Consider the following 144,179-nt stretch of genomic DNA (forward strand, 5'->3'; position numbering starts at 1 on the left):
ACACTTTCTGTAGAGTTCTGGAGGATGGGAATGAAAATGGTGGCCTCCCAATCTCTGGCCCGGAGGAGCCGAGAGTTTGGGGCCCCACTCCTCAGTGCACCCTCAGAGAGAAGCGCTCAATCACTCCTGTCTCCCTGGCCTCTGGCCGCGCTCTGAGTTCACCCAGCTGTGACCAGTTCAAGGTAACCCCGAGTTGAGAGATCACTCCTCCGCTCTGTCTCTGTAGCCGGCTTCCCCGCTCTAATACCTGCGAGTTCTGCAACACTCAGATACCCCCGATCCTTCTGTGACCCTATGGGACCTGGGGCCACGCTGACTCCATGTGGGCTTCACCCCAGTTTAGCCTCTGGAGCGATGTCCCTCAGTGGAGCAGACTTTTAAAAGTCCTGATTTTGTTCCGTTGCTCTGCCACTTTCCGGGAGCCGGCCCCTCCCCCCATGGTCTATCTTCCTGTTGCTTTGTAATCACTTCTCTGCCGGTCCTACCTTTCAGAAAGTGGTCGATTTTCTGTTTCTAGAATTGTTGCTCTTCTTCTCTTCGATCTCCTGTTGGATTTGTAGGTGTTCGCAATGGTTTGATAAGCTATTTAGCTGATCTCCTTCTACCTGATATAGTCTCAGCCTGATACTTCTCCGCTTTCTTGACTCCTCAGATTTTGCACTTTTAAAAAAAGATTTTATTTATTTATTTGAGATAGAGAGCATGCGGCACATAAGCAGGGGAGGGGCAGAGAATGAAGCAGACTCCCCACTGAGGAGGAGGCTGGATGTGGGGCATGACTTTAGGATCCCAGGATCATGACCTGAGCAGAAGGCAGATGCTTAACCTACCCAGCCACCCAGGTGCCCCTGGATTTTACATTTCTTTTTCTTTCTTTCTTTCTTTCTTTCTTTCTTTTTCTTTTCTTTTTTTTTTTTTTTTTTTGACAGAGATCACAAGTAGGCAGAAAGGCAGGCAGAGAGAGAAAGGGAAGCAGGCTCCCTGCCAAGCAGAGAGCCCGATGCGGGGCTCGATCCCAGGACCCTGAGATCATGACCTGAGCTGAAGGCGGAGGCTTAACCCACTGAGCCACCCAGGCACCCATATTTCTTAAGGGTCTTTTAATCTATAATAGTCCTCTCCCCACAATCCATTAAAAAATAGTACTTATTAGCCATTTATATGTTTTCAAAAGTGTCTGTCTTCTGCCCATTTTTTGATGTGATTATCTGTTTTTTTAAATGTTGAGTTTGAGGAATTCTTTATAGATCTTGGATATCAGCCCTTTGTCTGTAGCATTTGCAAATATTTTCTCCCATTCTAGGCAGTATAGATATTTTAACAAAGTTTATTCTTCCAATCCATGAGAATGGGATGCTCTTCCATCTTTCTGTGTCTTCTTCAATTTCTTTCATGACTGTTCTGTAGTTCCATGAGTATAGATCCTTAACCTCTTTGGTTAGGTTTATTCCCAGGTATCTTATGGTTCTTGGTGCTATAGTAAATGGAATTGATTCTCTAATTTCCCTTTCTGTATTTTCATTGCTAGTGAAAGCAACTGATTTCTGTACTTTGATTTTATATCTTGCAACATTACTGAATTGCTGTATGTGTTCTAGTAGTTTGGGGGTGGATTTTGGGTTTTCCATATAAAGTTATCATGTCATCTGTGGAGAGAGAGTTTGACTTCTTCATTGCCAATTTGAATACCTTTTATTTCTTTTTGTTTTCTTCTTGGTGTTTCTAGGACTTCTAGCATTATGTTGAACAAGAGTGGCGAGAATGGGCATCCTTGTCATGTTCCTGATCTCAAAGGGAAGGCTGTCAGCTTTGCCCCACTGAGGATGATATTCATTGTGGGTTTTTCATAGATAGATTTTATGAAGTTGAGGGACGTTCCCTCCATCCCTATACTTTGAATCGTTTTAATCAGGAGCATTATCAAATGCTTTTAATCAAAAGCATTATCAAATGCTTTTTCTGCATCAATTGAGAGGACCATGTGGTTCTTCTCACTTCTCTTATTGATTTGTTCCATCACATTGATAGATTTGCGAATGTTGAACCACCCTTGCATCCCCTGGATAAATCCCACCTGGTCATGGTGGATAATCTTTTTAATGTACTGTTGGATCCTTTTAGCTAGGATCTTGTTGAGAACCTTGGCATCCATATTCATCAGGGATATTGGTCTGAAATTCTCCTTTTTGGTGGGGTGTTTGCCTGGTTTGGGTATCAGGATAATGCTTGCTTCATAAAAAGAGTCTGGACGTTTTCCTTCTGTTTCTACTTTTTTGAAATAGCTTCAAGAGAATAGGTATTATTTCTTCTTTTAATGTTTGGTAGAATTCTCCAGGGAAACTGTCAGGTCCTGGCCTCTTGTTTTTTTGGGAGATTTTTGATCAATGCTCCAATCTCATTACTAGATATTGGTTTATTCAGGTTGTCAATTTCTTCCTGATTCAGTTTTGGAAGTTTATAGGTTTCCAGGAATGCATCCATTTCATCTAGGTTGCTTAGCTTATTGGCATATAACTGTTGATAATAATTTCTGATCATTGTTTCTATTTCCTTGGTGTTAGTTGTAATCTCTCCCTTTTCATTCCTAATTTTATTATTTTGGGTCCTCTCTTTTGTTCATCATCATTAGCAATCAGGAAGATTCAAATCAAAACCACATTAAGATAACACCTTACACCAGTAAGAATGGCAAAAATTAACAAGACAGTAAACAACAGGTGTTGGAGAGGATGTGGAGAAAGGGGAACCCTCTTACACTGTTGGTGGGAATGCAAGCTGGTGCAGCCACTTTGGAAAAAAGTGTGGCGATTCCTCAAAAAGTTAAAAATAAAGTTACCCTATGACCCTGCAATTGCACTACTGAGTACTTACCCCAAAGATACAGATGTAGTGAAAATAAGGACCATCTGGACCCCAATGTTCACAGCAGCAATGGCCACAGTCATCAAACTACGGAAAGAACCAAGATGTCCTTCAACGGATGAATGGATAAATATGTGGTCCATATATACAATGAAATATTATGCCTCTATCAGAAAAGATGAATACCCAACTTTTGTATCAACATGGACGGGACTGGAAGAGATTATGCTGAGTGAAATAAGTCAAGCAGAGAGAGTCAATTATCATATGGTTTTGCTTATTTGTGGAGCATAAGGAATAACATGGAAGACATTGGGAGATGGAGAGGAAAAGTGAGCTGGGGGAAATCAGAGGTGGAGACAAACCATGAGAGACTGTGGACTCTGAGAAACAAACTGAGGGTTTTGGAGGGGGGTGGTGAGAGGTTGGATGAGCCTAGTCATGGGTATTGTGGAGGGCACATATTGCATGGAGCACTGGATGTGGTGCATAAACAATGAATTTTGGAACACTGAAAAGCAATAAAGTAAAATGAAAAAAAATTGTACTTATTTATGAAGAAATCAAATAAAAGGAGTACTTAATTGTGAAGAAATCAATAAAAAATAGTACCTATTTGTGAAGAAATCAAATCATTCATCTTATAGAATGTGCCACATTCAGGATTTGGCTGATTGGATCCACAAAGTAAATTTTAAATAGTTTGCCTCTATTTCCTTTTAACTAATAGTCACTTATATCTGAGGCTTATTTAGATTTGGTTCCATTTTGGGGGCAAGAATATATGACAGATGGTGCTGTGTATTTCCTACTGTGTCACAGCAAAAGAAGTCCCACATTTAGTGGTGCTGAGATTGATCCATGGGTTCAGGTGTTATAGCTGAAAGTGTCAGAAGTTCAGCCCAGACCTCTGAATTAGAATCTCTAAGAGAATAGCACAGGTGATTCTGAGACAGGTGATCCACAGACCACCAAGGTCTGAGATACATTGTTTTAGAGAGGCATTCTAAGGTGGGAGAAGTTTTGAGAAAACATAGTGTGTGGTGGCTAATTTTATGTGGCAAGTTGACTGCAATATGGGGTACCCAGAAATTTGGTCAGACATTATTTCTGGGTGTGTCCATGAGGGTATTTCTAGATGAAATTAACATTTGGGTCTATGCACTGAATAATGCATTTTGGCCTCCCTCATCAGGGAGGACCTCATCTGATCAAAGATATGAGTAGAACAAACAATCTGCGTAACAGGAATCTCCTACCTGACTGAGCTAGAACATCAGTTTTTTCCTGCCTTTGGACTCAAACCGAAAACTTGACTCTTTGAACTTGTTGACTTTGAGACTAGAACTTATACTATTGGCTCTTCTGGGTCTCTATCTTACCAGCTGTAGATCTTGAGACTTTTCATCCTCTAGAATTGAATGATCCAATTCCTTAAAATAAATCTTTCTCTCTAACCCATTGGCTCTGTTTCTCTGGAGAACCTTGACTAATATACTATACTAAACAATGCAAAATATGTGGTTTTTTTTTTATTGCAGGACTTCTCAGATTCTTTAATGTATGCTAACATCTATTGTGATTTTCCAAGCAGGGGAATAGTTTGTAGTATTGGCCAGACTAATTTGATCAAGAAGCCCTTTGTGATTATACATCTTGCAGGGCCAGTGTTCCACAGAGCCTTATGGTAAACAAAGCTTTGGTATCATGTAGAATAAATCTCCTTAATTTTCCATCTGCCAACTCTTCAAATATAAGAAGGTAGCAGTCTCTGTTCTCAGACTTCTCTTTTTTAGGGTGAATTCCAAGTACTTCCAAGTTTTCCTGATGTGCTCACTCTAGCATCTTCTGTTTCCTTTTCTCTTCTTGGGGTATTCTCTGGTTAGTCAGGGGGCCTCCTAAATAGTTGTGGTTACCTCTTGTAGGATGTGAGGACTAAGAGGAAACCCTTGACCAAGGCCCTCAGAAACAGCTGGTATTTACCTGGTACAGAAAATGTAGGACCTCTCACTGGTCAAAATAAGCTTTTGGTAACTCAAATTATGTGCTCTTTTCAGAACTATGCCTAGCAGTTTCTGCTGCTCTATTTCTTAAAATTTTTAAAAACAAAGAGAATTTATTTGTTCATGAAACAGAACCTTCGGGTATGGTTTGACCAGGGCTCAAATGGGGAGACCTGACTTCTCCACTGCTCTGCTCTCCTCCCTCATGCTTCAATCCTCAGATAGACACTCCTTGGTGGTTACAAGATGGCTGCAGTCAAACCCAAGGCCATGTCCTTCCTTTCTCATTCACACCTCACAGAAAAGAGTAGATTCTGCTACTTCTGAGACTTCTAATCTTCACATACCTTTGTCTGCTGAGACTTTATTTGGAATACGTCTGTCTTCTGAGAGTTTATCTGGATGGAAACAGATGAGCCTTTCCTTTATTTCCCAATTTGAGTATATATCCAAATGCACTGACTGTTGCACATGCCGCAGTGCCTAGAAGCAGCTGAGAAGCCAGAGAAATTCAGAATCAGTGGATGGGGAGATCCTCAAACTTACCTTGGTCACCCCCTGGTCTTTGGTAGTTCAATAATTTATCTACCTGCAACCCACCCCTCTTCCCATGGCCCTTTTATAGCTGAAGCCCAGAGAACTTAGGTGATTTTTCAGAGGTCACACAGACTGCTGCAGGGTAGAGCTGTGTCAGAAGCTTTCTTCTGTAAAGGCTTCTGTAAAAGCATTATATGGGAAATGCCACTTGTGAGCTTTAAATGCTTGAAGGTGATTTTTAATTCTGCAACTTCTGAAACTTCTTTCTTTTATTAATCCTGAATGTACTCTTTGTTTTGGAAGCCAGTCAGAAGGGGCAGCAGTTATTACTCATGGCCTGTCTTTGAAGTGGTCTCCAGGAGATGGGAAAATCCTGAGTGGGCAGGGTTTGTTACATCAAAACATTAAAAAGGATAGAGTTTAGAAATCTCAGGGTAAGAAGCTCTGAGGTGCAATATAGAACCAACCTAACAATTACTTAAAAATTAATCAACCAATTAAGTAAAAATAAATTCCAGTATATTTAACACACAGTGTTATCTTAGTTTCAGGTGTATGATATAGTGATTCAGCAATCTATAGGTTACTCAGTGCTTATTATAACAAGTACTCTTAATATCCTTCACCTATTTCATCCATCTCCCCCACTTCCCCGGTAACCATTAATGTATTCTTTACAGTTAAGAGTCTATTTTTTGGCTTGTCTCTTTCTCTGTTCATTAGTTTTGTTTCTTAAGAGTCCATATATGAATGAAATCATATGGTATTTGTCTTTTTCTGCCTGACTTATTTTAATTAACATTATACTCTAGCTCCATACATGTTGTTGCAAATGTCAAGATTTCATTTTTTATGGTTAATATTCTATTGTATATCTACAACACATCTTCTTTACCTTTATTTATCTATCAATAGACAACTTGGGCTAATATCATAGTTTGGCTATGGTAAATAATGCTACAATAAACACATGGATGCATATATTTGATTTAGTGTTCTCATGTTCTTTGGGTAAACATACAATAGTGGAATTAGTATATTGTATGGTAATTCTATTTTTAATTTTTTAAGAATCTCCATATTGTTTTCCATAGTGGCTATATAAACTTGCATTTGGGATAGGGTATACTTTTGAGTAGAAGGCCTTTTTGGTACCTTCTAACTAAGTCACAATCTATGTATCCTGCTCTGTGTTCTTCTCCTGTGAGCCACTGGGAAGTTAGGGAGCTCAGGGTGAGGGCAATGGGTGCCATGGTTGTGATTTGTACCCTCTGTGGCCATCAGCTGGAGACTACCAAATGAATTACTTTTGGGAAGTTATAAGGAACAACCAGAGGAATGAACCACATCCTGCCTCTGCACATGGAATTGTTTGTCTAAGGAAAGGGAACAGCATGTGGATCATCATTTCATATATATATATATATATATATATATATATATATATATATATATATATATAAATTTCCCATATTTCTCTCTAGTCATGTTTTTGGGGCCCTCAACTTGACAGTGGCCAAGCTGAGTTCTCAGTGCACAGAACAAGACAAACAAGAAGGCAAAAGCTGTCCCTGGGAGAGAAAGAATCAATAACCTATGTTTTTTTCTGCCAACTTGAATTTGGAAAATAAGGTACAACAAGAAATTTTACCTTTGTCTCTCAACCAGGCACCATAGACAGAGATCTGGGATAGCTGACTTTGATAAGAATTCTTACCCTTTGCTGGCTTTTATCACTTTTCTCAGGGTGCTGTCTGCAGGCTCCAGAGTGAGTGGGTTGTGCCATGGGTCTCATCTCAGTCACCAAAACTATAGAGGAGAAAAGAAATAATCCTTCCTCTATGCTTTATAGTGAGTGCCTGGCTGAGACCACACCCCACCCCCCACCCCCACCCCACCAGGGTAACTTGTAAATGGATAAGCTTAGCTAAGATGGTTAAAAGTTCCTAACTGTGGCATCCAAACTGGCAAAGGAGAGGTCAACCTTCAATTCTTTGTAGATGACATGATACTTGATGTAGAAAACTCAAAAAATGTCAAAAGTTGCTAAAACTGATAAAGGAATTCAGCAAAGTCACAGGATATAAAATTGATGCACAGAAGTTAGTTGCATTATACACACTAACAATGAAGCAGCAGAAAGAGAAATCAAGGTGGGGGGGCGAGGGGTGGTGTGGCTGGGTGGTGGACACTGGGGAGTGTACGTGCTATGGTGAGTGCTGTGAATTGTGTAAGACTGATAAATCACAGACCTGTACCCCTGAAACAAATAATATATTACATGTTAATAAAAAAAAAAGATTCTGAGATATAAAAAGTGCCTTAAAAGTTATGGGGAGCCTGGTTGGCTCAGTGGGTTAAGCCTCTACCTTTGGCACATATCATGATCTCAGGGTCCTGGGATGGAGCTGGGAATCCGGTTCTCTGCTCAGCAGGGAGTCTGCTTCCCCCCTCTCTCTGCCTGCTTCTCTGCCTACTTGTGGTCTCTCTCTCTGTCAAATAAATAAATAAAATCTTTAAAAAAAATTAGTTGAAGCTTCACATGGAAGGACTTCTCAAAATTGCACAAAGCATAGGGCTTGAGAGAAAGCTTTCCTTCGTAATTTAATAGGCAAAAACCTGAAAGAAAGGTATCTTTGCAAGCCTTTTTGAACTATTTTAGCTAGTTGGCAATAATTTGATTTGGACAATATAAAGTGCTAATAAGGTATGAGGGAAAAAAATCTCTTAATGACATTGCTGATCATGATAAAATGACATTTGAAAAGCTGAGTCAAAGCTCAAGGGTAAAAAAAGGTGAACTTCTGAATACTGATGTATTTTCTCCTAAAATAGTTGGGCATGCCCAGTAATGAACCATGAACAATATTGTGATTTCAGTTACTTTTTAAAGGATGTTTATCTTGAAATATTCTCAGGCTTACATAAAAGCTGCAAATAATTACTAAGAACTTTTTTTCTCGAACCATTTAAGAGTAAGATGTTGATCTGATGCCATTCACTCTGATACTTCAGTGGGTAGTGCCCCCCAAGAAAGGATGTTCTGCTACCAGATAATCACAATATAGCCAACAGGATCAGGAGATTACACTGATATATTATTGCCATCTCATTCTCATATCTTATTTATGTCTTTCCCATTGTCTCAGCATCTATTATATTAAAAGAAACACATATCACATTCATTTATGTCATTTCAATGTCCTTCAGTCTGTGACCATTCCTCAGTCTCATGATCTTGGAAGTTTTGAAAATACAAGCCAGTTATTTTACAAGAAGTCCCTTAGTTGGAAAATTTTGAAGTTTTCTCATGATTAAATTAGATTATGCATCTTTGGCAGGAATACCACAGAAATGAGGCTGTAATTCCTTTTCTCTTTTAAATTAGAAATTAATTTTGTGAGAAGCTTCTTTTAAACTATGTAAGAATTTCATTTCTCGTCATATTGTCAATGTATTCATTTATTTATATCAGAATAGACTTGTGCATTCTAATTTTATTAAACAGCTTACACACATTATTATTATTATTATTTTTTTTTTTTAAAAGAGAGGGGTGCCTGGGTGGCTCAGTGGGTTAAGCCGCTGTCTTTGGCTCAGGTCATGATCTCAGGGTCCTGGGATCGAGTCCCGCATTGGGCTCTCTGCTCAGCAGGGAGCCTGCTTCCCTCTCTCTCTGCCTGCCTCTCCATCTACTTGTGATTTCTCTCTGTAAAATAAATAAATAAAATCTTAAAAAAAAAAAGAGAAATCAAGGAGTTGATCCTATTTGCAATTGCACCAAAAACCATAAGATACTTAGGAGTACACCTAACCAAAGAGGTAAAAGATCTGTACTCTGAAAACTAGAGAACACTTATGAAAGAAATAGAGGAAGATACAAAGAAATGGGAAAATATTCCAGGTTCATGGATTAGAGGAAAAAATAGTGTTAAAATGTCTATACTACCCAAAGCAATCTAAACATTCAATGCAATCCCTATCAAAATATCACCAATGTTTTTCACAGAACTGGAACAAACAATCCCAAAACTTACATGGAACCAGAAAAGACCCTGAATAACCAATAATGTTGAAAAAGAAAACCAAAGCTGGAGGCATCACAATTCCAGACTTCAAGCTCTATTACAAAGCTGAGATCATCAAGACAATATGGTACTGGCATAAAAACAGACACATAGATCAATGAAACAGAATAGAGAACCCAGAAATGGAACTTCAACTCTATGGTCAACTAATCTTTGACAAAGCAGGAAAGAATATCCAGTGGAAAAAAGAATCAGTCTCTTCAACAAATGGTGTTGGAAAAATTGGACAACTCTACGCAGAAGAATAAAACTGGACCACTTTCTTATACCACATACAAAGATAAACTCAAAATGGATGAAAGACCTAAATGCGAGATAGTAATTCATCAAAATCCTAGAGGAGAACACAGGCAACAACCTCTTTGACCTTGGTTACAACAACTTTTTGCTAGATGTATGTCCAAAGGCAAAGGAAACAAAAGCAAAATGAACTACTGGGATGTCATCAGGATAAAAATCTTCTGCACAGCAAAGGAAACAATCAACAAAACTAAAAGGCAACCTATAGAATGGGAGAAGATATTTGCAAATGATATTATCAGATAAAGGGCTAGTATCCAAAATCTCTAAAGAACTTATCAAACTCAGCACCCCCTCAAAAAAAAAATCCAGTGAAGAAATGGGCAGAAGACATGAACAGATAGTTCTCCAAAGAAGACCTATAAATGGCCAACAGACACATGAAAAAATGTTCAACATCATTCGGCATCAGGGAAATACAAATCAAAACCACAATGAGATACCACCTCACACTAGTCAGAACAGCTAAAATTAACAAATCAGGAAACAAAGTGTTGGTTGGTAAGGATACAGAGAAAGGGGAATCTTCTTACACTGTTGGTAGGAATGAAAACTGGTGTAACTACTCTGGAAAACAGTGTGGAGTTTCCCCAAAAAGTTAAAAATAGAGCTATACCTATGACTCAGTAATTTCACTTCTAGGTATTATCCAAAGAATACAAAAATAGTGATTTGAAGGAGGCACATGGATACCAATGTTTATAGCAGGAATGTCCACAATAGCTAAAATATGAAAAGAGCCCAGATGTCCATCAACAGATGAATGGATAACAAGGTCACACACACACACACACACACACACACACACACACACACACAGGAATATTACTCTGCCATCAAAGAGTGAAATCTTGACATTTGTAAGAATTCTTTTCATATTCCAATATGATTTCACCTACGATGTGAAAAAGAGTAAGTAAGCCACAGTCATATAAGCAAATAGTTAAAATACAAAGCAATACATACTATTTTAAATTTGTATACAAAGATAATTAGTTGCATAATGATAAGAAACACAGGGTTGGGGAAAGGTTTCACAAAAAATGTGAAACTTGGTGTGGGTTTTGAAGGATATGTAGGAGTTCACAAAGTGTGTAGTAGAGGTATCCATATATGTGATGGAGCCAGCAAGTCTGGAGAACAGTAGCAAGTCTGGAGTAACAGTATCAGGTATGTGAGGAATGGACTAAGATAGGAAAGATAGGTCTACCCAGGTTCTGAAGAGTTTTTTTTTAAGTAATACTAAAGTGTTTACAACGTTAGTCTTATCAAAAGCTTCCAAAGACACTGCAAACTTCCCAAACAAGAAATACACATGATGAGGTCTGATTTTTATTTAAAGCTCAAAATTTTATTATCAAGAGATAGTGATATTAATAGCTGGCATTTATTATGCATTTAATGTATAGAGACACTATGTTAGCCACTTTATTTTCATTATTGCATCTGGTTCTTATGATCACCTCACAGTGTAGGAGTGTTCTGGGCTGAATTGTGTCCCCCACCTCCCCAAAACTTATTTGTTGAAGTCCCCACCCCCACTAATTCCGAATGTAATCTATTTGGAGATAAGGTTTTTAAAGAGGTGATTACATTAAAACAAGGCTATTTCATCCCGTGGGGCCTAAGCTAGTCTGACTTCTGTCCTTACAAGAAAATGAAATTTGGACATACATAGAGATACTAGGGATGTACAAGCACAGAGAAAAGATTATGTGGGAGTACAGGAGAAGGCAGCCATCTGTAAGCCAAGGAGAAAGGCCCCAGAATGAAATCAACCTTGCTGATAGCTTGACTTTGGACTCAGCTTCCAGAGATGTGAGAAAATGAATACCATTTAAGCTATGCAGCGGTGGTATTTTGTTATGGCAGACCTAGAAAACGATGGCTGTTATCCCCATTTTGTAGCCGAGGTGATTATGGCACAGAGAGCCATCTCCCCATGATTGCACAGTAATAGGGAAGAGTCCTAAGTCACTATACCTCAAGGCCTCCTGGGAGTCCCAGAGGGGCCCGGAGACTGTGAGAAATATAAGGCATTAGTGTACATGTGATTTTAAAGGTGATATAAAGGAGTGGTAGAAGGATAAGCTTGAAGGACCCATGCTTAAAGCTAACTGTTTCCCAGACACAATTCATTCAGAAACATGCCACCTAACTCCTCTTTTACCTGTCTTATATTAGTAACAGCACAAAGAAATTCTACAGCATTTCTCTAGATAAAGGGTAAGAATCTGGAGATATATTTTAAAACTCAGGAGATAGCCCATATTAAGATGATTAAGAAGGATCTACGAGACTACCTCCTTTGTTGTAAATTGTGTATGTTATGTTAAAATTGATTACTGCCATCACTTGTGTGACAGCCACTGGTGAGCCTCACCCTGAATCTGTAGCTCACTGGATCACTCAGCTATCAGGCTGGCTCTGCAGAATGCACAATTTTGGTTTTCAAGTATATAATTCAGTGTCAGAAGAGTTTATGTGCTGGTTAAGACCCTGCAGCCTATAGATAGGAAACACATTCTAAATGCAGTAATTATATTTTTAGAGTGCTGGGTCTATGCTAATAAATCAGAGAGGAAAGTCTGGCAGGATTGGGGACTAGTGCTAAAGACAATAACGTCAATATTCTAGCAAGGAGAATTGGAGGTCTGTACATAGCAGAGGGACCTAGTATTCAGCAACTGGATACACAGTCACATGTGAATTCCATGACTTCTTGTGCCTTTCTCATGAAAGCAAGGGAATTTACAAAAAGACTTCTACTGTTGGGGAGCACAGGAAACATCAAAGATTTATTTATGAATGCTCTTTCTCTGCCTCATCCTTCCTCATCCTTTCATCTCATTCCCCTTTCTTTTTGGTAAAGATGTGGGAAGAAGGGGAACCTGGGTGGCTCAGTCAGTTGAGCATGTGGCTCTTGTTTCAGCTCAGGTCATGATCTCAGGGTCCTGGAATCAGGCTCTGTGATGAGCATCAGGCTCCACATTTGGTCTGCTTGTCCCTCTCCCTCTGCTCTTCCCCCCTACATGGTCTCTCTCTCTCTCTCAATCTGGAATGAAAAAAAAAAAAAAGTGGGAAGGAAAGACTACAATATTAGTTAAAAAAAATGGACATGTAGTTAGGAGATTTTTTTTTCCAAAAATTTTATTTATTCTTATTTTATTTTTAAATTTTATCCCAGGATAGTTTACATTTTATTATTTATATTTATTTATTTAGTTTTATTTACTTATTTATTTTTAAAGATTTTATTTATTTATTTGACAGACAGAGATCACAAGTAGGCAGAGAGGCAGGTAGAGAGAGAGAGGAAGAGAAGCAGGCCTCCTGCTGAGCAGAGAGCCCGATGCGGGGCTCAATCCCAGGACCCTGGGATCATGACCTCAGCTGAAGGCAGTGGCTTTAACCCACTGAGCCATCCAGGCACCCCTTATTTATATTTATTTTATGCCAGGACTCTGGGAGCATGACCTGAGCGTAAGAGAGACACTTAACCAGCTGAAGCCACCCAGGCACCCCAGGAGACCTGGGTTTTATTCTGACTTTGCTAATTGGTGTGTAACCTTGGGGGAATCAATTAACCTTTCTGAACCTCCATTTCTGACTCTATAAAATGAAGGGATTAGACTATGTAATTTTAATATTTGATGATCCCAACTTCTCCTAGTGCTGTGAAAGAAAGTTGAAATGAAAAAGGCTTAAGAATATAAATAGTATGCATTGTTGGTGTTGGGGGTCAAACCTCCTGAGGGTTCATGTGTGCTCCTTTGAATTGACTTTCCTTTCTCCACTCTGTTTCTCCTTTTACTGTTTTCTCTGGTTCCCATTAGTGGTAGAGACCTTATACATGGTGTCCCATGGACCATGCTTCGGGCATTTCCTGATCCTAACCTTGTCTTTTAAGGTTCTGGGTCCTCTTTCCTTCTTCCCCTCCTGAACACTGTCAGGTAAAACAAACAAACAAAAAAAGATAAATGATTTTATAATTAGGATGCAAATGATATTTTCAGCAGGCATCATTTTTAGATGCCGGTAGCATCTTCTATCTAATAACTACCCACTGAGTATCCACTATGTGCAGAGCACTCTGTTACTGGCAATAAGGATTTAGATAAATAAGGTGAGGACCCTGTCCTTTAGAGTGCACACTTTAAAGAGAAACATATACCACTGACTGTGTTGTGACATTGTCTGTGAGGAGAAGAGGAAAGCCTGTGTTCAGCTGGGTCTTGTTGGCTGATGGGGTAGAGAGAAGGGTAGGTCACTTATAGGAGAACTTTAGAATAAATGCCCAGAGCAGAGAGCAACTCAAAGTGTGCTTAGTAAAAGTATTGTGTGTGTGTGGGTATGATGATTTGAGTGTGAGGACAGAATTGGAAGATGAGCTGCAGTAGAAGCAGAGTGACTAGGGTTCTGAATGCCATGCTGAAGAATCTGGGCTTCATTGTATAGGTGGTTGGGAGCCACTGAAAGTAAGCTGGGTCATGGCATGAGGTGAAGCCTGTTCTCCCTAGAATTCATCATGTTTGGAGGACTGGGGTGAGAAATGGTTTATTTGCATAAGAGATCCAGAGTCCTAGATTTCAGGATGTACACAGGCACTACTTTTTGTGCAAGATCTGATGAGAGACACCACCCGTAACCCTGTGTAAATATTGGTAGCCCACAGGTTTGGTTTGGAGCACCTAGGAAAGGCCTCTGGAGATTCTTGGGATGATCTGGGAAGAACTAGAAGGGTCTGCAGGTCCTGCAGAGTGGGTGGGGTAGAGCCAGAGAAATGCTTTTGTGTGAATATCATTGTCTCACTGGGAAGCTATGGTTAAGTGAAGAGGAAGGGGGTTTGGAAGGTAATGAACTAGGGAAGAAAGGTGACTGATGACCACAACTTTGTAGAGTCACAGTGATGGAGGTGTGGCCCTTCCACACATTCCATCGTGGGGGTTGGTATATGTTTGTTCTCAGCACAAGGTCAATGCTAACCAGACTCTCCTTCCTTCTATGCCTCTAAAAATTATAGGTGTGGAGGGAAATACTATGAGCTTGTTGCCACTTCTCACCTGAGCAGCAACACCCTAGGAGTTATCACTGGTCTAGCAGCTTTTTAAAAATTTCTTTGATTCGTTTAAAACCTAGGGATTAGCCAGGGAGCTTCCTCACATCACAGTGAGGACCAAGGAAGATTTGAAGGAAGAAAAGTTGGCCTCTCCACTCTCCTCCTGGGTCTGCTAGAGAAGCAGATCCTGGTGTTTGCTTACCCACTTTTCCCCGGAAACCGGAAGAGTTAGCACAATGAAAGTGGGAAGACTCTTACTTCCAGATAATACCTAGAGGGAGATGCACAGCCTTAAAAGGCTGAAGGCTTATTTCAGTTCATGTAGAGTCGCCTTTCACATTTCAACGCCCCCTGATCTTGCATTCTCGAGGCAGCACCCTCTCAGATAGGCTCAACACATCCACTTAAGTAACTCGATTACTCTCACAGGAGCTTTTACATAATGCACCTCCCATCAGGTGGGGCGCTCAATCATTCAGCACAGGACCCAGCGTCTCTCCTCTAATATCACTTTACACACAGCTAATGAACACGGGCTCCGAACAAGTGACTGCACCAGTCAATAAAGGACGGCACAATCCTACTTGCCCGCGCTGCTGCCGCTGCCGCCTCTGGAACCAATTAGCCCGCTCCTTCCCGGGTGCTGCGGGAATACATTTCCCAAAGTGGTTCTCCTGCTCACCCTGGGGTTATCTTTCTCTGTGTTCTTCTTCTTCGAAGAGGGCATGCAAAACAGGGGAGGCTGTGGCAGTTCCACTGACAAGTGAGACAAGCTAGTGCTGGGAGCTGGGGACGTGATTTAAATTCACCATCCAACTCCATTTTCTTGATCAAGCAGAGGGATCCAGGGTAATTTGGGGTGTGGGGAAGATGTGAGGAAGCCCCACCATTCCTGATGTTCTGAAAAGCAAGGAAGCTGCTAGGAGAACAGGCTGGTTTGTATCTCAGTCCCTCTCCTCTTCTGGTCTCATGGTTTGAACTGTTACCTGCAGGTACAGATCCAGGGAGAAATGAAAGTGCACTTTCTCCCATTTGTACTTGTCCTTTCTCCTGCTCACTCCGGCCATGAAATCACAGTCCTGAAGGAACGGTCCTGTGCTGTAAGTCAGGATGCACTGGCAATCTCTGACTGGGTGATTTCTGGCAGGAAAGCTCACCAACTTCTTAGTTTGTTCTCCTGTGGAATTGCTGCTCTGCCTCTTTCACTAGGCTCCTGAGAGGACCAAATGATGAAGTCCCTGTGAAAATACTTTGTTAAAGTAGAGTTCTGCACAGATACAGTGTTGAGTGCTAATGTGAGGAAGTGGAAACAACAATGGCTAGAGGTCAGCAGATTAGAACTCTTGAATTATTTTCTGTTCAGCTTTGCTACTTACTGGCTCAGGGGCTTTGGATACATCACTTTACCTACACAGGACTCAGTTTTCTTACTGAGAAACTAGGGAAGAGAAAGCCTGCTTCATAAAATAGTTAGAAAATAAAAAGAGATAATAGGTGTGAGTATTTAAAAACTATGAAGTATTGTGCAAATGGAAGGAATTGTTATTGCCTATGTTTACTTCACTGTGGCCTTAATGCAACTCTTCCTGTCCCTTGGGTATTTCATTTGCATTTTGTTATTTTCTATCAGTTTTTATGCCACTTTTTCTTTAGTTTGAAAAAAATGCTTCTCTCTTTAGATCCTCTTTTTTTTTTTTTTTTAAGATTTTATTTATTTATTTGACAGATGGAGACCAGAAGGGCAGAGAGGCAGGCTCCTGCGAGCAGAGAGCCCGATGCGGGGCTTGATCCCAGGACCCTGAGATCAGGACCCTGAGATCATGACCTGAGCTGAAGGCAGAGGCTTTAACCCACTGAGCCACCCAGGTGCCCCTCTTTAGATCCTCTTGATGAGAGAGTAAGCTTCTCATACAAAGCTTGCATGGGCCAGGCCTGCAGTGGGTTCTTCACCACAGCTATTCCATTGAAGAACTTGCATACAATCAATGCTTAATGAATGCTGCAGACCCACTGAAACCCCTTGAGCAATCAGGTCCATCTTCTAAGTGTTACCTTATTTTCAAGAGGGATGCTAGTGGTCTGACTCAAGGAAAACAAAACAAAACAAAAACAAAAAACAAACAACCCTCACCCCCAAAACAACAGTAAGCTCAGAGGGATATTCTTTGATGATTTCTTCTTTCCTTGATATACTTTTTTTTGATTCAATGAATGAGTCTGGTTCCCTAAGTTATTTTGGAAGTCAGCTATACAAGTTCTCCCCCAGCAAGGCAATAAAATCCTTAATGATGGGGCTTGGTTGTAACTAATGGAATGAGACTAGAAGAGATAGCTCTTGAATAAAAGTTATTATCTTCATTTCAGTCTAATACAGTATCTTAAACTAAAAGATACAATGGGATAAAAATATCTTTATTTTTCCTGATTGGAAACAACACTCTTAAAACTTTAGGGTTATAAAATCATTGCATTTGTATATAGTTTTGAGCAGTTTGAATTTCCATTGGTACTAGCAATGCTGAGTCTTAGGAACCTTATGACTGGTGCAAGACTGCAATCAGCAACTCTCCAATGCAATCTATTAATCACTCAGTGAGTTCCTATGAGATGAAAAGCACTGTGCCAAGTTTTGTGGGAGACACAAAGAAGGGGGAGATGTAGTTTCTAAACTCACATTAACTCCCATCCACACTGGGTCTACATTACAGGGGAATAGGGCCTGGAGGTGTGTACCTTAGCAATTATTAATGAATGTTTTCTTTCAATATGTGAAATATGTCCATGCTTTATTTCCAGGAATCCAAACCTGAGTCATGCTTCTCTTCCTGTTTCCTCCACAATAACACTGGCCACAATAATATTTGGCAAGTTTTTGCCTTATCAGAGGGATCTCTCTGATGGCTGATAGCATCACTGGTGTTGAAAAATCATGGGCCAGAGAGATGACTGCAGTAACAGGAGATGGGGATGGTTAGGACAAGGAAGGGAATAAATGTGTTAATTCCCTTTTGCCTCCTTCATCTCTAATGTCTTTCCTAAAGTCACTGGATAGAGACCTGTTAATGCCGGTAGAGTCACTATTCCAAGCTATTAGATCAAGACTGCATTGGTAAATAGATTCAAGTCCAAAGTTATTTCAATATGTTTCCTCAAAGACACAATTTCTTTAATTATGAAAGCCCAACTTACTAAAGTCCTTGGAGGGAATTAATAGGGGAAGAGATGCAGTCCAAAGCCAAACCACACTCTGATTCCATAGTATAGGCAAGTTTTTATTTGCATCCAATGATAGTTCTTCCTCCTTGTGATTAATGTGGAAATAAACTGGGTTCCCATACAGTTGATGGTTCATGGTATGTGTGTGTTTGTGTGTGTAGAAGATACACCTAATGGGGAGGATAAGACTTGGTTACATGAATAAACTACTGATGAACCTTAACACTATCTGCCAAGATATTGTGGATGGAATGATTGTGAGGATTTTTCCAATTATATATTTTATTTAAAAAATTTTAACAAAGGATTAGAGTCTAGAAAATATAGCACAGGCCCATTTCACTGAAAAGTTTCCAGTTTTCTGTTATATTCAGTATGGATAAATGGATATAAAGCACAGTGTGATTTCCCCCACCTGTCCCCCCCACCCCCGTCCTCAGCATCTTCAGTGAGAAGGTGGAGGATGGTGAGTGAAGGACTCAGAAGAGTATCAGTAGGGACGCCTGGGTAGCTCAGTTGGTTAAATGGCTGCCTTCGGCTTGGGTCGTGATCCCGGCGTCCTGGGATCGAGTCCCACATCGGGCTCCCTGCTCAGCAGGGAGCGTGCTTCTCCCTCTGCCTCTGCCTGCCACTCTGTCTGCCTGTGCTCACTCTCTCTGACAAATAAATAAATAAAATCTTAAAAAAAAAAAAAAAAAAAGAAGAGTATCAGTGATCCAGGCCCTGGTTACCTCCCCTACTCCCATCCCCATTGCTGCTCAACTGGAGACAAGGGAGAAGTTGTGCTTTTGACTTGCCCAGTCTTAAGTCTGGATTAGTATTTTTTTCTTCTTAAACATTTCAAAAATTGACATTTCCAAGTATACACAAAAGTAGAGAGAATAGCTCAATAAGTGCTCATGTTACCCAGCTTCAACAATTACCAGTATTTACCAATCTTATTTCATCCATTACCACTAATAATAAATAAATAAATTTTATTTATTTGACAGACAGAGATCACAAGTAGGCAGAGAGGAGGCAGAGAGAAGAGAGAGAGGAAGAAGAAGCAGGCTCCCTGCTGAGCAGAGAGCCCGACGCGGGGCTCAATCTCAGGACCCAGAGATCATGACCCGAGCTGAAGGCAGAGGCTTTAACCCACTGAGCCACCCAGGTGCCCCCATTTTCCTGTATTTAAAAGCAAATCCCAAGCATCATGTATTGTAAGTTGTTAATACTTCAACGTGTACCCATGAACTTAAAAAAAGTTACATACATCCAATACAATTATCAAATTGAATACAAATTTCAATAGATAATATTATTTACTACCAAGTTCATATTCAGTTTTGCTAATTGTTTCCAAAACGTATTTTTTCCATTTGGGTTTTTTTTTTTTTAAAGATTTTATTTATTTATTTGACAGAGAGAGAGAGAAAGAGAGAGAGAGATCACAAGTAGGCAAAGAGGCAGGCAGAGAGAGAGGAGGAAGCAGGCTCGATCCCAGGACCCTGAGATCATGACCTGAGCCGAAGACGGAGGATCCAACCCACTGAGCCACCCAGGTGCCCCTCCATTTGGTTTTTTTGGACGAGAATTTAAACAAGTTCCAACCAAGAGCATTTAGCCAATTCTTTTAAATCTCTTTTAATCTATTCAATTTCCATGCCATTGCTTTGTTGGAGAAACTGGTATTTATCCCCAGTGCATAAAAATAGTCTTTAGGTGGAATAGAGATCCAGCTCTAGGTGGATAAAAATAGTCTTTAGGTGGAATAGAGGTCCAGCTCTGCTAGTAATTGTCCATATGACCTTGGGATACATAGTTGACCTTCCTGAGTCTTAGTTTCCTCATCTAAAAAAATGAAGAGTTTCAGGTGGTCTCTTAGAGCTCTTTCCTTGAAAGATTTATTTATTATTTATCTTTAAAGGGGGAGAGAGAGAGCACGAGCAGGAAGGGCAAAGGAAGAGGGACAGAGATTCCCAAGCAGACTCGGTACTGACCATGGAGCCTGCCATGGGGCTCTATCTCACAACCCTGAGATCAAGACCTGAGCCAAACCCGAGTCTGACGCTTAACTGTACCATGCAGGCTCCTCAAGACAGCAGCGGAAAGAGGACAGAAATGGCTGCTATACTCTGTATATGTCAGATCCTCAAACTCTCAACCTCCCTACAAGATAGACGTTGTCTCTTCAGCTGAGCCTGTAAAATACTAACAAGCTAAATCCAGCCAGATTTGGAAGAAGGACCTTCTCACCAGCATTGTCTTCTCCCTTGAAGCCTCTAGGAAGAAACCCTGAGGACTGGGGAAGCACTAGGAGTGGCTCACGGAGTCATTTTCCTTGTATTTCAACCTTTCCTACCTCTTGGAGCACCACGGTCTATTCCTCACCTATGGGCAGCACCGCCACGTCGGAAGTTCCTTCATTCTTCCGGAATAATTATGGCCTACCGGAGACGATTCCAGGGCACAGAACAGGAGAGTGGCAGGAGGCCTGAGCAATAACTACTCCAAACCATTATGGGATGAACAGATCCCTCTACGACATCCCCAACGCACTTAGCCTCCCTGTGGAGGCAACTCGCGGCCTCCTGTGGCAGCTCCTTGCCGTTCTAGCCACTAGAGAGGTCTTCCCTACTGGAGATTTTCCCTTCTGAAATTCCTGCTTTTTGTTTTTTAAAGAAACCGTTTCTTCTCCATCAACCCCATTTCCATTTCCTGCTTACGAGCCTGTGGAAGACCCCTTAGGAGCATTGAGGGGTTGTTCCTACCAGTGCAGTGGCCCGCAGGGTGGGCGCTCCGGACCTGTCGTCAGAGGCGGGCCAAACGTTCCAGTCCTCGGAGTGGACCAATCAATGAAGGGGCAGAGAGGGCCCCTGCACGCCTCCAGGCCAGCCTGCACTTGCCCGTGGAGAAGCAGCAGACGTGGGAGATGAAGCATTTCATTCACCCCGAAATTCCACCCTGGTGCCGGCTTCTCCGCAGCAGCCCGCCCTTCCTTTTCCCTCTCTTCAGGATCTCCACAGAAGAGATCCTGTGCGACTTCCGGGCGTAAGCCCACTCGGCGGCGCCACGCGTGCGCAGAACTTCCCACCCGGCCAGACCGCCTGCGGCTGGCTGGCGCGGCGTCCTTCTTGCCGCACCGGATGCCCTTGAGCACGTGGGGCAGAGGCAAGTCTGTTACACGGCAATGATGGCAGGTTAACAAAAGAGCCGCCGTCGCGGGCTGGTGGTCAGCACTGGGATAGGAATCAGTGGAAGTCTCGGTTCCAGAGAGACGCTGCCTGGATCAGTTAATGAAGCTTCTAGAAGCGTCACGGCCCACGATAGGAGTGGCTCCAGCGGCAGCCGCAAACTTCTTGTCCGTGCAGCCCACTCACTGGACAGTATTCCTGGAGAAAAGCACAGTGACACCAGCCAGGTTTGCAATGGCAACAAAGCTGCAAGCTGTCAGCAGAAGCTTCTTTCAGGTCCTCTTCAGATGTATCCAGTAGTGCCATCACTTTTTCTTTCGTAGATGAACTATTCCATTTGGAAGTCACCGTGGGTGCCACCTCAGTGGGTTCCTGCTGCAAGGAATTTCAGAACATCCTCCTTCATTTGCAGGACAGCAACGGTTCTGGACATGGTGGAAGTTTCCCTTTAAATTATGCAGAAACCCAGAGCAATGCCATATGGACCCCTCTGTGCCCAGCTCTGTTCTTTTTAAACATCTCTTACTTTTCACATGGCAGCTCTGTAACTGATGGAATACTTAAACTGTACTCATCCTTGTCTTGTCTGGCCAAGGCCCTTCAACCACACACTGTAATGTCGACTGCCCCAGCTGCTTTCCTGAGGACACGTTCTCCTGGCTGATACCCCTTGCAAACTGTGGCTCCCACAGATGGACATTATTCCAGGTGAGTGACCAGTGTGGAGTGGGGACTCTTACTGACCTTGTTCTGTACATTACAGCTCCATGGCTTTGGGTGAAAGGACAAGTATGTGAATGGAAGTTGGAATATTGGAGGAGCTCAGAACCAGAGGGTGGCCTCTGGGAGTGGCCTCAGGGAATGAATGAGGCTTGAAAGAGATAATGGGCATAAAAGCCACAGAAAAGTATAAAATGCCATGAAAATGTAGGGAGCACAGGACTGCGAGCAGGCTCTTGTCCAGTGTGGAGGGCAGGTGCTAGGAAGCCTTGCAGTCAGCTCTGGTTCTTATAAGATAGAGCTCCTACAGTGTTTCTTCATTTTGCTGCTCTAATTCCAATTGCTACTTTGGACAAATCACTTAAACTTTGAGCCATGCTTTTCTTGTTGCCATAGATCTTACTACAAATGAGCTAAATCCCTCTTCATGTTTCTTCCAACCCTCCTTCTATCCCTACCACGTCTGCAGTCCTGGTCCCATAGGCCAGACAGTTCTGGAAGGATGTATCTTAGGAGCTGGTAATCTTTATCACTTTTCTGTGGCCTCCATGATATGTGCACCAGAACATCCATCTGGGGCAGTGCTGTTCTGGGCAGAGTGGAGGAGGTGCTATCAGTTATTAGCTTTTGACCAAATTCCCTTGAGTCAGTGTCTAGCTTCCCGGGGCCTCCAGACCCTCTCACCCCACCAACAGTGCCCTAGGGTGGGGAGGGATGTAGGATAGAGACACTATTTCTCTTTTCTCTGGAGAAAGGGTAACTGAAAGTTGAAGTGTCCTTGGGTACACTGCGAAGCATGGGGCTAGGAGAAGGGAACTGGATTCACTGGTGACGTCCAGAGGTCAGAGAAACTCATGAATTCCTCCTTCCTGAGCAAATTTGGTGGTTTCCTTGGGACCAATAACGGGAGAGGACTTCCGTGATGCCCGTGTACTCAGTAGCTTCTAAGTCAGCCAAACCGTCAGCATAAATCATCCTTGCTCCAGACGTTTATTTTTTACCCAACAAAGCCATCAGACTCTAAGCTGAAATTGTGCAAGGAAGTTTAAGACAAGCTCTGTGAAACAAATTCCTTTTCTCCCTGTTTCTTCCCCCTGCCCTCTCTGCAGTCTCCACTGTTCAGCAAAGGATTACTGTGCAAACTAGGCAACCTCACCTCTCTTTCACTCAACAAAGAAATTTAGCAATCTCTGAGGCTGTGTCACCTTGCCAGCAGAAACACTGAATGGCAATAACGCTGAGAGTCAACACTAATAGCCGACACCAAATTAAACTGCCAGACTCAGTGTGATGTAGCTCTGTCACCTCTTGACACTTCTGATGTGAGTACAGGGGCTTCTGCAGGAAATTCATCAGTTGTAGTTCATGACGCATCATCTTTACATATCTGTCCATCTACATTTGTCAGCAACAGGCAAGCCTCAAATGACTTCAGTGATTGGTATATAGATTGCACTACCTCTAGACATAGTAAACAAGGTTTTAACTCTTGGGGCTCCTTTAGCTCTGCCTTCCTCGCTGACAAGGCCTGGTTACTGGTATTGCTGTTCTCCTTGTGGTTTGGGTGGTGATTGACAAAGGCTGATTAAGAAGGCCTCCTTTCTTTTCTCCTACTAACCAGGATCTCAGATTTGTCCCATCTTTCCAAGTTAGTTATTCTGTGGATGTACCTTCTCTCTGATATGTATTTCTAGGGTGTCATCTAAAAATGTATATTTGCTCATTAATGGCTTGATTTGCCATTGCCTTGATGGGGAAAATTAGAAGTTTAGTACAGGCTGCTCTTGTTTGCATTTATTTATTTTTTTCAGGCTCCTCTTGTTAATCACACTTGTTTGCTTCTCAGTGGAGAATGTCTGATTTTTTCATGCCTTCCAGGCAGATCATTTTAGTATACTAATAGCTGCTAATGGGCCAAGATCAGGGGGCTCACTGACTTTAAAGATATTTTCAGACCCTTAAAATGCTCCCTGGTCGTTTACCACCATAGATATTTATTTTGCACATTTGTCAACACCCTCAAGCTCCTACATACCCTGAGGAATAAGTTAAATAGCTTTCCAGGTTGTGCAAATGTGTTTTTTTCCTTTCATGTTTTCCTACAGTGATTCCAGAAAGAATAGTCTCAAATATACAAATAGAGATGAGGACATGGGAGTCTTCAGCTTTTGGTATCCCATTACAAGCTCTATTAAAAGTTTTTTGGGGGTGGGGTTCATTACAGTAATAGCACTTTTCATATGCATTTCTGTAGAATGAACACTGTACTTGTTCACAAGCCATGTGCATGTATTATTTTTATTTTTGTTTTTAAGGAAAATGAGCTTTTCTTTGGCAAGTTTGATACTTTCTTGCCTTTTTTTTTTTTTTTAAAGATTTTTTAAGAATTTATTTGACAGATCACAAGTAGGCAGAGAGGCAGGCAGAGAGAGACAGAAGGAGGAGGCAGGCTCCCGGCTGAGCAGAGAGCCTGATGCGGGACCCGATCCCAGAACCCGGAGATCATGACTTGAGCCGAAGGCAGAGGCTTTAACCACTGAGCCACCCAGGCACCCCACTTTCTTGCTTTTAATTCTTTGAGGGTAGAGCACCTGACGTCGTGATCTTGGTGACTGGAAATGGCTGCTTCATGCTGCTTCACGCAGGCCATTCTTTGGCTTTGAGTAGGTAGTGTTGCCCCTCCGGTTTTGAGATCATCTGGTAATTGTTCTTCCTTGCGGTGTCCAGTCACTCACTTGCAAATTGATCTGCTGCTGAGGTTCGTGGTGTGTTTGAAGACACCCCTTCAAGGACCTCTTTGGTGGCTCTGGTCACTTTTGACGACTTTTTGAGGATGGTAGGCCCAGAGCACTAACAGGACCTGGTAATCTATTCCCAAGTGGATTTTCTGAGGCAGGTGGAATGCCTGTTTAAATTTCTTCAGATAGTCTGAATTTAACTTTAATTTTATCTGGGAATGGGTGGGTAGAGGTGGTGATGATGAATAAAAATAAAATAAGATTTCCTGGGAGTTGATAGTATTGCAGGTAGGTTTGGGTTCATGGGGTTCATCGAATTATTTTCTTTGCTTTTGTATATTTTTGAAAACTTCCATAATACAAAGATAACATATGGTACTAAATCTCTCAAAATGTTGGATTATGTCTGTGAATTGAAATGACTCTTGATTTGAGTATTGTTGATGATCGTACATTGCTTAATAGGTGAATTAACATCAGATATCTTTAATATTTATTATATATAGACCTCAAAAAGTATTTAATGTGGGCTGTGTTTTCTTAGTACCTTTTGGACTTCTCTCTTCACAAAACCACTGGTTTTAAGCTTAAGTTATCTCCACACTGCCTAAGGGAAGCCTGACATTTGATATACTTACCTAGGGTGTTGTCTGGTACTTAAAGAAAATAAGGCTTCCCTCTCCTCACCCTTCACCCTAGAATTCTCCTGGCAATTGTGGCTGTAGAGAGGAGGCTTGCTGAGAAGGGGGGAAGTGCTCACAAGATTGCATCCACATGAATCATGTTTTTACACATATATCATCCCACTTGAGTTTTATTTCTGTTCTTCAAAATGCTCTCTTGATTCAGAATGCAAGACACCCATTACTTTTAATAAGGCTGGTCTATACATCAAGGCAGATCACGTCATGTAAAGGTTTATGGCATAACAGTAAGATTAAATATCTAACACAGTTCACATTCCACATGGGTTTCATGAATTAACAAATATTAAGGAGGGCATGCTTAAGATGAATTCACAGAACACAATCGTCGGCTGACTAATACACAAGACGACAGTCTAATATAGCCCAAAGCAGGGACAAATTCCTGCTTACTCAGAACCATTGTGGTGAGGTCAAGACCCAGTGTATGGAGCCAGCCTGAGAGGAAACAGTGAGCAAAATGGCAGAAAAAAAAGGCTAGGAATATAATGTATAACTCATATCTTAGAAACATTTGGAAAGAGTGTGCTTTGAGTGGGGGACATTTTGATAAAATGATAGGCATCTCAGCAATGAGACAGCAACTGTGGACCTTGAATCCCCTTTATATAATATACAAATATACAATTGAGGTGCATATGAAGCATGGAGGTGGTTAGAATAAGTCATGGGGCCAAAACAAATTGAGACTGGCCGCTCAAGGCTATGTTTCAGAGGCTGTGACTTGAAGTGGCTGTGACAAACACTTAGCTCATTCAACTGGGGATTATAATGGGACTGCTGACAACCCTCACTAATTAGGACGCTCTTGGGCAGCCCTGTAATAGCTGCGGGGAGCTGCTGTCAGTAAACGGTGCTATATTTGGGGGTCATTGCATCTGGTGTCTCTCTGTACCGCAGAGACTCCGCTTGCCTTGCTCCTAGCAGTCATCTTGCTTCCAGCTCTTCCTCTAACACCCCAAGGATCTCACTGCCCTTCTCTAAGAGACACAAAAGATTCTGAGCTTACCCGCAGTCTCCTCCGCAGTGGAGGGTGAAAGATGACACCTGCAAACACACAAACTAATTATAACCCTATTTAGTTCCTGTGGGTGAATTTCTCCGACCATCCCCTTTGCCCTTTCCCACATTTAATTCCTACTTGGTAAGGAGGCAAGGATTATTTCTGGAAACTAGCCTTTCCCCTCCAGCTCTCCCCAGCCGCCCAACACAGGCGAGTCATCCTGTGGTAATTAACAATCTCATCTTGAAGAGTACGTTTTATGGTACTCTTGGTCAGGCAAATTCTAAATTAGCTCAGTTAAAACGGGTCATAAGACACAATGCTGCCATCCCTATTAACTCCTGGACCTCGGCCAACGTACTGCACTATTTCAGGAGCTGGGCTTCTGGCAAAAGGAATCATTACCCAGAGATTACGTGCAGGAGGAGCGGTGTGGAGAACAGAGTCATGGTGGCCTTCTTTCCTTCTGACTTCACTCTCAAGTTCTGGGTTGATAAATGAAAGGTTAGGAAGGATTTGTTGTGGGGGAGGACAGGATATGGGGTTGGTGAGGAAGTGCTCAGGGACTTGTCACTGAGGTCACTGTCCCTGTCATCACCCAGGAATGCTGGGAAAAGTTTGTCATGTTCACACTTGGCTTCCCAATGGTCCAGAGAGGATGGAAGGGCTTTTCCAGATAACACCAAGAGTGGTTTGACCTCCTCATGCCATATATGTCGAGCAAGATTGAGTGGACAGAGGTTGGGGGTTCCAGGTCCTTCTCAGACAGAATATCTGGATGACCTTGAGCAAGTCATTTCCCCCTTTTTTTGGCCTGTTTCTTTAATTACTAATTGAAGAGGTTAGGCAATATGATCCTTGAGGCTCTTCCTATTTCACATCTTATTCTCTGCAAACCTGTGGAGTCCTTCTGGATTGTTCCTGAGTCTCTGAAGACAGTTGTGGCTCTGTAGGCCCAGGTTGATGCCCTCCTTATTTCAAGCATGATTGCCTTCTGGTTCTAAAAATATATCTTTCTAAGACTTTTTACTGGCCACTTCTGATGTTTCTGCGCTTGGAAGGAGCAAGGCATTCAGCTAAATAACCTGCTGAGTTATGAATGCAAAGAAAGGAACACTTAACTTTAAAAGATATGAAAAATAAGCATTTTTGGAATGTGCCTTGGACTTAGAATGTGCAAAGCAGTTTGCCAGGACCATGTGTGTGTACTGTGAAGATGGCTTCCTGCCATGAGCAAGATACTCTTTCTTTCCTTAAGCATCTTGCAATCTAACAGAGACCAGTAAATACAATAATAAGGTAAAAGGGGATTTGAGTTTGACCTGAATTATACAGCAGAATAGCTTGAAACTGGCATGGGAGTGAAGGAACAGCTTTAGAAAACATAGTGGTGCTAGGGTCCTACCTAGATCTCTGTGGGACATTTGGTGGCTCTTGACTTTGGACACTGATATCACTGATGCTTCCACACTTTACTTCTCTGGGTGTAATTTATTAAGCCAGGCAATCTGAGAAACGTAATTTGGGGCCTTGTATACTCTGATACACAGCTGGGGATGGGAGGATGACCATCAGAGGGGGATGGAAATGGTGCTGCGTGTGATGAAGAGCTTGAATTGGATCCACCGGGAAATGAGAAGCCACTTTGGCCCTTTAAAGTATGGGCTGGTGTGCTCATCACATCATCAGAATAAAGAAATTTGGCAGCAGTCAGAAGGTATGATGGGGGAGACGGTCATCAACACAAGAGTTTAATTAGTAGATGATTATAGCTTAGATCTTAGAAGATGAGATATACAAAACTTTGTGAAATTCTCAAGCCAAGACATAAACAAAAATCTTACCCGCCATTGAATATATCCAATATTTATTTTGAAAATAATCATGTCCAGATGCAAAGATGTATGGTTAAATTAAGAAGGAAAAGAAAAACAACTGCTATCATCTACTAAATGTTTATTAAATGCCAGCATGTTTTACTTGTTTTGCATATTATCTCATTTAATCCTCATAACAGTCCTAAGATATGGTGACTCTGTTTTACAGATGATGAAACTAAGCCTAAGAGATATTAGGTGACTTGCTTAGCCATGTAGTTAACAAACCGTGAAGACTGGTTGTAACAAGGGGAGGGTCATTCCTCAGAGTCTAGGCTTGTATGATTCCAAGTCTTAGTCCTTATGCAGTATAACCTGATTTGTTCATGAAACATTATGCTTCTTATACTTATAATATTTTCCAGTAATTTCTAAGAAAAATATGAATTTTGAAATATTTTAAGGTCAGTGGGTAAAACATTTAAAGTAAGATGTTAATGCAATACTACTGAGACCCAGTGCCCTCCCAATGATTTCTGAAGACCACTGACACAAATATAATCATCATCATCATAGTTCTTGCCATTAAGTACAAACATCAGAGAACAGACATCCTTTAAGAGCATCCTTTAATAGGAAGATGAATTTATGCTCCTGAAAAAGGGATGTTATTTTTACAAGGGAAGGAAGGAATTCTGGTGGACTCTCTCATGTTGACTTTTGATTCAGAGATTTGAGGGAATATTCCTGACTTCCTCCTTTGCCCTCAAAATACAAAGAGTAGAAGGGGAACTGGAAGAAAGCTCTTTTTGAACAAGTGTTTTTGATGCACATTTGATATGGAAACAGTTTTCTTTTATATTAGATATAATATTGACATATTTGGCTCTTCTCAAATTTTTGTCTGAATACACTGAACTGGTAGAAAATGGAAATGATGATTTCCTAATGTTTGGCAATTGACAGCTTCATGTATAATAAAGTAAAACAATTAAAGGTACATTCAGTGAGAAATGTGTGATTTAAATTCATTTTTCTTTTTTCTTTTTAAACAACTGTGAAAAGTTCTTGTATCTCCTTGTAGAAGCTTCTGGTATTGAGTACTATAGGTTCCTGGAATGATATACTTCTATAGGTTGTGCAGAATTTTCTCTCTGGGGACTTGAGAACTAGTTTCTCATTTGAAACTTCCTCTTTATGAGGAAGAGGGGAGATCAAATGGCTCTTTGGGTTTCTTTATGATTTTTAAAAAATTGTTAAAATATTTGTTTATTTATTTATTTATTTTAGAGAGAGAGAGAATGCATAAGCAGGAGCAGGGAGGGCAGAGGGAGAGGGAAAGGGAGAGAGAATTTCAAGCAGACTCCATCCTGATTGTGGAGCCTGGAGAAGGGTCAGTTTCACGACCCTGAGATCATGACCTGAGTTGAGAGTTGGATGCTCAACCGACTGAGCCATCCCGGTGCCCCTCTTTATGCTTTTATAAACTGATAGACCATGTCACCCTATGTCCTTTACCATTTGTTTTTTTCCACATGTATCATTCATGGGCTTCGTCATAAAAAATCGAGTTCCCTCTGGCTAATTTAAGCAAGAAAGGGATTGACATAAAGGATCCTAAAGGGTAGTGGGGAGAATCACCTCTGAGTACAGGGTTCTAGGAGGATCACTTATGCCCAGATGCAGAAACTGCCCTGATGGAATGTCCTGAGGCTGTGGAATGCTACATGCGAGGAAACCAAATTTACTGCAAGTGCAAAGGACACCAATCCTGCTGCCCCTTTTGTGCTAGAAATTCTCTTCTGAGCTATTGGAAAACCTTCATGAGCACTGCTGCCTCCAGCACCAAACACTGCATGCTTCTGCCATTCCTCTCTCTGGGAATAAAGGGTGTCTTCCTCAGCCTGTCTCATACATTGCACACTTTCAAAATATAGTGTTAGCTTAGTGTGCCAGATTGGCAGACCCTAAACCTCAGGCCTCTGTCCTGAGGGAGACTGGGCATTTGTGTTCTACTTTGGGGAGACTGGATTTATAATGTGGGGATTGACAGAGGAAGTTTATTCAGAAGACAATGGGCCCTGTGAATGTGGCAGATGTCACTACTCCATCCCCTTCAATGTCTTGTTTCCAAGTAGATGAGGTAGTGATATGTGGACAAGGAAAGATGAGCAGAAACTCATTGAGCAGGTGTTGTGGGCACGCTCCCCATATCTATTGGAACTTACTGTATTTATGTGCTGCAGATTTTCTTGTATCTAATATCCACCTCCCTTCACCCAGCGTGGGATGTTGGGGAGTTGAGATCACCCCAGTAGCATTCATTCAATCACTGAGCCACAGTGGTAGCTAGCTTGATATCTGACACTTTATGTCTTCCTTCCCTGCCTGGTCTCCCTTCTCACTTGCCTACTGGTCCTTAGTTCTCAAATATGCCACCTGCACCTCATCTCTGGTCTGCCTCAGGGGGATCCCACACTGAGACGACCCATTTGTCATAGGCGCTCTCATGTTCATTATGAGTTAATTCTCTCAGTACCATCATACAGTCATGTTTAATGAGGAAAGGAGGGCTTAGTTACCACGTAGCTTCGACAGAAGGCTTCTTGCTTTCTCACTGTGAAGTGTGTTGTGGGATAGGCTGCTCCCAGGCAGGGCTGTGTCTCTGGGTCTTCTGGCTAGGCCACAAAAGCCTTCACAGTTTTTCTTTGCTGCCCCTCAGGGTATTTCAGGTGACAGAAAATCACTCCTAGGACTGTCCTCTTGCACAAATTGCTGCTCAAATACTTTCAAAGGGTCAACTCCCTTCTCTAAGAACTCCTCTTTGCTTCTTTATAGGTAGCAGAAGACAAAAAACAGAGGGTGAAAGGGAACATTTTGGAGACCCTACAATGCCAAAAAAATGTAGGCTCTGCCTCCTAAGACTAGATTCTGTTTCAACAGAAGGAGGTAATTTCCACTTTGCTCTACAAGAAGAAATAAAGCAATCACCATTCTGTCAGTTTTCTAGTTTAAAGTTCTTTCTGGTGATTTTATGTGCAGCAGTGCCAAGACTTTGCTGGGCAGGACTACCTGCAAACCTTTCCAAAGTACCTCCATGGGAACTCTGGTAGAAACTCTTCAGAGAGAGCCTGTGTACTCTATAAAGATCAGGAAATCTCATACACAGTTTTTGAACATGAGCTGGAACAGAATTTCAGGACCCCTTCAAAGCACGCTCTTGTAAGAATGGTCTGAACATGCGGAGAAAGATGGCCCTTCTCAAAAGGTGCTGTCTTCCCAGGGCCTTGATGACCACTGGCTCCAGCTGCTGACCCAGCTTTCTGCCCCTCCATGTGAATATGGGCTTCCCATACTCCTGCCCCTTTGCTTTTTCCAGATATAAAAGTCCTACACTCCTAACTGCAGTACCTTTTCTCTGAAAACACTTGACCCACAAGTTCCACAAACACTCTGTTTTCAAGTTGTGGAAAATGGAGGCACAGAGGAGAGAAGTGATGTCTTTAGCGTTATTCACGCTACCGAGGGAAGGAGAGCTGCCTTGAAAATCTCCCTTAAGAATTAGAAAGCTTTTATACCACTTAGTACTTCAAAAGAACTACTAGAAGGGGCCAGTGTAGAGGGTGCTTGAGGACAAACCCAACAAATACTACAGAATGTAAGGTTTCCCCCCCCCCTTTCCTTAAATTCTCTGTCCAAAAATAAGGCATTGTCTTTGGGCCACCTTACCAGTACCAAATTTTGCTGAGTTCCTACTGTGTGCTAGACAATGCTCTAGACCACGGGTCAGGCAGCTTCTTCTGTAAAGGGCCAAATAGTAAATATTTTAGGCTTTGCAAGCCATGTAGTCTCTCGCCTGTTCAGGTCTGCTATTACAGAGCAAAAGCGGCCATAGAGAGTATGCAGATGAATAGGCATGGCTGTGTTCTGACAAGACTTGGTTTATAAAACTTTATTCAAAAATTTGACCCACAGGCCATATTTGCCAGTCTCTGCTCTAGGTCCTGGGATACAGTCTTTATAGAACAACATCCCTGCCTTCCAGGAACCTTTCATTAAGAGGAAAAGTGCTACTTTAAAATCTGAATCCTTACCAACGGGTGCATGTGGCTTGGGATGAACATCAGCCACAGAGCAATGCATGGACTCAAAGCAGGCCTAGATGAAAGTGAAGATGGTGTGCCCTGGGAATTGTGTGAAGTGACCCAAAAATGGCTCTTAAAAGACGCTGAGGTCAAACATGCTGTTAGGAGTCTGAGTAAAATTACTTCATGTAAAGTGAGATTGACAAGGAAGAAATACTTGTAAATTGATATTTCTAGATTGATTCGGTAGATGTAATTTAAATATGTGTGTGAATGAAATTAAAATACTGTTGAAGCAGAAACTTGACTATTTAACTTACATTCTGGAAATCATATATTCAAGTTGGCTGAAGTACTTTTGGGGAAACTTTTTTTTGTGGGAAGAGGTAAACTGCCTTCTTATTTCCTCCTACAAGCTATCTCCTCAGTACCTGATTGAGTTTTGCCTGCTCAGACTCTTGCTCCTCTGTGCCCCACGGCCAGCTCTCCACAAACCTGTGACAGTCATCATTTTAAAATGGAGATCAGATCATATGACTCTGCTGGTTGGGACCCTCTGATGGCTCCCTCTCATCACTCCCCACATTCAGAATATGGTCCAGAGTCCTTCACATGGCCCACATAGACCACAACAGCCTGGCCCTTACCTCCCTCTCCAGCCTGATCTTCCACTCCGTCTCTCCTCCCTTGCTCTGATGCAGCCAGCCCCTCTTACCTCCTTGCTGGTCCTTGACTTGGGGCCTTGCATTTTCCTTCTTTCTGCATGGTGCTTCCTCACTTCATCTAGGTCCTGCTTGAATGCCACCTTCTTGGAAAGCCTTCCCCGACTGCCCCATCTAAAGAAATCTAAAGAAATCCCTAGTCATTATCCATCCCTTAATCTACTTTTTCTTCATAGTGCTCTTCCTACTCTTTGGCTTTGTTGTATATATATTTGCACATTTGCCAGTGTCCCCTGTGAGGGTTTTCTCTTTTTCAAAAAAATGCTGAATTCTCATTTTAGAACACGCCTTCCATATAGTAGACAGCCAATGAAGATTGAATAAGTAAGTAAATAAATAATCAAATGACTATATACTATCTAGGGAGTATCAGTTATGGGCCAGACATTGTTCCTGCTTCTTCAGTGTATTTCATTATGTAACTTCTTTTTAAAAATTTTTAATTTATTTTTTATGTTTAAAGTTTTATTTATTTATTTGACAGAGGGCTAGAGAGCACAAGTAGGCAGAGCGGCAGGCAGAGGGAGAGGGAGAAGCAGGCTGTCTGCTGAGCAGGGAGCCCGATGTGGACCTGGACCCTGGGATCATGAACCTGAACTGAAGGCAGCCTCTTAACCGACTAAGCCACCCAGGCGCTCCTCATTATGTAACTTCTTTTGCATATGTCTCTCCGTGGGTGATGGACAGTGATTGGAATGAAGAGATCCCACTTCAGTGCAAATAGATTATCAATGTTATTTGAGAGTATAAAATCAATTAAAAGAAAAAAAGAATTTTATTTGTCTTGTGGGTCCCCATGTAGCTGTGGTACGGCCTCTGTTTTATCTTGGGTTATGTCTTGCCTTCTTCAATATCTTAGAGCTGATCAGCCTCCCACTCTCTTTCCTGAGGGTAATAAGAAAATGTATGAGTTCTCTTTTTGCTTCATGTCTTCCATTTGCAGACCTCTTTTCCAACCCTCTTTGTGGAATAGAGATTCCCTTAATACACTTTTCAGGGATTTTCCATCAGTTTGGATGCCCAGAACGGGGCAATTCCACAGTCACTAAGCCCGAAGCCCACGCATGCCCTCTCCTCTGACCTAGGAAACCCTTTGGATTGCTAACCTGCATTTCCTAAGCTGATGTTTCCCTGAATGTTTGCTACTTCCTTTGCTTTAAGAATCAAGACACATGGGGGGCGCCTGGGTGGCTCAGTGGGTTAAAGCCTCTGCTTTCGGCTCAGGTCATAATCCCAGGGTCCTGGGATCGAGCCCCGCATCAGGCTCTCTGCTCCGGGAGAAGCCTGCTTCCTCCTCTCTCTGCCTGCCTCTCTGCTTACCTGTGATTTCTCTCTGTCAAATAAATAAATAAAATCTTTAAAAAAAAAAAAAAAAGAATCAAGACACATGGCCTACCTCCACTGACTAATTTTGTTTCCTTTGGTATCTCTAGTGAAGTGTCCTGATCTGGAGCACCTTGTCAAAAGTTAGGACCTTGGGGCGCCTGGGTGGCTCAGTGGGTTAAAGCCTCTGCCTTCAGCTCGGGTCATGATTCCAGGGTCCTGGGATCGAGCCCCGCATGGGGCTCTCTGCTCAGCGGGGAGCCTGCTTCCTCCTCTCTCTCAGCCTGCCTCTCTGCCTACTTGTGATCTCTGTCTGTCAAATAAATAAATAAAATCTTAAAAAAAAAAAGCTACAAATTATCACAGTCCCAGAGCTCAAAACTGGCAGATGATTTCTTCTTTACCCTGAAGTATTGTTGGCCGGGTGGCAGAGTCACTTCACAAAGAAGGCAGCACCTGGCACGGTGACCTCTTCATTCAGTGCCTTCTTCTGTCTCCCTCTGTACTCAGTCATCCTTTATCCTGCTTATCCCACAGGCAGCTCTCCCTGTCTTAGTGTCCACCTTTGCCTTCTCTGTGTTTCCCTTTGAATGATCACATTCGTCTATTGTCTTCTTGTTCCCAGCGATTGTTTTGTTAACTTTTAGGTTCCTTCAGGTACTTCATGTTGGGGCTTCCATCTTCCAAATGATGCCTCATGTTCTCCATGTGAGTTGGCATTAATCTTGGTGATGATTCCCAGTCGGTGAAGGATTTCTTTTACCCCATGGGCTAGGCCACATTCTAACTCTTCCTTTTTCATATTCCTTTGAGAGATTTCTCTCTAAGAAGCACATCATTTTGAACTCATCTGGTCCTCCTCTGTTCGAAATCCTTAGCCCTGTTTCTTTTTCAGGCACTCTCAGTAACTAGCCTGCCGGTAAGGTTACTTCGTCTTTGCACACAGATGCTACTTTCTTGATTTAGCTCCTTGAAAGTGTGTTTTCAGTGAAGGAAAACTCTCCCTGCCATCCTCCTCCTCTCTGGCTCCTGCTAAGACTTTTCCAAGGGAACATTTAGGGCTTGGTAACTTCATCAAGATGAGCTGGCCCGTGTATAGAGCAAGGACATACAGCTCTTTTGATTTTAATGCTGACTGGGTCATTGCCATTCTCTGCTGTTTTTGAGAGATAATGCTTTAGGGGCTGAATTGCTGTCTTGGTAAATGTGCCATCATAGAGCGCTTTGTTTGTTAAATTCTTTCCTTTTAAATTTGACGGTTATCTTGGATATTCCTTAGAGTTTGTTTTAAGAATCATGAATATTTAGACAGGCTTTTCTTCAGATTTACCATAAGGTGTTAAATACTCATTGCAAAAAATGTATGAATGTAGAAATGTATAAAGAAGCAGCAATGAAAACAACAACAACAACAACAACAACAACAACTACAACAACTCATTCAAATCACTGTCCTTATAGAAGGAGTAGATATCAGTACTGGAAGGGATCTTATTCCCCTTCCAGTCTGACTGCTCCGAACTGATGCACGTATCTCCTACAATTTTCCTAGGAAGTGCTGTGAGGCTTCTGTTCTCAGGGCTCTGACCTTTGCTCTGTGATTTCTGACCCCCTTCTCTGTAGGTTTAAATAATTCCTTCTTTCAAGTCCCTTTCCTAAAGCCTTACTTAATCCCTTCATGTGGATATATTTGGTTTACTCTTTCATCCATTTACTTATGTTCATTTCAGTAGGGTAATACAATGTTTGTGAAAGATAGATGGCGAGTGAAATTTTCCATTTTAAAGATAATAGCATAATAGTACTTTTCTTTCTTTTTCTTTTTTTTTCTTCCTTTTTTTTTTTTTTTTTTGGTTTATTTGTTTTTGTAGTTAGAGATTTTATATTGTGGAAGAGAGGAGGAGTTCTCTTTTTTTCTTCTTCTTTTGGTCTCGGGACCTTAACATTTCACTATGCTTTTGGTACTGTAAAGGTACAGTGCAGATCCTGCTTGGAAAAAACAGTTTGAGGCTATGATGAAAGAGCCAAACTCAAAATGATGTAATGTCTTATTATTGTGACAGAGCTATAACTCTGCAGAGATTGTTTTGATACTGGCTAGGAGAGGAAGGAAGGATTTCCTCCTCCACCTGGAGGGAAGGGGCTGTGACAGGCAGTGGTTCCTAAGTGGGAAGCTTCTGTCCATGGAAGTAGTAAGTTGGCTTTGAAACATGTGTGGTGTATGTATTGGAGGATTATGAGAGAGATGCCTCCAGGGGCATGATTCACAGACCCTGGAAACAGTGATTGCTCCCACTGTGTTTTGTGGGTCTTCCCTGTGTTGTAACTCCCCTCAGGTACCCCGAAGTCTTTAGTAAAACTCTGCTGAATACCATAGCCAACCTGAGCCTTGTGCTGGGAGACTACAGAGAGTCAGTGTCCTCACTTGGGAATACTTGGTACTGAGAGTGCTTAGGTGACCCGAAGAAGCTGGCTATTCCAAACAGTTACGCCCAGAGAAGATTAGAGTAGGAATCCAGATCCAGACATGACAAGTAGCAGCCAACACGACCCCTGGGATGCAGATATATCCATCCCTTAGACACCCCAAAAATATCGAGGGAGAAAAGCCAGGGTAAACGCTGGACTTTTCAGCAATCAGGATAAGGTTAAGCAAGAAGTCCACACCATTGTTTTGGAAACAGTACGGATAAAAGGAAAGGGCCTTGCCAGAATTAGAGGTGGAAGACTGCTTGATGGTGCATGTGTTCAGCAAATATTTGTGAGCCCCCACTCTGTGCTGGCACTCTGCTAGGCACAGGGAATACAAACATGTCTAAGACACAGTCCCTGTCCTGAAAAAATTCATAATATCACAAACACACATTGAATTATCTTTTTTTTTTTTAAAATTTATTTGACAGACAGAGATCACAAGTAGGCAGAGAGGCAGGCAGAGAGAGAGGAGGAAGCAGACTCCCTGCTGAGCACAGAGTCCGATGCAGGGCTCCATCCCAGGACCCTGGGATCATGACCTGAGCCGAAGGCAGAGGCTTTAACCCACTGAGCCACCCAGGTGCCCCCACATTGAATTATCTTGATAGCAACATGGAAATACAACACAACAAAGCAAATGTTGTGATAGAGGTGTATATACAACACCACTCGAGTACAAAACATAGGCAATCTGACTTTGCCTAAGAGAGTGGGAAGGCTTAGGAAATGTTCAAGGAGGAGGTGCTGTTTAACCTGAGTCTAAAGGGTGAATAGGAGCTGAGACAAAATGGTGAGAAGAATTTCAGGCAAAGAGAAGAATATGAGCTTCTCTAGAGGTGTGAAAGAGCATGGCTTTGGGGGGAAGTGGAGTAGTTTAGCAGAAAGGAAGGGTAGAAGACCTGATTGGAGTGGGCTACTTGGGAAGGGGACAGATGAGATAAGTGTCTGTAGAAATAGGTAAGAATTTATATGACACACTAAGGTTTTTGGATTGTATGCATATAATGAAGTATAAGTTTTAAAAATGTATGCCAGGAGTTACAGGATCAACTGTGCCTTTAAAAATAAATAGTTCTGTGCCAAAATGAAGGATGTCTTAAGTTGGATTCCCTAGAAGCGGAACCTGAGATGGGGATTCTTATGGTTTCTGAAGGAGTGGGGGAAAGTAGGACAGAGCAGTGGAAGAAGCTGGGCAGAGATGTGGTTTCAGCAAGAATCTAGACTCAGTTTGATCTCAGGGGGCTCTGGAGCATGAACTACATCTCGGAAGTTGTCCTGCTGTGCCCAAGGGGAATGATGGCATCCCATGCATCTTCAGGTAAGATGATTTCATCAGCTGTGGATAGTCTTCCAGAAAAGGGTGTAAACATGAACTGTTAGCCACTTGAACATGCAGCATCTGGGGGACAAGTGCATCAGTTGGTAAAGGAAACTTGTGGGGCTCCAGGAGTATCAGCTGTAGAAAATGAATAAGAGCATCATCCCACTGCAAGTGGAGGAACAACTAGGAGTTGTCAGGAAAAGTATGAAAAGTGTGGAGAGAGGAAAGAGGGTGGATTTCAGATATCTCTGAGGTAGAATTTCACCAGATTCCAGTTGGATATGATGGTGGTTGAGGAGGAGTGCCTTCTTAGTTTGGGACATGAGTAACTGGGTGCCTGGTTTCTGGGTGCTACTCTCTGACTTCCGTGACTTCCATGATTAGCATGGGGTAGATTTGTGAGTAATGATGCTGAGTTTGGATTGCTCTCATTATATTAAGGTTTCTTGCCAAACATCCAGGGAGTGATGATCAGTGGATAGGTGGGAAATCCATTGCTGTAGCTCAGGGGAGGGAACTGAGCTGCAGAGTTTCAGACATCATCAGGGAGATCTGGCAGAAAAAGCTGGGGGGTGAATGAGATTGCCCAGGGAGAGGAAGATAAGACAGACAATGCTGAAGACAACTCCTGCAGTGCCTTGTATCCTCAGAAGCTTAGAATATGTTAAATTGAATTTCATATATTAATGAGGTGCTCATTCTAGCTCCTAGACTCAATTTCTTATCAGATTTCTATTGACAATGAATTAATGAACTGAAAATGAAGTTGTCCTTCTTGAAAGTGTTTGTTGAGTGAGAGTTATCACTAGATCATTGGTTTTCAGTTTCTGCTCTCAGCCTGAAGTTTCAACCAGGAATCTGAGTGCTGAGCCCCTGAACTGAGTCTTTACATATCACTTCCCTTCAGAGTTGGCTGTGTGGGGTTCCAAAAGGGTATGCAGGTGTCTCTATGGACCTTCTCCTTCTAGACCTTCTGGGTATGTCTGGGGCAGGGCACCTGAGAAGATCTTTGAAAAACAGGGGAGCAATACTTTTATCCACACAGCCCTATACACCTCACTCCTGGGGATAACAGGATAGGAAAAATGTCTTCTACTGTCATCAGCTTTTATAGTCTCCAACCTTAGGGATTCCCAGAGGGTTTTGGGGGAGCTACCAGGCTGTCCTTTGATAAGGCAAATGGGTGGGGCAAAAACATTTAGGTGTCAAGTTTTTGATTTGCCAAATAAGTATGAAATGGCATTAGGATAAAATTCTGGCAATGCCACATGTTGGGGCTATGGAAAGACAGATTTTCATGGTGACTCAAAACCCTTGCCTTTTTTTTCTGGTGTCTCAAACTGCCCTACTGACTGTCCACCTGAGCAGTGATATCGCCTGTATTTCTGAATAGCGCACTAATGCTCCTGGAGGATGTGATGGAGGGGCATGCACTGTGGACAAGTGGACACGGCTCCACATCAGGCAGCTGATAGATGCTGATTTATGCCACAAAATATTGGCGTATTCTGATGAAGTACACTGTTAGGAGACATTTTGGCAGACTAATATTTCCATCCCTGTGTAACAAACATTTTCATTGACATTCTTAAGTTATGCTGCTCTATTGTAAAAAAAAAAAAACAAAAAACAAAAAACAAACCTCAGCATTTAAAATTTCTATTGAGGTATAATTTACATACAGTAAAATTTGGTAATTCCATGGATCCAGTTTGATGAATCTATCCCACATCAAGGCACACAACAACTCTGTTACCAGAGAAAGTTTTCTCCTGCCTCTTTCTTTTCTTTTCTTTTTTTTTAAAGTAAGCTCTATGTGGAATCTTTTGGATTTTTCTACATAGAGTATCATGTTGTCTGCGAAGAGTGAAAATCCGACTACTTCTTTGCTGATTTGGATGCCTTTTATTTCTTATTTCTTTTTTTTTTAAATTTTTTATTTTTTATAAACATATATTTTTATCCCCAGGGGTACAGGTCTGTGAATCGCCAGGTTTACACACTTCACAGCACTCACCAAAGCACATACTGTCCCCAATGTCCATAACCCCACCCCCCTTCTCCCAACCCCCCTCCCCCCAGCAACCCTCAGTTTGTTTTGTGAGATTAAGAGTCACTTATGGTTTGTCTCCCTCCCAATCCCATCTTGTTTCATTTATTCTTCTCCTACTCACTTAAACCCCCGTGTTGCATCACCACTTCCTCATATCAGGGAGATCATATGATAGTTGTCTTTCTCCGCTTGACTTATTTCGCTAAGCATGATACGCTCTAGTTCCATCCACGTTGTCGCAAATGGTAAGATTTCGTTTCTTTTGATGGCTGCATAGTATTCCATTGTGTATATATACCACTTCTTCTTTATCCATTCATCTGTTAATGGACATCTAGGTTCTTTCCATAGTTTGGCTATTGTGGACATTGCTGCTATAAACATTCGGGTGCACGTGCCCCTTCGGATCACTACGTTTGTATCTTTAGGGTAAATACCCAGTAGTGCAATTGCTGGGTCATAGGGCAGTTCTATTTTCAACATTTTGAGGAACCTCCATGCTGTTTTCCAGAGTGGCTGCACCAACTTGCATTCCCACCAACAGTGTAGGAGGGTTCCCCTTTCTCCGCATCCTCGCCAGCATCTGTCATTTCCTGACTTGTTGATTTTAGCCATTCTGACTGGTGTGAGGTGATATCTCATTGTGGTTTTGATTTGTATTTCCCTGATGCCAAGTGATATGGAGCACTTTTTCATGTGTCTGTTGGCCGTCTGGATGTCTTTGCAGAAATGTCTGTTCATGTCCTCTGCCCATTTCTTGATTGGATTATTTGTTCTTTGGGTGTTGAGTTTGCTAAGTTCTTTATAGATTTTGGACACTAGTCCTTTATCTGATATGTTGTTTGCAAATATCTTCTCCCATTCTGTCAGTTGTCTTTTGGTTTTGTTAACTGTTTCCTTTGCTGTGCAAAAGCTTTTGATCTTGATAAAATCCCAATAGTTCATTTTTGCCCTTGCTTCCCTTGCCTTTGGCGATGTTCCTAGGAAGATGTTGCTGTGACTGAGGTCGAAGAGGTTGCTGCCTGTGTTCTCCTCAAGGATTTTGATGGATTCCTTTCTCACATTGAGGTCCTTCATCCATTTTGAGTCTATTTTTTTGTGTGGTGTAAGGAAATGGTCCAATTTCATTTTTCTGCATGTGGCTGTCCAATTTTCCCAACACCATTTATTGAAGAGGCTGTCTTTTTTCCATTGGACATTGTTTCCTGCTTTGTCGAAGACTAGTTGACCATAGAGTTGAGGGTCTATTTCTGGGCTCTCTATTCTGTTCCATTGATCTGTGTGTCTGTTTTTGTGCCAGTACCATGCTGTCTTGATGATGACAGCTTTGTAATAGAGCTTGAAGTCCGGAATTGTGATGCCACCAACTTTGGCTTTCTTTTTCAATATCCCTTTGGCTATTTGAGGTCTTTTATGGTTCCATATAAATTTTAGTATTATTTGTTCCGTTTCTTTGAAAAAGATGGATGGTACTTTGATAGGAATTGCATTAAATGTGTAGATTGCTTTAGGTAGCATAGACATTTTCACAATATTTATTCTTCCAATCCAGGAGCATGGAACATTTTTCCACTTCTTTGTGTCTTCCTCAATTTCTATTATGAGTACTTTATAGTTTTCTGAGTATAGATTCTGTGCCTCTTTGGTTAGGTTTATTCCTAGGTATCTTATGGTTTGGGGTGCAATTGTAAATGGGATTGACTCCTTAATTTCTCTTTATTCTGTCTTGTTGTTGGTGTAGAGAAATGTAGAGAAATGCAACTGATTTCTGTGCATTGATTTTATATCCTGACACTTTACTGAATTCCTGTACAAGTTCTAGCAGTTTTGGAGTGGAGTCTTTTGGGTTTTCAACATATAGTATCATATCATCTGCGAAGAGTGATAATTTGACTTCTTCTTTGCCAATTTGGATGCCTTTAATTTCCTTTTGTTGTCTGAGTGCTGAGGCTAGGACTTCTAGTACTATGGTAAATAGCAGTGGTGATAATGGACATCCCTGCCATGTTCCTGACCTTAGCGGAAAAGCTTTCAGTTTTTCTCCATTGAGAATGATATTTGCGGTGGGTTTTTCATAGATGGCTTTGATGATATTGAGGTATGTGCCCTCTATCCCTGTACTTTGAAGAGTTTTGATCAGGAAGGGATGCTGTACTTTGTCAAATGCTATTTCAGCATCTACTGAGAGTATCATATGGTTCTTGTTCTTTCTTTTATTGATGTGTTATATCACATTGACTCATTTGCAGATGTTGAACCAACCTTGCAGCCTTGGAATAAATCCCACTTGGTCGTGGTGAATAATCCTTTTAATGTACTGTTGAATCCTATCGGCTAATATTTTGGTGATAATTTTCGCATCTGTGTTCATCAAGGATATTGGTCTATAGCTCTCTTTTTTGATGGGATCCTTGTCTGGTTTTGGGATCAAGGTGATGCTGGCCTCATAAAATGAGTTTGGAAGTTTTCCTTCCATTTCTATTTTTTGGAACAGTTTCAGGAGAATAGGAATTAGTTCTTCTTTAAATGTTTGGTAGAATTCCCACGGGAAGCCGTCTGGCCCTGGGCTTTTGTTTGTTTGGAGATTTTTAATGACTGTTTCAATCTCCTTACTGGTTATGGGTCTGTTCAGGCTTTCTATTTCTTCCTGGTTCAGTTGTGGTAGTTTATATGTTTCTAGGAATGCATCCATTTCTTCCAGATTGTCAAATTTGTTGGCGTAGAGTTGCTCATAGTATGTTCTTATAATAGTTTGTATTTCTTTGGTGTTAGTTGTGATCTCTCCTCTTTCATTCATGATTTTATTTATTTGGGTCCTTTCTCTTTTCTTTTTTGTAAGTCTGGCCAGGGGTTTATCAATTTTATTAATTCTTTCAAAGAACCAGCTCCTAGTTTCTTTGATTTGTTCTGTTGTTTTTGATTTCTGCTCTGATCTTTATGATTTCTCTTCTCCTGCTGGGTTTAGGGTTTCTTTCTTGTTCTTTCTCTAGCTCCTTTAGGTGTAGGGTTAGGTTATGTACCTGAGACCTTTCTTGTTTCTTGAGAAAGGCTTGTACCGCTATATATTTTCCTCTCAGGACTGCTTTTGTTGTGTCCCACAGATTTTGAACTGTTGTATTTTCATTATCATTTGTTTCCATGATTTTTTTCAATTCTTTAATTTCCCGGTTGACCCATTCATTCTTTAGAAGGATGCTGTTTAGTCTCCATGTATTTGGGTTCTTTCCAAACTTCCTCTTGTGGTTGAGTTCTAGCTTCAGAGCATTGTGGTCTGAAAATATGCAGGGAATGATCCCAGTCTTTTGATACCGGTTGAGTCCTGATTTAGGACCGAGGATGTGATCTATTCTGGAGAATGTTCCATGTGCACTAGAGAAGAATGTGTATTCTGTTGCTTTGGGATGAAATGTTCTGAATATATCTGTGATGTCCATCTGGTCCAGTGTGTCGTTTAAGGCCTTTATTTCCTTGTTGATCTTTTGCTTGGATGATCTGTCCATTTCAGTGAGGGGAGTGTTAAAGTCCCCTACTATTATTGTATTATTGTTGATGTGTTTCTTTGATTTTGTTATTAATTGGTTTATATAGTTGGCTGCTCCCACGTTGGGGGCATAGATATTTAAAGTTGTTAGATCTTCTTGTTGGACAGACCCTGTGAGTATGATAAGTGTCCTTCCTCATCTCTTATTATAGTCTTTGGCTTAAAATGTAATTGATCTGATATAAGGATTGCCACTCCTGCTTCCTTCTGATGTCCATTAACATGGTAAATTCTTTTCCACCCCTTCACTTTAAATCTGGAGGTGTCTTCGGGCTTAAAATGAGTTTCTTGTAGGCAACATATAGATAGGTTTTGTTTTTTTATCCATTCTGATACCCTGTGTCTTTTGATTGGGGCATTTAGACCATTTACATTCAGGGTAACTATTGAGAGATATGAATTTAGTGCCATTGTATTGCCTGTAAGGTGACTGTTACTGTATATGGTCTCTGTTCCTTTCTGATCTACCACTTGTAGGCTCTCTCTTTGCTTAGAGGATCCCTTTCAATAGTTCCTGTAGAGCTGGTTTGGTGTTTGCAAATTCTTTCAGTTTTTGTTTGTCCTGGAAGCTTTTAATCTCTCCTTCTATTTTCAATGATAGCCTAGCTGGATATAGTATTCTTGGCTGCATGTTTTTCTCGTTTAGTGCTCAGAAAATATTATGCCAGCTCTTTCTGGCCTGCCAGGTCTCTGTGGATAAGTCAGCTGCCAATCTAATATTTTTACCATTGTATGTGACAGACTTCTTTTCCCGGGCAGCTTTCAGGATTTTCTCTTTGTCACTAAGACTTGTAAATTTTACTATTAGGTGACGGGGTGTGGGTCTATTCTTATTGGTTTTGAGGGGCGTTCTCTGAACCTTCTGAATTTTGATGCTTGTTCCCTTTGCCATATTGGGGAAATTCTCCCCAATAATTCTCTCCAGTATACCTTCTGCTCCCCTCTTTCTTTCTTCTTCTGGAATCCCAATTATTCTAATGTTATTTCGTCTTATGGTGTCACTTATCTCTCAAATTCTCCCCTCGTGGTCCAGTAGCTGTTTGTCCCTCTTTTGCTCAGCTTCTTTATTCTCTGTCATTTGGTGTTCTATATCGCTAATTCTTTCTTCTGCCTCATTTATCCTAGCAGTGAGAGCCTCCATTTTTGATTGCACCTCATTAATAGCTTTTTTGATTTCAACTTGGTTAGATTTTAGTTCTTTTATTTCTCCAGAAAGGGCTTTTATATCTCCCGAGAGGGTTTCTCTAATATCTTCCATGCCTTTTTCGAGCCCGGCTAGAACCTTGAGAATTATCATTCTGAACTCTAGATCTGACATATTACCAATGTCTGTATTGATTAGGTCCCTAGCCTTTGGTACTGCCTCTTGTTCTTCTTTTTGTGGTGAATTTTTCTGCCTTGTCATTTTGTCCAGATAGAGTATATGAAGGAGCAAGTAAAATACTAAAATGGTGGCAACAACCCCAGGAAAATATGCTTTAACCAAATCAGAAGAGATCCCCATTCATGAGGGGGGAGAAAGGGGATAAAAAGAGGTTCAAAAAGAAAGAAAGAAAAAAGAAAGAATTAAAAAAAGAAAATCAATAAAGAAAAGTATAAAAAAGAATAAATATATATATATTAGATAAACTAGTTAAAAAACATTAAAAAAGAAAAGGGTAAAAGTCAAAAAAATTTTAGCAGAAGAAGAGAAAAAAAATGAAAAAGAAAAAAATTAAATTAACTGCAAGACTAAAAAAAATCACAGGGAGAAAGCCATGAGTTCCGTGCTTTGCCTTCTCCTCCTCTGGAATTCTGCTGCTCTCCTTGGTATTGAAACCACACTCCTTGGTAGGTGAACTTGGTCTTGGCTGCATTTCTTGTTGATCTTCTGGGGGAGGGGCCTGGTGTAGTGATTCTCAAGTGTCTTTGCCCCAGGCGGAATTGCACCGCCCTTACCAGGGGCGGGGGTGAGTAATCCGCTGGGGTTTGCTTTCAAGAGTTTTTGTTCCCTGAGCGCTTTCCAGTAGAGTTCCAGAGGATGGGAATGAACATGGCGGCCTCCTGGTCTCGGGTCTGGAGGAGCTGAGAGCCCGGGGCCCCACTCCTCAGTGCGCCCTCAGAGAACAGCACCCAGTTACTCCCGTCTGCCTGACCTCCGGCCGCGCTCCGAGCTCACCGAGCCTGCGACCGGTTCAAGGTAACCCCGAGCTGTGAGCTTACTGTCGGCTCTGTTTCTGTAGCCGGCTTTCCCGTTCTAACACCCGCAAGCTCTGCGACACTCAGACACCCCCGATCCTTCTGTGACCCTGCGGGACCTGAGGCCACGCTGACCCCGTGTGGGCTTTGCCCCGGTTTAGCCTCTGGAGCGATGTCCCTCAGCGGAACAGACTTTTAAAAGTCCTGATTTTGTGCTCCGTTGCTCCGCCGCTTGCCGGGAGCCGGCCCCTCCCCCCGGGGTCTATCTTCCCGTCACTTTGGATTCACTTCGCCAGTCCTACCTTTCAGAAAGTGGTTGTTTTTCTGTTTCTAGAATTGCTGTTCTTCTTCTCTTCGATCTGCCGATGGATTTGCAGGTGTTTGCAATCTTTAGATAAGCTGTCTAGCTGATCTGCTAGCTGAAGTAGTCTCAGCCTGCTACTTCTCCGCCATTTTGACTCCTCCCCTATAAACCCCTTTTATTTCTTTTTAAGGAGGGCACCTATGTATGATTTCATGTAATGAGGACTGAGTGTTAAATGCAACTTATGAAACACTAAACTTTACCCTGAACCTAATAATACATTATATGTTAACTAACTTTAATTTATGTAAAAAAACCCCCAAACTTAAACCAAGCAAACAAAAAGGTAAGCTCTGTGGCTAATGTGGAGCTAGAACTCAGGACCCCAAGATCAAGAATCACATGTTCTACCAACTGATCCAGCCAGGTACCCCCTTCTGGCCCCTTTATAGTCAGTTCCCTCCCTTGACCCCTAGGCCCAGACAACCACTAATCTGCTTCTGTCACTATAGTTTCACCCTTTTCTGGAATATTTATTTATTTATTTAACCTTTTCTGGAATTTAAAGATGGCAAATGTAAAGGGAAGAATTATCTCCTGTTAGGTTAGGTGAAATAATAGCATGACTAATCTTAAGAAAATCTGCAGATATACAAGATTTTACATGCTTATAGAGATCATATCTTTTAGAAAGTAAGGCAAAAGAGAATGGTCTGTTCAATAGGATGTGGCCTTTGGTCAGAAGAGGAGCAGGCTCTTCCTATAACCCTGAAGTCACTTGGACAATTGCCATTATTATCAGGATTATTCATACCATAAACATCTAGATCATTTGGGCTTCAGTGCTTTTTTGGGACCTCGAGATTCTGAGTGATTGAACTTTCTTTCTTAATGAAGGTTGGTGTAATAACTTGTCTTTTGGGGTCCTGGGGCCTAGGCAGAGTGATTACTAACCAAACAACCAGCTGGAGATGGAAATACAGTTCAGTCTCTCAATTTGGGATATCTTTTAGAAACAGCTGCCTGGATTGCATAGCATGGTGGCCCCAGGATCCTTCTTCCTTCTTCATTCACTTGCTCCTGCAGCATGCAGGTGACTGAACTATCTCCCATCTCATTTCCAGCACTTCTGCATCATCCATCATGGGGGCTGTGAATGGCAGGACAGGTGGGGAGAAGGAAAGGGGAATGAGAAGGTGACTCTGTGCCACCCTCCCCTGCTGAGGCTGGTTTTTGTTGTTGTTGTTGTTTGTTTGTTTTGTTTTGTGTGTGTGGGTTTTTATTTTTATTTTTTTAAGTTTTCAATTTCATCTTCTCCTCAAACACTCCTCTGCAACCAGATCTCACTTGGATTTTCACTCCAGAGCCTCCAGCTCTGCCCTAGGCTAAGCTTCTGTGATGATGAAATACCCAGGAAAGTTTAAATCTTGGTGGTCTCCCAGTCCTTTCAGTGCAGAGATCATACGTCTGTCTGGATCTGTGTGAGCCAGAGGGAAAAACAGTATGTTTGTGTGGACTTGGGAGGGGAGGAGAGGAAAGAGCAAAAGGAATGGATTTACTATGCATGGGTTTTGAGGTAGGCATTGGGTCCTGCACTTTAATATGATGTCTCTAATTTAAGAGCAATCTCTATTTGAACCAGTCGTAGAAGGGAGGGTAACTAGTACTTACTGAGCAGCAAGCATTGTACTGACCTTTATTGCTCTTTCATGGAGAGGAAATGGAGGCTCAGAAAAGTTGAGTGAGTTGCCTGAGGTCCCACAACTGGTCAGTGATGTCTTTTTTCCACATTTTTTAGGGAAGAGACCCTGTTTGGGAGTTGTAGGTGGTGACAGTGGAAAGGGTCAATTTCTGGAGTCCAAAGAATTAATGAAAGAGGGTGAGCAGGCTGTTTGCATGGGAATTCACGTGAGTACCTGGGGCTGCTGCATGAGAGGCAGCCTTTTGCCCTCTGAAAACCTCTCCCCTTTTCTCAGCTTTCCTCTTGTTCTCTGCCACAGGAACCATCATTGTTCTGGAGCTGGGGGAGGTGAGCTTCCAGTCCCACTTCCTGGCAAGTAAAGGAGGTCACCCTATCTCACTGATCCTGAGGGCACTATGTTCCTGGGAACACATGGGAACCCTGATTCCATTCTCCCATGGCATCACTGATGGACACATTTATTCCCAGCCTCTTTAGAATGCAGTGTCGGATTTATGCTCACCGGGTTCACACCACCTGAGGTGTTCTGATGCCACCTGGATGTTTGTAGCCACTGATACAATTTGCTAGAAATACACCCTGGATCATCTGAACACTGAAACCTTTCTTACCTTTGTTCCCTTGAATGGCAGAGCTAGGGTACCTTAATCTACAGGGTGGTAGTGTAAAAGGATTACTGTCTAACCTGGACCTGTGTCTGATCACTTCCTGAGTTCATTTGATTACATAACATATTCTCACTTGTGCCTTGATGTTGTGATAGGCTGGGGCTTCTAAAAAAGTAGGATGGAAGCTGGACAGGAAGGATAGCCTTTTTTCATGCTCTCATTCCTTCCTCTGGATCTGTTGGTGATAAGGGATGGGGAGGAAGGAAGACAGCCTGCAGAGACATAGTACATAGCCCTACTCTTCCTTCTTCCCATGGGTTCAGAAGAGTGGAAGGTGGGGCTCTGAGCAGTAGGATACATATCATGTGTATCATGGTTTCCCAATGATGGGACATTGTCTGGCCCTTAAATATTTCCATATGTTGTTTTCTTTTGCCTTGAAGTTTAGAAAAATATATCTGCAGACTCATGGAGGTGTTAGCGGCGTTCTCTGAGAGCAGCTACTCTCTTCTGAGAGACCCCTCCCCTCTTTTATAGGATAGGGCCTGTGTCAGTGCTAGGAAAATCAGGACTTGTATCAGGGTGAGCAGGCAAGGTACCTGGAGTGCAAGCTTTAAGATGGTGCTCATTCTCAAGGATGTGGAAGTACAGGGTTGGCACAGAGAATTTCCTCGTAAAATTTTGTGCCCTGGGGGCTTTGCTTGCCTCCCTCTAGTCTCAGCCTTGCTAGAAATTTGTATATCACAGAAGTGACCCTCAGAAGACACATACATTTCATTAGTACAGAGAGAGAGAGCCCACAGCACTTTACCCCTTTGACAAAGTGGGCCTATTCTGTTGTCATTGGTATGGAAAATAAACTGTAATCAGCTGTCTCGGGTCTGATTTGAACATATTCGTTTTCCTGAGGGACGTGTCAGCAGGTACAACCCACATGCCAGGGACTAAGGAGATAACAGCAACGATGCTAATTTGAAAATACTTCTGTGGCACTTAGCAGGGTGTGATTTTAATTCATTTTTTGTCCCTTGGTAATCATAAAATGCTTTCAGCCTGTGAATATCCATTTTTGACCAGCCTGCTCATACTTCACTGGGGACCACATTTAATGGCCATGGTGATGATGGGGTGCACAGGGGAATTGTGTAAGTTACAGATATTTGCTTTGTGGAGAGAAACATTTCCACTGATGCTAATTCACATGGCTGTTCTGTGCAAGGAACTGTAGATCTGAATGCTTGCCTGTATCCAAGTATTGTTTGTACGTACATGCACACCCCAAGCTAATACTTGCCTAGCCACTCTGAGTTTGATTCAAAGTTTTACTAAAATTGTTTTATTTGATTCTTGGAATAATTCTATGAATTTTACTGAAGCCCCTTGGTGCCATGGAAAAAATATAATCTATGCTGGATTGCTTGAATTCCATCTTTTCCACTTAACTGGTTGTGTGACCTGGGGCAAGTTATATAATCTCTCAGCCTCAGTTTCCTCAGCAGAAAAATAGGGATAATCATGTCTAAGGTCCGGCTACTGGGGGATTAAATGAGCAAGGCACAAACAGCACCTTGTACCTAGTGGGAACTCAGTGGGTATTGGTTCTTTCTTCCCCCTGTTCCAGACTGGGGCCAGCAGTCTTTTCTCTGTATCCCAGCCATCTCTGTCTTGACAGTCCCTCTAGTTTTGAGGAACTGATGATGTAAATGGTTCTCCCACAGGCCCAAGTATGGTAGGGTGATCCCTTTCAGCTGGAAATCTGCTCAGTTTGCAGGTAACCCAGGGTAAAGGGTATTCGCTGAGATTTTTAGATGGAAGTCTTGGGGGGTTGGGAGGCGGGGTGGGCTGGGGCAGGGCACTTCTCCAAGTTGCACTCCTGGGCTGCCTCTCTCCCTCCTTCCAGCAGGTGCCTGCATCAGACTCACCCAGAAGAGAGGCATATTGGTTGCCTCCTGCAGGCCCCTTAATGATTCCTGTAGCTCTTCACTCTGAGTGGACAGTCTCTATTTTTCTTTTCTTTTTCCCCACCTCTTTGCTTCTATCCTCTCTGCTCTTTACCTGGCTTCAGGGACCTTCCGGCTGCTTCTCGAAAGTCCTGACTTCCCGTGGCAGCCCTGTAGCCACCAGGACTTGAGAACATGATAGTTTTGTGTTCCTTTTGTTTTTGTTGCCTCCCTTGGGGCCAGGAGACACTGTCTGGTTTGCCGAGTCCAGAGGAGACACTGGTGATTTTATTTTCTAACCAAAGCAGTGTCAAATGGTGGGACTCCCCAGCACTGTCTTAGGTCCATTAGGGAGTTATTGTTTAGATTGAAAGAGCTTCCCACATTCCTCAAGCAGACCCAGTCTGGGATGACTGGAGAAAGTGTCAGAGGATCAGATTATGTGTCCTGGCTCTGTGGTTCACTAGCTTGGAACAGCCATGTAGCCTGGTTGAACCTCAGTTTTCCTCACATGTTAAATGGGAAGGATAGCAACAAACTGACAGGATTTTTATGAATAAAGCAAGCAGGTAGATGGCTTTCACACTGAAGAGCAGGAAGACGTTAATATTATGGACCATTGCAAGTTCTCTCAATTATTCTCATGCTTAGAGGGTGAATTTTGGTCAGACATTTCTGGGCCACACTCTTGGATGCCTTCCTTCTTTCCTCCCTACAGGAGTTCCAAGGGAGATGATAGATCACCTACTGTATTCAGTGGGAATGGGAAGATCTGACCACAGACACATGTCTCTCTCATTCTAGAAGCCCTCCAGGTGCTTTTGGGGGAATTACTAGGCAGAGGCTCTTAAAGGTTCTTATTAATTAATTTGCCCAGTGACAAAAGTGCTGCATGCGAGTTAATATTACTGTTCCAGACAGGTAAAAGCCTGGCTCTTAGGGGTGGAGAATTGAGCAACATCTCCTCTTTCCTTCATGCCACCAGCCTGTGTTCCCTCCTGGCCTCTCCGTGCACACCATCTTCCTTTCAGTCTCCCTTCTTTCTCTCTAATGATCACAGCTGCTCGTAATGTCCTTAGAGAGAATGGAGGAAGTAGGCTCCTTTGCTGCCAAATCCAACCTCTGGGTCATTTATTACTCCAGAAGATACTTTGCTATTAAAGTGCAAAGGCTCATGTTTTCCTTTTCCTTACGGAACAAATTCCATCATAGTCATGGCTACACAATTAGATGTACGGGAGCAGAGCGAACACCTGACAAGACTGCCCCTCATTTAGGGGGAGTTCTGACAGATGCCAGTGATTTGCTTCTTGAAGCAGCAGATGGTGCACTGTTGGGATATGCCTCTCTCTCCCTCCTACCTGCCCTCTCTCCCTCCCTCCTACCCCCCCTCCTACCCTCCCTCCATCTTTCCTTTCATTCTTTCCTCTCTCCCTTCTTTCCTTCTCTCCTTCCTGCCAGCAGACATTTCTCCTAAGCATTAAAAATAGAAAAATTTTTGAAAAAATGTAAATAAAGAGCAAGAGGGGATATCCTTTTTGCCCCTATACACATAAAATGACTTAAATAAGGGTTTCTTTGAAAGAAACCGCAAGGTCATTCATTATTTAGATTTTATATAGCACTGAATTAAAACGATTAGAATACTAGGGACAATCCCCATTTTTCTTCATCGTATGAAGTGTGTCCTCAAAGTAGAACAGTTATTAGTCACACTCTTTTCATTTATTCTTTAAGAGTGTTAGAATTAATTTTTATCATTGGCACAGAGCTCACTAGCATGGCCAAAGCAGCAAAGAAATCACTGACGTACTTCCCAGGGGGCTGTTTCCAGACCCCACCTTGACCTCTCTGAGACTTCCACCGCTGCTCTATGCCCTTAATGACTGGTCATCCAGGGATGGGTCAATCAAGTCTCACGCTGTCATGGGGGCAAAAGGACAAGCTGAGAAGCCATTTGTATCATTTTACAGAGAACAGGGTTAAAGATGGCAAAGTATGAGGGCTTCTTAAAGACAGCTCGGGGGAACATTAGGGCCCATAAGTATCCGGCTTAGCTTATGCCTTGTGACCTCACAGGATACTGTCCCTTCTTTGTACGACAGAGCCCTGTTCCGCTAAACACTCTGTTTAAGGTGATTAAAATGGGTCTTGTATTTTTCATCTACCCTTCCTCTATGCGTCATTTTATTCCTGCATTCATGTAGCTCCTGATCTTTTCTTAGCTTCTGCATTTCTAGAACCAGTCGATGGATGGGACTTCTCTGGTTCTGATCTTTGGCACTTTTAGGACTGGCTTGTCCTGTGGGTTGGCCTCATGTTGAGGCCAACATGATCACAAGTGGGTAGTCCAGCCTACCCTGGTTTCCTTGGTGAGCAGGTGTCTTTAGTGTTACCCACTGCATTTTTTTTTTTTTTTCCCCTGTAGTGACTGAAGACCTGCTCATGGTATCATTCATAAAGGATTCCAGCAGTGAGCAGTAGTGAGCTGGATGACTGCTCTTCCATATTCCAGTTTTCTGTCCACTCTTGTTACATTTATGTCATACAGGCTCCTGAAATGTAGGGGGTTGCGATTTTCTAGTTCTACTTGTGTCATTTTGCCCGATAAGATTTGCTAAGTCAGATCTAACTAACAAGATCTCAAACTCAACCAAAATCATAATCTATTCCAATTTGTGCCTTTCTGCTGTGGTTTTGCAAGGGGCTCTTAATGAATAAGCGAGGTATTTGTAAATCCGAATTCTTTCATTGCACATGTGAAAAGCCATAATTTGTATTAACGGAGCTACCTTTCCTCACTTGTCTTGGCCTGGAGTGAAGGCGCTCTGCTGTGATTTATTACCTAACTGCAAAACCTTTGATAAGTGGCTACCAAATGGTTCCTCATTACTCACAACTCTTCCTATTCCTTAAACTAAAGTCCTCCCCAAACCGTACGCAAGCCACTTACATTCCAGGGGAAATGAATCAGGGATCTCTTCGCTAAACTATTTTGGCATTAAAAAAAATATCATAAATGAGAGAGGAGAAAATCTTGTTTGCTAAAGGGCTGCTGGGTGAACTGCCTCTTGGCCTTTTGATAGCATCTTTGAAATGGAAATGGCCAGCTGCCTGACCTTCTGTTCAGTGACCCTTTTTGTACAAAGTCAAATTGCAGCCGCCTCACAGCAGCATTTCACCTATGGACACAAACAGGATTTCCATTTTTTTCTAACCTTTTTTTTCCTGGTGCATTTGTTACCATGAACATTTTTTTACTATTCACATAAAAGACATCATGGTTAAAAAAAGGAAGCCCTTTGCCTCAAAAGGATTGTAACTCATAATGATTTCAAAATACTAGGGAAGTGTCTGTCTTTAATTCTTCTCTCTATCTGAGCCTTTACATGTATTGTAATGTGAAAAGGCCAGTGAAAAGACTATATTTTGAAACAGTTTGAGGTTGTTAATGTTCTTACTCTTTTCTTGCATTTGAAGAAAAAAAAATACTGTCAATTGTATTAAAAAGGAGGAAAATTATCTCCACTTTATTTTGAACAAAAAGAAAAAGGAAAGTTAATTCTGTTTATGCAGACTATGGTGAATCTAAGAAATAAATACCTTTGCCTGCTTTCTGTTCTGCAATGCTGAATTGGAATTAGGAGTCCGTTTTAAAAAGAAAGTAGATCCAGGCTACACTGTCCCTTTGGATTGTGTGGAAGTCTTTGGCTGAAGAAACTATGAGGAGGACAAGGAGGGTGCTCTCTGATTCCTTTTCCATACTCCCCCTTCCTTCTCCTCCAGAAGATTTTTTTTCTGCTTTAACCAGGTAGTGCAGATCTTCTGCGTATCAACACATTCTTGGGCTTGGAGTAGGCTCAGGACCCATGCCTGGGCAAGTTGTTGGTATCTGGGGGCTGCTCTGCCTTAGACACCTCCACCAACAGCATCCCTCTGTGCTGCTCTTTTGCTGGTGTGGGAGAGACTTGCCTTATACTCACTGAAGGCATGTGGGTGCCTCTTCTCCATGGGGAGGGTGGGCAGAGGCTCATTCAGTTGCAAGAGGAAAGCCTTTTCTGGGCTGGTCAGGGAGCTGAAGAAACAAGTGTTTTGATGGTGATACTGAGGTTGTGATTCAACAAATATTTATTAGGCTCCTACTGTGAGCCTGACCCATTAGCTAATTCAATTCAGGAATAGCCCTGGGAGGTCTCATCCACAGAGTGAAAGGAGCAGATTCTGGAGACAGACAATCCTTGGTTTGGATCCTGGCTACTTACTAGCTGTATGACGGCACACACATTATTTAATATCTTGAAGTCTCAGTGGATCATCAGTAAACTGAAGGCTAGTACTTGTCTCATGCGGCTGATGTGAAGATTGGATGGAATGATGTAGGTCAAATTGCCAAGCCCAGAGCCTGGTACATAGCAAGCACTCAGCAAATATTTCCTTCCTTTTCTTTCTTCCTGCTTAACAGGCAAGGAAATGAAGGAAGTCACCAGATTGGATTTGAATGCAGGTTTGTTTCTTTGTTTTTTAAACTTTTTTTTTTTTTTTGATTTTATTTATTTATTTGACAGATAGATATCACAAGTAGGCAGAGAGGCAGGCTGGGGCAGGGGAGTGTTGGGGGGGGTAGGGAAGCAGGCTCCCTGCTGAGCAGAGAGCCCGATGGCGATGGTGGGGCTCCATCCCAGGATCCCAAGATCATGACCTGAGCTGAAGGCAGAGGCTTAACTCACTGAGCCACCCAGGCACCCGTTTTTTAAACTTTTTAATACTCCCTGTCTACATGGGCCCATGAATGATAGCTACTCCCTGTGAAATTTTCTTCAAGACTTGAGTTTCAAATAAGTGCCTTCTGCTTTGTTCCTGGCCAAAACTGGGCAAATAATGGTTACAGACACACAGACTGAAGGAAAAAGTGAGAGCGTTCTGTTGTGTTGCCCGTTTCTTGTGGGGACTATTTCTCTATACCATATCAAGTTCACACCCTGTCAAAAAAGAATATTAAAAAATCCCTCAAACAAAGCATACTACAGAAAACTGAAAAATGTTCCTTCTCCCCTACTAGTTCTTAGTTCTTTCACCTTGATACAATAATCATTTACAAACAATATGTCATTTACATACCTCATTTTACTGAATACGCAACTGTTTTTGCAACTCGTGTCAGAGCATAATGACTTTTCGTATTATTTTACTAACATAGCATAAGCATTTTCAGGATTCTGCCTGGTCCCATAATTTTAATTTTCATGATCCATTTTATATTATCAAACTTACCTGTTTGTGTAGGCAATCCACGTGTAGCAAGAAGGTTAAGAACACTTGCATGGGGGTGCCTGGGTGGCTCAATGGGTTAAAGCCTCTGCCTTCAGCTCAGGTCATGATCGCAGGGTCCTGGGATCGAGCCCCGCATTGGGCTCTCTGCTTGCAGGGAGCCTGCTTCCTCCTCTCTCTCTCTGCCTGCCTCTCTGCCTACTTGTGATCTCTGTCTGTCAAATAAATAAATAAAATCTTAAAAAAAAAAAAAGAAGAACACTTGCATGGGTGAACACTCCAGTCTGCGTTTAGTCAATTTAGATATGGTAAAAAGTAATCCACATAGGGGGCAAAAGGAACCAGGAATCTGATGTTTGTGCAACATACAAGCTGTAATGGCAAGTTTAAGGTTTGGAAAGCTTCAGTTAATCTTTTCCCTTTGCTCTTCTCTTTTATTCAGCCTTTTTTTTTTTTTTTTTTTTTTTTTTAAGCTGATTCCAGGCACAACAGCAATAACGACTCCTTGCCTACTGTGGCTCATCGGCTGTATCTATTGCCAGAAGTCCTGTTTTCATCCGATAACCAGATATCAAAGGGGCTCAAATACGTTGGGCTGTTCCTGAGAGAGATATGACCTTTCATAGGCCTCACTGCACTGAATCTATGACCCTCATGAGACAGGGCCATTGTTGCTTGGGGAACACAATCTTCCTGATCCCATGCATGTTCCTTGCAGAAAGCAGGTAAAAGTCACACCTTTTGTGTGCTCTTGCTCTGTGTAAAAATCAAATCCCTATGGTGACTTGAGCCTCTGTACCTCTGACCTCATGATGGCAAATCATTTGACGAAAGCAGATTCTTAGGTGGGTCTTTGGCAGCTACCTTTAGAAAGCTGGAAAATGATTTTGAATTTCCACAGATATGACTGAATTTTTAAAACTCAGTTTTTCACCTGGACACTCAGGCCATTTTGTTAATCCTTGGATTAACAAAGGCCTGAGTTTATAACAGGATTTCTTTTTAGCCCTGTGTGTAATACTTGGTAGGTTTTCAGTTTTTGCATGGTACTTGGTACTTTGATACTTGGTAGGTTTAATTATTTGTTGAATGAGTGAGTGAAAATAGAAATTTGGACAGGGATTAAATTCATGGATTTGCTAATAGCTCTAACATGTACTCATTGTCATAACTGTAGATTTAGAAATTAAAAAAAAACCCAGAAATGCTGAAAATTTTGGGGGAATATGTGAATTTAGGTCCCTGCCCTGCAACTAACACCTTTCATAATCTTGAACAAATAGTGTCACCTTGAAAGTCCTCAGTTTTCAAGTCTGTAAAATGAGGTAAGCAGAGTGTTAGTGGGCAGGGCAACTATCCAGGTGTTTTTTTTTTTCTCTGAGGCCAGAACCCTCTCTATCCAACTTTTTGTATTTTAACACATCTCCACATTGCTGTGCAGTGGCATTGGATGATCTCTGTGTCTCCACCTAGAGCTAATCTATGATTTCAGGATTCAGTTACTTAGCATCCAGAGTGTTCTTGGCAAAAGCAGCAAGGACAAGTATTCATAGTGTAGGTAGGCATTTGGGTAGACATCAGCTCTGCTGTGAGTGTCAGACATTCAGCCAGGCTGAGAGAATCAGCTGGTTCTCTCCAATCTTGGAGATCTTGGGTCAGAGACTTTTAGAACTATGTGAGGGTTTTATGCATTGTTTCAATGTGCCAGCAAGACTGATTTAGACTCCATTATTTCTTCTTTCATTTGTATCCTTATTGTGTGTCCTGCTGCTTACTTAACTCTTTTACTTGGATCTGCAAATCTTTCCCCACAAAAATACAAAAGAAAAGAATATCTGGTCTTTTTCTGATGGTCACTGCCTTAGTGAATGCTACCACCATCCACTGGGAAAACTAAGTGAAGACCCCAGGACCCCAGACATTATCCTTGATCTCTCCCTAATGCATCACCAAGATCTCCCTAATTTCTTTCCTCCTTTTCTTCCCCTGGGCTGTTTGGATATTTTATTTTTATATTTTTGTATTTTTTAAAAATTAAAATATTTTTAAATTGAAGTAATTAGCATACAGTGTTATATTATTTTCAGGTATACAATATAATGACTCAACAATTCTATACATTACTCAGTGCTCATCAAGATGTGTACACTTAATGCCCTTTATCTATTTCACTAATTCCTCTACCCACTTCCCCTCTGGTAACCACCAGTTTGTTCTCCATATTTAAAAGTCTGTTTGTTTGTTTGTTTGTTTTTGGTCCCTTTTTCCCTTTGATTGTTTTATTTCTTAAAGTCCGCATGAGTGGAATAATATGGTATTTGTCTTTCTGTGACTGACTTATTTCATTTAGATTTATACCCTCTAGATTCATTCATGATGTTGCAAATGGCAAGATCTCATTCTTTTTTTGTGGCTGGGTAATATTCTATTCTATATATCTATCTCACATCTTCTTTATCTATTCATCTATGGATGGACACTTGGATTGCTTCCATATCTTGGCTATTGTAAATAATGCTACAGTAAACATTGGGGTACACATATCTTTTCAAATTAGTGCTTTCATATTCTTTGGGTAGATATCCAGTAGTGGAATTACTGGATCATATGGAAATTCTATTTTTAGTTTTTTGAGGAGCCTCCATACAGGTTTTCAAAGTGGCTGTACCAGTTTGCATTCCCACTAATAGTGCACAGGTTTCCTTTTTCTCCACAACCTTGGTAACACTTGTTGCTTGTGTTTTGATTTAAACCATTCCCACAGGTATAACGTATATCTTACTATGGTTTTGATCTGCATTTCCCATGCAAATGCTATAATGCACAGTGTAATAATAGTGCTCATTTCACTTTTTTTTTTTTTTTAAATCAGAAGATTGGAAAAGTCAGGAGCAGAACCCAAGTAAGGGGTAGAGAATCTTAGATTGCTAGACTTTTGAAGGGTGCCAAACAAGAGTTCTTCCTGTAATGGTTCCCACCCCTGACTTTTTTTTTTTAATTTTAATCTATTTGAGAGATTGCAAGAGATCATAAGCAGATGGTGGAACAGAGGGTGAAGAGAAGCAGACTCCCCAATTAATGGGGAGCCCGACTCCAGGGACTTGGTCCTAGGATCTTGGGATCATGACCTGAGTTGAAGGCAGATGCCTAACTGACTGAGCCACTCAGGCACCCCTGGAATGGTCTCTTTACAAACTCCTTTATCTTCCTTTCCATCAAGGAGTTTTGATTGGCACACACTGTGTGCTCTTGTAGCAGGAGACCAGGACTGACAGATGTAGGAGATGGAGATAGGGGCTTGCTCTAGAGCTTTCTCATGCACACACTTCTAAAATATCTTTCAATATAGCACACTGTAAAACTAACCAACTAACTTTTAGTTGCAAGATTATAGCAAGATTATAGAAAGGTGAGGATAGAAGGTGATGTGGGGTGAATCATTTTCCCACATTTTAAGGTTAGGTGTCCAGCTTTTAGTCATTTTCTTCTCAATCCACTTGGCTGGCATTTCGTTGAGGATGGAATTTATCTTATACATCTCTGTAATGGCTGTACCTTTAGTAACCAACACAGGGCTTGGTCCCCAGCATTTCACGATGGTTGGATCCATTTTACATATGAAAGATTCCAACTCTCCCAAGGCAAAAGGCATTGTCTAATTCTTCATCTAATGTGTTCTTTTCTTTGCCCTTGTGTGTTCCCCATGGTCTGACTCTGGCTATTCATGCTGGAGATTTAGGCAACTTTCTTGCTGCTATAGTTAAGAGCTTTCTTTCTTCTTGGGCAGGAGACTGTACCAAGGCTATACAAACACAGTTTACCTCACTTCTGAGAAGGCATGTGCAAGTGGATCCATGCCCCTGACCATGGTTCTTTTTTTTTTTTTTTTTAAAGAAATTTGTGCTTTTATTAGAATGGTGTTAGGCTTTAAATATACCAATTTTGGTAATCAAATTTACTTTTAATAAGAAATGACACGAAAGAACTGCTGTACTGGTCCAACAGTCTTCTCTTTACTTTTCCTTTAAAGCAAGAAACAGGATTCGAGTGGTCAGAAAACATTAGTGGGCATCAGTTAATCCACGATACTAGCTTCTTAGTTCCAAAAGCACTTGCAAAGAAAACCATTGGGGGGCACAAGGGGGTGGAAGCCATTTGTAATAACTGGAATCCCATGAGTGTGTGTGTACGCGAACTGACCATGGTTCTTGCTTCCTGATATCCACAAGAAAGGGATAGATGTTGCAGCATTTTATTATTCTGGTTCAAGATTCTGGGCTCTGATTTAGGATTTTTGCTGGTGAGGATCTGGGCTCTTGTTTATCTCTTTAAATCCCTTGTGCTTCTACATTGCTATGCAACTTCTAGTCAGTATCTTGCTCTTGGACCCTAAATGTTGGTGTGTTCCTGGGCTGTGTTTGGATTACTTCTCTTTGCTTTTCTGTCTACTCTAACTGGTTACCTCATCTAGTCCCATGGCATTTGATGCCATGTATAAATGGGTGATTTCTAATTTGGTATCTCTAGCCCTAAGAATGCCCCCAAGTCTTAGATGTTTACATTTAAATCATGCTCAACATTTCCACCCAGGTGTCCACTGTAACCTTTCAGACTTAAAATGTTCAGAGCAAAGACTTTGATTTCACTCCCAAAGTCTGTTTCTTCCTTACTGTTCTGTTCCTAGCATCATCAGGTCACAGGTAGTTTTTCCTTCACATTTCACATCTAGTCCATCAGCAAGTCTGTCAGTTCTACCTTCAAAATATAGTCCAATTTTGACTCTGTCTCACTACTTACTGCCATCTTAGTCCTGGCTTCCTTTATCTCTTATCTAAATTAGCAATAGCCTCTTCACTGATTTCCCTTTCTACTACATAAATTGGTCTATATTTTATTTTCTATATATCTGCCAGATGATTTTTTTAAATAGACTTTGCTTTATAGAGCATTTTTAAGTCCACAACAGAACTGAGAGAAAGCGACAGAGATTTTCCATATACCTCTTGCTCCACGCATGCGTAGTCTTCCCTATTATCAACATCCTCCACCAGAATGTTATATTTGTTACCACTGATGAACATAACATTGACACATCATTATAACTCAAATTCCAAAGTTTACATTGGGGCTCACTCTTGGTGTTGTATATTCTATGGGTTTGGACCAATGCATAATAACATGTATCTACCACTACAATATACAAAGTATACAGTTTCATTGTTCTAATAATTCTCTATGTTCTGCCCATTCATCCCTTCCTTTCCCCAACCTTTGCTAACCACTTATCTTTTTAATGTATCCATAGTTTTGTCTTTTTAAGAATGTCATAATAGCCAAAACTATATACTTTGTAGCCTTTTCATGTTAGCAATTATGTTTCTTCCATGTTCTTTCATGGTTTGATAGCTCATTTCTTTTTATTGCTGAATAACATTCCATTGTCTGGATGTATCACAGTTCATTTATCCATTTACTTACTGAAGGACATCTTGGTTGCTTCCAAGTTTTGGCCATTATGAATAAAGCTGCTGTAAACCTCTGTGTGAAGGTTTTTGTATGGACAGAAGTTTTCAGCTTCTTTGTGTAAATACCAAGGAGCATGATTGCTGGATCATATGATGAGTATGTTAATTTTATAATGAACTGCCAAACTGTCTTCCAAAGTGCCTGTGCCATTTTGCATTCCCATTAACAATGAATGGCAGTTCTTACTGTTTCACACAGAATGATCTTTAAGAAATGTAATAAAATCTTGTCACTCCTATACTTAAGATTCTGCAAATGGATTCCTGTCACACTCAGGGTGAAACCCAAATTCTGGCCTTAAAAATATGGTTCTTTTCTACTTCTTTAAACTTTCTTAATCCTTATTTGCCATACTCCAATGACACCAGTCTTAGTCCCTGAAGCACACTAAGTTCATTCTTGCCTCAGAAGTTTTCACCTGCTATGCCCTTTCCCTGACATACTATTGAAAGAAACATGCCAAACCCACCATCTCTTTATTCCCTCTTTTCTTCATGGCACTCATCCTTACTTCAAACTATAGCATATATTCATTCGCTTACTTGTTTATTGTCTTTCTTCTCCATTACAGTGTAAGCTCCATGAGGGTTTAATTGCCTTTTCTTTATTCTTGTGATCAAAATGTCTTTAAGGTCCAGTTGAGCTTAAGGGTAAGAGAAACTCTAAGATCTAAAACAGATTTTAAGTAGTGGTGCTGAAGCCATTCAAAGCTGAGGAAAGATAGCTGTGAACTGGAATTTTATAAAGGAAGGGGGTGTGTTTGGGCTAGAAGGTAGGTAGATTTAATATATGATCTAAGAATAGGTAGGTAGCCTTTATTGGTTCTTAAAAAAGGAATGGCCTACTGAAGATGTATTCTCTAGGAGGTTATCTGTAGACTCCTTATCAGAATTGAGATCCCTGACCAGATTTGGAATGACTTTGGGATAGAGCTGTGCTTTTTTGCCTTTGTGTTGAAGCACAGTTTTTAGTATATGCTAGATGCTGGAAGATTACTTATTGGAGGAAACTGGGGAGAAGTTGAGCCTGAAGGATTAAGAGGCAGAAGCCCAACAAGGATTGTCTTCTGTACTGGCTTCCACACACTGTCTCAGTGTGAGGTGGGTAGCTCCAGGGTCCTTACCAGCTGGGAGGAAACTGAAGGTGCAGTGGGTTCACATCTCCAATTCTGTAATTGCAGCCTGGACTTGAATCTGGAGCGTCTTGCATTCCATGAGGGCTTGATGCAATAGGACCTGGTCTTATAGCCGACATACAAGCTCAGCATATAGACACACTTATATGCCAGCCCCCTTCCTGAGATTATAATTACAGCATAATTCAATCTGGAGTTTCCTCGCATAAGGAATTCGTTTTCTCTTTGGTAGCTGCCTAGACTCAAACAGTGAAATCTAGCCATCAAGAGCTTGATTGAATGACCCACCTGGAATTGTTTATACTTCATTAACGCTTTTCATAAATCATGAGTTTGACAGGTTACTGGCATGGACTTTCCAAATCTCATAATTGTGTTTTGTTGTTCCCTTGCTTCATCAGTTTCCTTTCAGAGGCTGACAGCTTAGCAAATGTTACGAGAACTACCAGCTACTGCAATGACCACTTCTGGTATGAGCACCTCCTGTATGCCCAGGGCTGCTGTAGGAGTCTGAACATTTGGCCTGTATGCAGTCATGGCTCTACCACATATTAATTGATGACCTTAACAGATTTCTGCTGTCATATCTGTAAAAAAAGTATATGTATACACATGTGTGCGCACGCGTGCGCCTGTGTGTGTGTGTGATGGTAACTATTTTGTAAGGTGGGTATTATGATAACACGAGATAACATGGGTTAAAAATTTGGTGTAGTGTCTGACACATAGTAGTTGCTGAATAAATGCTGGTGATTATGGTTGTACTATTAGTAAGCCCCAAGAAGATTTGAGCATCCAGAGGCTGAAGAGATTGCAAGTGACTGGCCCCTAAGTTTTAGAGTAACAGTTATTATTACTCTTATGTTTGTCTATAATAGGTAAGTTTGGGGGAAGACAAAGAACTTCATTTGATCAAGGTCATAATCTGAATTCTTTCTCTTCCTTGGGTAGAAAGCCTCCCCAAGATTATAGGTTCTAATGGAGGTGTGCAGAGGAGTCGTGTTTCTTACCATTAGATTATAACCTTTATGAAGGCTTGTTTTTATATTCTCAGAACCTACCACAGTGGCACTCAACAAATCAACAGGCTTTTAATAACTGTTGGATGGATAAATGAATAGAGAAATAAGGCAAAATAGAAGATCATTCCATTGTTTACATTATGCGTTACTGTATATATTTGTAGGTGTATAATTTGCATAATTTGTATAATATTAGAAGAATAGTATGTGCTGCCTAAAAAAAATTAAACAACTAAGATATATAAAGAAAAATATTCCCTTGAGATTCCACCTTTACAGATACTACTGTATCTGGGCAGTGTCTGGGTGGCTCAGTTGGTTAAGCATCTGCCTTAACCTCAGAACTGACTATCCTCAGGTCATAGTCCTGGGGTCCTGGGATGGAGCCCCATGTTGGGCTCCTTGCTCAGTGGGAAATCTGCTTCTCCTTCTCCCTCTGTCTCTTGCCCTGCTTGTGCTCTCTCTATCTCTGTCTCTCTCAAATTAATAAATAAAATATTAAGAAAAGGAATTTTCATCTATTCTCCTTGATTTAAAAAATAGGTTCATACTATTCAGTCTGTTCCGTAATTCATTTTTAATTTTAGGTGTGTTTTAAGCAAAATGTTCTGAATCAGTTCATATAAATTTCTCGTATAAATTTATTTATTTCTCATATATAAGTTTCTCATGTAAATTTCTTTTTAAAGTTTGCATAGTTTCTACCATATGATTGCAGCATGTAATATTTATCCATTCCCCTCTTGGTAAAAAGTTAGATTGATTATAATTTTTCACTTACAATATTTCAAGAAGTGTTCACATACCTATTTGGCCTTTTTGGGAAAAGAGCTCTGTTAGAAAAAGATGTAGTAGTGGAAATGCTAAATGAGAGGATGTGCACATTTATAATTTTGATGTTATGTAATGTGATTTTATAGCTTCCTCTGAATTTGGAAAAGTAGTTTGTGCCAACCCTGCACTGTTCCTACCTGGAAAACAGGATGAGCTGCTTATCTTGGCCTTCTTTCATTTATACAAAAATAAAGAATGCTGAAAATGGGTTCCTAGGATGTTTGTAGGCTGTGGCCAAAGGAAATCCTTTTATCAGGCAATTAATTCTCTTTGGCCAGGTAGTTTTATGGGGTACATGCTTATAAAGGGGTGAGGAATGAAGGAGTTACCCACTCAGGAGTCCAAATAAATAGACAAGAAGATGAACAAAATAGCAAATATTTCCTATAAGGTAAGTCAACTCGGCATAGTAACACATCTCCATAATATGTCAATATCAGAATTAGGAAATAGAAAAAATAGTCCCCATTTGTGGGGCAAAATATGAACTGAGCCACACTCACCCTCAGCATCCTTTCCCTGTCTGCCCTTGACCCCAGCTCAAGATTGTGAAGTTTTATGTCTGAAAGGGTGAATGCTTCTGCAGAACCGTTAACAAATCTGAACAATGGAGAATTCCTTATTGTTGCAAAGATGGAGGGGGAGAGGATGAAGGGCTGGAATCAGGATGGCTTTGCAGCGCTGGAAGGGATTTTCAGGGTGATTTAGTGTGGATTGATTTGCAGTTTATTCTGCAGCCATTGTTTGTAATGTGCTTTGCCAGCTCATGTACCCTGAACCTTAATTGTTCTAAATTAAACTATAGGGACCAGACAGCACACATTTCAATCAGAACGACAAAATATTGCACCAAATCCCTTAGGGATACATCAGTCCCTGCTGGGATAGGCTTGTACACAAGGAAGAGGGAGAAGGAGCTCTCAGAAAGATATTTGATTAGAGTCGAACAGACTCTGTTTTATTTGTATACAAGGTAAAGCCCCAGTGTGCCACCCCAACTTGAGTGGATGTGAATTTGAATAGTCAAAAACAACTGTCATTTATTCTTGGTCATTTACCTAAATATTAAGAAAGTGTAGCCCTGAACTTAACTGCCTCGTATTTTGTCAATTAATGTTGATTTTAAAACATGAGTTGAAGTGATACCTGAGTCTGGGAGAATTCTGATTACCCTGGAAAAGCTGCAAGGAATTCTCAGGGATTATCACATGCACAAAAACTCAGATTTTAATTTTTATTTTTTTTTTCTGGCAAGAGACTACTCATTTCCTTCTAATTATCCCATGTTGGGATGTTTTAAGTCATTGTGGAGCCTAGGAAATGGGTCTGGATAAGTGGCTTAGGCTGAAGCATTCCTTGCTGACTATAAGAGGGTTACATGATTTTCACCTCATCACAACCTACCTCAAGTAATTCATTTTTTGGACATTTACAAATATAAAAAAAATAAAATTAATACAGCAAAAATACATCAATTGAAGTAATACCAAAATGCATAAATGAACACAAAAAGCTAATTCTACTTCCTCTATCTTCTTCAAATCCCAAAGGTATCCACTGTTGATTTTTTAGTGTCTTTTTTTCCGACATGTAAACATTTGATAGATAAGGAATCATTCTGAATATATCAATATCATTATTGATTTGACAGTCATATTCATACTGATTTATTTCTTGTGTTTTTGATTTAACAGCATAACTTTTCAACTTAGCGCATTGTATAAGCTTCTTTCTAGAAGTAACTCTAGCTTATTCTTTTTAATGGTCATATAATATTCCATCCAGTAAATGCCTAATTTATATTCTTTATTGGTAAGTATTTATTTATGGCTTTTGCCACTGGAATTATTTTATGATTTTATAAATATGTTTATTCATAAGACAAATTCTAGATGTGGTATTTATGGTCAAGAATATTCATAATTATCCTGATGCTAGGTATTGTTAAATAAAGAAAAAGCAATTCATATGCCTGCTAGGAAGATCTGAGAGTGTATAATTACCCACAAAGCCACACAATTAAGAAATAGATGCCTTTAAGGAAAAATTGAGACTCACAGAACTCTGTTATTTTGATATCTTTATTAACCTTAGCTATTATGGTCCCTGACCCTTCACCTCTTTACCATCTACGAACTCATGCCTTAGGTTTTGCCTCAGGCTAATGTTTCATTGCTTTTAGGACCATTTTAAAATTTTGCTAATAATGGGGTCCTCCAAGGTGTTGGGCTTAGCTAGTTTTTATTTGTAATGTGACCCAGAAGTGGCCTTGATTCATATTTTTTTTCTTCCTAGGTTTTATGCAATCTCTTTTCTCCTAACTTCTTGATTTGGAACTCCTCCTGGGGTTATACACAGGTCTGTGGATGGAATCTGTGCCATCTCCTTGAAATTCTCTTGAAATTGAGTTCATATTTCTATTCCCACAAATTCTGACAGAGCCAAGGGCCTTCTTTTGTCAGTTAATTTTAATTTTTACTCAGCAAGTCCTGGTTAAGAACCTACTGTGTATCAGACACAAGATCTTTTCTCTCTGGGGGATCATGGCTCATCTGGGGAGACAGACATGCAAATAAAGTTACACCTCTGGTGAGTGCAGGACATGCTGAGATCTTTGCAAGGTCTTTTGGGACCAGAGAAGGGAAAGCACTTACTCTGTTAAACCAGGCCATGGAAGGCCTCTTGAAGGAGGTGACAACTAAACTGAGGCTTAAAAGATGAATCTCGTTTATTCTCAGTAAATCCATTTCAGTTATATCCTAATGGAAGTCTTGAACATACACACGATAAGATAAGTACAGGGTGGTCATAATAACATTGTTCATAATAATGAAAAATTGGAAGCGAACTAAGTGTCCACAATAGGGAAATGAATAAATGTGGTATAGTCAGATAATGGAGTAATACCTTATTTTCAAAATAAACCCTTGAGATATATATGTATCAGTATGGATAAATATTGAAAATATGCTGAGTAAAATGAGCAAGTTGCTGCAGGATGAATACAATAAAATGTATATCATTTTAAAAACAGAAAATAAGACCATGGGTTTAGGGATATGTGCATGTAGAGTGAAAGAAAGAGGTTGTTGGTGGTAAGAATAAACACTAGGTGGTGGTTCAGTTGGTTAAGCTGCTGATTCCTGGTTTTGGCTCAGATCATGATCTCAGGATCCTGGGATCCAGCCCAGCATCGGGCTCCACACTCAGTGGAGAGTCTGCTTAGGGATTCTCTCTCTCTCTCTCAAATAAATAAATAAATCTTAAAGAAAAAAAAAAAGAATAAACGCTAGCCTTAGTGAAGTGGTTATATGGGCTGGTGGCATGCAGAAGGAGAATGGGATTGGGGAGGAGAAGAAAGGGGTTTTCAAATGTTTTTGTAGTATTTTACTTCTTAAAGAGATGCAATCAAATATGGCAATATGGTCACATCCATTAGATATGAGCAGTGGGTACACTGATGTTCACTTTATTATTCTCTGTATGTTTAAAGAATTTAAAGAATAGTAAATAGGATTTCTGTTGAAGGATAAGCCTGTTTTTTTGTGTGTTTATTTCAGGAGGTAGTGTTTGGATATATTTGCCACTGTGGGTGAATATGAACAGCATTTTTAGAAATGTTTTACAAAAAGGAGAGAAGAAATATCTCTTTGGGGTAACTCCCAGTGCTTTTAAACTTTGTCTTAGAGATGCCTTCAGATCCTATGGCACCCTTTCATGAGCCATTGTTGGGGTGGGAAGGAGGGCTTTTACCAGAGGGGGATCCTTGAGGGTCCACAACACTCTTCCTCAGCCAGAGCAGACTCTCATGTTCTCTGTATTTGTATATTCATATAAGATAGCCTTTGAACACAGGTTTTGAGACTCAAAAAAGAGTTTGAAAACAACTGACTAGGCAATCCCTTGCCTGGGGTGGTGATTTCTTTCACCTTTTTTCTTTGCAAAAATAGTCCTCACCAAGTTTCCATGGGTATGCTTGCACTAGAGGAAATGGTTGTCTCTCTGTCCTCCTTTCTGATCTTTTTCCAAATTTGGAAATCTCTGCTTTCTCTGCTTGTTCTTTGTTCTCTGAGGTCTTTTCTTAGCAGCATCTTTAGTGTCTCGATAATTTTCACAAACTTGGGGTCCGTTAAGTTTGTGCCCTGGATTCATCTTGTTTTCCTTTACAGCAAAACATACAGATTTCCAGGAATCACCCTCTATTTTTTGTTTCAGAGTACTATCTTATTCTTTTTTTTTTATTTAAAGATTTTATTTATTTATTTGAGAGAGAGCGAGAGCATGAGAAGTGGGAGGGTCAAGAGGGAGAATCAGACTCTCGCTGAGCAGGGAGCCTGATACGGGACTCGATCCTGGAACTCCAGGATCATGATCTGAGCCTAAGGCAGTCGCCTAACCAACTGAACCACACAGGGCGTCCCAGGGTAATATGTTATTCTTAATATATAAGCAGTTCTTTTTTTTTTTAAACTTTGTTGGGAAAATACAAAAAAAGTACCTACATTTAATATATACATTATGATGAGTTTGGATGCATGCGTATACCTGTGATACCACCATTAAAACCAAGATACTAAAGATATCCATCACCTCCAGAAACTTTGTGTACCTTGTGTGTGTATTTTGGTAAGAACCGTTAGCATGAGATCTATCCTTTTAATGTGTTTTAAACTGTGCAGCAGCCTAATTGTTAAGTAAAGGTGCCATGTTGCATGGCAGATCTGGACAGCCTCTAATTCTCACTCTCCTCTGCGTCATCTTCTGTTTCTCTAGAGCTCTTCCTCCATCTATTCCATCTGGCCTGTAGACTGATCTCCTTGACTCTGGCCCTTTTCCTTTGTTATCTGTCAAACACACTCTTCAAAAGCAATTTTCCTCTGGCACCATCTTAATCACATGGTTGTGGTAAAGACTATTAACTTGATTCAGAACTATTAGTAATTTCTTGTCTTCAAAAATTTCTTTTAATAATTGCTTCTATGAGATAGGCTTTTCTGCAGATTTCTCCTTCTTCCCTTGATTCCTCATTTCATCTCTCAGCCACCTTGCTACCACCTTTATCTAATACCCAATAATGTGGTCCATTCAACAGGCAAGTTTTTGTGTAGTGTTGACAAAGCCTTGTGAATATATTGAGGCTGCTAAGCTATACTCCGATATTTGTCAAATAATTCCCCTATATACAGAAGATATTGAATTAGTAATTTAATTAAATTATTATTTGCAATTGTCCATTGTAAACATGTAAATGCAGTCTATTGAGATTGTAATCTCTTTAGTGCTGGAATAGTGGCTGACTTAATAGTGCCATTTGCTTATGGGGCTCTTATAAATAATCTCAAGTCATGAGAGTAAATGTTGTATGTGAAATCTGTAGACTAGCAAAGTTTTATTGTTCTTGGTGAATCCTGAGAAGCAGTAAGCTCTGGGACAAATTTCTCTGTAGTGGAAATTATGAATATAAAGTTTCCTTGGCATAAAAGCTATTTGTCTTCACTTCTCCAACTGATAAAATAAATAAATGTGATTTGGCTACTTTTGAAATTTGCTAAGATTGCAGGATTCTCCATTTAGAATCACTTAGGTTGCAAAGAATGCATTATGTATGCTTTCATGTTTATTGACCTTAACACATGGTGCCTTGGCTGCCTAGAATAAATCCCTTGTTGACATGACTGTTGTTTGGATTAGTAAATTAGGGATTATCAAAACTAACATGGATTTTACCAGGTACCATGTTGAATAAACTTCAAGGCTAGCATGAATTTCCTAGATGAATTAATGGTCAAAAAGTTTTTCTATAGGTATGTAATGTCAGTTATGAATATACAAATCCCTGTCTCCCTCATTCCCTCCCCATCTCTATTTCTCCTAGATTAAGAGGCATAGTTGGATACTTGTTTTGTTCACACCAGTTGTATGGGGCTGTCTGGCCTAGCATGTCCTCAGAAAGAAGCATGATATGGGTATAAGAACCTTGTTTATAAATTCATTGTGGATGGATTTAGGAGCCATCAATGCGTGTAGTTGTATTCAACTTAATATATCTCAACAGAACATTGGAGGAATTTCAAATCTGATTATATAAGCTTATATTTTCTCCAGCCCACTTGTTTATTAAGGTATAATATACAACGGTAAAACTGACCATTCTAGTGTTTAGTGTCTAGTTTTGGCTAATTTTTAAGTCATGTTACTACCACCACAACCAGGACATAAAATAGCTCTCTCATTCCAAAGATTGCTTTACGCCTTTCTGTAGTCAAACCTTCCTTACACACCTAGGCACTGGTAACCACTGATGGGTTCTTTGACCCAATGTTTTGCCTTTTCAAGAATGTCTTCTAAATGGAATCACACAGTAACCTTTTTAACTTAGCATGTTGCATTTGACGTTCACCCATGTTGTTGAATGTTTGAGTTCTTTCTTTTGTATTGCTGTGAGGCATTCCATTGTTTGATATACTAGTTTGCCTCTCCATTTGGAAGCTGAATTTTCTGTTTGTGGCCTTTCTGCATAAAGCTGTTATGACAAGCCAGGCTTAATTTTTTGTGTGAATATACATTTTTATTTCACATGGGTAATGAAGTGGAGCGGAATTGCTGTGTTATACGGTAAGGCATGTTTAACTTCATAAGAAGTCAAACTGTTTTCTGACTGCTTTACTATCATATCAGCCATGCATGAGTTGTGGTTATTCTGAATCCTTACCAGCACTTAGCATTATCAAATAAAAACATATTTTTTAGCTATTTTGATAGCCATGTAATAATAATCTCATTGTGATTTTAACTTTCATTTTCCTAATGACAATGACACCTTTTAAAGTGCTCCACCCCACATATCTTCTTTGAGAAAGTGCTGCTTAAATTTTTTGCTTATTTTTAATTGGGTTATTTGTTTTCTTATTAAGTTTTGAAACCTATTTTATATTTTCTGTTTACAAGTCCTATATCAGGTATGAGATTTATAAGTACTTTTTCCCAGTCTGTGGCTTATTTTTTTATTCTTGTAATGGTGTCTTTTGAAGAGTTGAGATTCTTAATTTTAAGAAGTTCAGCTTATCAATCTTTTTCTTTTATGGATTGTGCTTTTCTGTAGTATCTGGGAAATATTTGCCTAATGCAGGGCCACAAAGATATTCTTTCTTGTTTTCCACTAGAAGTCTTTTTTTGCTTTAGGTTTCACAATAATCTCAAATTCATTTGAGTTAATTTTTCTATGTAGTAGGAATGTAAATTGAAGTTTATATTTTTGCTTATGGTATCCAAATGGTCCAGTACCATTTGTTACAAAGACTGTATTTTCTCCATTGAATTGCCTTTGTGCCTTTGTTCATTATCAGTTGACCATATATGTAGATTATCTATTCTCTCCCATATTTTACCCTTCTGCCAATAACACCCTATACAGATTATTGTAGTTTGATAGCATTCTTGAAATCAGGTGTGTGAATCTTCCAGCATTCCAAAAACTCTTCTTTTTTTTAAAAATCAGATCATGACCTAAGACTTTCAATCTATAAGCGTAGTATATCTCCCCATTTATTTGGTTTCTTTTTATTTCTTTTATCAGAATTCAGTAGTTTCAAGTGTATAGATGCTGAACAAATTTTATTAGATTTATACTTAAGTATTTATATTTTTTGGGCTATTTTAATGATACTATAGTTTAAATTTCAATTCCAGTGGCTCACTGTTATTATATAGAAATATAATGGATTTTTTAAAAGATTTTATCTATTTGTCAGAGAGAGAGCACAGGCAGAGGGAGTGGCAGGAAGAGGAAGAAGCAGGCTCCTCACTGAGCAAGAAGCCCAGTGTGGGACTCAATCCTGGGAGCCTGGGATCATGACTTGAGCTGAGGGCAGATGCTTAACCAACAGAGTCACCTAGGCATTGCAGAAATTCAATGGATTTTAGAAAAAGATTTATTACTTTAGAGAGAGTGAAAGAGAAAGTGGGGAGGGTAGTAAAGAATTGGGGGAGAGAGAGAATCCTCACGCAGACCGTTTGTTGAACGTGGAGCCCAATGTGGGGTTCAATCTCAGGACCCTGAGATTATGACCTGAACTGAGATCAAGAGCTGGATGCTTAGCCAACTGAACCACCCACATGCTTGTACAATTGATTTTTTTGTATATTCAACCTACTCAATCACTTATTAGTTCTAGTTGCTTTTTAAAAAAAATGGACTTTATACTTTGTAGTTTAGAGCAGTTTTAAATTCACATAGAAACTGAGAGGAAGGGATGGGGATTCCTCATACCTTCAGCCCCCACACATATGTAGCCTACTATCAACATCACCCACATTTGGTACATTTTGTGGTACATTTGTTACAATTCAGGAAGCTATACTGACACATCATTATCATCCAAAGTTCATAGTTTACATTAGGTTAATTCTTGGTGTTGTATATTCTATGTATTTCGACAAATGTATAATGATATGTATCCACATTATAATATCATACAGAGTTGTTTCATTGCCTTAAAAATACATTATACCCCTCTCATTCATTCTTTTTTCTAACTCCTGATATCTGCTGATCTTTTTACTGTCTCCATAGTTTTGCCTTTTCCAGAATGTCACATAGTGGGAAACATACTGTGCAGGCTTTTCAGATCAGCTTCTTCACTTGGTATGCATTTAAATTTCCCCCATGACTTTTCGTGATTTGATAGCTCATTTCTTTTAAGTGCTGAATAATATTCCATTATCTGGATAGACCACATTTTACTTATCCATTTACCTACTGAAGCACATCTTGGTTGCTTCCAGGTTTTGGCCATTATGAATAAAGCTGCTGTAAACATCTGTGTGCAGGTTTTTGTATGGACAGAAGTTTTCAGCTTCTTTGGGTAAATATCAAAGAGCATGATTGCTGGATCATATGATGAATATGTTGAGTTCTATAATGAACTGCCAAACTATCTTCCAAAGTGGCTGTGCCTTTTTGCATTCACATTAACAATGAATGAGAAGTACTGTTGCTTCACATGTTCAACAGCACTTGTCCATGTTCTGGATTTTGGCCACTCTATTAAGAATGTAATGGAGCTGTAGTAGCTTTTTTGGCAGATTCTTTGGGATCTTTTTACATCAACAATTATCATGTTGCCTATGAGGAGAGAGTTTTATTTCTTCTTTCCACATTATGTATGTTTTTATTTATTTTCATTGTTTTATTGCAGTAGGTAGAACATCCAGTGTAATATTAAATATGGGTGGAGTGAACTGATAACCTTGCTTTATTTTCAGTCTTAAGGAAAAACATTTAGTCATTCACCATGAAATATGGTGCTAGCTTTAGGTTTTTTATGGTGGCTCTTTGTCAGTTTGCAAAAATTCTCTTCTATTCCTGGTTTTCTGAGTTTAAAAAAATTTTGTAAATCAGAAATAGATGTTGGATTTTGTCAAAGGGTGTTTCTACAACTATTGAGGTGGATATATTCTTTATCTTCAAGTGATTTTCAGGTGTTGACTCATTCATTCCCTGGGGTGAAATTCCACTTGGTCATGATATATTCTTTTAAACAATATATCGCTTGATTCAATTTTAGAGAATGTTGTTGAGTATTTTTGTATCTATGTTCAATGAAAAGTATTAGTACTAATATTTCAGTAAGTAAAGAAGTTAGTACTTCTTTCTCTGTTGAATTTTCTGTCTGTGCATACTTTCTACCTTTTACACAAATCTTCAATACATTAATCATAATTATTTCATAATTATGTCTGAAAATTCTAACATCTGAGTCATATGTGAGTCTGGTTTTGTTGTTTGTTTCTTCTCTGGAGACTGTATTTTTTTTCTTGTTTCTTTCTCTCTTTCTTTCTTTTTTTTTTTAAGATTTTATTTATTTATTTGACAGAGAAAGCAAGAGAGCACAAGCAAGCAGAGCAGCAGTGGGAGACGGAGAAGCAGGCTTGCCACTGAGCAGGGAGCCCGATGAGGGGCTCAATCCCAGGACTCTGGGATCATGACCTGAGCCAAAGGCAGACACTTAACAACTGAGCCACCCAGGAGTCCCTTTTTTCTTGTTTCTTTATGTGTCTCACAGTTTCTCACTGAATGTGAGATGTCTTATGCAGGGTCCACGAGAGGCTGAAATAAATATATGTATGGCCAAAATGAGCATACTTCTTTTTAAAATCCATGTGCATGTGTATATGTGTGTGACAGTGTACCTTAGGCTTCAGATTTCTCCAGCATGAATTCATATTTATTTATTTATTTTTAATTTTTTAAATTTTTAAAAATAAACATATAATGTATTTTAGCCCCAGGGGTACAGGTCTGTGAATCTCCAGGTTTACACACTTCACGGCACTCACCATAGCAATACCCTCCCCAATGTCCATAACACCCCCACCCTCAGCCACCCTCAGTTTGTTTTGTGAGATTAAGAGTCTCTTACGGTTTGTCTCCCTCCCGATCCCATCTTGTTTCTTTTATTCTTTTCCTACCCCCCAAACCCTTCATGTTACATCTCCACTTCATATCAGGGAGATAATATGATAGTTGTCTTTCTCCAACTGACTTATTTCGCTAAGCATAATACCCTATAGTTTCACCCACATCGTCGCAAATGGCAAGATTTCATTTCTTTTGATGGCTGCATAGAATTCCATTGTATATATATACCACATCTTCTTTATCCATTCATCTGTTGATGGACATCTAGGTTCTTTCCATAGTTTGGCTATTGTGGACATTGCTGCTATAAACATGAATTCATATTTAGATTGGGGATGAACTTCTGGATGTTTTATTCCAATGCTTTTGTTCTACCCTTAGCTTTAGGCTCTTCCATGAGCCTGACTTCAGAATTTCTCTCTCGTGCTCTTGTTTTCTATTGTTTCTTGCTACTTAGTTCTTGATATCCTGGTGTGGGAAGTGGGATGGGGAAAGTTCTGTTTTTATAGCTTGGCCTAAGTCTTTGGTAGGCTCCGTGTTCCTGGGTCTTCTCAGTAATCTTATCCCTTTCTAATTTTAAGAATCTCTAATAGTTTGGGATTGTCATATTTCCTGCTTTACTCCCAGAGATAGAAGTTTTTTCTCTTTCCATTTTCCCAGCTATGGTGGGCTTTCATCAGTGTCCTGAGGTGACTGGACTTGTTCTTTCCCCCAGAGCTTAAAAGTTTTTATTATTTTGGCAAGGCTGTGTGAAAGACTTTGTATCTTTCCTGTGGTGGTAACTGTCCTCCACTTTCCAGAACTGTGCTTTACTTGCTTTGCTCTCCCAGTCTACCTCCAGTCTCTCGTGAGCACCCAGGGAGGTCTGTGAAGAACCTGTGAATGGGTGTGGATTTCTCTATGTCTGGGTCTCCCAGACCTTCTGTAATCTCATGCTGGTCCACTCTCAGCCTTCAGCATTTGTTTAAGAATTTTAGCTGAATTCTTCTTACCAGCTTGTATGGTGGCTTTTGTCTATCCCAGGAAAATCAACTCTTGTGTTCTGTTTCTTCTTGGAGACACTATCTTTCCTTAGATTATGGGCTGATTGTTCACCCTACAACCTTAGCTCTCATGTGGGTTCAAGAAAAAAATATGATTTTGAATATCATTTGGATTTCCAGACAGTGTAAGGGTGGAGACAAAGTTCTTTCCACCTTTGTACATCTTAAGTGGAAGTCGGAATCTAGCACATGTTATTGATGAAACTTCAAACTCTCTCCTATATAGTCCAATGTAATTATGATTACTTATACTTACTATATTATTTTTAAGAGTTTTGTGACAACCTTGTTAAGAAGCCAAAATTCAACCAATCAACAAATATGGATTAAAGAGCAAGTCCATATCTATTAAAGTATTAAATAGTAGCTATTAACCTGAGATCCATTTCCCTTAAATTGGTAGTAGTTGCCTGAAATGTCATGTTGAGAAGGACTGTGAGGTAGATTTGATTTTATATCTGATTGGGGATGTCTTCCAAGAGCACAAGATAGCCAAGGCTCTGGTGGCATATATGTGCTTTTCCTGGTTAGGCCTTAAAGAAATGGGGAGAGTAAGAGTGAGGGCATGTAAGAAGTGTTTCAAGAGAAGCAATTGATACAGTTCTTTTTTTTATATATTTTTTTTAAAGATTTTTATTTATTTATTTGACAGACAGAGACAAGTAGACAGAGAGGCAGGCAGAGAGAGAGGGAGAAGCAGGCTCCCTGCTGAGCAGAGAGCCTGATGCGGGGCTCGATCCCAGGACCCTGGGATCATGACCTGAGCCGAAGGCAGAGGCTTGACCCACTGAGCCACCCAGGCGCCCCGCAATTGATACAGTTCTTAACCAAAAGCACTTGCTCTTTAGTAGAAGAGGAATGATATGAGTCTATGAAACATTTGCAGACACTATAATAGTAAAAATTAAGCTGTGTAGGTACAGGAAGATGATAGTTTTGGGGAAAAGAATAGGTCTTTGTGGGCTTCAGTGATCTTGAAAGGCATTTCCACAGAGAAAGAGGACTCAGAAGACCAGCCATGGCCAAGGGAATCTGGTCAGTTCTGAGACTATTGAGTTAAGGGGGATGGAGTATCTTACAGATAGAAATGTTCTGTGTGGAGGGAAGACCATGGGAAAGAGGTTTTACTATCATCATTATTATCATCAGAAAACTGATAATTGAAAGCAGTGAGAGGAGAGAAGCTGACAGAGGGAGCAAGCAGATATGGAGAAGAAAGAAGAACTGAAGACAGACTTAGGGTTGGGCCCAAGGAAGAGAAATACCCTTAGAAAGGGGGAAGAAGGGACGCCTGGGTGGCTCAGTTGGCTAAGCAGCTGCCTTCAGCTCTGGTCATGATCCCAGCATCCTGGGATCGAGTCCCACATCCGGCTCCTTGCTCGGCGGGGAGCCTGCTTCTCCCTCTGCCTCTGCCTGCCATTCTGTCCGCCTGTGCTCGCTCTCTCTCCCTCTCTCTGTGACAAATAAATAAATAAAATTTAAAAAAAAAAGGGGGGGAAGAAGTGTTGCTGGTAAAGGAGATAATACTGTGGTTATCACCATAGTACAGTAGTTGATATCTCAGACTCCTTTTCATCCTTCAAGGCCCAGGAGAATCCCTCCTGTTTGGTTTTTTTGATCTCTGGACAGATTGAGTTGTTCTCCCCTTCGTTCCCCAAGTCCTTTAGCACTAATTACATTATAATATTGTTAGTGGTGTTTGTGTGTGTGTGTGTGTCCTTTTATTTTATAAGCAAGACTTGGGCTATGTCGCATTCACTGCCTGTCATCATCGACTCACATAAATTTTTGCACACCATCTATGATCAAGGACTGCTTTTAGAGTTGAATTTAAAAAGTGACATATCTGGCAAAGGATCAAAAGAAAAAGACTTGGGTTTGACAAGAAATAAGTGAATGGTGACTTTCAAGGGCACAGTTTCAGGACAGTGTTAGATAGTATTCTGAAATTCTGGTTTTGTTTTGGTTCTAGGGCTTTAGAAACCACAGAGACGTGGTTACTGCTTTGAATTATCTCACTACAATCTTTTATGTAAGCAAAAAAGTATTCACATCTGTTTGAAAAGTCCAGCAATTAAAAATACTAATGGATTTCAAATTTCTCTTAAGAAAATCTTAGAAACAGAACATAAAAGTTTTTGACATGTTATGAGCAATTAAGTAAATATATTTGCAAATGACTACTCATGCATAATTGTGAAAGAAGGGAACATGCTCTGCTGGTTGGAGTAAAGTGGCATATAGGACAGAAATCGAAATGGAATTGAGAGGGAAGTTAAACCCAAGAATTTTCTCCACTTTATGGTGGCTGGACCTGAGATAGTGCTGTGGTCAGAGGAAACAGATCTGTTTTTTGGAATTCCTTCAGCTTCTCCCACACACCACTAACTTGCTAGAGAAAGCATTTCTTCAGTTAAAGACTGTTCCCTCCACTGTTTCCTGGGTTATCTCCACTGCAGCCTTCTCTGTGATGCACTTGGGGATTATGCCCTCTTTCTGGTGCCTGCAGTCTTTCCATGTCTCCTTTCCATGTCTCTTTTCTCTCAAATTCAGGCACATTCGAATTTCTGGTATCCATAAAACTATAGCCCTGTCATCTTGGATATTCTCTTCCCTCCATGTCTTATTTTTCTTAGTCCTCTTTCCCAGTCAGACTCCTGGAAGGAGTGCGCTATACTCAGTGTCTTCACTTTAGAATAATCCCTCCTTAGCAAGAAGCAGGAGAGCTCATCTATTTAGGATATTAACTTGAATGAAGACAGTTTACTTGATGAAATAACCTCTCGGGGATTTTTAACCTTCATAGTTAAGTGATGCTAATGCACTTATGAAGTTCAGTGAGACATTTGGATATAAAATGGATTTTAGGAACTCCAACTTAGTTAGCAACAAGTAGTCATCACATATGTATTAAAATAGGAGAGTTCTCAAAATCAAAACCTTCCCTTTGGTCTAATTTTATAATGAAAACATTATTCTAAATTGGGCATTTAGAAAAACCTGACACCTAATCAACTGGAAATCATTGTGTCCTAGACAGTGTGGTTTAACAAAAGTATTGCTTGTTTAAAACATTTGCAAAACCATAAGAAATTAAAGAACTTGACAAACTGAAACTCTTATAAGTTAACTAGTGTTGACGATAGAAGTATGCACAAGGAAATAAATAGAGTCTGCATTTGGCTAAATGATAGAGTAAGATTAAGGGGGAAGAGAAAGCTGTTTGCCTGGGCTGTTTTCTAACTGGGCTGCTGTTGGGGCTTTGAAGAAGCATCATTTTGTGTTTTCCAGGATCAGAAATGCTGCTGCCAGAAACAAGGTCTCAGAAGAGGGCTCTCTAGTCAGAGTATAAGAACCATGAATTCGGGGGACGCCTGGGTGGCTCAGTTGGTTAAGCAGCTGCCTTCGGCTCAGGTCATGATCCCAGCATCCTGGGATCGAGTCCCACATCGGGCTCCTTGCTCCGCAGGGAGCCTGCTTCTCCCTCTGACTCTGCCTTCCACTCTGTCTGCCTGTGCTCGCTCTCGCTCTCTCTCTCTCTGACAAATAAATAAATAAAATCTTTAAAAAAAAAAAAAAAAGAACCATGAATTCGGGGCACCTGGATGGCTCAGTGGGTTAAAGCCTCTGCTTTCGGCTCAGGTCATGATCCCAGAGTCTTGGGATTGAGCCCCACATCGGGCTCTCTGCTCAGCAGGGAGCCTGCTTCTCCCTCTCTCTCTGCCTACTTGTGATCTCTCTCTGTCAAATAAAGAAATAAAATCTTAAAAAAAAAAAAAAAGAACCATGAATTCAAACTAACAGGGCTCCAAATTCCTGGTTCCCCCTACATCATCTCTTTGAGATTTGTTAGGATTCTCTGCAGGGAGCATGACCCACCTTTTACCTTTTCACTGTATTAGGAATTTCACCAAGACTAACTTCTCTCCTTCTTGTGCAAATGGTCAGGGAAATGCAACCAGGCCTTTCTCATAAAATGATGAAATGTTTCCTGGATTATAAGAAGCTGTTGTGTAAAGCTTTGAAGTTGTAAATTGACCACCACCAGGAGGGTTGAACAATTCCGTGATTTAACTATATAGACCATGATCTTTTTGGTGTCCCAAGAATGATGCAACATGGTGGCCTTGCCAAGGGTATGGAATGGAGATTCAAATGGTGAATAAACTTTTTAGTGATAGCCTGCTGAATAAAACTGTAAGACAAAGTTCAGATCATGATAACTGCTAATAAACTTTTAATTGCCATGTAGAGGGATTTTAAGGACCCATAATTAGTTTGATGTGGATGTTCCTTCTTTACTCAGATGAGAAAACAGGAAATTATCCCCAAAGACAGACCTCGAGTGGGCTTCTAGGTGCCATAACCTTTATCGCTTACTTAGTGATCATGTGCTGTGTGCCGAACACTGTGTTAGGCACTATTAGTTGTCTCACTGAGGTCCTACTCTAGTATACCTGTAACAAATCTGATTGCTTCAAGGATTTGGAAAACATAATAGAATAACCAGACAAAGAAGAATTATATTGAAATAGGAGAATTGAATTAGAGAAAACTTAGTTTCTATCTCTGATAATTAGTTTCTTTTTTTTAAAATATATCTATTATTTTATTTGACAGAGAGAGAGAGAGAGAGAGATCACAAGTAGGCAGAGAGGCAGGCGGAGAGAGAGGAGGAAGCAGTCTTCCTGCCGAGCAGAGAGCCCGATGCGGGGCTTGATCCCAGGACCCTGAGACCATGACCTGAGCCGAAGGCAGAGGCTTTAACACACTGAGCCACCCAGGTGCTCTGGATAATTAGTTTCTTAAGGGGCATAATTTCTATCTATCTCTTCAACATGTGATGAAGAAGATATTTAGTTGTGATGTAATGCTTTCTTTTTTCAGAAGAGGCCAAGTTGCTAAGTGAAGTAAAGTGGGCTTCTCTCCCTCTGGATATAGAGGGATGGTTGTCTGACCTCTCGAAGTCCCTTTTGTTAAGCTACATGGTTTAATGATTCTTTGGCTCAGGAACAAATTCACATGATGTTCAGGCCATAAGCCTCCAACATTAGTTTTTTTTCCCCAACATTAGTTTTAAATTTAGCCCAGACTTATGGAATCATTATTATTTCTTCTTTGAATACTTAAAGTGCGGGTGATCTTTCTGCCTGAGCCACAAGGTATAAGCCCATGAAGCCAACAGGAACACACGTCAGTATTAAAAAAGTAAGACCACCAAATTATTGTGATGTGTTAAATGATTTGTGCATTAGCAGTTATTTTTTTTTTTAAAGATTTTATTTATTTATTTGACAGAGATCACAAGTAGGCAGAGAGGCAGGCAGAGAGAGAGGAGGAAGCAGGCTCCCTGTTGAGCAGAGAGACCGATTTGGGCTCATTCCCAGCACCCTGGGATCATGACCTGAGCAGAGGGCAGAGGCTTTAACCCACGGAGCCACTCAGGTGCCCCTAGGCTTATTTTTAATTGGGAAGAATTTCATTTCTAAATAGTTAAACTAATTTTGAAGTATTTCTTTTTTTACTTTTATAGTTCTCCAGTCTAGAGTTTGAACCTAGAGAAAGGTGAGTTTGCTTCCTGACTCCACCATTCACTATCTTTTTAATAATAATAATGGGCTAACTTTTTAATTTAATTTTTTATTTAAATTCAATTAGCCAACTTGTGGTACATCAATAGTTATAGATGTAGTGTTAAATGAATTATCAGTTGTGTATAACACCCAGTACTTATCACATCATGTGCCCTCCTTAATGGTCATCACCCAATTACCCCATCCCACCACTGAACTCCTCTTCAGCAACCCTCAGTTTGTTTCCTGTAGTTAAGAGTCTTTCATGGTTTTTCTCCCTCTCTGATGACTTCCCATTCTGTTTCCCTCCCTTCTCTGCCCTGTTTCTTATAATCCACATATGAGTGAAACCATATGATAGTTGTCTTTCCTTGATTGGCTTATTTCACTCAGCATAATACTCTCCAGTTCCATCCATGTCAATGTAATGATAAATATTCATCCTTTCTGATGGCTGAGTAATTCTCTTGTGTATATATGTATACTACATCTTCTTTATCCATTCATTTTTCAATGGACATCTTGGCTCATAGCTTGGCTATTGTGGACATTGCTGCAATGAACATTGGGGTGCAGGTGTGCCTTTGGATCACTACATTTATATCTTTGGAGTAAATACCTAGCAGTGCAGTTGCTGGATCATAGGGTAGCCCTATTTTTAACTTCTTAAAAGGAGCCTCCATACCATTTTCCAGAGTGGCTGTACCAGCTTGCGTTCCCACCAACAGAGCAAGAGGGTTCCCCTTTTTCTGTGTCCTCGAAAACATTTGTTTTTGCCTCTTGTACTAATTTTAGCCATTCTAAGTGGTGTGAGGTAGTATCTTATTGTGGTTTTGATTTGTATTTCCCGATGCTGAGTGATGTGGGGCATTTTTTGTGTCTGTTGGCCATTTGTATGTCTTCTTTGCAGAAATGCCTGTTTATATCTTTCCCCCATTTCTGGATTGGATTGTTTGTTTTCTGGGTGTTGAGTTTGGTAAGTTCTTTATAGATCTTGGATATTAGCTCTTTATCTGATAAGTCATTTGCAAATATCTTCTTCCATTCTGTAGGTTGCTTTTTAGCTTCATTGACTGTTTCCTTTGCTGTGCAGAAGCTTTTTATCTTGATATAGAACCAACAGTTCATATTTGCTTTTGTTTCCCTTGAATGGCTAACATTTTTAGAGAGCTTACTGTGTGCCAGACACTGGAGTAAATATTTGACATATTTGACATATTTTGACATATTATTTAATTTACTTCTCATGATGGCTTTATGAGCCATCAGGTGGGCATTTTTTATTATCCCCATTTTATAGAAAAAGAAGTTTTAGAGCCTACACACATCCCGTATTCTACTCTATCCCTGGTTAGAGTACCCTTGCCTCACTACTTCTGGGTAAGGAACAGCTTAAACTCAAATAGCAGAGTGGTTAAGAGCTTAGATTTTGGAACCAGATTGCCTGGATTGAAATCTTGTCTTAACTGTATATTAGCTTTTCTCATGAACTGTTGGGGAATCTCAAGGTCCATTAGAATTGCCTGCTTGAAAGTAGGTTGTAGAGCAGGGCTTCTCAACATTGGCACTATTGCCATTTTGGTCAGGATGATTCTTTGTTGTGGGGGCTGACCTGTGCATATAGGATAGTCAGCAGCATCTCTGGCCTCTAACTACTAGATGCCAGTGGTACCTCCCATAGTTGTAACAATCAAAAATATTTCCAGACATTGCCAAGTGGGAGCAGCAGTCCTTGATCTTACAGTGGTTTATCATGAAATGAACTAACCGCTTCAGTCTGAATCTGAGAACTTACTCAACAAATAGTATTTTTAAAAAGATGTTATTTATTTATTTGACAGAGAGAGAGAGAGAGAGATCACAAGTAGGGAGAGCATAAGGCAGAGAGAGAGAGAGAGAGAGCAAGCGAGCAGGAAGCAGACTCCCTACTGAGCAGAGAGCCTGATGCAGGGGTTCGATCCCAGGACCCTGAGATCATGCATGACCTGAGCTGAAGTCAGAGGCTTAACCCACTGAACCACCCAGGTGCCCCTCGACAAATAGTATTTATCCAGATATTCTGCTTATTGCCTATAGAAGCAGTTCTTTTTATTAGCAAGTGTGTTTGCAAGCGTGTGTGTGTGTAATGAATGATCCTCTCTGGGAAATACCTCACATTCTAAGGGGTAATATGGGACTGCAAGCAGAACTATCCTACCCACTCCACAGGGCTTTGGACTGAATGTGGAAATATTATAGTGTCTTTGTAAGGAAAATAGGACCATGGTTTTCCTGTGAGTTACAAGGCTCCCTGTTTTTGCTCTCAAACTATCTAAGAGCAGCTCCTCTCCTCTGAACAGCTGGAGAACCTACCTTCCCACCCTTGGAGTAGGAACTGGCTTGTAGTGGTTCTCTCTGACTGACTGAAGCACTTATAGTAGTCCAGGATGGATAGTGACAGGTAGTGGGTTTCCAACTAGAATGTAGCCTGTAGGTATAAGCTGGAGGTCTGGTTGTGGCAGGCACAACCCTGCTGTGGAAGGCTATGTCCAACCTAGGAAGTATTAGTTAAGAGGGATGGTGCCTGAATTGGATCCAGGGAGAGTGTAATTCAGAGGAAGGGGGCAGCACTTAGATGTGGAGGGAAGTACAAAACCGTGCTCAGGGTAGGCTTGGAACTGCAAGATCAGACAGTCCAGTCTGTCTTGGGGCTGGGGACTGAGAGAGCTCTGGTAATATTATTCCAATGTCAGAGCCAAGAAAATAGGGCTTAAGGAGGAACCAAGATGGGTGGAGGACCAAGAAGTTCCTGCCTATACTCTTGGGGCTAATAATACATTATATGTTAATAAAAAAGAATTAAAAAATTTAATTAAAAAAAAGAAGCTCCTGGATGGTTTAATAAATAGGGAACAGAAGCCCAAAGCACCTGCTTGCTGGATGCTAGGTGCCTGAGTGTGGGGGTGTGACTGCTGGTCCAGAGGCCCAAAGATAGGATAGATAGACTGGAATGGGAACAAGAGCTAGAAGAGATTTTCTGCTGTGATTTTTTTACATTAAAAAATTAATTAATTATTAACATATAATGTAGTATTTGTTTCAGGGGTACAGGTGTGTGATTCGTCAGTTTACACAATTCACAACACTCACCATAGGACATACTCTCCCCAATGTCCATCACCCAGCCACCCAGTTCCTACCCTCTTCACCCCCAGCAACCCTCAGTTTGTTTCCTGAGATTAAGAGTCTGTTATGGTTTGTGTTCCTCCCTGGTCTCACCTTGTTTTATTTTTTCCTTCCCTTCTCCCCATTACCCCCCCCCCATCCTGCCTCTCAAATTCCTCATATCAAAGAGATCGTATGATAATTGTCTTTATCTGATTGACTTATTTCACTTCTGCTATGATTTTAAAAACATTTTTATTCCAGTAGAGTTAACATACAGTATTATATTAGTTTCAGGTGTACAATATAGAGAGTCAACAATTCTGTACATTACTCAGTGCTCATCATGATAAGTGTGCTCTTAATCCCCTTCACCTGTTTTGCCCATGCCCCCCACTTACCTTCCCTCTGGTAACCATCAGTTTGTTATCTATAGTTAAGAGTCTGTTTTTTGGTTTTTCTCTTTTTTCTTCATTCATTTATTTCTTAAATTCCACATATGAGTAAGATCAAATGGAATTTTTTCTCATAACTGACTTATTTCACATTATACCCTCAAAATCCATTCTTGTCATTACAACTGATAAGATTTCATTCTTTATGGCAGAGTAATAGTCCATTGTTTGTATATAACACATCTTCTTTATCATTCATTTATTGGTGGATACTTGGGTGGCTTCCATAATTTGACTATTGAAAATAATGCTGTAATAAACATGGGGGATATATATATTTTTGAATTAGTGTTTTTATGTCTTTGCCCAGTTTGGAATTACTGGAATTAATTTAGTTTTTAAAATTAAATTTTAATTAATTTTTATTTAATTATTTAACTTCTTAGGGAACTTCCATACTGTTTTCCACAGTGGCTGCACTAATTTGGATTCTCACTAATAGTGCACAGGGGTTCTTTTTTCTCTGCATTTTTGCCAGTACTTGTTGTTTCTTGCACTTTTGACTTTAGCCATTCTGACAGCTGTGAGGTTATAGCTCGTTGTGGTTTGATTTGCATTTCCATGATGATGAATGATATTTAGCATCTTTTCATGTGTCTGTTGACCATCTGTATGTCTTTGGAGAAATGTCTGTTCATATCTTCAGCCCATTTTGTAATTGGATTATTATTACTATTTTTTTTTTTTTTGCAGATATGTCATTTGCAAATATCTTCTTCCATTCTGTAGGTTGTCTTTCAGTTTTAGTTTTTTCTTTGCTGTGCAGAAGCTTTTTATTTTGAGGTAGTCCCAATAGTATGTTTTTGCTTTTATTTCCCTTACCTCAGGAGACATATCTGGAAAAATGTTCCTATGGCCATTATCAGGGACACTACTGCCTGTGCTCTCTTCTAGGATGTTTATGGTTTCAGCTCTCATATTTAGGCCTTTAATCCATTTTCAGTTTATTTTTGTGTATGCTGTGAGAAAGTCCAGTTTCATTCTTTTGCATGTTGCTGTCCAATTTTCCCAACACCATTTGTTGAAGAGACTGTCTTTTCCCCCACTAGATATTCTTTCCTGCTTTGTTGAAGATTAACTGACCATATAACTATGGGTTTATTTTGGGGGTTTCTATTCTGTTCTATTGATCTGTGTGTCTGTTTTTGTGTTAATAGAACACTGCTTTGATTACTATAGCTTTGTAATATAACTTGAAGTCTGGAATTGTGATATCTCCAGCTTTGCTCTTCTCTTTGAAGATTGGTTTGGCTATTTGGGGTCTTTTGTGATTCCATACAAATTTTAGGATTTTTTTGTGCTAGTTCTGTGAAAAATGCTGTTATATTTTGATGGGGATTGCATTAAATGTGTAGATTGCTTTGGGTAATTTAAACATTTTGACAATATTTGTTCTTCCAGCCCATGAGTATGGAATGTATTTCCATTTCTTTTTGTCTTCTTCACTTTCTTTCATCAATGTTTCATAGTTTTCAGAGTATAGGTCTTTCACTTCTTCGGTTAAGTTTATTCCTAGGTACTTTATTATTTTTGGTATAACTTAAATAGGATTCTTTTCTTAATTTCTTTTTCTGCTGCTTCATTATTAGCATATAGAAAAGCAACAGATTTCTGTGCATTGATTTTGTATCCTGATACTTTACTGAGTTGATTTATAAATTCTAGTAGTTTTTTGGTGGAATCTTTAGAGTTTTCTATATATACTATCATGTCATCTGCAAATGGTAAAAGTTTTACTTCTTCCTTAACAATTTAAAGATTTTATTTATTTGAGAGAAAGAAAAACAGAGAGAAACAGAGAGCAGGAGCAGGGGGTGGGGGAAAGGAGAAGCAGACTCCCCTCTGAGCAGAGAGACTGACATGGGGCTTGATCCCGGGACTCCAGGATCATGACTTGAGCCAAAGGCAGACACTTAACTGATTGAGCCACCCAGGCACCCCATTCTTCCTTACCAACTTAGATGCCTTTTACTTCTTTTTCTTGTCTGATTGCTGTGGTTAAGACTTCTACTACTATGTTGAAAAAAGTGATGAGAGTGGACTTTCTTGTCTTGTCTTGATCTTAGGGGGAAGAAAATCTCAGTTTTTACCATTGAGGATGATATTAGCTGTGGGGTTTTCATATATAGCCTTTATTATATTGAAGTGTGTTCTCTCTAAGCCTATTTTGTTGAGAATTTCTATCATGAATGGAAGTTTTAATTTGTGAAATGCTTTTTCTGCATCTATTGAAATCATATGCTTTTTTATGATATATTATGTTGATTGGTTTGTGAATATTGATCCATCCTTGCATCCCAAAAATAAATACCACTTGATCACTGGTGATTTTTTTTTTTTTTTGTATTGCTGTATTTGATATGGTAATATTTTGTTGAGGATAGTTCTCTTTGTAGTTTTCTCCATAGTTCTCTTTTTTTGTCTTATCTTTACCTGGTTTTGGTATCTGGATAATGCAGGCCTTGTAGAATGAACTTGGAAGCTTTCCTCCTTCTTCTATTTTTTGGAATAATTTGAGAAGAATAGGTATTAACTCTTATTTGAATGTTTGGTAGAATTCACCTGTGAAGCCATCTGGTCCTGAACTTTTGTTTGTTGGGAGGTTTTTTGTTTTTTGTTTTTTTTAAAATTACTTATCCAGTTTTATTGCTGGTAATCAGTCTGTTCAAATTTTCTATTTATTTCTGCTTCCCTTTTGATAGATCACATATTTCTAGGAATTTATCCATTTCTTCTAGGTTGGCCAATTTGTTGGCATACAATTTTTCATAACATTCTCTTGTAATGTTTTGTATTTCTGTGGTGTTGGTATTTCTCCTTTTTCATTTCTGAATTTGTTTGAGTCCTCTCTGTCTCTCTCTCTTTTTTTAAATTTTAATGAGTCTGGCTAAGGTTTATCAATTTTGTTGTACTTTTCAAGAACTAGCTCCTGGTTTCACTGATCTGTTCTTTTTTAATCTCTATTTTGTTTAATTCTGCTTTATAATTTCCTTCCTTCTGCTGGTTTTGGGTTTTGTTTGTTGTTTTTCTAGCTCCTTTCACTGTAAGGTTAATTTTTTATGTGAAATTTTTGTTTCTATTCTTTTCTTTTTTAAAGATTTTTATTTATTTATTTGAGAGAGAGTATATATGAGTGGGGGATAGGAGGAGGGGCAAAGGGAGAGGAAGAAACAGATCTTCCTGCTGAGCAGGGAAGCCCAGTGTGGGGCTTGATCCCAGGACCCTGGGATCATGACCTGAGCTGGCAGATGCTTAACTGACACAGACACCCATGAGCCCCAGTTTTTCTTGCTTCTTGAAGTAGGCCTATATTGCTATAAACTTTCCTCTTAGAACAGCTTTTGCTGCATCCCAAAGATTTTGGACTTCTGTGTTTTCATTTTTCTTGTCATATACATTTTTTCATTTCCTCTTTGATTTCTTGGTTGACTCATTCATGTTTTATTTTTATTTATTTTTTTTTAAGGATTTTATTTATTTATTTTACAGAGAGAAATCACAAGTAGATGGAGAGGCAGGCAGAGAGAGAGAGAGAGAGAAGCAGGCTCCCTGCTGAGCAGAGAGCCCAATGCGGGGCTCGATCCCAGGACCCTGAGACCATGACCTGAGCCGAAGGCAGCAGCTTAACCCACTGAGCCACCCAGGCGCCCCTCATTCATGTTTTAGTATCATGTTATTTAACCTCCTTGTATTTGTATTCTTTCCAGATTTTTTCTTGTAATATCATAGTCTTGTAATCAGAAAAGATGCATGGTATGACTTTGATTTTTTTGAATTCGTTGAGACTTGTTTTGTGGCTAGACATTCTGGAGAATGTTCCATGTGCACTTGGAAGGAATGTGTGTTCTGGTGTTTTAGGATCAAATGTTCTGAATATATCTGTTAGATCCATCTGGTCCAATGTGTCATTCTAAACCACCATTTCCTTGTTAATTTTCTATTTGGATGATCTATCCATTGATGTAAGCAGGGTGTTAAAGTCCCCTATTGTATTATTACTAATTACTTCTTTTTTGTTATTAGATACTTTATGTATTTGGTGTGCCCATGTTGAATATATAAATATTTATAATTGTTATATCTTCTTGTTGGATTATTCCCTTTATGATTATATAGGGTCCTTTTTTTTATCTCTCATTATAGTCTTTATTTTAAAGTCTATTTTGTGTGATATAGGGGTGCCTGGATGGCTCGGTTGGTTAGGCTGTTGCTTTTGACTCAGGTCGTGATCCCAGGGTCCTGAGATAGAGTCCTATATCAGGCTCCTTTCTCACTGGGGAGTCTGCTTCTTCCTCTCCGTCTGCCTGCCACTCTGCCTACTTGTGCTCTCTCCCTCTGTGTCAAATAAATTAAAAAAAAAATTTTAAAGTCTATTTTGTGTGATATAAGTACTCCTACCCTGGCTTTCTTTCCACTTCCTTTTGCGTGCTAAATGCTTTTCCATCCCTTCACTTTCAATCTGCATGTGTCTTTGGGTCCAAAATGGTCCCTTGTAGGAAGCATACAGATAGGTCTTGCTTTTTTATCCATTCCATCACCCTATTTTTTTTTAAAGATTTTATTTATTTATCTGACAGACAGAGATCGCAAGTAGGCACAGAGGCAGGCAGAGAGAGAGGAAGGGAGGCAGGTTCCCTGCTGAGCAGAGAGCCCATGTGGGGCTGGATCCCAGGACCCTGGGATCATGACCTGAGCCCAGAGGCTTTAACTCACTTAGCAACACAGGTGCCCCACCCTATGTCTTTTGATGGGAATATTTAGGCCATTTTCATTCAAAATAATTACTGATGGTATGTACTTGCTTTATAGTTGTTTTTGTAGTTCTGTGTTTCTTCTTTTTTTTTAAATTTATTTTTTATTTATTTTCAGCATACCAGTATTCATTATTTTTGCACAACACCCAATGCTCCATGCAATCCATGCCCTCTATAATACCCACCACCTGGTACCCCGACCTCCCACCCCTTGCTCCTTCAAAACCCTCAGGTTGTTTTTCAGAGTCCATAGTCTCTCATGTTTCACCTCCCCTGCCAATTTCCCCCAACTCCCTTCTCCTCTCTAATTCCCCGTGTCCTCCATGCTATTTGTTATGCTCCACAAATAAGTGAAACCATAGGATAATTGACTCTCTCTGCTTGACTTATTTCACTCAGCATAATCTCTTCCACTCCTGTCCATGTTGCTACAAAAGTTGGGTATTCGTCCTTTCTGATGGAGGCATAATACTCCATAGTGTATGTGGACCACATCTTCCTTATCCATTTGTCCGTTGAAGGGCATCTTGGTTCTTTCCACAGTTTGGCGACCATGGCCATTGCTGCTATAAACATTGGGGTACAGATGGTCCTTCTTTTCACTACATCTGTATCTTTGGGGAAAATACCCAGTAGTGTGATTGCAGGGTCATAGGGAAGGTCTATTTTTAATTTCTTGAGGAATCTCCACACTGTTTTCCAAAGAGGCTGCACCAACTTGCATTCCCACCAACAGTGTAAGAGGGTTCCCCTTTCTCCACATCCCCTCCAACACATGTTGTTTCCTGTCTTGCTAATTTTGGTCATTCTAACTGGTGTAAGGTGGTATCTCAATGTGGTTTTAATTTGAATCTCCCTGAAGGGCTAGTGATGATGAACATTTTTTCATGTGTCTGATAGCCATTTGTATGTCTTCACTGGAGAAGTGTCTGTTCATATCTTCTGCCCATTTTTGATATGATTGTGTGTTTTGTGTGTGTTGAGTTTGAGGAGTTCTTTATAGATCCTGGATATCAACCTTTTGTCTGTACTGTCATTTGCAAATATCTTCTCCAATTCCGTGGGTTGCCTCTTCGTTTTCTTGACTGTTTCCTTTGCTGTGCAGAAGCTTTTGATTTTGATGAAGTCCCCAAAGTTTATTTTCGCTTTTGTTTCCTTTGCCTTTGGAGACATATCTTGAAAGAAGTTGCTGTGGCTGATATCAAAGAGATTACTGCCTATGTTCTCCTCTAGGATTCTGATGGATTCTTGTCTCACGTTGAGGTCTTTTATCCATTTTGAGTTTATCTTTGTGTACGGTGTAAGAGAATGGTCGAGTTTCATTCTTCTACATAGCTACCCAGTTTTCCCAGCACCATTTATTGAAGAGACTGTCTTTTTTCCACTGTATATTTTTTCCCGTTTTGTTGCAGATTATTTGCCCATAGAGTTGAGGGTCCATATTTGGGCTCTCTACTCCATTCCACTGGTCTCTGTGTCTGTTTTTATGCCAGTACCATGCTGTCTTGGTGATCACAGCTTTGTAGTAAAGCTTGAAATCAGGTAGTGTGATGTCCCCAGTTTTATTTTTGTTTTTCAACATTTTCTTAGTGATTCGGGGTCTCCTCTGATTCCATACAAATTTTAGGATTATTTGCTCCAGTTCTTTGAAAAATACCGGTGGAATTTTGATCAGAATGGCATTAAAAGTATAGATTGCTCTAGGCAGTATAGACATTTTAACAATGTTTATTCTGATCCAAGGGCATGGAATGGTCTTCCATCTTTTTGTGCCTTCTTCAATTTCTTTCATGAGTGTTCTGTAGTTCCTCAAATACAGATCCTTTACCTCTTTGGCTAGGTTTATTCCCAGGTATCTTATGGTTCTTGGTGCTATAGTAAATGGAATCTATTCTCTAATTTCCCTTTCTGTATTTTCATTGTTAGTGTTTAAGAAAGCCACTATTGACTTTGTATTCCAGGCATTATTTCTTTAAATAAATTTCTGTTCCCTTTTCTCTCTCTTCACCTAGGATCCCTACAATGTGAATATTATTATGCTTGATGGTATCTCTCTGTTGATAGCATCTATTTTTGTTTATTATTTTTTCTCTCTCCTGTTCAGCTTGATTGCTGTCCATAACTCTGTTCTCCAGGTTGCTGATCTGCTCTTTTGCTTCTTTTAGCCTCCTACTTACTCTCTCTAGTATATTTTTTAAATGGAAAATAGTTACAATTTTTAATATGTTAAATTTAAGGAAAGAGCCAAAATTTGGAAGCAATATCAGATAAGTTATATTTTGGAAAACAATATCTTGTAAATTGCAAGGGTAAAGAAAGGAGTAGAAAAAATTATTATTCATAGACAATACAGTTGTGTAATAGAATCTTAATGTATTTTTTTATTTTATTTATTGTATTCTTCATCTCTGCTTGGTTCTTTTTTTTATGTTTTCTATCTCTTTGTTGAGGATCTTACTGAGGTCCCCCATTATTCTCAAGTCCAGTAGCTATCTTTATGGCCATTATTTTAAATTCTCTATCAGGTACTTTACTTATCCTCATTTCATTTAGTTCTCTTGCTGTATTTTTGTCCTTTTCTTTCATTTGGGTCATATTTCTTTTTCTCCTCATTTTGTCTAACTCTTGGTGTCTGTTTCTATGTGTTAGGAAATTCAGCTCATCTCCTGCTCTTGAAGGTAGTTGTCTTATGAAGAAGAGGTCCTGTAGTGCTCTACAGTGCAATGTCCCCTGTTCATCAGAACCTGGTACTTCAGGGATGTCTCCTATGAGTGTTGTGTGTGTTGTGTATGCCCTATTGTTGTGGCTAAGCCATGTTAGCCTTCAGTCCACTTATCTGAAATGCTCTCTTTGTTTGCTGTGGACAGAGTTTGGTTCCTGTGTTGTCAGCAGGCCAGTTTGCCAGTTTGCAGCTTCCTTTGAGTTGAGCCAGACCAGGTGTTTGTCAGAGATGCAGGAGGACCAATTGTTATTTATTTATTTTAAGAAGATTTTATTTACTTATTGGAGAGAGAGAGAGTGAGTGAGTGAGAGAGAGAGCACAAGCAGGGAGGGAGGGAGAGGTAGAAGCAGACTCCCCTGTTGAGCAGGGAGCCCGACTTGGGGCTCGATCCCAGGACCCTGAGATCATGAACGGAGCTGAAGGCAGACATTCAACTGACTGAGACACCCAGGTGCCCCATGGAGCACCAAATTGTTGGGCATTCTTCCTGTGTTGTCCCCGGACAAGCTTTCATTGGTGGGTGGGGGCTGTAGTCAGACCCGATGTCTACCACTATCTCACTGCTGGAACCATAGTTAGACTGGTATGTGTAGTTATCTTCTTTTCTTCCCAGGGCCAGGGTCACTTTGGGATGGTGCTGGCCTCTGTCATCGCTGTTTGCACACTGCCAGGGTGTGGTACCACTTTGGATGGCTTCTAGCCAAGAGCTTATCAGAGGAGGTGCATCCACAGGCGAGTGGAGAGGCAGGGCAAGTTGTGTTTTTTGTTGTGTTTTTTGTTGTGTGTGTGTGTGTTTTTTTTTTAATGGCAGCACATTGGGGTGAGGCCCTCATATATTCATTTAGTCACCAGTCAGTTAACAAACATTTGCGTGTCTACTATATGTGAAGCACAAGAGCTAGGAAAGGGTACAAGGGGGGAGAGACCTAGACTGAGCAGCTAAAATTCTATACTGGAAGTTATGGCATGCACACAAATTATGACCTTAGGGAATAGAAGGTGTTAGGAATGTCTGGAGGGTGAAGAAGAGATTAAAGTCAGTATGTAATTGACTCACAATGGAATTGGTAATTATTTGGGGCACCTGGGAGGTTCAGCCTGTTAAGTATCTGCCTTTGACTCAAGTCATGATCCCAGGGTCCTGGGATTGAACCCCAGGTTGGGCTCCCTGCTCAGCAAGGGAGTCTGCTTCTCCCTCTCCCTGCCTGCTTGTACTCTCTTTCTGTCAAGTAAATAAATGAAATCTTTAAAACAAATTGGTAATTATTTAGAATACTTATTTCCTGTGAAAAGGCCAGGAATTGTGGGTCAGTGGGTGAAGGTAGCCTGGGTAAACTTACTTAGACTTAGCTCAGATCTCATTGTTTCATTTCATAAACTAGATGAAGATTCATGGGTTGTCCCAATTTCTTATGGCTTTTGGTTGTTGGTTGGCGTCCTTCAGAAGTCATTAGTTTCCAACAGCTACTGATGACTTCCTGTACTTCCTTCTCAAAAGTAACTTCCTTTCTGGTGGATGATTTCACCATGGGTATCCAATTCAGGGAAGCCCCTAAAGTGTAGAAATTGGGGACAGACTAGGGTTTTTACATAGACACTGACTTCGTGTGTTTGAAGACTCTGTCCCAGCCTACTCCAGTGATACATATTTCCACATGAACTGCCAAAGAATTGGATTAAAACCTTTCTCTTGGCCTCATTCTTAATAGCATTTGTCTAGACTTCTCCTGCAGTCTCACCACAAAATAACACAAATATTGACAAACATAATAGAAAAGACAGCAATTACCCTGCCACGAACTCCTCCCTGCCTTAGGTTGTCACCACAGCAGAGAAAGCCTATTTTATGGGAGACCAACCACTGCTACAATTCCTAAAGTAAAGTTTATTTGCACAGAAAAATAAAGGCAACTTTTTATTTGTCACCCTGCTGAGAAGAAATATGATTCCTGTCCTCTTCCTTCATATTAGCCTTCTTTTTTTCTGTACATTTTCATCCCCTGGTATCTGATCATTTTATAGAAAGGGGGATTTCTGCTTTTGACCTTACCTCTTGCTGTTGTAACATTCCAATTTTCAAATGGTCAGTCACCATTTGCCATTTTGTTTTTTTTTTTTTTTTTTTTTTTTTTTTAAGGGAGCATGTTCTGAAGCTTGAGCATACGAGACTTTGGGCCATTTTTTAAAAAATGCTTGCTAGGTTTCCCATGTGATAGTGACTCCTCAGGAAAGCTATTCTTTCATGCAGCGGCAGCACCAGCATTGATCAGTGGGAAAGTTCAAGGCGGCAACTCATCAAGCATGGCTTCAATACCAGATTCCAGACAAGGTCTGCAATAAATAAGAGCAGTAACAAAGAATCATATTTCCTTCTTGCACGGAAAATCAGCAATGGCATAGTTCTAAATTTCAGGGTGCAGGCTTGGTGTCTTCTCCCTGCACTGCAATTTGAAAGCAGGATGGCTTTCTTCTCTAAGTTACATCAACATGCATTTTAGCTGTCCTTTCCTTAGAAACTGCGCCATAATGTAATTTTGAATTTTGCAGGTTGATTGGGGATTTTTCAGTGTGGGCATTGATTATCGTTTGGGTTGTCCAAATAGAACCTATATTGTCAAACATGTTTTGATTTTCTCACATTTGTTTTAATTGACTCATCTCCCTTTCCCATTTAACTTCTCTTCCTCCAATAATGTCAAGTTTTCCATGTGATTGTACAAAAAGAACAATCTTGTGCTCTAAATAGGTAGGGAAAATTTTTTTCTTCAAATGGCAGTGTGATAAAAAAATATACACCCTATGAGTCCCTCACGGATTATTGCTATTGATTTCTTTTCTTGAAACGTGGAAATGTTACCAGATGGGGTGTTAGAAGTAGGTGTGTGGGTGCAAATGCAGTTTATTGCTTGTTGACTAAAAATCAGTGAAAACCTTCACCATTTGTGTGCTTGTGTTATATATAAGGCGGATTTTAATCCTAAACTAGTCCTTATATAAAGCTTCTTGCAATTCAATAAGCAACATTTTTAGGATAAATTTATATTTGAAAAAGATAAATTTTATGGCAAACTCAAAAAACATAAAGGTTTCAAGGATTTGTTTTCTCTGGTTTATTGAAACACTGTCCTTCTTGTTTTAAGTTAATTTGATCAATGAAATTTTCTTATCACAGCCAGATTTCTATTGTGTTTGTTTTCGTCTCTATACCCTCCCCACGCTGCTTCTTTGAGCTTCTTAAGGTCTCCTGCTCAGGGAAGTGTGAATCGAATTGCTGTGCCTTTCTGGAAGCTAGGTGCCTGTGCAGCACTCGGACACTGAGCCCGACCCTCAGGGACCCACCCATTAGGAAAAAAAAGGCTGACCTTCTGTCACTTTCCTTCTCCTCCCTTTTAATGATTCTTTCTCTATCCTTTTGAGAAGATCTTTCCAGCCCTTTGACCCCTGTTAGAAGAGGAAGGCTTAAACAGCTAAAAGTACTCTTGGTCTCAAGGCTTGCCAAAGAAAGCTCAAGAGGCCTTTTAGGAAATGCCAGAAGACAAGGGCCTCAGTTTTCAGCGCATTCAGAAGGCAGATCCCACCCCGACACCATTTCCCTCCTCATTTATTTTGTAGAAGCAACCCTGCCTCCTACCCTCACTTGTCAGTGCCACCGGAACCAACACATTCAGAGAGCGGCTGACTTTTAATGATAGCCGTTGCACTGTACGAAAGCTATTGTGCAGTTTGAAAAAGAGCACAGGAAATGTGTGTCTGAGGTGGGTCACTGGGCTGCTACTCCATGGGCTCTGGGTCCAGCCCTAGTTTTCACGGAATAACACCACTGCTGGGTAGGTTGCTGCCCTATCCCCAAATGGTGAGATACTGAGTCCAGGATTTTTGAAGGGAGAACAATTGTGGGTCCCCAGGGCCTGCTTGTGCTTTGTGATGTGACTCTGAGTCATACAACTGAAATGGCAGCTAACACTGAATAATGTGGTGTTTTCAAGTGGTGAGCATTATTCCATATAATATGCTATGATACATATATTCACATATTTAATTTACACTATAACGCTGAAGGTAGGAACCATAAAACTGAGGAAAAGAGAAGACAAGTGCACCATAAGTGCACCTTACCATAAAGACCTTTGTATTGCAAGTTCAGCTCCGCCACTTAATAGCTCTTTGACTTGGGCAAATTGCTGAACATTTCTGAGCCTCAATGTTCTCATCTATAAAATGGGGATTATTAATTCAACTTTCAGGATTATCATGGGAATTTAATGGGAATGCAGTAAAGTCCTGGGCTTTCCCCCTTTCTGCTCTTTTATTGTACCCCGGACTCTTTTCCAGGTGCCCATGATTCAGAGGTATTGATAGAGAACAGCAAAATCCTTGTGAATTTTAGGCACTATGTCCAAAGAAAGGGGTGATTCTCAAAGAGTTGTTTACTTTCCTTCTTCCAGGGGAAGTTATACACAATATTTTATCTGTGTCACAGAAAAGAATCCAAACCCAGCAGCATCAGGGTCAGTCAATTACAGTTGAATTGGGAGTGGCTAAAAGGATTAGGCATTTGACCCTGTATTATAAAGATATTTGGTGCCATTTCTACTGCAGGAAAGGAGGAATAAAAGTAGTATTTAAAGGTTCATGTTCTCACTCCAGTTAACCAAGTGACCCCTTCTCCTGTTGTCTTTACTTTATTTTCAGTATGCACATCTGTGTATGCGTGTGTCACTGTACAGGATACGCTCATATGCTCATGTACATCGGCAAATGCGCATATCCCTGTACAGGGTACACTCACATGCTTTCTGTAGTCATGGTATATTTGAAAGTAAAAGGATCTAAAAGGCTTAAAAGTATTTTCTCTGATTACAAAAGGAATGAATATTGATTTTATAGGTATATGTACTTTATATAAATGAATGTATGTTTTGTATAAACATAAAAATATAAAGAATATACTAATTTCCTCACTCAACATGCAGAGATAACCATTTTATTTTATTATTGTTTTTTATTTTTGAAGATTTTATTTATTTGAGAGAGAGAGGGAGAGCATGAGTGGGGGCAGGGTTGACAGAAGGAGAAGCAGACTCCCTGCTAGCAGGGAAGTGAGTGGGGCTCAACCCCAAGACCCTGGGTTCATGACCTGAGCTGAAGGCAAATGTTTAACCAACTGAGCTATTCAGGCACCCCAGAGATAACCATTTTATTTATTTATTTGACAGAGAACACAAGTAGGCAGAGAGGCAGGCAGAGAGAGAGAGAGAGAGAGAGAGAGAGAGAGAGAAGCAGGCTCTGCACTGAGCAGAGAGCCTGATGCGGGGCTCGATCCCAGGACCTTGGGATCATGACCTGGGCTGAAGGCAGAGGCTTTAACCCGCTGAGCCACCCAGGTGCCCCGAGATAACCATTTTATAACATTTTTTGGGGACTCCAAATTTTTTCTGTGTATACATACACACACAGCCTTGTGGTAGCTTATAGACTCTCTTTTTATTTATTTATTTTTTTAAAGTAGTCTCTGTGCACAACCTAGGGCCCAACTCATGACCCTGAGATCAAGAGTCATATGATCTACCAATTGAGTGAGCCAGGTACCCCTAGTTTTTCTTTTAATATTATATTTTGAACATTTCTCTTTATCATTAATGTATTGGTTACTCATTGATGATAAAACCACCACAAAACCTAATGGCAAAAAAACACATGATTTTGGCATTGACGAGGCTCAGCTAAATAGTTCTTATGCAGGATATTTCATGTAGTTGTACAGGAGGTGGCTTGGGCTAATTATCTGAAGTTTCTTACTCACATTTTTGGTACTGAGCTGGAGAGACCCAAACAGCTGGAGGCTGGAACAACTGGTTTCTTGGGCATTTCTCCCAGTCTTTAATATGGTCTTTTCTGCATGGTGGCTTCAGGGTAGTCATGCTTCCTACATGGTAGCTCAGGGCTCCACAAGTAAATGTCCATAAAGAAAGGCCAGGCTGAAACTAACTCACCTTGAAATCTTTTTTTCTTAAATTTTAATTCCAGTATAGTTAACGTACAGTGTAATATTAGTTTTAGGTATACATTATAGTGATCCAACAATAAAAATATGGAACACTTCAAGAATTTGTGTGCCATCCTTGTGCAGGGGCCATTCTCATCTTCTCTGTATCATTCTAATTTTAGTATATGTGCTGCTAAAGCAAACATTAAGTCACCTTTTATGACTCAGTTTTGGAATTCACACAGCCTTCCTTCTGCCACATGCTTGTCACTAAGGCAGTCCAAAAGTCTACCCTAAAGCCCACAGAAGCTCTTCCCTTGAGACACAGAACTCTTGAATGACTTGTTAGTTTCTTATTGGTGATGTCACAAATTTAAAACAACAGAAATTTATTATCTTACAATTTAGAGGACAGAATTCTGAAATGAGTTTCCCTGGGCCAGAATTGAGGTGTCCTATCAGGCTCTAGAGGACAATCCATTTCCTTGCCTTTCTCGCTTTGGGAGGCTGCCTGCCCTTCTTGACTTCTGACTCCTCTGTCTTTAAGGCCAGCATTGTAGCATCTTCAAATCTCTCCCTGGCTGTGACCCTCTGTGCTCATCATTACTCTTTTTTTTTTTTTTTTGACTCTGATCCTCCCGCCTCCCTTTTATAAGGATCTTTGTGATTACATTGGGCCCACCTGTATAATCAGAATAATCTTCCCATCTCAAGGTCCTTACCTTAATCACATCTGCAAAATTCCTTTTACCATGTAAAGTAAGATATACTCAAAAGTAAAGGGATTGGGATGTTCACATCTTTGGGGGACCTTTATTCAGCTTTTCATATTGGGAAATGATAAGGGTCTGGAAGAGCATATGCAACCAGAAATATTTTTGCAGTAATTTTTGGAAAATATGATCTTTTACAGTTAATTTAAGTGGTTGCATAGTATTTTACTGTATGACTGTAACTATTTACTAAGTCTTTCTTTACTGTTAAGCATTTGGGGTGTTTCTAATATTAAAAAAAATCCTAGAAAGAACAAACATCACTATGAATAAACATTTGTGTAAATCTCTGATGATTTTTTGGGATAAATAGCTAAGGATGAAATTGCTATATAAAAATAAGAATATATCTAAACTGCCAAACTGCCCTCCAGAAAGGGGTCACCAGTTTTCTAGCAGCATTATAAAAAAGAGTTTATTTTCTGCATTCTCTTATCATTGAGTATAATGATTTAAAAAAATGGGAAACAAACTGAGGGTTTTGGAGGGGAGGAGAGTAGGGAGTTGGGTGAGGCTGATGGTGGGTATTAAGGAGGGCACGTATTGCGTGGAGCACTGAGTGTGGTGCATAAACAATGAATTTTGGAACACTGAAAAGCGATAAAATGAAAAAAAGAAAAAATCTTTTTTACAAATTTATAGGCAGAAAATGTCATCTTGCTTTCATATGTATTTTCTTGAATTTTTTTCGTATGATTATTCATGATTTCTTATTTTCTTTTTTGTCCATCGGCTCTTCATGATTTCATTTATTTATGTATACAGAATGGTTATATTTTTCTTATTGATTTTTAGGAACTCTTTATATATAAGATACATCAAAAGTTTTTCATCATTTGAGGCAAATGGTAGTATATGTCTTTTTCTTTGTTGTTTCTTTTCCTTTGTTGTTCCTTTCTTTTTATGATTAAATATTCTTCCTTACCTACATCAGGTAAATATTCACCCATGTTTTGTTCTTGTTACTTTATGATTTATTTTTATAATTCTGACTGCTAAAGTGGTGTATTTGCATATATATTATATATGTGTTATTTTATCCTAACAGTTTAAAGAAGTGGATAGGGAAAGAGAGGAGCATAAGCAGCTGATTTAGTTTTATTAGAAAGAAATTGTAGCCTATTTACTGTCTATCTGATTCAGTCAGTTCCCAGTTATATATGGTAAATTGGAGCTAGGAAGAACAAGGGTAAAATATGCATCCACTGATAATCCCCCAATCACATTTCATGACATGCCTGTGCTCAGAAACACTGTAATGGCATTACATTTTGAGGGCATAGTACTTTAGGTATCTCTTCATCGTCACATCACAGAGATCAGTGATCCTGTGGTCTATTTGGGTGACCTTGTTTCTATGACAGAAAACAAAAAAAAAATCCTCTCATATGATATGCAAATAAGCTGCCATTCTCCAGAGGAACTATGAGTGATGGTGTCTCAGGTGTATTTCTTGGCTTACAGGCCTAATCTCTAACCATTAGAGATTGATTCCTATAGGATAAGTCCTTGTTTCTGTGGAAAGTTCTTTAAGAACACCCCAGACAACACTACATGTACTATAAGGAATCACTGGTACTGTAGAATGAGTGTATCAAAAGTGGATGAAGGGATTTCCTTTTTTTTTTCTAGAGGGTAAAACAGAACAGGCTCAGATTACTGGGGAGGATGTGAGGGAATGGGGCAACAGAGAATGGTTATGGGGTGACTGGAGGAAGGGGGTGGGCAGATACCTGTACAGCTAGGAGGATCTTGTAGGCTGAGTCAGTCCAGGAAAAATGGTATAGTGTGACAGATAGAAAAAAAGATATTACATGCTGAGTATTCACAGTTTTCCTCTTCTTCATCTCCCCTACCATCCTCAATTTTGCCATTTCTTTTTAGTCCTTTATTATGAAGAATAATAATGGGCAAATACATATTTTTGAAAGCCCACTATGGTACTGGTATTGTGCTGGGGATATAATAGGAAACAAAACAGACAACCTACCTACCTTTACGGAGCTTGCACTCTGGAGGGGGGAAGATGGAAGGTAAAGAAGTAAAATATATAATATGTCAGATGGTGGTTAAGTGTTGTGGAAGTAGAGAAAGCAGGGAAGGAGGATGGGTGTAGAGAGTGTGGGATAAGAACATCCAGTGTTACCTGGGGGTCCTGAAAAGGCATCATAGTGAAGGTGGCATTTGAGCAAAGGTCTGAAAGAGAGACAAGAGTGAACCAGGTGCAAATCTAGATAAAGAGTGTTTCAGAGCACAGATAACCGTCAGGCCAAGATTCTGAGCCTGGAGGGTACCTGGCTCATTGAATGGGCCCTTGATCACTGACAGAACAAAAGGATAGAGGGAAAGGAAAGATAAGAAAAAAAAGGAGTCAGTGGGACTGGATACCCATGATATTTGGGTAGAGTTTTGGGTAAAAGAAAGTACTTTTAGGGAGGGATAGGTGCCATGTTTGTGGGAAGAAAATGATGGTGAAAGGGATTTTAAAAACCTTTGCTGGGTATTATGCATGGAGTCATTGGGTGACTTCAGGAAATATTTAAATTGTGTCGTACAGGACTGGACTGCAAGTTGCCCAAGCATTATATGGGTTATGTAAAGTAATCCAATAATTTATTACTGTGATGGAGAGATAGTCATTGTTGTTAAACTAGCAGTGATTGCAGTCAGGAGATCTGGGGGTGTGTATAAATATAAGGGTGTGGTGATTGGAGAGGCAACATGAAAACTGTAGTAGGAAGAATTAAGATAAATGGGGTAGAAAGTGCTGCATCATTTAAGAAGTTATTCCAGTGATGGGCCACCTGTCAGAAAGGTCTATTGGTATTAAAAAGATTATCCACCATGATCAGGTGGGATTCATCCCTGGGCCACAAGGATGGTTCAACATTCGCAAATTAATCAATGTGATACAACAAATTAATATGAGAAGAGAGAAGAACCACATGGTCCTCTCAATTGATGCAGAAAAAGCATTTGACAAAATCCAGCATCCGTTCCTGATCAAAACGCTTCAAAGTATAGGGATAGAGGGAACATTCCTGAACCTCATCAAATCTATCTATGAAAGACCCACAGCAAATATCATCCTCAATGGGGAAAAAGCTTGCAGCTTTCCATTGAGATCAGGAACAAGACAAGGATGCCCACTTTCACCACTCTTGTTCAACATAGTATTAGAAGTCCTAGCAACAGCAATCAGACAACAAAGAGAAATAAAAGGTATCCAAATTGGTAATGAAGAAGTCAAACTCTCTCTCTTTGCAGATGACATGATTCTTTATATGGAAAACCCAAAAGACTCCACCCCCAAACTACTAGAACTCATACAGCAATTCAGCAACGTGGCAGGATACAAAGTCAATGTGCAGAAATCAGTGGCTTTCTTATACACTAACAATGAAAATACAGAAAGGGAAATTAGAGAATCGATTCCATTTACTATAGCACCAAGAACCCTAAGATACCTGGGAATAAACCTAGCCAAAGAGGTAAAGGATCTGTACTCGAGGAACTACAGAACACTCATGAAAGAAATTGAAGAAGACACAAATAGATGGAAGGCCATTCCATGCTCTTGGATCGGAAGAATAAACATTGTTAAAATGTCTATACTGCCTAGAGCAATCTATACTTTTAATGCCATTCCGATCAAAATTCCACCAGTATTCTTCAAAGAGCTGGGCAAATAATCCTAAAATTTGTATGGAATCAGAAGAGACCCTGAATCGCTAAGGAAATGTTGAAAAACAAAAATAAAGCCGGGGGCATCACGTTACCTGATTTCAAGCTTTATTACAAAGCTGTGATCACCAAGACAGCATGGTACTGGCATAAAAACAGACACAGAGACCAGTGGAACAGAGAGCCCAGATATGGACCCTCAATTCTATGGTCAATTATTCTTCGACAAAACAGGAAAAAATATACAGTGGAAAAAAGACAGTCTCTTCAATAAATGGTGCTGGGAAAACTGGGCAGCTATATGTAGAAGAATGAAACTCGACCATTCTCTTACACTGTACACAAAGATAAACTCAAAATGGATAAAAGACCGCAACGTGAGACAGGAATCCATCAGAATCCTAGAGGAGAACATAGGCAGTAATCTCTTTGATATCAGCCACAGCAACTTCTTTCAAGACATGTCTCCAAAGGCAAAGGAAACAAAAGCGAAAATAAACTTTGGGGACTTCATCAAAATCAAAAGCTTCTGCACAGCAAAGGAAACAGTCAAGAAAACAAAGAGGCAACCCACGGAATGGGAGAAGATATTTGCAAATGACAGTACAGACAAAAGGTTGATATCCAGGATCTGTAATGAACTCCTCAAACTCAACACACACAAAACAGGCAAACATCAAAAAATGGGCAGAAGATATGAACAGACACTTCTCCAATGAAGACATATAAATGGCTATCAGACACATGAAAAAATGTTCATCATCATTAGCCCTCAGGGAGATTCAAATTAAAACCATATTGAGATATCACCTTACACCACTTAGGATGGCCAAAATTAGCAAGACAGGAAACAACATGTGTTGGAGAGGATGTGGAGAAAGGGGAACACTCTTACACTGTTGGTGGAAATGCAAGTTGGTGCAGCCTCTTTAGAGAACAGTGTGGAGATTCCTCAAGAAATTAAAAATAGAGCTTCCCTATGGCCCTGCAATTGCAGTCCTGGGTATTTACCCCAAGGATACAGATGTCGTGAAAAGAACGGCCATCTGTACCCCAATGTTTATAGCAGCAGTGGCCACGGTCGCCAAACTATGGAAAGAACCAAGATGCCCTTCGACGGACGAATGGATAAGGAAGATGTGGTCCATATACACTATGGAGTATTATGCCTCCATCAGAAGGGATGAATACCCAACTTTTGTAGCAACATGGACGGGACTGGAAGAGATTATGCTGAGTGAAATAAGTCAAGCAGAGAGAGTCAATTATCATATGGTTTCACTTATTTGTGGAGCATAACAAATATCATGGAGGACAAGGGGTGTTAGAGAGGAGAAGGGAGTTGGGGTAAATTGGAAGGGGAGGTGAATCACGAGAGACTATGGACTCTGAAAAACAATCTGAGGGGTTTGAAGTGGCGGGGGGGGGTGGGTTGTTTGGGGTACCAGGTGGTGGGTATTATAGAGGGCACAGATTGCATGGAGCACTGGGTGTGGTGAAAAAATAATGAATACTGTTTTTCTGAAAATAAATAAATTGAAAAAATTAAAAAAAAAAAGAATGGTCTAGTGGTGCTTGGTCTTGGTTGAAGGAGGCCTGGGTTGCTTTAAGGTGCTGAGCTGGCTGGTTATGGAGGACGGTTTGGGGGCATATGTTCTAAGTGGTCAGGCCTGTCAGGTTGGGGCAGTTAGATGGCATGGAGTGCATAAAAGAAGAGGTCCTGAGAGGTTGGGGGAACCAGGTGGTGGGTATTAGGGCACGGATTGCATGGAGCACTGGATGTGGTGCAAAAACAAGGAATACTGTTATGCTGAAAAAAATTTAAAAAACAAAAGAAATAATTAACCCAGTAAATAGCATCAACACATTAAAAAAAAAGAAGAAGAAAAAGAAGAAGAAGAAGAAAAAGAAGAGGTCCTCAAAAGGTTCTAGGAAGACGCAGCCTTTCTAGCTTGGCTTCATTTAACTAAGTGTCATCTAATACTGACAGATGCCTAGAATGTCATCTAACATTGACAGATCCAGAATGACAGTCCTACCTTTAGTGCCTACCACAGAGTTTAGTGCCTTGTGGGTGTTCAATAAGTATTTTCTGAATGATGAAATGACTGTGTTTTGTAGACTAACTTCTGTGTATGGCTCCTACTTTTAGGCATTTCTTGGCCCTAGTTTATAAACATGTCTCTTTAATCCATTGTTGCCTATCACCTCTGTGACAATGTGTTTTTGTATTTTCTATACTATTACCCAGAGGATGTTCAATGAGTGAAAAGAATGTGAACTTTGGAAAAATTTAGAATTTGATTCAACTCTGAGCTCTGCACTTTGAACAAGTGACCTCAGTTTTCTTATCTATAAAAAATAGGTAACATTTCTGTGGTTAATTAGATTATGGTTAAACAAATATTCACTCTCCTCTTCCTCCTCCTTCCCACATGGGAGGAGTATACTTTCTCATCCTGTTGATGTTGGGCTTGGTCATATAACTTGGTTTGGTCTCACGGTTGGTAGAGGGTGCTTCCCTGCACTTTGATTTTGGGAGTGGTTTATGATTTGTTTTGACCAAGACTTAAAGAAATGGCTTTAGATGTCCTTCTGCAGTTCTTGCCTCTTGTACTTTTAACTTTTGCTATGAGAATAATATGTCTAAATAGCCACTGTCCAAGGGGCTCCTGGGTGGCTCAGTGGTTTAAAGCCTCTGCCTTTGGCTCAGGTCATGATCCCAAGGTCCTGTGATTGAGCCCCACATAGGGTTCTCTGCTCCACAGGGAGCCTGCTTCCTCCTCTCTCTCTGCCTGCCTCTCTGCCTACTTCTAATCTCTGTCTGTCAAATAAATAAATAAAATCTTAAAAAAAAATAAATAGCCACTGTCCAAGAAGAATGAAAGAGCTGAACCCAACCTGCAGCTGAATACAGCTTAGAATAGCCAAACTGTGCTGATTCACTGATTCATGAGTGAGAGATAAATGTTTATTGTTAACTGTCACTGAGGTTTAGATCAGTCTGTTACACAGCATTATTAGATATAACTGACTGATACAGTAACTTTTTCCTTCAGGTTATCTAGTGTTGTCAGAGATCTTGTAAAATGGCTGCTTAATCTTAAGGATAGCATTGTGTCTGCTTTCAAGGTAACCCAAAGAAAGACTGCAATTTCCTTTCTAGAACTACAGATCAACTTGGAAGGTTTGGATCCTTTCCCTCAAATGTTCTTACAATTAAAAAAGGGATATCATGATATCTGTTATCGTATGGCCACCAAGAACATAAAGCTCCTTGAGATTTGATGTGCCAGATCTGAAAGGCACATTATCAAAGGCACATTAGCAAAGTCTTACTTTTCCTTAAAGCTTCCCTCCTCTCCAGATTAATCCCTTATTAGAAAACAATGGCTTTACTCTCTTTGTCTTAGGCAAAGAAATTGCTCCTAGTAAGTAGATATACTCTTTCTGATATAACCATTCCAAAATTCTTTCAGGAAGCGTTTGTATCTTCTGGTTGGAATACATAATTATAGAATATGGTGAAGATAATTCAAAAACAAAGTTTTTAGAACAGACGTCTGAAATTGTCATTTACCTCCAGTGATGCCATGATGCCTATGCCAGTTCATAGTCTTCCTGTCTGGACAATCTCCACAACAATTTTCTCCCCCCAGTCACTGCCATTTCCTTTTCCTAGGTACCAGAGCTAGGAGTGCAAATTGTGCCATCACTACCTTTGCAATACTCACATACGGTTCTATTAACACTTCCAATGAATGTGCTATATCTCATAGATTTTTGTCTTCATATTTATATTAGTCATTTTGACCTCTCCTAACAAATTACCACAGTTTGGGTGTTTTTAACTATTATTAGAAAATAAATAGGTTTGGAGGTTTTAAGTCTAAGATCAAGGTGCTAGTAGGGTTGGTTTCTGGTACGTCTCTCTTCCTGGCTTACAGGTGGTTGACTTCTCACTGTGTGCTAACATGGCCTTTTTTCTGTGGTTGGGGAAACAGAGAGAGAGAGAGAGAGTAGAGTTAGGGGAGAGATAGAACGTGCCTTTCTGGAATGTCTTCCTCTTCTTACAAGTACAACATCACCTTCGGATTAAGGCCAACATTTATGACTTCATTTATCTTTGATTACCTCTCTGAAGCCCTATCTTCAAATACAATCATATTGGGGAGTAGATTTTCATCATACAAATTTTGGGGAGATACAATTCAGTTCATAGCAATATATGAAAATTAGTAAAAGGAAAGAAATGACAGAAAGAAGGGGATATGGAGTTTTATATGGCTTAGTGTGCAGAAGGGCATGTCTAACTCATTGTGAGGAGTCATACAAAGAGAGGGAAAGAGAAAGAGAGATGCTCAATGTAGCAACTGCCAGACTAGCTATGATTTAAAACCATACTTGGCAGAAAATCATCGCACATGTCCTTCAGGCCTCCTCTGACCTGTCAAAGTTACACACACACGGATCTCCAAATTGTTAGTGTATTAGACCATATAAGTGCTAAATTAAGGTTCAGGTGGTAACCATTATGATAGCCATGGTATTTGAAAAGGAAGGAATTAGGAAAGCAAGGGAAACCAAGCGGAAAGGAACTTAAAAGAGGGAAGCAAGGATGGTTTCCTAATGTTTTGCCTAGTGACTTCTATTCACTAAAGCTTCAAATCTCAATGTAAATGTCTCATCTATAGAAAGGTCTTCCTTAACTCCTTGGGATTGGTGAATTCTCCTATAATACTCTGTCCTCACAGCTGGTCTTCACGTACATCAATGGTAGTGAGATGATTTGTCATAACATTAGTTTTTTAATGACCGTCTCATCTGCACAAATGTGAGCTTCATGTGGGGCAGGTCCATTTGTGTGTCATTCACTATTGTATCCTCAGTGCTTGGCATAATGCTGGCCTAGAGAAACTTCTCAGTAATGTATGCTGAGTGAATGAACAAATGAATGAGTGAAGAGGAAACCCCCGGGACCTACTGATTGAATGAAATGGAGTGAAGAGAAGTCCTTCCTCTTTCCCAGCATGTACTTACAATTTATTCAATAAAATAGCTTGTTAGCCCTCATTCTCTGCAAGTCCTTCCTCTACACACGTTTAAACCACCATTCCATTTCCAGAAGTCTTCTATTGCTGTGAGGTCCTGATATTTGCCTGGCCTCCCCTCAGAGGAAGGACTGAACTTTCCTCGATTACTGGTGCATTGCTTTTGGAAATCACATTCCCTCAATACACTAAAGGCCTTGATAGAGTGGAAAGAGCATGGACATTTGAGCCAGAAGATCTTTGTGTGGGTCTTTTTTTTTTTTTTTGTCCCTTGGTGTCTCTATGAACTTGAACAAATCAAGTAATCTGTTTCCTTACCTTAACATGGGGTTGCTGTGAGGATAAATGCAATAATATAATGGTTAGTGCTTTGTGAATAGTAAAATCTTTAGAAATGTTTATTGTTTTAAGTGGTAGTGGTAAAGAGTGTGGCCTCTGATTGACTAGAATAGGTGTGGGAAGCTCTTATACTAATACTATTATATACTCTTTTACATGGTTTTATTGTTTCAGCTAAAGGGCTGCTGATCCACAAATCTGATGAAACTACTTCATTTGGCTCAATTTTAAACGACAATAGTGAAATCTACTGAATAATGTGGAAAGGACTTCAATGAGAAATCACACAGATGCATTGACGCCATTAACTCAATTAAGATGTGCCTGCTCTGAGACTGTGGTACCAGTAACAGTCTAAATCGATGTATTAATGGCAACATAAAGAGTTTCTATATCTGAAATGTACTCATATCTCTTAGTTCTCTGAATGTATGATGATTTTATTTGGGGCTGGCTGAAAGATTTGATTCTTTCTTTGATAGTGGAATACCTGTTTAGGAAGTTTTGTGCCATGGAACACTCATGAATTTTGGAGTCAGAACTGCTAGGTCTGAATGTTGGTTTCATGACTCATTAGCTCTGTTAATCTCCTTGAGCCTCAGTTCCTTATGAGTTAAACGCAGAGAATGGTTTTTATTTTGGGGGGGATATTGTGAAGATTAGATGAGATGATACATGCAGACATACCCTAGACCATATTTCTCATGAGTGAGAGATTTTTCTCCTCTCTTCCTTTTCTACCATCCCCATGAAGTACTAAATGAGTTCTAAAACATTTCTTGAGATCTCTCAAGTGTGTTTTAGACTTACTATGTTTTTAGGACTAGATTGTGAACTTGTTCTGGCTTTACTCTATTTGTTACTCTGTTGTCAATGAATTGGAAAAAAAAAAGGGCTTTCTAAGGAATGCTGATTTTAGTTCTGGGCTTAGACAATGAAATATTTCCACTTTCTTAAGAAGGAGAGGAGTCAGAAGGCTAATATATGGAAATAAGTGCCCCATGAATGATTCTTATAATTTAGACCAATTAATGTTCTATGATTACAGTGAAATAGGCAGAACATAGCACTCAAAAATCACTGGACAGATTGGAGAAGTGCGGGCCTGGACAGAACAGAAAGGGGTTAGTGAGAGTTCATGATAGAATAGCAAGTAGACTTATTTAATGCATTTCCATGTCCAAATCCAATGGTACAAATACATTTTGCAAAAATTCTTCTTTCTAAAAGTACAACATTCAGTTAAGAGGGGGAAGTAACCATTGTGCTTTTAATGAACATTGATTCATGTAGATTTTACTATTAGAATTGAGCAGATCTAAGAAAGAAGACATATGAAGTTGCTATTAAGTTCCATCTGTTGATGGGTTTGAATGAGAACTCTAAAGGAGCCAATGAAAATTACATGCAAACATTATGACCATTTGTTATCATTATAAAATGTGATAATGTCATTGCTGACTTACCAAGATGATGACCAGAAAGGCCATGACATTATGACATTACATTTTATCAATAATGAAAAACTGCTGCCTTTGCATGGTGGTTGGTGAGCTCAGGCGACCATGGAAAGGGCTGCAAGCCTTTTTGTTTGTGCCAGACTGAAAATGGAAACAAACCAGCAGTTAGAGAGTCATTAGGTAGCCAAAGGGAACACGAAATCTTTTCTTACTCTATCTGCCAGGGAAGCAGGAGGACCTATTGACCCAAGAGATTTAATATTCATTCAGTGAGAGGCTGGCTTCCAAGCTGCTTAAACTGCACTGTGGGCCCCTTAATAACAAGTTTTAAGGCTTGTAGGGAAATGCGTTACCCAAAGAAGCTATGACATAAGGGCATCAAGGGAGATTGTGCATTTTTGGGACCTAGCAGATGGGCTAGGAAATCAGGAAAGCTGATGTTAAGACATCAGTTAGCTTATTAGCTTGTTGTTCTTAGAAGGGAACTAGAAAATAGATTTCATGGTTGCTGAAGAAGCTCATGCAGCTTTATTCAAGCTTTCAAGGAAATAATGAGGGTGAGAGAGTCATCCCAGATTATTCAAAACATCACATAGCATACAGCATACCTGTGTTCTGACTGAGAGGGGATGATAAATCTGGCACCTGTAGATGAGCTAAGAAAAAACTTGAGCCCATATGCCATGGCTGAATGGTCCACAAAAGCTTTGGCTTCTAAAGCCTTCCTAGTAAATCATGCAGAGTTTGAGACTTTTGTGATTCCGAGGAAAGATAATTTTCACAAAATATGAGGAAGGGGCAGTGTGATAACTTGTCTAGGCTGTTTTTTTCCCCCTCGCATTTATTTTATCAGAGAGCTATAAAGAGTGGGCCACACGTATAAAATGCCAAGTCTGGACCCTAATATAAAAACTTGAAGGGAATGTAAAATCTTTAGATTTGAGGTGTAAAATAGATTTTCCTCCCTTTTCTCTTTTATGCAGGTGTCTCATGGCAGACACATAAAATACCTATTTATTTGTAACATTTTCTGCCTTTGCACTCTATGCTTCTGCTTAGGTTTAGGGGTGTTCATATCAATATCAATTTCTATGGAGGGAAATAAAACTGACCATCCTTGGTCTGGACCTACCCAAAGGGATCACTTCCATCTACCTCTTCTGTTTTGGGCAGTTTCTGAGGGATGTGGTATGCGTGTGTCTGTATGTCTATGTACACTGCCCCCTCCGCCCAGCCCTGAGTATCCCCGTGGAGGCCATGTTTCTGAGCAGCAGGGTTCTCTCCCTGTTTTGGTGCTGATCTGACCGCCCACATTCCTGGAGGCCTCCAGCTCAGCCTTCCTGGTGAGACTGGCTTGCAGTCTCACTCTGCAGTGCCACTGAGTCTTCCCAAGGAACCTCCTGATGGGAAGCTCTTCCCAAGGCCACATGGCTGTACTGATATCCATTCATCCTGTAACTCTCAGCTGCAGGCTCACCTGCCCATCTCCCTGGGCACGATGCACCATCTGTCTCCCTCACTAAGTCTTCTTCAATGCCTAGCATAGTGTTTGGCACATCACAAGCGCTTACTACATATTTGATACTGAGAGCTACTCAGATAATTACTGCTAGAAATAAATGTTTATCAGCTTCTTCATTCATCCCAAAACACCTAGGGAAGCTCAGCATACTCTTTCCCTGCCCTGGCAAGAAGCATTTGTTCTCAGAGTATGGTCCCTGGACTGGAAACTCTGATTTGGGGCCCAGCGATCTGTGTTTTAATAATCCCTCCAGGTGATTCTGATGCAGGCTCAAGTTTGAAGGGAATGTTTCATGATTTTTTTTGTCAGCATAGCATTAGTGGGACAATTCTCAAATATACTCTATGCATGCGAAAAAAACAATTATGTTTTGTTTCTTACCTGCTCAACTATGGCTTTTTAATGTCCTTTTCTTCTGAAAAACCTGGAAGTAAGGGTACTTAATTTGTTGAGTAGTCAGACCTGCCTGTTTTGTCTTAATTCAGTCAGTTAAGGCTTTGTTCACAAATGGGTAAATGGTTATTTGGTTTAACATAATTTGAAAGGATACAAAGATCTCTCTCTCTCTCTTTTTTCGTAGAAAGGTGATACCTAATATTCAGTTTTTGAATGTTAATCCTTCTGGTTTGAGATATTATTAGATGACAAATAACCCTGGTATGGATAACACATTAAATACTTAATGAAGTTTATTTTATCAAGAATGAATTTGTGACAGAACCCTGGTGTTCCAGGATTTACCATTCTAAGCTTTAACAATTTGCAAGTTATTCTGAAGATTCATGACATTTGGTAACTGTATGTATTGTAATGGGAGCCAGTCACATCCCTGTCTGGTGGTAGAGTTTAATAGGCTACCAGAATCTTTTGTCTTTAGGCGTCTTTGCTGTTCTGTTGTTTTCTGTTAAAAAAAAAAAAAAAAGGCGGGGGTGGGGGAAGGGATAAGATAGTATAAGTCTAATGGGATTATTGTGAGAATTAAGTTAAAAAATGTGATCCGTTTCAAATAAGGCCAGATAAATACTTAACATGTGTGAGATACTGTGACAGTCATCTCCTTGTTCCTTTTGTAACTCTTGTTATAGTTTACTATTCTATTTGAAGAAATTACTGCTATATATTTTGAAAATTGGCTACTGGATTTATGCATTTGGAAAGTCAAGATTTTGAGGTGGACCTAGATCTTCTCCTTAGCAACAGGGTGGATTCTGATCAGCTGGCTAGTGGGGAGGACAGGGCAATCTGAGCACCTTGGGAGCTGGGGTGAAGGATGGAATGTTACTTGAAAAGAGAGATAGACATTGAAATGGGCCATGAAATGGAAGGGAGTATTTGTGCTGAAGATGAATTTTGCTGGAGTGAAGTAGTATTCCTACCTTTTTAGGAAGGTCCAAGTGATCATTTCCTTTCAGTAAATATAATTTTGGCAAAAGAAGTATGATGAGAGGTATGTGAGAAACCAAGGACACAATCCAGGAGCTTAGGCTCACGTATTTAGAGTGTGGGTGCAAACAATAGGAGATTTTCCTACACAGTATAGTTAAAGGTTGCAAGAATGTCATTTCATATCCCTAGAATTCTTTTAGTGAGCTTAGGATGGCTTGCTTCCTGATGGGAGCAAAATCCCAGGATGTCTGCCAAGATGTATTACTTAATGTTCTCTGTTTCTCAAAGGTTCAGTAAGCAAAAGGGGTTATTCTGAGGAAGCTGCTGGGATGATGACAGGAACAAACACCTCAATGTATAAATTTGAGACCTTTCACCTCTCAGCTGTCAAATTTCAATATTTCTGGTCACAATGTTAAATGCACTCTAGTATCCATTTCAGAGAGCTCTGATGGAAAAATCAAAGTTTGCTTTTATTATTTACACACTGTTAGTAAGTTGTTAAAAGAAGAATAAAGCAAGTTGACTGCTAGCCATATTTTGTATTCGTGGCTTTACAGCTTCAGCATAATAAACCAGAACCTCTGTTTTCTCTGTAACTTACAATGCGTGCTCCAAATGACTATTATTGTCAGTTCCATATCCCCTTCCTTTTAAGAATGATGAACATAGCATGTTGAAGGTAAAGTTCAAAATCAGGACTATCTAAGGTATAGAAAAAATATGGGCTAAAACATGACATGAAGACCTTTTCATTTAAAATCAGATATGTGGATGTACATGAAGGACACGGCATGTGTCTGCACACATTCTCTCTCATTTCATTGTGTGTGTGTAATAATCTAAGGCAAACTACTGGAATAGAGAACCGGGAATTCCTACCTCTGTTTTTTGGATGCACTATTGCCTTTTGGTAGCAGTACCATGTTTTGTTTTGTCTTGTGTGGTTCTGTAGACATGTCTTCCATCATAATGACCTTTCTGACAGCTGATGGGTGGAGGGAAAATTGTTTGAGGAAACCATTTTCCTTTCTAGCAGTAAGTAATAATTACTTGGAAATGTGTGAAAACGATGGAGTGGGCAGATTTACCCAAGGATCCATACTGGAAACTTTCTTTGAGTTTCTTGTTTTATTCTTTGTCAGTACACTTGTACAGAATGGATGGTTAAATTTTATCTATGTAGAAATCTGTGAAGCTTAGAATGATTCAATTCCATAGATGTTTTTCTGGTGTCTTTCTGGGACTCTCTAAACTGGATTGGCCTGAGCCCAGGCAGGCTCCACATATCCTACATGTATCTCTGCCCTGCTGGGTACTGCAGCCAAAGCACTATGGAAAGGGCCACCGTGGGCCATTGCAAAAAGAGTGGACAGTGACAAAGCTGTGCTTCCTGTCAGGACATGCGTCATAGGCTCTGAGGAATGAGTAATGAGCAGGGGCTTCCTGGGTATTCTCTATCCACACATATTGGAACACTTGCCTATTGACATATGTAAGTCCATTTCTGATATTGGTAAACTAAACTTTTAGAGCAAAAATCAATGTGGAGAATGTGTCCAAATTTGTAACAATGGGAATTATTCATGTACATCATGCCTCTCACAGAGAAATGAACAGTAATGGGGTTGGTGTTCGAAGAAGTACCCTGCTTTTTCAGTGCTATTATTTTCTTCTAGATGTAAACAATAGCTTCTGGTAGGAATAGCATCAAATCAAATCAAATCATATCCTCTCTTTTATAACCTATTCTTCTCTGTTGGTATTGCCATTGGCTTAGTGTGTAACTTCTATCACACAAACAACTTTTCATTCATATTAGCACATGATAGCTACTCTTCTTATGTTAATATTTCATGTGAACACATATAATTTCCTCGTAAGCAGCTTGATGGCAGTCTGCTTATGGTGTCCCAAACAGTGCCTTATGTGTCTTTGCTATCCCAAAGAACTTCTGTCCCCTCTTGTTTCAAATTCCTACCTTTGCTTGACTCTTTGTCTGCATTCGGTGTTTTTCATCTTGGAACTTCTGTTTTTTTCAAGCATACATTGTTCTATCCAGGGAACCAGTGGTATACCCAAAGCACTATCAACAAAGGTATTATAAGTCATAGACTTTGATGAAAGGTACTGGGGGAATATGAGGAATGGTATACATCATTGTACAGACAAGTCAATATGTTAAATAAATGTGGTCAGCATAATTGACCTGAAGTTTTCCAGTCTTCTCCAGAGCCAAGAATTACTTTTCATTCCAGGCCACTTGTCTCTTCTTTCCTCTTTTGTAGGTTCAGGGCCATCAGTCCCCTTGTCTCTTGGGATGCTCCAGGAAATTGGAAAAGAAAAAGTCAGTCACTTTATTATGTAGAACAGATTATGCTTCTCTTCATCTTACAGTAAGTCTGAGTCAATAAACATGGATGTAGATGATTTCAGTACTTGTGTAGGTGATATTTTGAGGCAGGACAATATTGTAGCTGTCCTATTCCACTGAGCTGAAAGCTGGCCTTCCTGCTGTCCTTTCAGTGTCTAAGCTATTCCCATTGCATTTTTTACCTCACTACTTTATTTAGCCAAAGATTTAGGAATTACAGCATGGGGAATTGAAATATCCCATGATTTTTTCCGCTGTATGCATGAAGCTGAGTCAAGAGGGGATGAAAAGGCATTTTTTTCTGAATTGAGGGGATAAGAAGTGGAGCACTCAAGCAGGAGAGATTATATATTTGTACATGCATATACCATAGAATCTCTCTTATCCATCCTCCACTCTTCCGGCTTCCCCATTCCCTCTGGAGGACACACTGACTGAGACCAAGGCATTTTGAACTCCTGGCACTCAGGACACTCATACCAGGTGAATTAATGCTTACCAAGCATTATTATAAATACATAATTTAATTAACTATCATGTAAGTCTTACATAATTGATGAAATACCAGTTTAGAAATTAAAGAGAATTGTTTCTACTAAAACTATTCTGAGTGCTTTGGAAAGGCTTGATAATAGCAAGTCTCTCTAATTTTTCTGTTGTATAAAGTGTGGATGAGGTGCTGCAAATAATTGGAATAAATTATAAAAATCTACAAATCAGATGCTTTGTAAATACTTTTAGATTGTCATTCTGAGGACATGGGGACTATTTTTAAAAAAATAGAAACTGGAAGTTGTAGTTGAGGCAAAATGAGTAGTGAACATAAGCCAAATTTTACAGAATCCTAATTGGGGGAGCCACACTCCAGTCTTGGTCCTACTTCAAAAGATTAACAAATGAATATATACACATTTTAAGGTTAAAAAACAGTGTTTAAGGTAGAACCCATCACTAGGTTAACATTGATGTAATCCATCAGTGTTAAGTGATGAACCCATCATTTCCTTCCTTACCAACTCTTTCAGTTAATTGATCACCCGTGGGATCGTTGTCATGGTGAGAAGGCTACTACTCTCTGTGCACATACCTAGAGCACAATATGAGGGGAACCTCCATGTGTTTTGGTGTTAATTCTCACACCGTCTTACCAGGGTAAAAACCCAGGTGGGGTTTTTAGACAGGAGTATTCAGGGAACTAGTGTTTAATCTAGTTCTTGTTTTGTTTATGTATCTTAATGTCCCAGACTGACTCTGGCCTTGCCCTGATCAAGATGACCATAGCCACACCCTCGTCCATGTGCAACTGGTTACTTGTAAGGGAACTAGCATGCCAATAATGGAGAACACTCAAGGTCTGCATTAGTAATTACTCCAAGTTTAGTTTCTAAGGAACAGAACTTTGGCTTATGCTACCCAGGCTTATAAACTGCATTCTTAGACTCCAAATTATTTATGTGCTTAATTGCTAACTGTAAAATCCATGTAAAATGTGGGAGGTGTGACTTCCCTGTGGTGTTATGGACAGTTGTTGGTGAGTCTCTTCAAGGACTAGGGACGAGGAATTATCTTGTCTTTAAGAGGGGAAACAAAATGTCACATGGCATGGTTTCTCACAGATGCTTAGAAATTTCTTTCTGGTGGATCCTTGTTTAACTTTGCATGTGTACACTTTAGTGGATTATACAAACTCTTTAGCAAAGTTCCATTAAGTTTTTGTTTTTGTTTTTATAGCACTTATCACTCTGACTCCATCTATCCGTCTTCCTTTAGTGAATATGGCATCCAGGCAGTAAGGGCTGATAGTTTAGCATTCTTTCTTTGAAGTCAGTGTAACTTATTTCAGTAGAATAGTGCCTGGTACATAGTTGACATTTGATACACATTTTGTTAAAAGAATATGGTTGTGGTAAATGACTTCAAATACTTGAGAGTAGGTTGTTCTTAGTTGTTTGTCTTTAAGAATTTCCACTTAGTCCCTTCTGTTAAAGTTTTTAAATAACATTGGTCTAGCTGACATCTGCTTGATCTTCTGAAATTTCATTATTTGCATAACTCTTAATGAAACGAAAGGAGTACATTTTATTAACCAGAATTCTTCTTAGAAAAGATGCCACATTTCTTTGAAGGAAATGCTTTGGTGGAAGGTTGGGGTAAAAAAGAGACCTCCCAGAGTGGTCCTGAAGGTGCGCATGTATGTTCTGTGTGAAAAGAGGAATGTCCTGTCTATTGCTCTGGGGAGATAATGGATGAAGAGCAGGAAAGGAAAGCAGGGTGGAGGCCATGAGAGATAGGTTGGAAACTGTAGTTCTTTGACATCAATCTTTCCTCTGACCCTACTTCAAAATCTTCAGTAAGATTAATTCACCAAATGTTTGGATTTGGGTGAATGTGTGTGTGTGTGTGTGTGTGTGTGTGTGTGTGTGTGTGTGTGTTTGTGTGCTTGAGAATTTATTTGTGGGTAGAGGTTTGCACTAAAATCAACACAAAGTGAAAACTGAGGCAGCACGTGTGCACCTGGTCTGTGGAGTAAGAGTGACACCACAGCAGAGAGTCTTGTACGCTCCCCTAAGCCACAGGGAGGGCTCCCATCAGGAGGTCAAGGGCTGAGGCTGCATCAAGTTTAGCTAGCTTTCCAAGGGACAGGGGGACTTGTACTTATTTGGTGCAGAAATGAGCATTTACCACCAACTACTACGGGTGTTCTTTGAAAGTGGTTATTTGGGTGAATAAAGAAAGCTGCTGGCTCAGAGACCCCCATGCTTCAGTGAGCCTGTCATCAGCCAGAGACTTATGAATGAAGTTGTCAGGTGCAGTACTGGGGATTGGTGTCAGTCAGGTGGAGAAGTCACTGGTGCCAGTCCTCTTGTCCCTTCTCTTTGAAGGGGCTGCCCTCTCCTCAGGTTGCTAAGCCAAGGTGCCCATACCCCCCATGGAAGCCACCTTCAGGCATTTTGCAAAGTTTAAGATGATAATTTTTCAGAGATGTGTATATTTTAAAATTGGAATGAGTGTGGTTTTTCTAAATTTGGAAGGACGGCTTGACTTTCTTAATAAGTCTTCTATTGAAGATGGGGGAAAAGCATTTGACAAAGTACAAAATCCTTTCTGATTTAAACTCTTCACAGTTTAGGGATAGAGGGTACATACCTCAATATCATAAAAGCCATCTATGAAAAACTGACAATGAATATCATTCTCAATGGGGAAAAACAGAGCTTTTCCCCTAAGGTCAGGAGCATGACAGGAATGTCCACTATCACCACTGCTATTCAACATAGTACTAGAAGTCCTAACCTCAGCAATCAAACAACAAAAAGAAATAAAAGGCAATCCGAATTGGCAAAGAAGTCAAACTCTCACTCTTTGCAGAAGATATGATGCTTTATGTGGAAAACTCAAAAGACTCCACCCAAAACAGTCAGAACTCATAAGAAATTTAGTAAAGTGGCAGGATATAAAATCAGTGCACAGAAATAGGTTGCATTTCTATACACAACAAGATAGAAGAAAGAGAAATTAAGGAGTCAATCCCATTTACAGTTGCACCCCAAACCATAAGATACCTAGGAATAAACCTAACCAAAGAGGCAAAGAATCTGTACTCAGAAAACTATAAAGTACTCATGAAAGAAATTGAGAACGACACAAAGAAATGGAAAAACATTCCATGCTCCTGGACTGGAAGAACAAATATTGTTAAAATGTCTATGTTACCTGTGCTTGCTTTGGCAGTGCTTATACTAAATGTCTATGCTACCTAGAGCATTCTACACATTCAGTGCAATCCCTATCAAAATATGATGAACTTTTTTCACAGAAGTGGAAGAGATAATTTTGAAATTTATGTGGAACCAGAAAAGACCCTGAAGAGCCAGAGGAATGTTGAAAAAGAAAACCAAAGCTGGTGGCATCATAATTCCAGACGTTAAGCTCTATTACAACGCTGTAATTATTAATACAGGATGGTACTGGCACAAAAACAGACACATAGATTAATGGAACAGAATAGAGAACTCAGAAATGGACCCTTAACTCTGTGGTCAACTAATCTTCAACAAAGCAGGAAAGATTATCCAATGGCAAAAAGATAGTCTCTTCAACAAATGGTGTAGGGAAAATTGGACAGCCACATGCAGAAGAATGAAACTGGACCATTTCCTTCCACCACACACAAAAATAGACTCAAAATGGATGAGACACCTCAATGTGAGATGGGAATCCATCAGAATCCTTGAGGAGAACACAAGCAGCAATCTTGTTGACCTTCGCTGGCTGCAGCAACTTCTTCCTCGACACATTGCCAAAGGCAAGGGAAACAAAGGCAAAATGGAACTATTGGGACTGCATCAAGATGAAAAGCTTCTGCAAAGCAAAGGAAATAATCAACAAAACCAAAAGACAACTGACAGAATGGGAGAGGATATTTGCAAATGATATATCAGATAAAGGGCTAGTATCCAAAATCTGTAAAGAATTTACCAAACTCAGCACCCAAAGAACAAATAATCCAATTAAGAAATGGGTGGAAGACATGAACAGACATTTCTGCAAAGAAGACATCCAAATGGCCAATAGACACATGAAAAAGTGCTCAAAATCAGTCAGCATCATGGAAATACAAATCAAAACCACAATGAGATACCACCTCACACTAGTTAGAATGGCTAAAATTAACAAATCAAGAAACAGCCGATGTTGGTTGGTAAGAATGTGGAGAAAGGAGAATCCTCTCATACTGTTGGTAGAAATGAAAGCTGGTGTAGCTACTCTGGAAAACAGAGTTTCCTCAAAAAGTTAAAAATTAACCCTATGACCCAGCAATTGCACTTCTAGGTATTTATCCAAAGGGTACAAAAATAGTGATTTGAAGGGAGCACATGCACACCAATATTTATAGCAGGAATGTCCACAATAGCCAAAATATGGAAAGAGCCCCGAGGTCCATCAACAAATGAATGGATAACAAGGTGGTATATATATACAATGGAATATTACTCTGCCCTCAAAATGAAATCTCTCCATTTGCAATGATGTGGATGGAACTAAGAGGGTATTATGCTAAGTGAAATAAATCAATCAGAGAAAGACAGTTATCATATGATTTCACTGATATGTGTAATTTGAGAAATAAGGCAGAGGATCAGAGGGGAAGAGAGGGAAAAATGAAACTAGATGAAACCAGACAGGGAGACAAACCATAAGAGACTCTTAATCTCAGGAAACAAACTGAGGGTTGCTGGAGCAGAAGGGGGTGGGGGGTTGGGGTGACTGGGTGATGGATGGTGGGGAGGATATATGTTGTGGTGAGCACTGTGTTTTGTGTAAGACAGATGAATCATGGATAAGGAAGATGTGGTCCATATACACTATGGAGTATTATGCCCCTCCATCAAAAAGGATGAATACCCAACTTTTGTAGCAACATGGACTGGACTGGAAGAGATTATGCTGAGTGAAATAAGTCAAGCAGAGAGAGTCAGTTATCATATGGTTTCACTTATTTGTGGAGCATAACAAATATCATGGAGGACAAGGGGTGTTAGAGAGGAGAAGGGAGTTGGGGTAAATTGGAAGGGGAGGTGAATCACGAGAGACTATGGACTCTGAAAAACAATCTGAGGGGTTTGAAGTGGCGGGGAGGTGGGAGGTTGGGGTACCAGGTGGTGGGTATTATAGAGGGCACGGATTGCTTGGAGCACTGGGTGTGGTGAAAAAATAATGAATACTGTTTTTCTGAAAATAAATAAATTGATAGCTGTAATAAAAAATATTTTAAAAAATGAAAAAAAATAAATAAATGACCTGATTTAAAAAAAATTAAATTTATTTATTTTTTTAAATAAACATATAATGTATTTTTATCCCCAGGGATACAGGTCTGTGAATCGCCAGGTTTACACATTTCACAGCACTCATCATAGCACATACCCTCCCCAATGTCCATATCCCCACCACTCTCTCCCGTCCCCCCTCTGCCCAGCAACCCTCATTCTGTTTTATGAGATTGAGTCTTTTATGGTTTGTTTCCCTCCCATTCCCACCTTCTTTCATTTTTTTTCTTTTCCTACCCCCTACCCACCGCCCCCTACATTGCATCTCCACTTCTTCATATCAGGGAGATCATATGATAGTTGGCAGAGACAAAATCTTATTTATCTTTTTATATTTAGCACTTTGGTTGGGATTGGACCACGAAACATGCTCATCAAAAGTGGGTTGAATGAATGAACAGAGAGATGGGGCCAATCTCCTTATTTTCATAACACTAAGACTTTCCCAAAGACACAAGTGAGTCAGTGGCAATTAGGACAAGAAATGACTCCTGATTTAAGGTTCTTTTTTACATTTCCTTTTGAAGAAATTTACTTGGAATGGAGTCTATACTTTATTTCCTTAAAGTCTTCCTGGATCACCTTATTTAAAATAGCAACTCCTCAGTCCCATCATCTGTTACTTACTATCTTAACTTATTTTTCTTCATTTATCACCATTTTTCCTCTCTTCTTCCCTCCCTCCCTCTCTTGACTCTTTCTTTTCTTCCCTCCCTCCCTCTTTTTTTTCCTTCCTTCCTTCTTTCCTTTCTTCCTTCATTGTTTAGCCGCCTCCAGCAAGGTAAAGTTTTGTAACAGTGTTTTGCCCTCTTGTGAACTGCCATATTTCAAGCATCTATAACAATTCCTGAAACATAGGAGGACTTAATAAGTATTTGTTGGATTAATCAAATTACTTTGACTATACAGATTTAGGGAATGCAAAATAATTTAATAGAACCCAAGTTTAATATCAAGAGAACTATACATCTGTTGCATAGTGTTTGGTATTAGAAAGCTTGATCTCAAACGATGCTGGCATACACTCTGTCTGGTTTTTGGCCTGGATCCCCTTCTGAATATGTGTAAGTGGGCATTGAGCAGATGGTTGGAGGATTATTGTTGGGATAAGTCCTCTATGCAGTCAGTTTTAGGGGTGGAGGTCCCTGAAAGTGAAGTTGAATGGCAAAGTAGCTTTTGTCTTCATATACCAGCATCATCTTTAGAAGATGAATGATGTACCTTTTTTAATTGTAAATGTTTTCTTTCTTTTTTTAAAAAAATAATTCTGATAGAAAATCTCAGGTAGCAAACATCACTCCTGACAATTTTCCTTATGCATTGTACACTGAGCTGGGTGGTTGATAGAGAGGAGCTCCCAGGAATGGCTTGGAGAGAGTGGAAACAAATAGAGCAGGGAGGAAAGCAGCTTTGTAAAGAGAGCTTCCTCTCTCCTTACTTCCTCTCCCTGCTCTTCATATCTGACAGAACTACAGATGAAAAGGGATTGCCCAAATTCAGCCCTCCTTTCCCACTCTCTGCTTGGTTCTTGTATGCCCTCTCAGTTCTCAGCTGGTGACTTCCACAGTTGCCAGGACTTAGCTAAGTGGCTCTAAAAGCTGTCGAGGGAGCAGTGTAACCAATCTCACCAGCCTGCCTAGGCAGACTGAGCTGGGATTTTGGCCCAAGACAAGGTAAGTCTTCCCCAGCATCACTACACAAAGACTGATTGTGAATAGGTGCCGGGATTCTTTTTCTTCATTTTGTCTCCATCCTTAAAGCCTGACAAGAGTCTGTTTGTGGGATTTACACAAATCTAGTGTTTTGTGCTTTGGTTGGCTCATTTTACTATTACTCCTCAGTTAAATTTGTTCTCATATATAGTAAGAGGAGAAATTATTCAAAGATACTTTAATCAATATCTTTTCATTGTAAACATTGGTAGTCAAAAGTTCTATCATCTAAATTTATTTAAACAAAATATGAGTCCCCAGTACTTTAAGACTTCAGCATTGGGTGATATATTTCATTGCTGAGGAAATTAAATTAACCCATGAGTTTTTGCTTTATTTACCTACTGTATGTGCCTAACACTGGGGTAGGAACCTTAGTATCCATGAATATCCCCGTTCAGCAAAGGGACTCAAAAATCTCCTTGAAACTTGGGTGTATCCACATCTATATTCCTCACTGGCATAGGGTTAACCTATATCTCCTGTTGTATAGCTGAGAGAATACATGGATACACCTTTGTGCCTTTATTCTTACCAGCTCTTTTTGTCTAGAATGCCCTCTCTCTCCTTTCTTCTGGCCTCCAACAGAGATATACAAATAGTCATTAAAATTGTATTTGTTTTTTTCAAAAGTTAGGTCAAAATTCACCTCATTGGTAGGCTTTCCTTGGTATTTCAAATTGGTAATCTGACTGGAGATGCTGGGACCATTCCTCTTCTTCAAAGGCTGGAGGCAATTTGACAATATGATAAGTTTACCCAGTTGGTCAAAATCCCCAACATTCTCTTGGGCAATGACTAAAGCAGGGGTTGCCTACTAGGTTTAAGGATTGTTTGAGGCCCAGCAATAGCTTGGTCCCATACATCAGGTCAACAGGTTTCAAAATGGGCTAAGGCTCAGCTGGATTGGTAAAAATAGCCTCTCTGGAGGGCGCACTCAGTCCTTCTACACGGGACCCCAGTCTTTGCGGTATCATAGCATTTTGTGTCTCAGTTATAAGACACTTCAATTTCAACTTCATCTGTTTCCCAGTAGATCATAAACTCCTTGAGAAAAGGGAGACATTATTAATGTTTTTCTTCTTCATAGTGTTTTTTTTTCTCTTTTTTTTTCATAGTGTTTTATACACAGTGGACATTCACTGTTTGTCAAAATATATATAAATAAAGATAGTCAGGATTCAAGGGTCTGCTGAGATACTTTGGTGCCCCTATTGGGAGGTTAATAAGACATTTTGCAAATAAGGTAACAAGACCAAGAACGGTGTGGTGCTGTGTTCAGGGCTAATGATTTGTTTTTGATGGAAGAGTGAGAATGAAAGTCCACCTGGTCTCTTGACTACCCACTCCATGAGTTTTTCCATGGAATATCCTCCTGTTCCTGGGAACGTGTACTTTTGTGTGTGCTGAAGATCAAACTTGGAGATTAATAAGACATGGAAGCCCTAGAGCTGTTGCAGAGTTAATCCTGGGTGTAGTGGTAAGGCAAGGTTATAAGGAACAGTATTGTCTTCATTTTTAGAAACTTAGCTTCTGAGGTTATATCTTTTAGTTTGAGGTTGAGTCTGAACAGGAACTGGGGCTCTAATCAGGAGTGAAAAAAAAATCAATGATTTAAGCAAGCTTTAGAACTTGGGACCAAAAACTGAAGACTAATTGAAAATATAACCTCCAGGTACTTTAAAAGAGGAAGTCCTAATCTCATGGATGTATTTAAGAGACCTTCCATAATAGATAGAAAGTGATACCCTATTTCTTTGATGACCTTGAATACCAAGTCACTAAAGCTCAGATCTTCTGAAGCCCTTACTATACTTACCAGAATTAGTCATTTCCTTTTATGTTCTTCCTTACACTCTGTAGCTCTGTCATGGGCCTGATACTGAATTTATATACTGAATATATACCCCCAACCTCAACATTGGTTTAGTTCCATAATTGTCCTACATTGTAAAGTTCTGGAAGAGGTCTCAGTCCACCTTATTAATTTTATGGGAAGAAATGACTCAGCCAAGGTCAGGAAGCATCTGGGACCACAGCTCACACATTCCTAATCTTGATTCTAGTTTTCTTTTTATTTTCTTCTGCTATACCCTAAATATTTGTGCCCCTCTCACCCAAATCCTAATCCCCAGTGGGTTGGTATTTGGAGGTGGGGCCTTTGGGAGGCACTTAGGTCACGAGGTTAGAACCTTTATGAATGATATTAGTGCTTTTATAAAGGAGGCCCCAGAGAGCTCCTTCATCCCTCCTATAGTTTAAGGATACCACAGAAAGGTAACTGACTGTGAACCAGGAAGTGGGCCTTTACCAGACACTGAATATGGACTCAGTTCAGTCAAGTCCACTTGCTTTTAGACTTTTCAGATTCTAGAATTATGAGAAGTAAATTTCTGCTATTTATAAGCACCCTCCCCCCCCACCCAGTATTTTGTGATAGCTGCCCAAACAGACTAAAATGGAAATTGATACTAAGGGGAGGTTGCTGCTATAACAAATAACTAAAAATGTGGAAGTGACTTTGGAACTGGATGATAAGTATAGGCTGGAAGAATTTTGAGATTCGTGATAAATAAAGATCCCACATTGGTGTGAATGGACCCTTATAGGAGATTCTAGTGAGGGCTTGGAAAGAACAGAGGAAAGCTGTGGAGAAGGCCTCAACCTTCTTAGAGAATATCTAAGGAACCCTAAGCAGAGTGTTGCTAGAAACATGGACAGTGAAGGCCATTTTCATGAGGTCTCACACAGAAGTAGGGAATGTTATTAGAAACTGGAGAAAAGGCTATCCTTGTTATAAAATGGTAAAGCACTTGGCTGAATTGTGTTTGTGTTCTAGTATTTTATGGAAGAAAGAACTTGTAAGTAATTAACTTAGATATTTAGCTGAAGCTGTCTATCTATCTATTTTTAATGGAAGTATAGTAGATATATAATATTATTTTAGTTTCAGAGATATAGTGATTCAGCAACTATAAAGATTACAAAATGCTCACCCTGATAAGTGTAGTTACCATCTGTCCATTTGTAAGCACAGTGTTAAATATGAGACTTGGCTTCTCCCGACTATTTATGGTAAGACATGAGAAGAGAAAAATGACTTAAAGAATGATTTTTAATCAGAGAGGAAGCCGAACTTAAAGATTTGGAAAATTCCCAGCTTGTCCACATAATAAAGAAATGAGAAAGAGTATCTGGAGAGAACACTAAACGGGTGGGCAAAGCACCTTTGATAAGATTAGTCAGCCATCTAAACAGAAGCCAGGAGCTATTGTTCAAGACAATGGAAGAATATAAAGGAGGAGCAGCCCATGTCTATGGGACCTCTGCCGTCTGCCCAGCACCCATCACTATTTCTGTGCCTGTACTCCTTCACTGTGTTCCTTGGCCATTGCCTGTGCCTCTCTGGTAGACCCCAGTGTTGTGTGAGCTGTACCCAGAAGAGTCATGCGAACATAGCTGCCTCTACCTAGATTTTAAAGGATGGGGCCTTCAGGCAGAATTTAGGGCTTGGGAGAGTTATGGAGCCTATGTACAGAGCTGCCTCAGGGCAGGGCTGCCCAAAGCTATGGGTGCCTAGCCCATGCCTGGCAAATCTGCAGAGGCAGGGCGACTACCCAGTGGGTCTGAAGATGATATTTCTGTCCCATTGAGCTCAAAGGCAGAGTATCTAGTCAGGATTATTCCAAGCCTTAAGAGCTCTTGGAATTTGCCTTGCAGTTTAGATTCACTTGGGGTTTGTTACATTTTCTTTTCTATTTTTCCCTTTTGAAATGGGTGTATCTTTCCTGGGCTCATCCCACCACTGTCTTTTGGAAGCACAAACTTGTTTGGTTTCACAGGTTCATAGTTGGGGAGGAGTTTTGCCCCAGGATGAATCAATCATACCTTGAGTCTCATCCATATCTGATTTAGAGGACATTTAGATGAGGCTTTGGACTTGGGCTTTAGAGTTGATGCTGGAATGAGTTAAGACTTTTGGAGCTATTAGAATGGAATCAATTTATTTTGCGTGCAAGAAGGACATAAATTTTGTAGGGACAGGAATGGAATTCTATAGGCTAAGTATTTATATCATTCTCAAAATTTATATGTTGAAATCCTAAACAATACAATGGTATTAAGAGGTGTGGCCTTTGGGAGATGATTAGGTCATGAATGTGGAGCCATACTGGAATTAGTGCCCTTATACAAGAGGTCCCCAGAGCTCCCTTGCTCCACCCATCATGTAAGGACACAGAAGAAAGATGGCTGTCTATGAACCAGGAAGTGGGCTACCACCAGACACTGAATCTTCTAGCATCTTGACCTTAAACTTCTCAGCCTCCAGAGCTGTGAGAAAATTTCTGTTGTTTATAGGCCATCCAGTTTATGGCATTTTGTTATAGCACCCTACATGTTTGAAAAAGTCTTCTTAAATGGACTTCTTCAGTGTTCTCATTGGCTATGGGTGCTGTTCTCAAGGATCTTAGAATTTTAAACCAGCCCAATATAATTTTTTGATTCCTGGCTTTGAATAAACTTCTACAGTCCTAAGTTAGAAGATGAGAGACAGAGGAGAAACAATGCCTCTTCCTTGACAACCCCAGATACCTAAAGAATAGAGGTAAATGACTGAAAAGTCAAAATTGAATTTCGTAAAAATCTTACTTATTTAACTTAAAGTCAGCTATTGAATACTTTATTTTATTTTTTTATTTATTCATTTGATAGAGAGAGACACAGTGAGGGGGGGTAGTGGAAGAAGGAGAAGCAGGCTTCCCACTGAGCAGGGAGCCCAGTGTGGGGCCTATCCTAGGACCCTGGGATCACAACCTGAGCCAAAGGCAGATGCTTAATGACTAGCCACCCAGGTGTGCATAAATACTTTAGAAGTAAGAATCCACTTCATTAAAAGAACTTGTTGATTTTTCAGTGCAGTGAAAGTGCTATAGTATTACCTTGTTTTTATGTGCATCCTGAATAACTCGTTTTTTTCATGCTTGGATATGTTCTATTCATAGAGTGTCAAAAAAGTAAGCTTCTTTGAAAAAGGATTTTTTTGTGTGTGTTGACTTTGCCGTATAGACAATCACCTTGTACCATGTATTTGGTTTAAGAGCAGAATGTTTATTAGTTTTTTGAAGATAACCCTTGGACAGAATTGCTTCCTGAGCATATGCATTTAGCTGAAAAGATAAATGTGTGGTCAGAAGCCCTTGCCCGCCTCTGGTTAAGAGTTTTTGTTAATGGTATTCCAGGTGAGGGTCCTGTCTGCCTCAATGACTCTTATCACTACTTAAAAATGAATGGCAGTTAGGTACTGTCCATATGGAAAAAGCAAGCTTTTTGTGATGAGTGCATTTGGGACTAAGATGCATCTTTATCACCCTTTTTCTTACCCCTTCCTCCTTTAATGGCTCACTGAGGTGATTTAGCCCAGCTCTTCAAGACCACCAATAAAGTTATTCTGGACTCCTCTCCCACTGTGGGATTCTTTGAACCTTTCTGTGCTTTTCTGTGGGCTCCTATAATTGGATCAGACGCATCACTAAGACTTCATGTCTTTTTTTTTTTTTTTTTCTAAAAGGCAAAATATCATAACACTCAGACATATATCTACATGTGTGGATCAATCAAGTAGCAAACTGGGACTAGAACTGACAGACCACAGGGAACAAAGCTTGATCCAATAGCCAATTTAGGACAAGCGGGGCAGAGCACCCTAGGCAGAATATGTGGGCTCTTGAATGTTCTAAATATTCAGAACATTTTATCCTTCCATACTCTTTTTTTCACAGTTGAAATTATAGTCAGAGGTGAGATAATAATATGAAAGTCTTTGGAGAAAGACTCTTGAGACAATAATTCAGAAGTTTAAAGTACAAGTAAGTTGTTCTGAATTCTCATTACTGTGATAATAAAACTCTTATGAATTTTCTACTTGCCCATGTCGATGTGCTAAGTGTTGTGGGTCTTCTAGAAAGATCACCCTAATCCCTGGAATTTCAAACAACCTGTTACCTTCCTCTTGCCCTCTAGAGAATAGTTTACCTCTCCTTTTTAGAAAGTTGTAATACCATCTTCCTTTTTTCTCATGGATATTGAGGCTCTTTATTGAACTTGTTTGGTGGTTTATGTATCTTGGATTACTGTCTGATCTGGATTATAAATTCCTCCAAAGAAAATTTACTCTAAGACCTCAACTCTCTAATTTAGTAAGAGAGTAGAATTAGTTCCCTTGGCTTAAAACTTTCTGATGCTGCAGGACAAGGACAGATTTGATGGTAGATTACTGAACCATTAGAAAAGAGGATCCTTTTGATCCATCTTATCATAGCTTCTTTTTCTTTTCTTTTTTTTTTAACATTTTAAAAATTTTTATTTATTTGACAGACAGAGATCACAAATAGGCAGAGAGGAAGGCAGAGAGAGAGAGAGAGAGAGAGAGAGGAGAGGAGAGGAGGAAGCAGGCTCCCTGCTGAGCAGAGAGCCGGAGGCGGGGCTCCATCCCAGTACCTGGGATCATGACCTGAGCTAAAGACAGAGGCTTTAACCCACTGAGCCACCCAGGCGCCCATAGCTTCTTTTTCTTGATACTTATCTGAATTCTCTATAAATATTGAATTGGAGGCCTGTATTTAAAAACATGTTTTAAATATATTATGGAATAAATGCATTGTTAAGTGTCATAAACAAAAGTAGAAACTAGACATATACACATATGTGGGAACAAAGTCTAAGGACAAAGCTCCTCTCTTCCTGGTTGTTACATAGTAATAATAATTGTGATGATTAATATGCTATTATTAAACAGTGTGAGTCAAACACTGTACTGTGTGTTTTCACTCTGCTAATGTCATTTACTTCTTACCACAACTCTATGGTCTAGCTTCTATTATTAGCTTCCTTTAGGAGAAAGTAAATTGAAACTGATGAAGGTCAAGTGGTTTGCCCAAAGCCACTCAGGCCATGAGTGATGGGGCTGGGATTGGAACTCTGACTGTCTGGCTCCAGAGCTCTTGTTCTTAACCACTAGTCAGCATAACTCTATTTTTGCTATTAGTGTTGAAATGATATGATCTGTTAAATTTATTTATTTATTTTAGAGAGAGAGGTAGGGGGTAGGGACAGAGGGAGAGAGAGAATCCTCAAACAGACTCCCACTGAGAGGGGAGCCCAACACAGTGCTGAATTCCAGGACCCTGAGATCATGACCTGAGCTGAACTCAAGAGTTGGAAGCTTAACCTACTGAGCAGGGCACCTGGGTCGGGTCACGTATCCCAGGGCCCTGGAATCGAGTCCTGCTCAGCAGGGAACCTGCTTCTCCCTCTCCCTCTGACTGCCAATCCCCCAGCTTCTACGTTCACTTTTTCTCTCTCACTGTCAAATAAATAAATAAAATCTTTAAAAAAACCACCCTACTGAGCTACCCAGGTGTCCCCATGTTGTCAGTCGTATAGAAGTAAAATTGTGTGTAGGCTGCTGGCACATTCTAGGTTGAATAGCATACTGTGATTGTTCAAGATCTCAGACTTTGGGATCAGGCCACAGTAGAATCCAGTTCTACCCCTTAGAAACTGGGTGACTTGGCTAAGTTATGCAAACTCCATGAGATTTCATCTTGGGAATAGTACTACCTGCCTCATAGGGTGCTGCTGGATAATATTTGTAAACTATTTAGTACAGGACTTGGCACAATGTAAGTGCTTCCTCGACAGTAGCAGTTATTCTTGCCAACAGAATCTTTGGATTTGGCATGTGAAACTTCAACAGCTCTAGCTTCCATGTGTGGCCCCACTGGTAAGAAAGAGGCATTAGCCCTCCCTTCCCTGAAGAAAGCTAGGACTTTCTCAGTAAAATGTACAGTCTCAGTCCAAGGGAGAGTTTGCATCTGTGCTGCTCAAAGGTGACTCCACCTTAAAATTACCCGGGGAGCTTTGAAAATTCCTGATGGCTGACTACACCCCAGATGATTAAATCAGAATCTCTAGGGTGGGACCATGGCATCGGTATGCATTCAAGTTCCCCAGGTGAATCCAACGTATGGCCAAAGTTGAAAACTGTTTCTGGTGACTGAAAGATGATCCCAGATGCTGTCCTTCAGGAACTAGAGCACAACACACTTGGAAAATGCAGGAGTCAGAGAGGCTAAAGAAGATTTTAACTGTTTTCAGGCACTCCTCAGTGACCTGCAGGTACATTGAGGGAGATTGTCTGAATTTCTTGGATGGACCTTGCGGTTGAGGCACCACTTAGTAATCTTATGCTCTTGATGGAAAATTCCAATAAAAATCCCTAGATTTTAGTCCATTTCTACATTTCCAAGTTTGGAACATATCATAGCACATCTTGGGGCCTCAGTTTCTCCAGCACAATAGGATGTGTAGGGCTCTCTGAATGAGCAGCTGCTGCTTCAGTCAATTGTTGCCGTGAAAGCATGTTGCGACCAGTGTGCTCAGATTATCCGCTTTCTCAGGAGAAGCCAGAATTCTGTATTTCTGTGTGATTTTCTTCATTTTTAAATGTTTCCAACTATTCTAATGTTGTAATACAGACAAATAATAATTGCTTGCTCAGTTAAAAGCTTTTCACCTTATTGGCTTTTGAAAAAGTATACCACCTTTTGGCTTCCTCCCTTTTTCTGTGTGTATATAATAAATTTTTCACCTGTACACACAATATACAAATGCCTTCATGAGAAGTGGTATTATTTTTACATTACAGCTTTAGGCAAAAACACAGTTACCAATGTATCTGATCTAGTAGTTTCTAGTCAGGGAGTGAGTTTGAATTACACTTCACATGTGGATGAACCTAAAATGTTTTCTGTTGTGTACAAGTGCCAAGTGGCAGGTAGCACCTTCTCCTGACTCTCCAGCAGTTGCATGTGTGTTATTTCCACATTTTGAAGTACTCTCTTATTTAGCTTTTCTTTTGCCCAGAGGGTGTTTTTCAGTGTTATAACTTTATTTTCAAGAGCAGTTTGAGTGCAAGATAACCATGAGTCCTCCAAAGGTTGAAAAATTGATGAAGAAAATGATTCAGAAAGAAGGAAAAAAATGAGTACAATAAACTTTCATCACATTCACATTATATTTTATGTGCAAACTATATTTTTTCACTTTTAAATTATTGTTCATCACCTATAGACTTGTTTTTATTGTTCAGTTGCTTTACTTTTTTTTTCTTTCTTTAACCTGAGATATTTTGGGCAGTTCGGTATTTTGATTTGGGATGGAATACATGGCATTTTTTTTTCTATTCACATGGATAGAAAAACATTTTTTTTTTCATTCAATGGCTTTTCACTTGGCATTCAGTTTTTCAGGAATGAGCTGAAGTCCCTAATAGGGATCAGTGGTTTATTCTGTGGGCCAACACAGAGTGTATCTGTGGTTCACATATGACTGGCAAGATGCTTGTTTGTGACATTCAATGAAGAATGGCTGCAAAAGTACAGTAAAAATGTTAAGTGCTGAGCAAGCATGAGGGCTATTATTCTATTTGGGCACAGGGTATGGGGCAGTGCTTATCTTCCTTTAGGACAATCTTTTCTCTCCTTCGTTACTTTTCCTGTGGGTTTTCCTAGCCCTCCCTCCATGTTCCACAGGGTTCTGAATCAAATTTGGACTTTCTGCCCCTTTCCTTCTGAGACCAATCAGCTTCATGAACCTTCTGGTCAAGCTTGTAACCTGGACATGGACTTGGATGACAGTAAATTGGGATAATAATTTCTTCTTATTATTTTTACTATTACTATGACCAGAAGTATTGACATTTTCTCAACCCCAGGCTAGACTACAAGATCTCTAAATTCTTTTTTAATTCTAACATCTGTGGTTCTAGAAACATTTCTATAAACGTTCATGTATGTTTCTATAGCAATAACACCCTCCAAAGGCAGGCATACATTCTTATTGCCAATATTTGCTCATTTGTCAACATATATTTATTGAAGGTATACAGACTATCAGATGTTGTTCTAGGCACTGAGGGTTGAGCAGATAGCAAAACAGGCAAAAATTTGGTCCTCACTGAGCTCACATTCTTGTATTTCCATTGGAGATAATGTTTTCTCCTCATTTAATACCCGTTACTTCCTGGATAAAGGAATTCTACGACTCCATAGAGAGCCATATTAATTTTAGAGGAAGAAGTTATTCTTAGGGGCATACAGGAGTGACAAAGAACTTTTGACATGAACTCATTTGGTGTGGTGGGTGAGGTAGGTTGGGAGGTCCGAGACACCAGCTTTGTGAATTGGTTTGCTCTTTGATCGTGTTTACAAGATGCCACCATTCACAGATGGACTGCTAGCATCGGAACCGGCAGTATTTTCACATCAAGCTGTGTGGTGGCAGACAGATGAGTCAGGTTGAGGGAAAAAATGAGCATGTGGGTAACCACATCTGTAAGCTGAAACTGGTCAAATCACAGAGAATTCAGTGGTGTTACATTTATGGCTGATTCTATCTAAAGGATGTCCATTTTCTCTTCAGGGAAGCTTGGCAAAACATCTTTCCTTGGTGAAAACAGCCCATCCTTACCCCTGCTTTAAAGGTTCCCTAATTTTCCTTGGGGATGTTGCCTTTGAAAGACTTTGGAAACATTTCTGTCCTTCTGGTCCATCTTGCTTCCCCTCCTTTTTGCTCCTCTCTCTTCTTCACCTATTTTTCTTTTTTCTCTTTTCCTCTTTTTGTTTCTCCTCTCTTCCCTTCCCATCCTTCTCTTCCTATGTCTCTTCCTTCAGTTAAATAGAAAGCGATTGGGGTGCCTGGACGGCTCAGTGGGTTAAATGCCTGCCTTTAGAGCTCAGATCATGATCCTGGGGTCCTGGGATTGAACTCTGCATTGAGTCCTGCATCGGCCTTCCTGGTCAATGGGAGACTGCTCCTCCCTCTGCCCCTCCTCCAGCTCTTGTGCTCTTGCTCTCTCAAATAAATAAGTAAAAATTTTTAAAAAAATAGAAAATGATTACAAGGGTCTGTGATAGATTGATGTCCCCACTGGGGATTTAAAAGATAATTTTAGAAGACTCTAGAAAAAACAAAGCCAAGGCAGGCTTGACATAAATGGGCCTGGGCATCATATCTGCTTTTCTAAATACAAAGAAGACTACAGATGCCTTGAAACAGACCTGGTAAATGTTTCTGTTTTGCCTTAAACCAGACCAATCCATATTTACCTATCTTAGGTAAATCCCTCCTAGAAATGGACTGATTATGAGGACAAAACAGGTTACAGCAACTGGGGCTGTTGTAATGGCCCATTGTCAAGTGGCTAGAGAATGACAACAACCAAAACAAAAAATCACTCAGAGTCATTGTCAGGAATTTGAGTGGAACCTATAATCAAGAAATGGCAGCCACTTAGTTAAGAGCATGGGGGTGAGTCAGTTGGGTTATTCTTTTCCTTCTTAACGGCTGTCATTGCCTTGATGACGTCTCTCTATGCTTACTATGTATGTATTTCATTGAGACCCTCTGTAGAAATGCCCCAATTTAATCACTTCTACATTTATACTAAGGATATTCCTGAGAGCACTGTGACTATATCCTGTGGTTCCTCCTATTTGAAATATCGTGTAAAATTTGTTTTTTTCTTCTTGCTGAGTGATTAGAAGGGCTCTGTTTCTTTTAAAGGACTGTTTTTTTTTTTTTTTAAAGATATTTTGTGGTTTTGGTCTATTTGGACAATAAGGACCAGACATATCTCTATTTTCCTTTTGGTTTCCAGGACACTGAAAGCCAAATCTGGGATTCACCCTGTAACAACTGTCTAGGTCCTTATGGCTTGCGTGTTGGCATCCACTCCCCATCCTTGATCTTGCTTCCTACTCATTTGTATTCAATTTTTGGTCTGGATTTTTTGAACATCTCCTACCTCCCCATAACATGTTGCCATGTTTTCATAGGGATAACCTCAAATTTTTGTGAAATTCCTGTCTTTTTTAATCCAAGGTAGCAATATCTGTGCTCAGGTTCTCATGTATCACAGTAGAATTTCTGCAGCAGCCTCCTGTTCAAGCTCGCAGCCTCCTGCCTTGCCTCACCTCTATCCGTTCGGCTGGAGTTCACTCCTGAGAGCTCAGATTTAAGCACGATATTCCCATGCTTAAAATCCTGCCCTCTCTCTGTGGGCAGAACAAACTTAAAATCTGCCCTTACATATGGCTCTAATCTTAACATATGCTCTGTTTCATACACTCCATACTTCTGTAAATTTTGTTCAGTGAGTAATGATTATTGTAATTTTCACCACAGCAGTAATTTTTGTACACAGTAGCATGGGAATTTTGCACGTTTTCTTTATCAAAAAGTAAATGAGTCCCATGTTCATGTACATGAGAGGGAAGGGAGTAAATGAGGGATGGAAGGATGGTAAGACTGTCAGTTTGCTGAGACTACGTGGTACCAGTTTGGTAATTTGGTCAGATCTAGAAGCTAATTTATTGTACTCCAAATCTATCAACCTAATATTCTCTAGGCTCTTCCCTCAAACACTCTGTCTTTTAAAACAGGAAGGAACTGAGACCGTGAATAGCTTCCTACCAAGATTCATTTCCTAATCTCAACTTTTAAAAAAAAATTTATTTATTTGACAGACAGAGATCACAAGTAGGCAGAGAGGCAGGCAGAGAGAGAGGGGGAAGCAGGCTCCTTGCTGAGCAGAGAGCCCGATGCGGGGCTCCATCCCAGGACCCTGGGATCATGACCTGAGCCAAAGGCAGAGGCTTTAACCCACTGAGCCACCCAGGTGCCCCTCAAATTTTTCCTTAAACCTCTCTGTTACATTCTTTTAGGTAGAAGCAATATAGATTTACATATTATAGTTCAACTAGAGTTAGATATTTTCATAGTCTCTGGATTAACCTTTAGTGAAATATGACTGAGTGAGGATAAGAAGGTATATGGGAGATGCTGTTCTGTATGAGCATAGATTTTGGAGGAAGAAAGTTGGGTATTACTTGTAACCATGTCATAACCTAGCTATGTGATCCTGAGTAATTTGAGTCTTTGATTTCTGGATAAAATGAGAGTCTTGATGGTGGACTGTCTCCAAAATCCTCCCAGGTCCTTGATTCTAAATAGAATGTTCTTAGAAAGAATAAGTAGACATATGAAATTTCCTCATTCATTCATTCATTCATTCATTCACAAATGTTCACTGGATACCTGTTATATGCCCAATATTGTATAATTTGGGGATACAGGAAAATCACAGAGTTTAAGAAACAATTATTTTGCCATCACAGAGCTTGAAGTTTAATTAGGGATTTACATAAATGTCCATCATACAAGGTAGAAACGTATAGATGGCATTAGAAACACACAGCTTATAGAACCATAGTGTTAGAGCATGTAACTTCAGATGTCACAGAGACTCTGCTTCTCAAAGTGTGTCCATGAAGCTTCAGCTTCACCTGCGTAGAATCTTGAGCACTACTTTAGAACCACTGAATCAGAATCTGCATTTTAACCATATCCCCAGGTAATTCATATTGCCTTGAAAATTGAAATGCACAGATATGGTCCAAACCCATCATAGGATGAAGACACAAATCCTGAAGTTTGAAATAACTCAGCTGGTATAGTGGGAGGGTAAGGACTTGGACCCACTGCCCCTGATTCTTGTTGGGGTATGTATACAGTGTGTCATTCCTTGTTACGAGGTACTGTGGGACTTCAGAGAAAAGCAACTATACTCAGTTGGCCACTGAGTTGAGTTGATTGGCAACTATACTCAGTTCTATTATAACATATACCAATGAACCTAAACTTTGCAACTCAAGCCAGGTTGGCAGATCCATCCTGATGCAGCCTGTTGTACATTTCATGGATCATATTAACTGCTGTTTCTCACTAATAAAATCAATACTGTATCTTATCCCTACACTCTCTTTGAAATGCAGAAATGTTGGTAATCACCAAGAGGAGAGGAAATTTCCTTCCGCACTAAAGAAATTTCCAGGTTAGGCTTAATGCTTTGTCTTCAGATCCATTACTCCCAAGGAGAAAAAAAAAAGCACCAAATACCTCCAAGCACACATCCTTCTGACAGAGGGTCACAAGAGTCATCTTCCCACATGTGCAGCCTGTGGAATGGATGCCCTAAATGGGCCCTGTAGGCTAGGAGGAAGACATGAAAGTGAAATGAGATTCTAGTTTCTCAATGAGCCTTTCTATGTTCTATTGGTTAGAAGTAGTCTTACCCGGCTTCGGTAGAGAATTCACAGGGTTAATGACTAAAGAATGGAGTTCTTGTAATCAATATAGTCCTCTGGCTTTATTGATTAGAATCACCTGCTTATTTTGCAGCTAAGATTTTTTTTTATCCCATTCAAAACAAAGACACCCTAGGGGACCATTAAGTAAATAGGCATTTAAGACTTTTTTCATTGCTAAGAAAGTAGTTAATTATTATTAGTGCCTAAAAGTCTCAATTCAGACAGAACACCTGAATGCACACAGTGCTGAAATGGTAGTGACATGTCTCCTATGAATGGATGCCAATTTGCAGTTTATTGAAAACATTCTGCTTCCTCTTTAGAGTAGTTGGGGAGGGCTGTGACTCCACACTTAACTCCTGAAAAACAATGAGACTTGGCAGAACTTTTCTTCAAAGGAGATGAGAGAGAGCAGCTTCCCCAAATATCTCATGTCCCTGATGAACACTGCTGTTGCATGCACAAACAGTTCACACCACAGACTGTCTAAAGAAATAGATTGTTAGTATGGAAACCCTTTAAAGACATCAGGTCAATTTTATTCTCTTTCAAGAACACATATATCGTTCTGCTTCAGGAAAACACTTCAACTGCAGACTCATGGTATTCTTTGGGTAACTTGCTTCTACTAGTTTGGTACAATACTCAGGATTTAACATACCACTTAATAACCTGTTTTTTCTCCTTGTTTGTTAATTACACAAATCAATGGTTTCACACATCTTTAAGGAGCATCTGCTATGTATAAGATGTGGTGCCTAGTGCTTTTGAAATTTGATAATAATGTCTAGAATTTATTGGTATTTCAGTCATTAACAAATACTCTTATATTTGATCCTTATAACATCCTTCTGGAATTCACAGGACAGGACACTACTCATCATTTTTATAGATAAATAAACTTAACAAGGTTCTGTGAAACATAGAATTATAGTATGATTTTGTGACACTACTTGTAGGGATATACCCAAGAGAACTGAAAATGTATGTTCACACAAAAACTAGTACCTGTGTGTTCATAGCAGCTTTATACATAAGAGCCCAGAAGTGGAAACACCCAAATGACCACTAATGAGTGACTACATAAACAAAATGTGGTATTCCATATAGTGGAATGATATTTAGCAATAAAAATGAATTCCTAATATATGAGGAATTCATGGGTTAGCTTAGAAAATATCATTCTAAGTGAAAGAATAGAGACACAAAAGGCCACACATTGCATGATTCCATTTATATGAAATGTGAGTAGACAAATATATAGAGACAGAAGGTGGGAAGATTAGTGATTTCCAGGGGCTGGGTTGGGGTTGGTGAGTTGGGAATGACTGTTAACAGATATGGAGTTTTTTGGGGGGCTGGTGAAAATATTCTGGAATGAGGTAGTGGTGATGGTTGTACATTCTACCGATTGTGGATTGATGTATAACCTTGAGAATAGACTAAAAATGTTGAATGATTTTTGTTTTAAAAAAGATTTTATTTATTTATTTGACAGACAGAGATCACAAGTAGGCAAAGAGGCAGACAGAGAGAGAGAGAGAGAGAGAGAGAGATAGAGAGGAGGAAGCAGGCTCTCTGCTGAGTAGAGAGCCTGATGTGGGGCTCGATCCTGGGACACCGGGATCATGACCTGAGCCAAAGGCAGAGGCTTTAACCCACTGAGCCACCCAGGTGCCCCTAAAAACTGTTGAATGCTTTAAAAGTGAATTTTATAGTATGTGAATTATATCTCAATTAAAAAAAATATATTTTTTACTGTTGACTTACTCAGTGGCAGAAATGTGGCAGATACCCGTGTTCTTAAAATGTCAGACACATGTTCAGTTTCTGTCACCATGACTAATAAACGTCTCCTGAATTGAATAAAGATGTAGTTCTTGTCTTTTTAAGGACCTTGCTTATTTGAACATGAAAAGATAAAACATTGACAAATAAATGGCAGGTCAGAATAAGTGATATGAACAAAGGGTTCTCAAGGTGGGGTCTCAAAGTGAGAATTTTGTGACTTACTCCCAGAGTTTTGTATTTGATTTGCATGGGATGTATTCTCATGACTTTATATTTTTTAAAAGGGTTTTAGGTGTGGAAGAGACTCATCCATATCCGTTTTCTCCTTCTTCTTGCCATGATTATTGGGATAGTTATTCTTCCCTAGCTCCTTCTGGTTGGTTGTACTATGTAACTAATTCTGGCCAGTTGGTTGAGAGTCAAAGTTATATATACAACCTCTGGGTTAAAACATTTAATTGTCAGTGTTAGAACCTCCAGCATTCTCTTCCATTGCTGTGCAATCAAGGAGACTAGTTGTTCCAGATGGTTCAGCTACAGAACGATGGGATTTTCACTAGCGGGAGCCAGATTTCGGTGTTCCTGCATGGAGCGGATAGCACTGGAAAGTTATCTAGACCTGTAGAGGGCTTTATATTAGCAACAACTAAACCTTTGTTGTGTTAAAACATTTTTGGTTTTAACATTTGGTTAAAACATTTTGGTTTTGGAGTGTTTGTTATTGTGGCATAATCTAGCCTGTTCTTAACCAGGGGATTTTGATGATCAGCCAGCTTTGGAAATCAGCAATAAAGATAGTAAATGCTAAAGTATTGGGGAGCAAAAAATATATTTAGGGCTGGGGGTAGTCAGAAAAGGCTTTACAGAAAAATTTGACCTGGGCCTTGAAAGATAAGACAGGGATAGGAAAGAGTAATAGAGCATTCCAAATCACAGGTCACAAATGATAGGGAAGGAGTCACACCAAAATAGTAGTTCGTCTTGTTTTCTTTTCTCTTAAAAAATGAATTAAGACTTTATAATGTACTTGCAGGGCAGATTCTTCAGCTGTTGCCAAACATTTATTTTCTAGTTAAACAAACTGGGATAACAATCCATGTGCAGTGTTATGCAATTAATCTTTCAACAAACATTGAATCGCTTCAGTGTTTCATTTGTTCGAATGGAAAATTGTCCTGAATTCTCTTTACAGAGAGAATGTAAGTGCATCATTTTTGATGGAATTAGGGAAGATTAGCTAATGGAAGCCTTGAATGCCAGACTGAAGTTATCTTCCTCACTACTACTTTGAGAAAACCCCCCGCATGTTTTCCTCAGGTATTTGCATATAGGTGATTTTTTTCCCCCTTGCCTTCTGAAACAGTAACCTCTGCTGCTGATAGGCTCTTATTCCTTGGTTCTGCCCAACTGTTTTTGTTCCCTTTTCTGCTTGTTCTCACAGCTTCCTTTCTTCCATCCGCCTATCTTTTGGGATATGAGATCAGTGAAGAAGAGGGAAAAGGCACTGTTACTTATTGAGGGCGTTGTATACTCCATATATGCATTTGAGATAGATCTTCTCATCTAGTCCCTGATGACAGCCCTCTGAGAGGTACTGTTTGCCCCATTTTTGTGGGTTATAAAGCTGAGGCTGATGAGTAAGAGGATTGTCCAGAAGTACACAATTAGAAAGTAGTGGAGCCAGGACTCAAACCAAGATCTTTTTGACACTGATATCCTTTAAATGATACCACGTTGCTCTTGGTGAACTGGAAGCAGTACAGTTTAGTAATCTGTCTCCTCTTGGACAAATTGCATAAAGTACTCAATTGGAAAGAAAGGTTTATAAACATAAATCTTTCTGTCTTTCACAATGTATGCATGATCTTGCTTAAACCAGTCTTATTCTATGTAGGAAGGAATTGCTAAAGGAAGGGGGATACTGGTAAAACTTGATTCCAATAAATTCAACAATTGCTTTTTTTAAAAAAAGATTTTATTTATTTATTTGACAGGGAGAGAGAGAGATCACAAGTAGTCAGAAAGGCAGATAGAGAAGCAGGCAGAGAGAGAGGGGGAAGGAGGCTTTCTGCTGAGCAGAGAGCCCTCAGGACCCTGAGATCATGACCTGAGCTGAAGGCAGAGGCTTAACCCACTGATCCACCAGGTGCCTCTACAATTGCCTTTTTATTGAGAATGAATGAAGAGATGGGAGACATCCAAACATTAATAAAAATTCTCTTGCCCTGTTTTGGTTCTTGGAGAATTCTGAGTAATTGTGCATTATTATAAGTATGTAGAGGATGACATTGGTAGATTGTAAATACTTTATGGTGGGATGAAGACTGTGGAGCAGCCAAAGACCAGACCAAAGAATTTATTCCATATGCAGAGGGATATTCATTTACTTGTTCATTCCACAAATATACACTAAGTGCTCAACCTGTGTGGGGTGTTGTTCTAGGTGCTATAGATATAGCAGCAAATGTGACAAAGTCCTGGCTGCCATGGACTTTAGAGTGTGTGGGAATCAGATAATAAACAAAAAATAAAAGGCTGCCATAAGTAGTCAGTAGACAGGATAATAGCTCCCCAAAGATGACTGCATCTCAGTTCCAGGAACCTGTAAATATGTTGCCTTATATAGGAGAAGAGACTTGAAAAATGTGATTAAGTTAAGGACCTTGAGATGGGGAGATTATCCTATGTTATCTGGGTGGGCCCGATCTAATCACAGAGGTTCTTCAAAGTGGTAAGTGTTTCCTGGCTGTGGTCAGGAGATGGGACTAGGAAAGAATGGTCAAAGAGATATAATGTTGCTGGCTTTGAAGTTGGAGGAAGAGGCCATGTTTCAAGGAATGTGAGTGGGCTGTAGAAGCTGAAAAAGGTAAGGAAACAAATCCCCCTCCCCACCCCCCAGAGTCTCCGGAAAGGAATGCAGCTCCGCTACCATTTTGATTTTAGCCAGTGAGGCCCATGTTGGCCTTCTGAACTACGGAATTGTAAAATAATAAATTTCTGTTGTTTTCAGCCACTTGACACTGGTAATTTGTTACAACAGCCATAGAAAACTAATACTTTATAATAATGTATTTTTTTCATTAACATATAATGTATTATGGATTTCAGAGGTACAGGCCTATGATTCATCAGTCTTACCCAGGGCTCATTACATCATGTGCCCTCCTTAATGTCCATCACCCAGTTACCCCATCCCTCCTCCTCCTTCCCCTCCAACAACCCTCAATTTTGTTTCCTATGGTTAAGAGTCTCTTATGGTTTGTCTCCCTCTCTGGTTTCATCTTTTTTTGTTTTTTCCTCATTCCCCCTATGATCCTCTGTTTTGTTTCTTATATTCCACGTATCAGTCAGATCGTATGATAATTGTCCTTCTCTGACTGACTTATTTTGCTTAGCATAATACCCTCTAGTTCCATCCACTCATAGAAAATGGCAAGATTTCATTTTTTGATTATAATTATGTATTTTAGGAGAGTAATAGTTACTCCAAAGAAGGTAATATAGGAGAAGGAAATAGCTCATGACTTCTATTGGCAAGGTATTCTTTTTCTCCCTAATGTTGTGGTCAGGGAGAGCCATTCTGAGGAGGTGGTAATTGGAGGAAACCTCAGTGATGAAGAGTCAGCCAGGTGGAAATTTGGGAAAAGAGTGTTCTAGAAATAGGAAACATCACGTGGGTCTGGAGGGCACTGACCAGTGTGCTATGTTGGTGATACATGAGTTTATCAGAAACAAGACTTTCATTCATTCACTCAGTGATTGAGTTTTTCATTCAACTGATATATCAGCAGATCCGATGTGCCGGGCACTGTTCTAGGTGTTGGTGATGTAGCAGTGAACACATTATCTTTGCACCGGTCTGCCCCTCAAAGCTTGGTGTCACCTGTGTATGGAATTTTTAATTCCAAAGGAAGACGTCAGATGCTCTTTTCCTAAATGATTCCTTAGATCTTAGGGAGATTCATATAAAGATTCATATAAAATCCACCCAAACTTGGGTTTGTTTGCCCTTCTAGATACTGGGTAGCATCTGGGCAATTCTTATTTCTGAAGGTTTCTTAAAGTTACCAGTACAAGAATAATACTGTACAATTAAATATTTATGTCTATCTTGCTCTGAAATATTTGTGGTAATATTAACAATAACCCTTTATTCAATTTTAATGTATCATATTTTAGTACCTAATATGCCTGGCATGATTCATTCTTTAAATAACTTAAAGTTTCCTATAAAGTCAGAAAATGCTGTATTTGTGTGGCCATTCACAGATACACACACAATGAGCATTTCAGTAAAATCTTTTTGATCTACATGATTTCATCCAAATATTTCTCCTCACCAAATCCTTAAAGTTTTTTTTTTTGTTGTTGTTGTTGTTAAATTTACTAATTTAGTCAGTGAGAAAGATAAGCAAGAATGTATTGGCGAAGTCACCTATCTCTTCAAACAGCTGATGTTCCTGCAAATCAGAATTGATTTGAATTAAGGTGAATGATAAACGTGCACTGTCAGACCGCCTCCTGGGAGTGGACTGGGTGAGTTTTCAGGGTGAATTTTCTTTGTTCTCCTGGCTTCAGGCTGACTCTAGCTCTGCCTTTCACTCCTCACCAAAGCTGACTTTCTTGCTCTGTCTCATCTCCCATTCCATTCCCACCTCCACCCACTGAGGCACAGGCTGAACTCTGCTCTATCAATCTTGAGACTAGGTCCCCCTGAGCAGTCACTGAAGCACCTTTTCTTTCTAGATACCTCATTAGGCTATGATCAAAATCTAAAGAGCCTGCTCAAGGAGGGTGAATCTGTGTGGAAAACTTATAGAGGTTTAGAAAGCTGAGATTCTGGCATGTGGGTGTGTGCAAAACATTGGAGGGAACCACTCACAGCTTCAGTTTCTTTGAGCTGGGGAGAAAACACAAGGTAGATGGACTTTTCTTTCATCTACTTTCTTCCCGGACCTGGAAGTTTCTCCTTCCCAGCCCTGTAACATTTTCAGGCGTTCCTCTGAAAATCTAGGACAATCTGGAGAGTGGGGACAAGAGAATGCCCCTTTGGAAAATTAGGAACAAATTTCCTTGACTCCCAGGGCCCTTTGTATATGCCGCTTTCTTGGCTTCAACTTCCTTTCCCTTAGTCTTATGCTTCCTTCAAAATTCAGCCCCGAAATGCCTGGGAAGCATTTCAGGGACCATGCCTCTTACCTCAAGTTCAAACAGTCCTCTAGCCCCATCCTCTAGCAGCCGGGGCATCCTATATCATAGCCTCTGTTGGCTGAATCATGAGCATTTGCTTGCATTTGTTTCTGAGGTCTCCAGGAAGGCAGAGACCCTAGCCCTGATATATTGTGGATGCTTAGAAAAATGCTTGTTGAGTGCACTTTCCTCAGGGCCAAAGGTAGAACTGAACAGAGTATTTTTTCCCTGCCGCAAGTAATTATAATACCCATTTTACATAAATTACCTAAGAATAGTAGACTCTGGAATTAAGAACAATCTAAATTGACGTATGTTCCTTGTGTGAGTAATGGCTTTTACAAATTGATTAGACCCTTTCCTGAAAAACAGTGGGAGTGCATTTTATACATATTAGCATTTTATAAGTATTGCCATTTAAGCTTTTAATTCTGGCTCAGCCATTGGAATTATGTCATATTCCGAAAGTCAAACAGATATTCAGAAGGGTAACTTGTCA

At 40.1% G+C, this 144,179-nt stretch overlaps 1 non-coding gene across 1 annotated transcript; it reads right to left on the minus strand.

Annotated features, from left to right (window-relative positions):
- Positions 1-98,456: 98,456 nt before the first annotated feature.
- LOC116592123 lies at positions 98,457-98,559 on the minus strand. Its single transcript, XR_004286315.1, has one exon. It is a non-coding gene; the product is annotated as a U6 spliceosomal RNA (small nuclear RNA).
- Between the last annotated feature and the right edge of the window lie 45,620 nt (positions 98,560-144,179).

This window comes from Mustela erminea, chromosome 5 (genome assembly GCF_009829155.1).
Source record: "Mustela erminea isolate mMusErm1 chromosome 5, mMusErm1.Pri, whole genome shotgun sequence".
NCBI classification, from domain to species: domain Eukaryota; kingdom Metazoa; phylum Chordata; class Mammalia; order Carnivora; family Mustelidae; genus Mustela; species Mustela erminea.